The sequence below is a fragment of the Talpa europaea genome, assembly GCF_964194135.1.
Source record: "Talpa europaea genome assembly, chromosome: 9".
Classification (NCBI taxonomy): domain Eukaryota; kingdom Metazoa; phylum Chordata; class Mammalia; order Eulipotyphla; family Talpidae; genus Talpa; species Talpa europaea.
In genome coordinates this window covers 8,124,602-8,268,160 of record NC_140076.1, presented here as the reverse complement: position 1 = coordinate 8,268,160, position 143,559 = coordinate 8,124,602, and the positions used below count along the sequence as shown (strand labels likewise).

Here is a 143,559-nt window from a genome sequence, read left to right as displayed (position 1 = left end):
GGGGAACCAGTGTCCAGCATGAGCGCCCAGGCTACACACTGCAGGTGGGATTTGAACCCAAGACATCAAACCAACACCCCACTCTGTGTCCTGAGGAGCAGTTTCCCTCATTTGCCCACCTTGGCCTATGTACCCTGCCCCCACATCTTCCTGCTGGCCCAGGCCTCAGTCGTAGAGAGAGGTGCCTGCTCCAGGGCAGGTGCCCCCAGTCAGCCCTCACTCTGGGGAGCCACCCCCTGTAACCTGCCTCTGTCTCCCACAGACAGAAGCAAGGCGAGGAGTAAGGGGTGCTTCACAGTTGGCCAGGCCCCCGGAGGCAAGTGGCAGGGCCTGCTTCTGCCCTCTGTACCCTCAGTGTTCTGTGGGGTGCCCCTTCACCCCTGCCATTCTGGGGCCGTAGGGGATGGCTGGGACAGGGAGGGGATCCTGGCATTGTACCCTGCACACACAATAAACAACTGAATCAGATTTTTGGAGATCACCTGCCTGGTGTTCTCACACATGGGGAAGGGAGGGGGCTGGGGGCAGGGGTGGGAAAGCTCAGGATAATCAGCCATACCTTCCATGAGATGGGGGAGGCGGCATTGGTGCCCCAAGTAAAACCCAAGGCCATGCAGAAATGTGGGTATCCTCTGGCCCCTTCCCTTGGTTCCCAGACCCACCAGCGCAGGAATCTGGGAATTATTCCCCAAAAGCCTTGCACTGTCTCTTCCTATTGCAGCCCCTGCCAGCTGGGGCCTGGCACTGTCCCAGGCGTGGGGACACCAAAGGCTGCGGGCACCGAGTCACCCGCTCTCTTGAAACCCAACTACCAGACGAGTTCCGAGGCCCAGGGAGGCTGAGTGACTGATCCCGGGCCAGGCAGTCCTGGGGGCAGAATCAGCCTGGAACCTGGCTGGGGGGCTGGCTGGCTGGCTCAGGACACCTGGGCGCACTCTGGAGGGGGGGCCGCACCCACACACCCGAATGCTGCTGAAATCGGAGTGCCAGGGCTCCCCCAAGTGGCTGCCGGGCTGCTGGTGGGAGGAGGGGGGCGGGAGGGGACGCGGTATTTCCAGCCTCCGTGACTCACAGATTCCGCTGGGCTATTTGCAGCCCGACACTCACGCGCGCGCGCGGCCCGGGGGAGGGGCGGGCCGGCTCCCCGCTCCCCCCCACCCCCGGCTCGGGCTCCCCTTGGCACCCCGACCTCAGCGAAGCCCCTCCCTCCGCCCCCCGCAGCCCGCACTGGGAAAGGGGTGCTCCCCGAGACGACAGAGGCGCTGAATACTCCCCAGGCTCCAGCCGCGCCTTCCCAGGCTGCGGGTCGGGGGCTGAGCGCGCCTGCGGGGGACCCGGGCGCGTGGGCGAGCGAGGGAGCCCAAGGCCAAGGTGACCTGCGGCAGAGGAGGGCGGGGGGCGGGGGGAGCCCGCAGGCCGGTCTCTCGTCGGCTCCGCCCCCCGGCGCCGGGGCTGACTGCGGCGCTTTGTTCCCCAGCGCCCCCCACCCTTTCCAGGCTAAATATAGGCCTGGCTGCGGGCCCCGCGCCCCGCCCCTCCCGGGGAGGAGTAATTATAGCAGCCCCATTCATCGAGGGCTGAGCGGACGCCAAACCCCTGCCCTGCTCGGCCCCACAACAGTCCTGCAAGGTGTGTGCCGAGGCGCACGGGAGGCTCAGAGAGGTCAGGCCGCCGGCCCAAGGTCACGCAGCTTGGAGTGGCTGGGATTTGAATTCCAGTCGGTGGTCCCAGAAAGCCACTGTGCTGGGTCAGCCCCGATCAGTCCCCTCACCACCAGGGGCTGAGGCAGCCCCCCTGCACCCACCCCGACTTGGGAACCCAGAAGGGGTCTGCCTATCTTACAACTTTTGGAGTAAGCGTGGGCAAAAGGCTGGGGAAGCTGAAAAGGTGCAGCCCTTCAGGGCTGGAGACCTGGGAGAATCCCAGGTCAGGCCTTGGCAGAGCCCTTGGCAAGGAGGACCTGGGAGGTTCCTCGCCCCAGGCCAAGACCCTCTTCTTCCAGGAAGCCCTCTGGAGCTGCTGGGTGCTGTTTACAGTCAGCACAGCTGGGCCACTGCACAGCTGGCCTCGTTCCCTGTGGGTGGTCAGCTGCTGCCCCCCAGGCCCTACAGAGGGTGGACCCGTGATAGCCTTCCCCAGGAATTTGGGTGGGGGCCCCTTAGGGTGCTCCCAGAGGGGCACAGAACAGGCTGCTGAGCACAGAGAGCACCGAACAGGTGGGACCCAAATCTGCCCCTCTATCCCCCTCCCTCCCCTCTCTCCCATGCAGGTCGTGACCACCCCTCTGTCCAGGCGCTGTGAGGCCCCTGGACACTGTCCTGAATGAAGCCCGGCTGGCAGACTAGAGCTGTCGTGGGGAGAAGATGAGGGTGAGGCCGGAGGCTCCCGGGCAAGTGCCGGCACAAGAACTACCTCACTGGTTCACTTTCACTCACTGGTTCAAGGACGTCTTTACTTATTCAGTCTTTCCACAGGTTTCTGCGATTTCTCCAGTGTGGCTTGTAGATAACATCTGAAGCCCAAGCCTTCAGCCCTGGCTCGGTCACGAGTTAGCTGTGTGACCTTGGTCCGTTGCTTAACTAACCCGAGCTTTGGTTTCCCCATCTGTAAATCGGGATAGCACCTCCCAGGGTTGGGAAGAGACAAACTGAGCTGTTCTCTTTTTTTTTTTTTTAAATAATAAATTTTATTTTTATATTCCCCATACAATTGCAACCCCCCCATTCTGACCCCAATCCCTCCCCTCCCACCCCCCACCCCCCAAAAAGTGTCTCTGTTTCATAGTTGTTTGTTGATTTTGATTTTCACTTTCTTATAGTTATTCTTTTTCCTGGTCCCTTATTTAAGTTTTCTAGATTCCTGCTATGAATGAGACCATCCGGTATTTTTCTTTTTCTTTCTGGCTTATTTCGCTGAGCATGATCCCTTCCAGCGCCATCCATGTTGCTGCAAATGGCATGTGTTTATCCTTTTTGAATGCTGAGTAATATTCCATGGTGTATATGGACCACATCTTCTTGATCCAGTCATCTATTTTTGGGCATTTGGGCTGTTTCCAAAGCTTAGCTATTGTAAACAGTGCTGCTATAAACATAGGGGTGCAGGTGTTCTTTGGAATGGATGTTTCTGTGTCCTTTGGATAAATACCTAGGAGTGGAATTGCTGGATCATATGGAAGCTCTATGTTTAGTAGGTCCAGAAATCTCCACACATGAGCTGTTCTCTTGAGAGCTTAGCTCAGTGCCTGGCCCAGAGGGCATCATACCAAATGTTTGCCACCATCATTATCCCATTTCACAGAGCATTTGGTTTCTGGAACTTTCTCTCAGTCCTCCGCCTATGTGCCCGCTCTGGTGAGGGCTGCTCTCTGCCATTCACACTGCCAGGCCCAGGGCTGGGCCCAGTGAGCCAGCTTTGCCCTCAGGCTGCTGCTTGGGTTTGGACTTTGCCTCTTGCTTGCTGGTGTCCTGCATCCCTCTGTGCCTTGGTTTCCTCATCTTTAAAATGACAGGAAAACCTATACCCACCTCTGGGGCCTGGTGTGAGATGAATTGAGATGGCGTGTGGTGCCACGAAATACCTGGTCAGTCATCATAATCTCACTCCTGTTACTGAGGACGTGACAGACGCCTGTGCCACTGATTTAATCCTGGTGTCCTTTTGATCGGTGCGTGCCATAAACGCTCGTTATTCAGATGAAAGTGGTGTGAGTTAGAATGAAAGTTGGATTTCTGAAAACATGGGCCCCACTAGGTGGCCAATCCCCTGGTTCTGGCCCTGTGCTCAACAGGTGAGCAGACAACCTGCCCTCCCTCCCCTCCCCTCCCCGCCCCCCTGCTCCCCATCCCTTGCCAGAGCCCAGGCTCTCGGGCTGGTGATAGGGCGACACCTGCTGGTGAAAACCTAGGTGTGCAGCCAGACTTCGCCCTTCCCTGGAGGGTCTCAAATTCCCGCTGGAGCAGGGTGGCTACACCAGCTTTCCTGGGGGTGGGTGGGTATAGGTCATCCCGGTGACACTGTCACCACCCCGAGTCCAAATCATCACTGCCCTTTGCCTGGACTAAGCCTCAGCCTCGTAAGTTCCTCCCCTGCCTTCTGTGGTCTCTCAGAGCGAGAGGAATTCTTTCCAAAGTTAAAGTCATTCACTCTCTCCTCGCAATTTCCACCAGTCCCCATCTCAGAATAAACTTTAAAGGCCTCGGCACAGCCTGTGAAGTTGGTATGATGTGGTTCCTGGTGTCTGTATCACACATGCACACCCGTGTTCCCACACAGCCATCATTTCGTGGTTTCCCGAACCATCTTTATTTATCCGGGTACCCGTCTGACCTTCCCCCTCCCCAAGAACGTGAGTTCCAAGAAGCTGTGGTGTCTCTCCTGCAGCTGCAGGGCCTGGGATGTGGAAGATGTGCCACTGGAATGTGCCGAGGGGAGGATTATTCTCCATGTGGGGGAGCCTGCCGCTGAGCGTGGTGAGGAGGAAGAAGGAAGCAGGGCGCTGTGGGTGTGGAGACCGTGTTTGCTTCAGGTGCGTGTCTGTGGATCTAATGAGCTTTGCTGGGCTCTGGCAGAAAGGATGCTTTGTGCCTGTGAAGAGGGAGTGGGCTCTGGGAGCGGCAGCCTGGGCAGACTGACTGGCCCCCGACACCTCCACCAAGGTCAGGCCTTTCCAGTTAATCCGCCTGCCCACAGACACAGGAAGAGAGGAGTCCTTTGAGGGAGCCCTTGACTGTCCCCCAAGCAGAATATCTCACAGTCTTCAAGGGACTCCCCTTGGCTCCCGGAGCCTCCTGGGGGCAGAGGGGGCTGACGGGAGTCGAAGCCGGAGCCACAGTCCCCTGGAAGGCTGGCAGGGCGCCCGGGGCCTGGGCACAGTGTCCTCCATGCAGGGGGGCCTCGTGGGCCCGATGGGGCTGGCTTTCCCCACAGAACAAGATGTATGTCTTCATTGGAGGGTGGGCAGGTCCTAGACAGGGGCTCAGGGCTGGGGGCGGCACTGGGGGTGCTAGCAGGGAGAGCTGTTTCCCACGAGAACAGTCGATCATAAAAGTCAGGTGAGCCCTGGGGATGGCCTTCGGATGGCGGGCCAGCCTCCCACCTGGAAGGAAGGAAAAGGTCACAGGTGTTGGAGCTGGCTATGGCGTGGAGGAGAGATTTGAAGTCATCACATCACCAAGAGAAGAAGTGTAGTGAAAAGGCCCCAGGCCTCTGCCTGGTTGGTGCTGCAATAGTAAGAGATCTAAGAGGAACCAACCAAAGGCTGATAATGTCTTGGAGTCTGTGGCTGTGGGAGAGCTCTGCAAAGGAGCTGGAGTCAAGAGTAGGAAGGGATTTGTCAACACAAAAAAAGAAGAGGGCCTCCCCTGGTGGCAGCAGGCGGTTGAGCGTCATGCTGTGAAGCAGTCCACAGCCTCTGCAGCATGGGTTAGATCCTGGCGGGCCTGGCAGGCTGGCGAGAATCCCACATGGTGAAGCAGACCTCTCCTGTCTTGCCCGCTGCTCCCCTCAGCAGTGTATTTCGTCAGTCTGCCTGTTCTGTTCCCCCCTCTCTCTCTGGCGAATCCTCTCACCCTCCCGCGCATCTGGCCTGTACCCCGGTTCTTTTAAATAAATCTTTAAAAAAAAAAAAAGAGAGAGAGAGAGAAGGGATTTTAGACTAAAAGGTAAGCTAAAATATATGTTGTGTTTGAAGGCCAATGAGCAAATCCGGGGGTCTTTGTTTATTCGGATAAAGGGGAAAATTGGATAACACCCAAAGAGAACTTGTATCATGAGCAGATAAGAAGGTTGAGGACAGAGCTAGCAGGAGAAGTCAACTAGGAAAAGATTGTGATGGAGGTGTAGGTGCTAGAAAAGTAAGGAAAAAATAGTGTCACAAAAGGCAAGGAAGGAAATTATGTCAGAGTTTACTGGGAAGTCAAAAGTTTATGTTTTAGTGTGTGGACTTCATAAAATCCTCATTTAATTTTCACCAAATAGCAGACATAGGGTTAGTTCTGTGTCAACCATTGTGCTTGGCTGTGCAAATACAAAGATGAAGACTGGATAGTATATTACATTTAAATTGAAGAGGGCGTCCCTGGTGGTCTAGGGATTACTCTCAGGACTATCACCACTACGGCCTAAGTTTGATCCCTGGCGAGGGAGCTGACCCACAGGGCACAGCAGACCTTTTTTGTCTCTCCCGCTGCTCCCCTTAGCAGTGTATTTCAGTAGATCCATCTGTTCTGCTCCCCTCTCTGTCTCTGGTAAATCTTCTCACTGCATGCATCTCTGGCCTACACCCCAGTTCTTCTATGTGAGGCTACTTTGCCAGTACCCCCAATTTGACTGTGTCCAGCTCTTCATCACCACTACAGAAAGGAGACCCAGGAGAGGTCTGCTGCAACATGTGGGTCAGCTCCTTGGCCTGGCATGAACTCAGGCCACAGTGGTGACAGTGCTGAAACTTAACCCCTAGGCCACCAAGGAGGCCCATAAGGTGGGCTTCCCTCAGGACCAGCTGCCAGCCCTCTAGGGGAACCGAGCCCAGGTCTCCGAGCTTCTCTACTGCACATGTCATTATCTGGGCATCGAGTTAACGTGCAAATTCTGGGTCTGGGGTGGGAGGCTGAGACTGCATTTCCAACAGGCTTGTGGGGTACTGGCTTCTGTGAGCAGTGAGGTCCTCCAAGAGGAAAGCCCCGGCCGCCTTAACAGGTGAGGAAAGTGAGGCTCAGCTAGCGCAAGTGTTGGTGATCCTTAGGGAGCCCTGTACTCTCCCCCCCCTCTTGGAATGTTGTGCACAGCCTTACAAGGCATCCTCATCACCCGGTTCCCATCCACCCTGGGGATCCTGTTCCATCTCACTCCTGTAACCCTCCCTACCCAGTTCAGGATGCAGCACAGGGAGAAGCCTGGGACCAGCCAATAGGTTTATCAATAAAGCAAGGGCCACAGTGGGTCTGTCTGAATCCAAAGTCTGTGCTCTTACTAAAGGAATTTATTGGGTTCCCCAGATAATGAACCAGTCCCTTGTCCTCATTACGTGCTCCTAGCCAGACACAGGTTTATAGGGAAGCTATGTTCTGGTCCTTGGTTAAAACAGGAAATGAATGAAGCCCACCCCTCGCTTGAGGTAGTTCTGGGGGAGGGTGTCTGCCCTCTGACCCATCCCCCCAGCTCCCCTCAGCCAGTCTTTCTGCAGGGCTGAGACCCTCCACTGCCTCTTACCTGAGCTGGTCCCCAGATCTGTCTCAAGGTCCATGACTTTGGGGCTGGCTCTCCCGTCCCTGGGGTCTTCAGAGGGGACCTGCTGCAGCCTCAGTACCTGGCCTCACTCCGGCAGGGAGTGTGGTCCTCAGCCACCCCCTCCAGGATCTGCTCCCCACCCAAGCACCAGATCTTCTCTCTTTACCGGATCCGGACCTGCTGAGCGAATTCCAAGGCAGCCACAGGAACTGGCCTGGGGCAGTTAGGGGATTCTTTGATCAAGCAATCGGGTTATGTCAACAGGATTGTTGTGAAGTAAATGCTGGAAGGCAGATCTACCAGGCAAGCTATTTCTTCCATCTCCAGCTGCTTCCTGACTTGGGATAGGCCTTGGAAACTTCCAGCCAGATCTCAGTCTCCCAAACCGTAGTCATTGCCTGCCTACATCACTATTTGCTTTTTATTCCTACGTGAGCATTCATGGATCACTACTTACCCAGCACACTCTTAGTCTGTCCAGGCTGCCAGAGACTGGGGGCCTTAACCAAAATTTATTTCTCCTGGTTCTGGATTCTGGTACCAGCAGATGTTGGTTGTTGTGGGAGAAATCGGGGTGTAGGCCAGAGGCACAGGGGTGAAAGAATTCACCAGAGACAGAGTGGAGAACAGAAAAGGCGGATTTACTGAAATATACTTTGCTAAGAGAAAAGGTGGGTGAGACAGGAGAGGTCTGGGCACGAAGAAGGGGTTGAGGTTCCTTTTTATATTCTGATTTCAGGGAGCTTTTCATGAGTCGGGAGTCAGTTTGGGCCAGTTCGTACTGGGATGTCTGGTCTTGGGCGTTGACCTTTGACACAGAATGTGTCCTGACCCTGCTTCCGAATTCATGGTCAAAATGATCAGCCTTTTGGCCTGGTTCCCATAGCAACCTTATTAATTTCCCTTGTCTATTCAAGCCTCCCACCTTCCTGCTGGGCAAAGGGTGGGGGTTTAGATTGTAATCTTATTAAAAGATATCCTGACTTTGGTGTTTGGTGAGGACGTGCTTACTGTTCATAAAAGGTTGTGCTTTTGTTATAGGACAGGGAGAGGGGCAGGGCGCCAAATCTGTTATAGGACAGGAAGAGGGGCAACCCAAACCCTGCAAACCTGCCTAGTCTAAATGGGTTTTGCCATCCGCCGCATTAACACAAAACATATGAGACTTTAATGGAAAAAAACTTTAATAAGAAAACAATACAGGGCCTCCCCGTGGCGCAGCGGTTGAGCGCTGGGTTGCGAGGCTGCCCGCAGCCTCTGCAGCGCCGGTTCGATCCCCGGCTGCTCCCTGGCCCCCGGAGGAGGGTCCCGCATGGCGCGCAGACCTCTCCTGCCGCCCGCTGCTCCCCTCAGCAGTGTCCTTCGGTCCTTTTGCCTGCTCTGCTCCCCGCTCCGTCTCTGGTGAATTGTCTCACCCTCCCACACTTGTGACTGTACCCAGTGCTTGTATAAATAAATAAATAAATAAATCTTTAAAAAAAAAAAAAAGAACTATGCATTAAAAGGAAAATTGGTATTGATACATTAAATGGAAACAATATTACCTCTATAAATAAGTAAGAAAGGCTGAAAGCTCTTCATCCTTCTCCATGAGTAATCAAAAAACAGCATCAGACAGGTTAGCAAAGGAAAAGCAATAAATTTAATAACATATATAGAGAATTTACAAGATTGCAAATTCTAAAGAATGGAGTGGGTTAGGATTATTTATCCAGGATTATTTATCCTGCATTTTGGAAACTGAGGTATCAAGAGAAGAGGGGGAGACTAGCAGACAAAAAGGGGGGTGGCCAAAAAAAGGAAGGGTGGCTTCACTCTTATTTTCAAAGGAAAGATGAGATTTTCTGATAAAGATAACATGTTTACTGATAAACCTGGAACTGGGTGAGATCCCCTCAAATTCTATTCTTCTAGATCATAAACGGAAGAGAAAGCAATGAGTGCTACTCAGTTAGGAAAAGGACTGAAACTTAGGATAAAACAATCTCTTCTTTGATTAGGGGAGGAGGGGCAGGCAATTTGGGCAAGAACTGCAGCTTCTTCTGGCCTTCTGGGCCTTCACAGCTCTCCAGAAAAGCTATCTGCATTCCTTAAGTAATGATAATAGACGTCCCCAGCTCACAGGCCTTGATTGGCCTCTGGCTCCCATACCTGCCTGAAGAGAGGCCTGAGGGGGGCCTATTGAAAAATGTCTATCCAAGCCCTTGGAGGGGTCAGATATTTGACATAGCAGAATAATGGTCCCCCAATGATTCCAGGCCCGATCCCCAGAATCAGCGACTATGTTAACTTAAAACTTAGTACAGGGGGCCTCCCTGGTGGCATAAGAGTTAAGGACAGCAAGATCCAAGACACCAAGGACTACAAATCCCATAATGTCATCGCCACCGAAGGGAGGATTGCAGGGAACTGAGGGTGGAGGTAAGCAGCCAGGCTTGGTTTATTTTCACTGTTGTTTTTTCACTGGCTTTCAGCATGCTACTGGGGTTCCAGCTCAGCAAAATTGGTAGGACGCTTTCACTAATTTATCTCTTGCTTTCTTCCTGAGTTACTCATTTTTTCATTTCCCCTTTTTGTAAATAAAACCTTTATCACCCTTTTTGTGTGTACCTGCAGTTGAGTCTCATTATAAGTCCCTTTTAAGCATGCGGGTGAGAATCCACAGTCAGGCCAACCACATTCCTGTAACAGTTTCAGGAATCTGGAAAGCAAACAGCAGAGGCAGTCACTTCAGGTGTCCAGAATCAGGATGACTCGTCCCCACCAACTCAAATGTCTCTCAACTGATGAACGGAAAATCATGAGATATATCTGATGGAATCTTAGAGTAGAAAAGTTTAGGATGGAAGGTCTCACAAGGACAGACACCAGAGATGGGGGCAGAGTGATTAATGAATCTTGGGCTAAACCTGACTATGGAAATTTCCAGGAATCTAAGGTGGGGTCAGAAAAGATCATCAGCCAGAGGTGGGGCCAGAGAGGAATACCAGTCTTAGAAGACCAACCCAATCTGACCCCAAAGGGGTACTTTCCATAATAATTCCATCGAAGAACATTATAAAAGACCACTGCTTGCCCTGGCAAAATGCAGTTTTTGTTCTTTAAGACTGCCCATATGTGGGCCTCCCCGGTGGTGCAGCGGTTGAGCGCTGGGTTGCGAAGCTGCCCGCAGCCTCTGCGAAGCCGGTTCGATCCCCGGCTGCTCCCCGACCACCGGAGGAGGGTCTCACATGGCGCGCAGACCTCTCCTGCCGCCCGCTGCTCCCCTCAGCAGTGTACTTCGGTCCTTCTGCCTGCTCTGCTCCCCGCTCTGGCTCTGGTGAATTCTCTCACCCTCCCGCATCTTCTGACTGTACCCAGTGCTTGTATAAACAAACAAACAAATGAATAAATAAAAATACATGCCTCTTTAAAAAAAAAAGAAAAAGAAAAAGACTGCCCATCTGTGTCTATGCAGGCCCCTTTTGTTTTTCTTTTCTTTCCTCTCCTCAATAAACTTGCCGTGTGCTGATGAATGGGGATATCTGCTAAAATCTTTCTCAGAGGGACCCAAGAACCCCACACACTAAACCCCATCACTTGCAAAACTATAATACACAACCAGTGTACTGTCAAGGTGTTAGGGGGAAGTGATGTCCTGAGTTAATCCCATACGGGCTTTGTGGACTCCACCCCCACTCCAGACTAAAGCCATCAAGACTCTGGGAAAGACAAATCCCATCACCACCAAGGGAGGGTGGCTGGGACCTGAGGGTGGAGTTGGGCAGCCAGGTTGGATATAAAAAAACCAAACACGTGGGCCTTGGGCTCTCTGGCTCGCGATCGCTCGCCTCCTGGCTTCACGGCTCCTGGCTGGCGGCCAGCTCTCAGAGCGCCATTTTGGGATTCCTGATCGGCGGATCGGGTAGGACTCATTTAAAACTTTGTCTCCCACTTTTCTCCCAGAGCTGGACATTTCCTCCTTTCCCCTTCCCTTGTCAATAAACCTTTTATGAACCTTTCACGTGTGCCTGCAGTAGAGCATTGATAAGTCCTTTTAAGCGCGCGGGTGAGGACCCACAGTCAGGCACCCCGTTTTGTATCGGGGTTGCTCTACAACAGTTTGGCGCCCAGCGTGGTTTCCAAGTTACACCCGCGGTTGACCAGCCCAAAGTAACATTCCTTGCGTTGGTCACCATAAGCGCACTAGTTCTGCAGGACTAGCAGCATAATATTTGTCTCTAGTCCTGAAAAGTCTGTTTTTTTCCCTGTGCGTACAGCCCTTGTGGGTGCGTTTTGACTCAAATATGGCCTCAACCATGAGCCTATACAGTTTCATCCCTAGCCTGAGTTCTTTCAGTTTCCTTCCGGCCTTGAATTTGAGTAGTCTTCTTCCATTAAATATCACCACCAGTTTCATTAATATAAATAATTTGATGAAGCCTGGTGTATGGCACGTGATTTTACTATTGTATACATACATGGGTGGTTTACAAGCCATCCCTTTACAGACTGTGCTTCTGGGTGGTTTTTTGGTAATATGTGTAAGCGCAATTTGCTACATTCTTGTTTCTGTGAGAGGTAGAAGTTCTACTTCACATACTGAGAATGTGCAACAACACATTCAGGCTCTTAACATAGCCATGCAACAACAAATTCAGGCTTTTAACGTGGCCATACAACAACAAAATCAGGCTTTTGATTTAACGATTAAGAGTATAAGGGATGAAAATCGTAACGTTTTTGAGTCAGCTTATCAAAGCATGCTGTCTCAAGTGCAACAACAAAATCGGACTTTTGAGTCAGCTTTTAAAGGTATGCAGGACCAGATGCAGGCCGCCCTCCATAAATTAGATATGGCGGAGGCGAAGGCTAGGCTAATGGTGCAGAGAAAGGATAGACCTTCCCCTTTCCATGAGGACAGCCAGCGAGCAGAGTTAGAAGAGGAGGAGCATCATATTTTAAATACTTTAAATACATCAGGACAAAATCCTCTTCCAAGTGACAAAGCCCCTCCTGTGCAGACCCCTGAGGCTGCACAGCCTTCACTGCCTTCTGGGGAGGACACTAAAATGGCATCTCCTCCCCACACTAGACTCGGCACCCATTTTGGCAGGAAGGATCAACCTGAGGCAGGGCAGTTTCCCCTTCGCCAGATGCCAATGGGTGGCTTAAATGAACATGGGAGACCTGCTGGGTACTTTTGGTCGCACCATCCGTTCAGTACTGCAGACCTCCTAAATTGGAGGAGCTCTGTTCCCTCGTACCGGCAGGCTCCCAAGAGGATGGCGAACTTGTTTGCCTCTATCTTTGTCTCCCACCGCCCTAACTGGGCAGATATACAGTCCATGCTGCATACTTTATTAACGCTGGATGAGCAGAGGATGGTATTCAGGAAAGCCAGGGAGGAGGCTGACCATCTCCACCAACAGGATAGGCAGTCCCCAGAGCCGGAGGTTGTTGTCCCAGAGAGAGATCCTGGATGGGACCCTAACAATGGAGGAACGGCGATGTTGGATCTGTATAAAAAATGCTTATTGGTAGGACTGCAGCAGGGGATCCCCAAACAAAAAAACTTTAACAAAATATTGCAACTTGAGCAAGGAGCTAATGAGGATCCGTCAGAGTTCCTTGAGAGGATTATTCAAACTTACACTAACCACACGGATATAAACCCAGAAAATTCTCGTCTGATCACTATGGCTTTCATTACCCATAGTGCCCCAGACATAAAGAAAAAGTTAGCTATCCATAGGGATTTTTTTTTTTGTTTTTTTTTTTAATAGAGGCATGTTTTCTTTCTTTCTTTCTTTGTTTGTTTGTTTGTTTATACATGCACTGGGTACAGTCAGAAGCGCGGGAGGGTGAGAGAATTCACCAGAGGCAGAGCGGGGAGCAGAGCAGGCAGAAGGACCGAAGTACACTGCTGAGGGGAGCAGCGGGCGGCAGGAGAGGTCTGCGCGCCATGCGGGACCCTCTTCCGGTGGCCGGGAAGCAGCCGGGGATCGAACCGGCGCCGCAGAGGCCGCGGGCAGCTTCGCAACCCAGCACTCAACCGCTGCGCCACCGGGGAGGCCCATAGGGATTTTGTTTAAACTGAAAAAAATTGGACGTGAGTTTGATTGTGTGGCTTTGTGTGGAGTTCTTCCAGAAAGTTGAAACAGCTGAACCAAGAAGAGGAGAACCTGTTTGCCGTGTTTGTAGGGTTCCAGAGACCTCCAAAGAAGGTGAGGAAGCTTGCCTCCATTGGCAGGACTGGACAACCCGGCCAACGAAAAGTCCCTGGTACCCTCGAGAAGAGGAAAGCCCAGGTGGAGTCTGATGAGACCAACTTCTTCCAGAAGCCTACACGGACCGGATGTCAACAGTTCGCTCTGAATCCTATATGGAGTATTCCAACGAAGCCAGCTAAAAATTGCTGCTTAGTTATTCTGCCCTGTGATTTTATGCAAAAATAGGCAATATGGTTTAAAAGTAGATTTGGTTTGCAAACTTTTGCTATGCTGTTAAAAAAATTTGGGATCAAGGTTGAGAGAATTTGTTTTTACATAAGTTGAACCATTTTAAGATTTTTTTTCCTGTGATTTTTGACATATCTGCTGTCTTGTTTTGGCTAATGCCTCCAGATGTTTTCTTTCGGCTGGGACTGATGAACTGTTTTTCCAGGAATGGAGGACTTTTGCTTTCCACAATGGACACTACCTGGAGGGATTCGTTTTCTTTCAGACTGGAACCCTGGAAAATTTTCATCTGAGACTGTATCCCAGCATCCATATGTTTGATCTTCATCACCATGGAAATGGTGGCAAAAAGTGAAAGGGGGGAATTGTTAGGGGGAAGTAATGTCCTGAGTTAATCCCATACAGGCTTTGTGGACTCCACCCCCACTCCAGACTAAAGCCATCAAGACTCTGGGAAAGACAAATCCCATCACCACCAAGGGAGGGTGGCTGGGACCTGAGGGTGGAGTTGGGCAGCCAGGTTGGATATAAAAAAACCAAACACGTGGGCTTTGGTCTCTCTGGCTCGCGATCGCTCGCCTCCTGGCTTCACCGCTCCTGGCTGGCGGCCAACTCTGAGAGCGCCATTTTGAGATTCCTGATTGGCGGATCGGGTAGGACTCATTTAAAACTTTGTCTCCCACTTTTCTCCCAGAGCTGTACATTTCCTCATTTCCCCTTCCCTTTGTAAATAAACCTTTTATGAACCTTTCACGTGTGCCTGCAGTAGAGCATTGATAAGTCCTTTTAAGCGCGCGGGTGAGGACCCACAGTCAGGCACCCCGTTTTGTATCGGGGTTGCTCTACAACAGATCTGCCTGTTCTGCTCCCTACTCTGTCTCTGGTGAATCCTCTCACCCCCCACACCTCTGGCCTGAACTCCAGTTCTTGTATGCATAAACAAATAAATCTCAAAAAAATTTTTTTAAATCTAAAAAAAAATTACATAAGAGCAAAAGAAGTTAAGATAATGGCCAGTCTGTTACTAAAATTACGACTCTTAGAAAACAAGATTATAGGGCCTCCCTGGTGGTGCAAGGGGTTAAGCATGACAGTGTGAAGCAATCCGCAGCCTCTGCCAGCACAGAGTTCAATCCCCAGCAGGCCAGAGAGCAACCCACATGGCAAAGCATACCTCTCCAGTCTGGCCCGCTGCTCCCCTCAGCAGTGTATTTCATCAGTCTGCTTGTTTTGTTCCCCATTCTGTCTCTGGTGGATCCTCTCTCCCCTCCTCCCTGCGCCCCACATCGCTGGCCCGTACACCAGCTCTTGTATGCATAAATAAATAAATCTTAAAAAAAAAGAAAAGAAAACAAGATTATAACTAAAGGAGGAAGCCCAGGAACTGCGAGGAAGTGGACAGAAGTCAAAGGCCTGGAAGTGCTGAAAAGTCCCAAATGGCCACAAAGGAACAGTCCAAGCCGGCACACGTTGGTTTTCAGGAACCCTCATTCACTCCAGACAAATCCTGGATCTGCCCTAAGTAGGGAAGAGGGTTACGATTGATTCATAAGGTAGAAAAATAGAGTCGGGCCCTGCAGTTGAGACTTCACTATGTGTACGACTAGTTTACATTTTCTGAAACTCCCTTTTCCCTTCTTCAAAAGGAGAATAGTGTGCAAGCAGGACAGAAATGGCCCCTCCCTCTTTGTGGCCTGGAGGGCTTTGTACAGGGTCGCACTGTCCTTTTACCAGTTATAGGAAAAGAAAAAGGGGGGAGAATAATTCTCTATTATTAATGAGAGGATTTGAGATAATGCTCGTAAAGCGCCTAACGCAGTTCCTGGCACACAGTAAACGCTGAACAAGTGGAAGCTGCTACTGTTATATTTGGAATTGAAGAACCGAGCAAGAGTTACAATGAGGGCAATCCTAGTTGCAGAAGTACTGTAATGTGGACCGCCTGGACAGCTAGGCGCATGCGTGTGTCCACGGTCGCGCAGGAGCGCAAGCGCCGCGCATGCGCCGGAAGTTGCAGCCGGGAAGCCGGCGAGGTCGGTTCCGCCCGACTCTAACATGGCGGCGCCCTTTGTCTGCTCTGAAGTGCCGTCCCCGGCCTCCTCGCGGCCGTGATGCACCTCCCTCGGCGGTGGGGCCCAGGACATGGCAGGTGAGGGTCAGCGAGCACCCGGCGCTGGGGAAGCCCCGGGAGCTGGGCGGAGGCGGCGGAGAATGGGGCGAGGCGGCACGCCGGGGACGGTTGTGTGGGGGAGGGGAAGGAAGTGGAATGGGAAGGAAACCCGGACGGAGGGGACCCCGCGGGGCAGGAGGGCGCTGGGCAGCTGGGCGGGGGGCGCCGCCGCACGAGCGGGCGGGGAGTGGGCGGGCGAACTGGGCGTCCCGGCGAGGGAGCGCGAGTCACCTCCCGGGCTGGTGACACCCCAGCTGGTGGCATCTCCGCCCCCGCCGCCCGGCTGTCACCGCCCCTTGACCCCGCGCGCCGCGGCGGGTGGGCGTTCTGCGGCCGCGAGGTGGCGGGGTGCCGGGCAGCTCCTGTCCGCTGGCCGGCCGAGCGGGAGGACGCAGTCCTGTCAGGGCCTGCCAAGTGCTGGCAGAGTCGGAGCCCGCCAGCGTCCCTGTATAAGATTATTTCATTCATTCGTTCGTTCGTTCGTTCGTTCGTTCGTTCGGGTCACTGACGGTGGGTCAGCACCTGACAGGTTCTGAGGATCGAGCAAGCGAGCCAGTCAGGCTCCATGCTGCTGGCACAGCGGTTAAAATGTGAGCTGTGGACCCAGGCCGCCGGGGTTTGTATCACTCTGTGCTTGCCAACTGTTTCCTTAGACACGTTCGGTTTTCTCACTCTACCTCTGTGCCCTCATCCTTAAAGCAGAAATGATAAAATCAGTCTCCTAAAAGTGTGATAAAGATTAAATGAGGTAATAGTGTAAAGTGCTGAGAAGGCTCTCTCTGGAGCAAAGTAAAAGTGTGTGCTCCCTGCTGTGAATTGGCATCTGCATCATCACCACCCAGCTCTCAGAGATGCTTGAGGGGGACTTGCAGATAAATAGGGAATTCTGACACCCCTAGGCTGGAGGAAAGGGCCTCCTTTCTTTGGGAGCCCAGAATAGAGGCATCTCACTCCTCCGGGTAAATTCACCGACACCCTTGCACCCCAGGAAGCTGAGGAAAGTGAGAGCTAAAGTATACTTGGGAGAGTAGGGCCAGGAGAAAGGGAGAATGTTCTCAATTGAAGATGGAGTTTATGAGAAATTCAGGGGCCTGTGTAATAATGAATTAAGTTATCTGCCTACAGAGAGATAAGAGAGAAGGCTAAAACAAGCTGTAGTCTAGTCCTTGGGGGACTTGTAGACCTAGTTAAGGACTTTACATTTTAGGTTAACAAGAAGCGATTTAAGAATCAGACTGGTGGATTAGAAAGATCACTCTGGCCATGTGAAGAACGTATTACAGGGACTGGGCCTGGAGAGCACTTAGGAGGCTGCTAGAGTAATCCAGGTGAGAAGTGAAGGTGGCCTGGAGTTAGGTTAGAGGTAGAGGGGTGGGGAGAGATGTTTTGGAGGTAGAATTGGCAAAACTTGGTAATTACTTAGCTGTGAGAGTTAGGGGCACCCGGAGCCTTTTTGACTGGGAGGTAACAGGAGGGAACCTAAATTTACTTTTGGACATGCTGAAAGGAGGTACCTGTAAAACTCTGTAGTGGAGCTGTTCTGTGGTGATCTAGCATCCCTCAAAGGTCACTGAAGTTGGGGGAGGGATGTGCTCACTTAGGGTCAGAGTATGAATGAGACACAGAGTATCCAGGACATGCCAAAGGAGTGCTAATGCTGCTCATGGCGTTTGCTTTTCAACAGCGTTATATCTTTTCATAAATGGCAGTTCCTGAGTAGAGGCCTGGGTTCATTTCTCTTTGTGTCCCTGGGGTCCAATACAGTGTCTGGCATGCAGCGGGTCAGTAATAACCCAACATTGCTTGAGCACCTTCTTATGCCAGACTCTGCTCAGTGCTCTGCGTTTGTCTGTTTAATGGGCAGGTGAAGGACAATTCTGAGGGGGCAGGTGTCCTTCAGGTGCTTATCAGATTTTCTACTTGTCCTTGATTCAGGTAATGAGCTGGAGGAGGAGAACCAAGCTGGAGTTTACGCAGACAAACTGTCAGAAAAGAGTAGCCTGGGCTGCTTGGAAATCTGAGGTATGTCTGTTAACACTCCAGGATGAAACTAACCCAGAGGTTGATTTGTTTGTCCTATTTTGTCTAGGTTCAATGTGAGTCAAATTGCTCTTTCAAGATGGCTTTTTCTTTAAAGTTGTATAGTTATGACAAAATCCTTGTTAGTTTGGTTGAGAAATTGTTGATATTATTATTTTAGCAACATAGACGAAAGTAGATTAACCACTGGACAATGCTCATCACTTGCTTTAATTGTCATGTAAAACACTGCCACAAAATACAGCAGCTGAATCCAATAGAAGTTTATTTTTTCACCTCTTAATAGTCTGGAAATAGGCAGTCCTGAGCAGGTGGGGCAGCGTGCTGTGTTCCATGGCATCATCCAAGAACGGAGTTCCACAGGTCTTGCGGCCCTGCACAGACACAAACCTCCACCTCATGGTCCATCCGAGCTGCTGTAGCTCCTGCCATCATGTGTACATTCCATTTGCCAGACAGAGAAGGATAGACTGGGGCGCACATGCTCATTCCTTTTAAGTTTTTAATATTTAAAGATACATATTTTAGTGTAGCATGGTCCCCAAACATAAGCATCTGGTGTACAACCAAAGAATGAATCATGATTGTTCCAGTGGTAGAGGGAAAGCTGGCTGGGAGAACCTGCTCTGTCTTCACGTGACCTGATTGCTGACTTTGGGACTTGGGCCCGGCTGAGGGGAAATGCACTGCAGTGGTGAAAGAGGGCTGGGTGTGCTCCCCAAGGCAGGCTGCTCTGGCTTTGGGGAGGTTTTGTGCGGATTGAACCCAAGGAGGCCAGACCTGTTTGTGCATTCAGCATTTTCTGGGCTCAGCCTGTGTCAGATGCTGCGCTAGGTGCTAGGGATTTGGAGATGAGTAAGACTGGGTCTTGGGAGCACGGCAAGCCCTGGCTCGTGGCCGTGTGCATAATAGTATACTGCTAGAACCATGGGCGTCTGTTCCAGAGTGTGTGGCACACGGGAGCAGGGTGACAGGAACATTGTTTGGGTTTGGTAACTGAGAAGGGTCCCTCTGATGGAGGCAGCGAGGACTCTGGAGTCGGGCATGAATCCCTGCTTCCCGGTTTAGTGACTCTGTGTCCTGAGGGCCAGTTACTTCATTACTGTGCCTCAGTTTCCTCATCTGTAAAACAGGGGTGGGAATATCTATCTCACAGAATTGTTTTGAGAATTGTGTGCGTAGAATTCACAGGATTTGCAGTGTGAATGTGCAAGGCTGGTCCGGGTGCCAGTTCCTTCTTCGAGGCAGGAATCATCCAGCTTGTATGCAGATCAAGGTCTGCCCTCCGAGTATTTTTTCTCAGGAGTTCCACCAAACTTTTGTTGTTGTTGATGTTGTTGTTTAAAAGATTTATTTATTTATGCATACAAAAACTGGGGTATAGGCCAGAGGTACGGGGAGGTGAGAGGATTCACCAGAGACAGAGCGGGGAGCAGAACAGGTAGACAGACTGAAATACAGTGCTGGGGGGAGCAGTGGGTGAGACAGGAGAGGTCTGCTGCGCCATGTGGGTCCCTGGCCAGGGATCGAACTCGTCCTGCAGTAGATGCAGATAGCTTTTTAGTGCTAACGCTTAACCCCTTGCGCCACCAGGGAGGCCCCTCCACCAGATTTTTGAATAAAAGTTGCCCCTCTGGATTCTCAGAGATGCAACCCTGAAGGGCCTGGCAAGGACCATGTAGCCACCAGGGAGGCCCCTCCACCAAACTTTTGAATAAAAGTTGCCCCTCTGGATTCTCAGAGATGCAACCCTGAAGGGCCTGGCAAGGACCATGTAGCCACCAGGGAGGCCCCTCCACCAAACTTTTGAATAAAAGTTGCCCCTCTGGATTCTCAGAGATGCAACCCTGAAGGGCCTGGCAAGGACCATGTAGCCACCAGGGAGGCCCCTCCACCAAACTTTTGAATAAAAGTTGCCCCTCTGGATTCTCAGAGATGCAACCCTGAAGGGCCTGGCAAGGACCATGTAGCCACCAGGGAGGCCCCTCCACCAAACTTTTGAATAAAAGTTGCCCCTCTGGATTCTCAGAGATGCAACCCTGAAGGGCCTGGCAAGGACCATGTAGTTTCCTTCTGTTTGTTCAATTTCTTCTAACTCAAATACTTCTGGGAAGTCTTCTCCAAGCCTCCCCAGCCCGTATCCAGCTGAAGCTGAAGCCCCTGCGCTGTGACTTCTTTGAATCCTGCACTGCTGTCTCAGTGCATCCTCATCATGGGTTTCAGTGTCTGTCTTCCCGTCAGGACATCAGCGCCTCACGCGCAGGGACAGGCTCTTGTTTCTCCGGGTATTCCCACCGGGGGGCTGGTTTCCTGGCACCAGCTGGTGCCCAGTAAACATTGGGTAGGTGGATGATCAGTCTTGATTGGCTGAGGAGGAACTGGCAGTTGGGGCTGGAGAGAGCTCCAGGGTTGGCATGCTCTTGATTAGAGAGAGAACCTGCCGTCTGATTTCGTATCTGGCTGTCGTATGGCACGTAGATATGCTGAACAGTGGCCTAAATGAGAGTTTAGGTCAGAATATAGTTTCTCTTTCTGTATTTTTCCAGTAGTGCTGGGTTTCTTTTCTTTTTTTATTTATTTATGCACACAAGAACTGGAGTGTACGCCAGAGGTGTCGGGGGTTGGTGGTGAGAGGATCCTCCAGAGACAGATCAGGGCTGTTCTGGGCACTGTAGGATTTTTAGTAGCATCCCTGGCCTCTACCCCTAGATGCCAGGAGTACTCGCCTAACTTCAACTGTTATAACCAAAACTATCTCCAGGCGATGCCAAATGTCTCCTGGGGCTACTAGTTAAGAACCCCGGCAGTTTAGGGGACGGGTTAGAAGCATGAACTTCTAAGTGAAGACACTCCTGGGCTCATCCTGGTTCTTACACTTCCTAGCCATGTGCCTTTGGACGAAGGTCTTGACCTCACTAAGCCTCAGTTTCTCTTGTTGTGAATGGGGATACTGAACACCTCCCACAGAGCTTTGCTGGGTGGGATTATGAATGTGGTAAAGCATGGGATGTCCAGTCCAGCCCCCGACTCCATAATCCGTGACTGGTGTTGTTTGTGTAGGAAAGGAGCACCCCTGAGCGAGTCAAGAAGAAAGTGCAGAGTTGAGGAAGAAAACAGGGTTTGGTGTGGGAGGCCATGTAGGAGGCACAAAAATCAGAAGGTTGTAAAGAATGTACTGGGGAAAGTCAGTCACCCTCCCACGCCTGCCTGGCCCAGTTCTCTCAGATAACTGACGAGTATCTGCGTGTCCTCCAGAGCTGCTCTGTGTGTGTGTGTCTGTTCATCTACATAGAAAAGACCCTTTTGTAAGAGGCAAATGGATTGATTTTGTTGCTCTTGGACTGAGCCCTCCTGTTTACAAAACCCAAGGGGCAACCTCTGTGGACAGCTTCAGTTTTAGCAGCACGCCGCCCAAAGGACCAGGTGGCCCACTCTCACATCCTGCAGCTCCCCAGGGTTTGGTACACAGATGTGGTATCCAGCAGGTAGCACACGGCTGGGTGACGGACTACAGCAGTCCGAGAAAACGAGAAACAACAAATACATTCTGGAAGCTCAGACAAGAGAAGTACCTGCTTCTTTTGCTGGTCACATTTTTTAAAAGGTTGAATTTGGTAGAGGTCAGAGAGTAAGCAGTTCAGTGCTGAGTGATTTCAGCATTTACTGCAAATGTGTGAGCTGCTGAGTGTCAGCATAGCTGCCTGGCACTCTCCGAGGCCCTCTTGGGTATCAGTTGCTTAACAGCCTGAGGACCAATTAAGGTTGACCCCAGTAATGTAATCACCACAGATACACGCAGAAACCCAGACCTGCTTGTTATGAATTGGAGACATGGCTCTGAAGCCTGTAGCTTCAAAGGAAGCAGAGGTCATTGCTAGAACTGAGTGTTGTTCACTCACATCTAAACAGCACAGAGGTGGCAATTCCAGCTGAGAGTGAAGACTGGGCCAGAAAGCAGGCTGGGGAAGTTTAGTGTAACATGAAAAACATAGAAATCATACTCAGTTTCTAGTCTCAAAGGTCTGGCAGTAGAATCTGTACCTCTCCCCACCTGCACCGCTTCCCATACTAGAACCGCTAACTCAGCGTCATGTTCTTGTCCTTAGCGAAAGGCCCTGTGTCCAGGGGCAGCTGTAGCTGCAGAGCTCAGAGCTCAGAATTCTCATTTCAGTAACTCAGGATCTATGGGCCCCTGGCGGGGACTTGCCTGGTTCACTGTAACTCAGTCGGTTACTCAAGCTAATGCTTTAACACATTGTTTAAAGTCAGAGCACTTTCATTTTGTAAATTGTTTTTGCTAAATATTGAGTGGATACAAAAGAATGTGTTAAGGTACAAGGAATAAGGATACAAAGACACCCATGTACTCCTACCCCCAATTTACAAAAAAAGAATGTTACCATTCCTTGATCCTCCTCCATCCCATCCTCAGCCCCATGTCATCCCCGAATTTTGCTGTCATTCTCTTGCCCTTTTTTTTGAAGATTTATTTTAGTTATTTATGCATACAAGAGCTGGGGTGCAGGCCAGAAGTGCAGGGGTGGGGGGCCAGCACTGGGGGAGAGGATTCACCAGAGGCAGAGTGGGGAACAGAACTGGCAGACTGACTGAAATACTCTGCTGAGGGGAGCAGCGGGCGAGTCAGGAGAGGTCTGCTGCGCCATGTGGGTCAGCTCCCTGGCCAGGATTTAACTCATGCTGCAGTGGCTGCGGATAGCTTGAATAGTGCTGAAACTTTAATCCCTGCGCCACCAGGGAGGCCCATCTTGCCTTTCTTTGTGTTTTTACCACATACATTTGTATTGGTAAGCAGTGTATTGTCTAATTTTGCATGCTTTTGAGGTTAATATAATCATATTATTTTTCCCATGTCTTGCATTTTTTGGCTAACTTATGTTCCTGTGATTAAATCCATGTTGCATATAGTTATATTTTGTTTTCACTGATGAATAATGCTCATTGCGTGAGAATTAGTTTTCCTTCCTTTTGTTGATGGACATTTGGTTCACTTCTGATATTTTGCTGCCACAAGCAGTGCTGCTATGAACACTAGTGGGACATGGGTGGCACCCCTCCAGGGTGCATCCCCAGGAGTGGGGCTCAGTGTGTGCAACTTCAGTTCGACCAAACTATCCAATTGTTTTTCCGTGTTTGCCCTTCAACCCATAGTTCTGTTTGCTTTACATCCTCCCAACAATGGTGTTATCATATGATGTCTCCTGTGGTTTTAATTTGCATATTCCTGATTGTTATTGGCTGAGTATCTTTGCATATACTTTTTTTTCTATTTTTTTATAGAGGCATGTTTTATTTATTTGTTTGTTTGTTTGTTTTGTTTATGCATGCACTGGGTACCGTCAGAGGGGCGGGAGGGTGAGAGAATTCACCAGAGCCAGAGCGGGATGCAGAGCAGGCAGAAGGACCGAAGTACACTGCTGAGGGGAGCAGCGGGCGGCAGGAGAGGTCTGCGCGCCATGTGAGACCCTCCTCTGGTGGCCGGGGAGCAGCCGGGGATCGAACCGGCACCGCAGAGGCCGCGGGCAGCTTCACAACCCAGCGCTCAACCACTGCGTCACCGGGGAGGCCCTCTTTGCATATACTTATTGATCATTCAGATTTTACTGTGTTGAAGAACTGGGGTTTAGGCCAGAGGAGTGGGGGTGGGGGGGTGAGAGGACTCACCAGAGACAGAGTGGGTAGCAGAACAGGTCCATCTACCTAAATACACTGCTGAAAGGATCAGTGAGACAGGAGATAGGAGGGGTCTGCTGCGCCATGAGGGTTAGCTCCCTGGCCAGATCCAACTCAGGCCTTCCCCATGGTAACACTAAGACTTAATCCCTAGGCTACCAGGGAGGCCCCTTTTTGTTTCTTTTTAAGAAATTCTTCCTTCAAGTTTATGGAGATATTTACCTACATATTATCTCCCAAATATTTTATGATTTTGCCTTTTGCAGTTAAGGATTTTAGTCCATTTGTAATTATTTGTACACATGATATAAAAAATCTGACTTCTTTTCATTTGTTTTTTTCCTTTCTGTGGCTCTATAGTTTCACCAGTGACTACTATCTCATATAACAAATGTCCACAAATGTATGGGTCTTTTTCCAGGCTTTTTTTTTTTTTTAAAGATTTATTTATTTATGCATACAAGAGCTTAATAGCACTGTGTCTCTAACCCCTACCCCTAGTAACCAGGGAGGCCCTCCAGGGTTTGTTTTTTTTTTTTTTTTTTTTTTTAATCACTATCTCTATGTCAAGATTTCACTGATTTAGTTTCTAAATTTTTATTTTATTTTTTAAAAAAGATTATTTATGCATACCATAACTGGGATATAGGCCAGAGGTGCAGGGGTGGGGGTGAGAGGATTCACCAGAGACAGAGTAAGGAGCAGAACAGGCAGACTGACTGAAATACACTGCTGAGGGGAGCAGCGGGCCAGACAGGAGAGGTCTGCTGCACCATGTGGGTTGCTCCCTGGCCGGGGATTGAACTCTTGCTGCAGTGGCTATGGATAGCATCGTAGTGCTGATACTTAGCCCCTTGTGCCATCAAGGAGGCCCAAGAAAGGGAGATTTATTGAAGTACACTGCTGAGAGGAGCAGCAGCTAGACAGAAGAGGTTGTCTGTGCTTGGATTGAGTTGATACAGTGCATCTTCTGATCCATGAACATAGTATATATCTCATTTTTCAAAACTTATCAATGTCTAGCTATTCTAACTTGGCTTTATTTATGACATTATTTATTGTAAATACCCACAAATAGTTAAGGACAGTAGCATACTTGAATTTCTGTCAGTCTCACCTCAGCTTTTATTCAGTAGGTATGCTTTTTAAAATTTCATAAGACGTCAGTATTTTGTATATTTTGATGATTTTGGTCAATAATTTGAACATTTTACAAGTTCAGTATTTGTTTTGTTTAACTCACTTATTTACTGCTTTAGTTGTTCTTCATTACTTCTTGTATTTATTGCTTTCATTTTGGCATCACTTTATACTCTGTCTGAAGCAGATCTTTTATAATGATAATTACAATGTAACTTGGGGCTGTAATTCATTTGTGGGTCAGCTAATGATTACAAATTCTCATGGGCGATTTTACCCTCCTCTCTTTGGAACCAAGATTTGGTATAGGAGTTTTCTGTGCAGTTGTTTTTCCACTGAATATAGCCCTTTGGGACCTCACCTTTATTCTAGAGGGTCCTCCTAAGGGGCCTCCCTTCTCAAACTTGCTCAGTTCTGTGAATACCTTTGATACCCGCTTCAGCCCTCCCTTGCTCTCTGGATTCCATTCTCTGCTTGGGTATTTTTGTTGGTTTGTTTTCGACCTCTTAGTATTCCTCACTGACTTGACAGTTTTTGATGCATTAAAGGTATTTTATAATACCTTTAAAAAGGCATTTTATAATGTCTTTAGCATTCGTAGCTATTTGCAGGTGTGCCCTTCTTCCAGAAACTAAGATGTTTTAGAGTTTTAATTTTGTGTTTCATCTGGCAGCAGCAAACTGACGATTAGAACTAAGACTTTAATGTTCACTTTTGGCTTTTTTAAGATGCCTCATAACACTCATTAGTATAAGGAAAGGGAGTTGGCAAGTGCAAATTAATGACAGAATATGCCCTTTTGGGCTAGAGTCAGGATCTCTTTAGCCTGTTATTCTGTGTCTGTTCATGGAATCTTTGTCCTTGTCTACAATGAAAAGAACATTCCTTTTAGAGTGTGGTGGATTTGAATCTGGACATGTCATTGAGACTTTGGTGAGGTGACTACCTCCCTAAGCCTGGATTTGCTCATCTGCACAATGCGGGTGATTGTATTAATTAATACCCTCCTCACAGGGTTAGTGTGGCTACTGATGAGGTAGCATATATATGTGAAACCTTTGTGGGTGGTTGCCACGCAAGCAATTCCAGTTATTCCCTCCATGGCCTCAATTCGTGGTGCCGCTGCTCTTTGGAAACAGGCAACCTATGATTTCTCTTGCCAGTAATTCCCAGGAGCATATAGCAGGGTGGAGCTTATGATTAGCAAGGTTTTGTTTTCTCTGGGCACGCCCCCCACTCCCCCGGCAGCCCTTAGCCCTTTGCCAGTTTCCTTACAGCTGGGTGAAGAGCCCCATCAGATTGGGAAATTTTACATCCACACTGAGAGCTCTGTGATCAGCCTAGGCTTTTTTTTTTTAAAGATTTATTTATTTATTTATACAAGCACTGGGTACAATCAGAAGCGCGGGTGGGTGAGAGAATTCACCGAGCCAGAGCGGGGACCAGAACAGGCAGAAGGACCGAAGTACACTCCTGAGGCGAGCAGCGGGCGGCAGGAGAGGTCTACGGCCATGTGGGACCCTTCTCCGGTGGCCGGGGAGCAGCCGGGGATTGAACCGGCGCTGCAGAGGCTGCAACCCAGCGTTCAACAGCTGCGCCACCGGGGAGGCCCCAGCCTAGGCTTTTATCAGCCAAGCAGTGCATTAAAATTTTGCGTCCATGTTGGCTGACGGCCTTCCGGACAGAAGGGTTCCACGTCACACTCCTGCTGACGGAACACCTGCCCTGACCCACAGAGGAAGCTTCAGTTGTTCATATTTTTGCCAGTCTGGTACTGGAAGTGGTTTCTTGGGTTTATTTATGTTTGATTATTAGTGAAGTTGAACATCTTTTTTCGTATAGACTATATTGACCACTTTGGGAATTGTTCATTTCTTTGACTCATTTTCTGTTAGTTTTTTTTTTTTTTTTTTAGAGGCATGAATTATTTATTTATTTGTTTGTTTGTTTGTTTATACAAGCACTGGGTACAGTCAGAAGTGCGGGAGGGTGAGAGAATTCACCAGAGCCAGAGCGGGGAGCAGAGCAGGCAGAAGGACCGAAGTACACTGCTGAGGGGAGCAGCGGGCGGCAGGAGAGGTCTGCGCGCCATGTGGGACCCTCCTGTGGTGGCCGGGGAGCAGCCGGGGATCGAACCGGCACCGCAGAGGCCGCAGAGGCTTCGCAACCCAGCACTCAACCGCTGCGCCACCGGGGAGGCCCTGTTAGTTATTTTTCTTGATGATTACATCTGTATAATAGCTTTCTTGAGATAGTCACATCCCAAATAGCCCACCTATTTAAAGCGTACAGTTGAATAACTGTATATTCACAGTTGTTAAGGTATCACCACTCTCTCCTTTCAGAATATTTGCACCACAGAGACCCCACCACCCATTGACCATCACTCCCCATTTACCTCTGACCCTCTAGGCCTCAGCAGCTGCTTTCCATGTTATGGGTTTGCCTGTTCTGGGCGCCTCATAGAAATGGAGTCATGCAACTGTGGGCTTTTGTGACCAGCTTCTTTCACTCCACATGAAAGCTTCATTCATGTCATTGTGTGGAGCATTATGTTTTTATTGTCACATGATCCGTCATGTGGACATACCACACTTGATTTGTCCACTCATCAGTTGATGACCATAGGTTGTTTCCGTCTTTCAGCTATTATGAATAATGCTGCTGTGAACATTTGTGCATACACTTTCTTTTAAATTTTTTTAAATTTTTTTTTAAAGTGAAAGGTCTCTTCTTCTTCTTATTATTATTTTTATTTATTTGTTTATACAAGCACTGGGTACAGTCAGAGGTGCGGGAGGGTAAGAGAATTCACCGGAGCCAGAGCGGGGAGCAGAGCAGGCAGAAGGACCGAAGTACACTGCTGAGGGGAGCAGTGGGCGGCAGGAGAGGTCTGTGCACCATGTGGGACCCTCCTCTGGTGGCCGGGGAGCAGCCGGGGATCGAACCAGCGCTGCAGAGGCTGCGGGCAGCTTTGCAACCCAGCACTCAACCGCTGCGCCACCGGGGAGGCCCTGTGCATACGCTTTTGTGTGGACAGGTGCTGATTGTTAAAAGCCTTTGTGTAAGGGGACTGTTAACACTTGGTTACCATATAGGCTGTAAATATGTCCCCCAGTTTATGTTTGCATTTGGGAAGTGGAGAAGATAAGGATAATGTGAATGAAACATTTAGCTTCCTGATGCCCAGTCCTTTGTACCCCAGCTAAGTCTGTGCACCCTCCCTCCCCACTCCAGCCCCCATGCTGCACTTTGGGGCTGGCCTGATAATATATAGGGTACTTGTGACCTTGCAAGTGCCTCTTTATCTGTCCCTTCTTCCCCCCACACACACTGCCTGCCTTAGCACCAGGAACCAGGCAACAGGAGGGGGTGGTTTCAAGTCTCTCTCAGAAGCTCGCACTTGAGCGAGTGGCTGAAAAACTGCCAGGGCTATGAGTCACCCCATCCATTAAAAGGTTTCCAGCAAATTTGCTGATTCACTGCTGCTGCAGGTGGAGGGGACTTGAGGGGCTGGAGGTCAGCAGCCCTGTTCATTCAAGGGCAAATGCCAGGTTGTCCTTTGGGGCAAGCAGCTCTGTCTTGGCTCTGGATTCCCTGCCACCCAGAGATGCCCTGATGGGCCTCTCTCTCTCTCTCTCTCTCTCTCTCTCTCTTTCTATCTTTAAAAAATTTATTTGCATACAAGGACATACAGGCCAGAAGTATGGGGGGTGGGGATTCACCAGAGACAGAGTGGGGAGCAGAAAAGACAGATCTGCTGAAATACACTGCTGAGGGGAGCAGTGGGCGAGACAGGAGAGGTCTGCTGCGCCCTGTGGGTAGCTCCCTGGCTGGGATGGAACTCGTGCTGCAGTGGCTGCAGATAGCTTCATAGTGCTGAGCCCCTTGGCTCAGATTCTTGATCTTCACTAGGATCATGGGAGAACTCATCCTTCCTGCCAAATTGTCATATTCTACCTTCTCCAAAAAAATCATTTCATTCTTTGCATACAGAGGAGACTTTCACCGTCAGTCTGAAGCACTTCCTTCCACCTCATGCTCTGGTTGCTGTTGAGTTAAGAGGGCCTCCCCATTTGCAGGGGTTTTCCCTGGTCTTTTTTTAGATTAAAATCCTCTGTGGTGAGTGCCTGGGTTACTGGTGAGATTTTTCCATCCACTTTTTAGAAGGTAGACAAGGATGAGAAACATAGGTTCTCCTTTTTTTCTGTCATTTATTGATAGTGCTGCGTTTCTGTGTGATAGTAAGAACAGCAATAGCTTTGTGAACAACTGAAGACCAGTGACATTTGATTAAAGTGATAATAAAATAAAATTTAAAAAAGAAGAAAAGAATGATGATGCCAGGCCTCCCCGGTGGCGCAGCGGTTGAGCGCTGGGTTGCGAAGCTGCCCGTGGCCTCTGCGGTGCTGGTTCGATCCCCGGCTGCTCCCCGGCCACCAGAGGAGGGTCCCACATGGCGCGCAGACCTCTCCTGCCGCCCGCTGCTCCCCTCAGCAGTGTACTTCGTCAGTCTGCCTGTTCTGCTCCCCGCTCTGGCTCTGGAGAATTCTCTTACCCTCCCGCGTTTCTGACTGTACCCAGTGCATGTATAAATAAATAAATCTTTAAAAAAAAGAAAAAGAAAAAAAAAGAATGATGATGCCACTAGCACCTTTATAAAGTAGAAAAATTGGTCATCATTCCCATTTTACGGAAACTGAGGTGCTGAGATTTAAGTACTCTGGCCAGAGGTACTACCCGAGCTTTGGTGCGATTCCAGGGCAGGCTTCTAGCTGGGTCCAAGGAGTCAGTAAACCCCTTGAAGTCACCTTAGCAGAATGTGTGCCTGCCCCTCCCCAGAGGCCTGAGCCCGGGGGCGCTCATCTGTGCCTGGAAAAGGCCCGATATTCTGGGGATTTTCAGTTTTGTCCCCGTAAGGAATTTTTGCTCATAAAGTTTTCCCAAGTGACACATTCTTTGTACAAATTACCATAATTTGCCATTTCCCTTCTGAGAAATTTTTTCCTGTTGAGAAGTTTTCAGTCACCAGGTCTCACAGGAAATGTCTGAAAGGTTTCATGATAATCATGATAAGCGCAAGTGAAGGCGCCCAGACTCTGGGTGGTTTCTTTTCTTTCTTTTTTTTTTTTTATTAAAGGTTTATTTATTTATGCATCCAAGAGCTTGGGGTACAGGCCAGAGGTACGGGAGGTGAGAGTATTCACCAGGGGCAGAGTGGGCAGCAAAACAGGCAGATTGAGTGAAATCCACTGCTGAGAGGAGCAGTGGGCGAGCAGGAGAGGTCTGCTGCGCCATGTGGGTAACTCACTGGCTGGGGATCCAACTCATGAACTCAGGCCGCAGTAGCTGGCGATAGCTTGATAACACTGAGACTTTAACCCCTGCACCACCAGGGAGGCCCACATTTTTTTTTTTTTTTGATTAAAAAAATCTGTTTTTTCCTAATGCAAATTTCAGCAAAGGAAATACCACCAAATCTTGGCTGGTGGGGGTGGCAGTGATTTTCAGGGTGGGGGCACCATCCTCTAGTGTGAGTGTAGTGCTAGGAGCAGCAGAACCTGGGGCTGCCGGGAAGGGCAGAATCAGGTTTAGATTTAGCTAACAGAGTCTAGAGGGAAACCTGACAAAAGTTTGAGAAACATGTTTGTAAGAGCAGTGTTTGCTGGGTGAGGAGGAAAGTGTCAGCAGGGCTGCTTGGGTAAGATTTGCTTCTCTACCACGCACAGGGAGAAGGGACAGGCTGAGGGACTGGGGTCGGTGTGGGGTGGCAGGCCGGCCCCACAGCCGCAACAAGGCTGGCCTGGTGTAAACTGGGTTCCCTGGGCTGGAGCTTGGGACTGCTGTGCTGTGTGCAGGAGCCACCTCTATTTCCAGAAAGTCAGGATCGCTGAGCCAGTGGAGCCACTGAAGCCAAATGGCGCTCCCCGTCACCTGCCTGCGGGTTCCTGAAGGCCCACATGGCTGTTCCGTCTGCAAGCTCCCGGGCGGGCGCCAGTGCCGGCTCTGCGTCTCCTGGTGGTGGACCCTTTGTTTCCCGGCTTAATGGCTTCCCTGTCTCAGGCAGTTCGGAACCCGGCCTGCAGTTCTGGGCTTGCTAATAACCTGGGGAATGCTTCATGTCTGACACGTGCCCATTTGGCTGCGAGGTGGAGCTGTGCACTGCGGACCCACTTCGGGCTCTGGGCAGACGCCCCAGCTCCATCACCCGGGAGCACCCTCGGGATTAAACAGAACAGTTGTTCAATACAAAGCGCTTCCCCGAAAGAGAGACTCACTCGAGTGCTTTCCCGGCCTGTTCCTCCGGCTCCCGGCGCTCTCCAGGCTGCGTTTAGAAGGAGTGACGGGGTAGGCGTACAACTTCGTAACAAGGTCACGTCACCAAAGAGTTGTTGAGTGCACACAAGGCACCCGGCATAAAAGGATACGTAGAAACCACCTGATAATGGTCTTGAACCTAAAAAAACTAGAATCTGCTTCTGTGCTTCCTGGTAGCAGTGGTTTGCGGACGGTTCACCAGCTGCCAGGCCCGGCTCAGGCCTCCTGCCCGCGTGTCCTGTTGTAATCTGCAGATGTGGGAGGGACTCCCCGATTTGCCCCCTTGGGCCAGTGGAGCAGCTTGGCGGGGCGCACCCACTAGCTGGGTAGTGATGGAAGCGGCTTCAGGCCCGGGCTGGCCACACCCCAGAGCGGCTACTGCCTCTGGAACCCCTGAGTCTTGGAGCAGCGGTGTGAGACTTGGCGCCCCGAGTAGCCCTGCCTTAGTTTTCAGGTGATCGGCCTGTGCCATGCCTGGGCCCGTGTCGCTTGGCATGTTTAGGCGCCATTTCATTGCTCCTGGGCGCAGGTGGGACTCAGGTGTGTTGAATTGAGCAAAGTGGGTGTCGCAGCCCAGGAGAGCCCTTCCTGAGTCAGCGGTCTGTTTGCACACATCTGGGGAGTGAAGGACAAATGAAATGGATCGTTTTTCTGCGACCAGACACTGGTGTCCCTGCCTGGGCCCCTGCAGGACACAGGGGTACTGCAGGCTGGGGACCGGGGGCTGCATCCCGTGTGATCACCCTGTTCGGCGGCCCTTGCCGTCCCACTGAAGCCGCAGCGAGAGCCGCTGGGAGCAAGAGTGGAAAAACCCCAGTCATTGTGTCCGGACCTCACCTTTTTCTTCTTAAAATTGTTAAATTTTGAGAAACGTTCCCCATACGAAAGTTCACGAAATGTGCACTTTTAGTTGAAATACTAAATCTAGTGTATCCCAGTAAAGAAATGAATCCTCCTGGTAGCTCACAAGACACCTGATCGCCCTTCCCCTGAATCCAGCCGGAGCCGTTAGCCTCATTTTTGTGTTAATCATTTCCTTTCTGTGTAGCTTCACGGCTCTGGCTCTGCTAGTTCTCTCTTGCCGTAAGGAAACCATCACAAAGCTTAGTGGCTTAAACCACAGCAGTTTATTATTTCTCCCAATTTTGTGGGTTAACTGGGCAGGTTTTTCTGCCCCACATAACGTGGAGGTCACTCCTGGGCCAGCCTTCAGCTGGGCCGGAAGCGCCAGAGAGCATCTCGTGCGTGAGTCCCGGTGCTGTGAGTGGGGGCATCTCAGGTCTTCCCCAGAGTCCCTCCTCATGTCCTCTCTACCACCAGACCCTAGACATCCTTGTAGCTGGGTGCCAAGAGAGCAAAGCAGAACCTGCCAGCCCTCTTCAGGGCCAGGCCTGGAATGGGCACAGAGTCGCCATCGGCCCCAGATTCAGTTGGAACCTCAAAGCGGGCAGGTCTGCACTGGCAGGGGAGGGGGCAGTTGTGGAGGCCATCCTCGGCCGCTGGTGCCCGTGCCATCCATGTCTATGTTGCTTCGTTGTGCCTGGCTGAAGTCACTCTGCAGGGGGCCCCGGGGTCCCCACCTTTTCATGCCCTTGTGCGACGAGTCCAGGGCTGTGCCACCAGCCAGGCCATCAGGAGAGCGTCCTGCCACACAGGCTTGAGGGCTGCCCTGTAGGGTAACGTCGGAGCTGCTGGGCGTCTCAGGAAGGTCCCTGAGTGCCTCAGGAGTCCTGCCTGAGGTCGGGCCAGTCTGGGCGTGCCAGACTGGGGTGTCGTTTTCTGCATCTGACGTGGGGACTGTGGCTTCAGTGGGCTCTGAGTCCCTGCTCAGTTTGTGTTACTCTGCAGTTCTGCGCGGCTGGGTTCTGTCTTAGCCGTCGCTTTAACTTACCCCCCCCCCATTGCCTTAAAGCCAGATGCCACGTGCAGGAAAGGCGCCCCCCAGGGCTGTGGAGTCAAGGGCGCTGCACGAAGGTGGGGCGGTGGGAGCAGCGCTTGGTCGGGGATTGGTGCTGCGCGGTCTCCCCAGGCAGTGGCTCTGGAGGCACACACAGGACGGCAGCCCCCACCCCTGCCCGCGGAGCCCACGCGTCCCACAGGCCGCCCAGGCAGGCGCGTGAGTTCTGATCCTCTCACTCCTTGCGGGCGCCCGCCAAGCCTGGACTGACCCTGGTGGGCTTCTGTAGCTGTCGAGCGTGAGGACACGAGGCCGAGGGAGGGCTGCCGAGATCTGGGCGACCGGAGATTTCACAGAGGTTTGCCTGCTCAGCTCTAGTCTCTGGGGGAGCCCCCAAGCCACCTGGCACCTCGCCGCACACCTTGGGGAGAGGGGGCTGTCGGATCTCTCAGGGCAGCCAGCTGGGGCGGGTGGGGGGGAGCTCTTGGCTGAGAGAGCCTGGGAGCCCCTGAGCTCCACCTACCCGTTGGGGAGCCTTCCATCCTCCCCAGGCGGATCACCTTTCTGTGGGAGACAGCCTCCAGCACTGGGCAGCACCTCTGCCCTGGGGCGGGGGTGGGGGGTGGGGGGGGGTTGCAGGCTGCCAGGAGCCTGGGCCTGTGGTTGTGGGCAGGGCCTTCTCGGTCCTTTCCTCCCCCGTAGCTTCTTTTCCTTCCTTCACTTTCTCCTCAAGCGTCTTCCTTCTTCCCTTCATCCTCTTCCTGTTTCCTCTCTTCCTTTTCTTTGATTTTGTCAGGAAAAGGCTCTTTTAGCAGGATTTCTCTGTTGGGACAGCTTCAGAGGCCCTCACAGGGGCCCCGGAGGCCTCTGCCTCTCCTGACCCCGCGGGTGCGGCGCCCACTCCTGGCAGGCGCCGCCGTGGGCGAGTGCGTGGGGGCAGGTGGGAGGCTGGCGGTTCTGGGCCACGTGCCCAGCCCCAGGGGAGCTGGTCTCCCGCCAGAGGCACAGGCTTTGCTGCCCTTTCCCTGGAAGCCCCGGGCGCGTGCCGGGGGAAGGCTCCTGGCAGCTGACCTTTGAGCCCTCCGCCCCTTGTTGGCCTTTCGTCTTTCTCACTTTCTCTTCCCGGCATCAGCTACCTTCTGGCTAGAGGGTTCTGCTTTCCTCGGGGGCCTAGGAAGACCTTGGGGAGGTGGGGGGCTTGTCAGTGGACGCCCCTAGTAATTTCTGAGCCTGCTCGGGGCTGATTCTGAAGCTGATCAAGGAGTCAGCCCTTGTGGGCTCTGTAGTCCCCTCCTTTCTGCACTTCGGGGGCGGGGAGAGGGAGTATTTCACCAGGGGCTCCTGCTGACACGGCTCCTAGGCACACGCACAGACACCCGTCTGCTCACGTGCCTTTTCCACAGCAGGGGATTCCGCCCAGGCCTTTCCTCACCACCTGCCTTTGGCTCTGTTTGCACCCTGCCTGGTGCAAACCCCCTTCAGATCCTGGGCCTAAGTGCCCAACCAGGTGCTTATGAACCATGGACTGGATGGACATGGGTTCTTTTCATTGTCCAGAACTTTCTGTTCCTGCTGTCACCTGCTCAGGAACAGCGGTCACAATTCCCCTTGCGTTCCCTCAGGTCCCAGGTGGGCACGTGCTTTTTCCGGGGATTGATGTCGAGAAGGGTGCCTTGGTGAGGAGCCCGTGTCAGTAGCAGCCTTTGCTCTGGTGGCTGCGAGCTGATGCCGCGGCTTGACTCCGAGGGGTTGCTCAGCAGACACAGAGACCCAGCCCCCAGCCTTACTCTTGACTCCGTGGCTGGCTTCTGGCCCTTCCTTGCTCACGCTTAAGAGCTGTGGCCACAGAAACTTGGGGGTATAACTGAGATCCGAGAAGCAGCGGCTCTGTCTGGGAACCTGTCTGTGGAGGCTGGGCCCACAAGACAGTCCTGGGGTGGCTGAGAGGCTGGCACGCTGTGGCCCGGGGCCTGGTGCACCGCTCCTTTCTGTTTCCTGGAGCCCGGCCCACCTACTGGTGACCTCTCCCAGCTCAGCAAATCCATGTCCCCCCTCTTGAAAAGTTTCCAGACCCCATGGGTAGGGTGGGCTCTGTGTTTTTTTAAAGCCAGTCTGCGCGTGAGGGGTGTGGCTTCTGTGGCAACTCTTCACAGCCAGACAGCCATACATGGTCACCTCGGCTCCAGAGCTGCAGCATGGTGACTCACCCCGTGAGGCTGATGCAACAGGGGAGTGGCTGGAATCGGGGGCTGCAGAAACCTGGGGACCGGGAGCCCCACAGGTCACTCTCAACCTGCCCTGGCAGCCCATGGTGGTTCCGAGCAGACCCAGGCTGCAGAGAAAGGTTCTGGAGAAACTGGAAGAAAAAGCGCTGCCACTTTGCAGATTCTGGGCCAGGGTGGGACAGCCTGACCCTGTTTGATCTGTGTGATGTGGTACCAGGCGTGGGTGTTGGCTTTTATTTTGAAATTGGCCTGCTTATTTTCCCTGGAACTTTGCTGATCTGGAGGCTGACACAGAGGCGGAGTGGGGCGAGCGGAGAGTGTTTTAGAGACTTGTTTAGTCATGGGGGTGCTGTTCATGATGATCCACCCGCTGCCAGAGCATTTTGCCTTGAGGGATTTGCAAGCATTAAAATGAGGCCCTTTTCACAAGGAAATTGCAGCCGGGCCAGCTCGGGAGAAAGGGTCAGAGGCCATTGTTTCTCCAGGGAGCCACCAGGGCAGAGGTTTCCGCAGGCAGAGGGACTGCGAAATCCTGTGTGGTGCCGTGGTGCTGAGTCAAGGGGCAAGAGAGGCATCCTGGGCTTTGCCAGAGGACGAGGAAGCTTTCATAGAGCCTGGGGTGCAGCATGCAGCAGGAGGGCAGCTCTTGGGAGGCCTGGGGGTGAAACACCAGCCTCCAAACACTTCTTCCACCGGTCTGTGAGAGAATGAGAAAAATCAGAACACAGAAGGGTTTTTATTTTGTAAGATTTATTTATTTATACAAGAGCTGGGGTTCAGTCAGAGACACAGGAGGGTGAGGGGATTCACCAGAGACAGAGCGGGGAACAGAACAGGCAGACTGACCAAAGACACTGCTGAGGGGAGCAGCGGGCGCGACAGGAGAGGTCTGCCGCGCCATGTGGGTTTCTCCCTGGCCGGCCGGGAGTCGAACCCGCACTGCAGAGCTTCACAGCGTGACGCTCAACGCCCTGCGCCACCGGGGAGGCCCCACCGAGGGGTTTTCATACAGCCACACGTGTTCAGTGGAAGGAGCTGTCTTTTAAGATTGCCTTGCATTTGTTTTGTAAAAAATGTTAAACTGACCGTCTGTTTCTGCAATGCTGACGGCTAATCCGTGGCTTGCGTCTTGACTAACATCGTCACCTGGCTAGACACAAAGGTGGCCATTTTGTGTTGGTCCTTTGATGCTTTTGGCTCTTGGCACTTTCCTGGCCAGTAAACCCAGGAGTCCTCAGCCGCAGTTGGTCTTGGCTTGCAGAGGGGGCCTGCAGTTATTTGCCCTTTTGTGGGCTTGCTTGAATTCTCCCCGGCTGCCCCTCATTTCTCACCTGGGAGTTTCAGAGCTGGCGGCGACCCCTCTGAGCTAACTCCACGGCCCTCTGGCTTTCCCCAGCCATGGATTTCCCCCAGCACAGCCAGCACGTCTTGGAGCAGCTGAACCAGCAGCGGCAACTGGGGCTTTTGTGTGACTGCACTTTTGTGGTGGACGGTGTTGACTTTAAGGCCCATAAAGCTGTGCTGGCGGCCTGCAGCGAGTACTTCAAGATGCTCTTCGTGGACCAGAAGGATGTGGTGCACCTGGACATCAGTAACGCGGCAGGTACCCCGTTGGGCCGAGGGCCCGGCTTGTTGAGGGCCAGAAGTTGGGGCTGGCCTGTACCGTGCAGCCCCTGCCCTCTTGGGAGCAGCACCTTCAATCTCTGGGGTGCACCAGGTCTTCTGCGTAGGACTCAGGCCATGAGTGTGTGGGTACCAAGTTCCAACAACATTCTGGGGACCTGTTTTAGGAGCAGGGGGATAAGGGGACAATTGGCAGGGAGGGCTTGTGAGCGCCAGGCCTGGGTGAACACAGAACAAGCTCATCAGGAGGGACAGAGAGCAGAGCGGCTCTGAAGCCCCGGCCTCTTCTCCCCGCTGAGTCAGCAGCACTGCCGGCTGCGCAGGCGCTGGCCCCGGTGCTAGAAAGACTCTGGGATTGAGGAAGGAGCTGATCCTGGAATCCTGGATTTGGGCTCCTCAACCCAGAATGGCGTGACTGGCTGTGAGGTGAGGGTGAGGTGGTGTTCCCTGCTCTACAGATGTGGAAACTGAGACCCAGTGAGGTCAGGCGACTGGCCTGGAGGTCAGATAGAGAGCCGGTAGCCAGACTGGACGAAGCCACAGCCGACACGCTCTGGTTGGCGTGTCCTGTGTGGAGAAGTGTCGTAGCTGGGGAGAGTGTACAGGGTGGGCTTCGCATTCCCCGTCCTCCATGCGGGGGTAGGGGCAGGGGGCATTCACACCCCCGTTCTCCATGCAGGGCGGGCGTTCACCCTCTGTCCTCTGTGGGTGTTCCGCTTTTTGGAGCCTGTTCCCGAGGCCGCGCCCCGCAGCCCCGCAGAGGGAGGTGGCGGTGTGCCGCTCCGCTCCTCACACATCCCTGCTCCCTGCGGCTGAGCGGCGCGGACGGGCAGGCTGCTGGAGCCGGGTCCGTGATGGCTGTCTGTTCCTTGGCAGGCCTGGGGCAAGTGCTGGAGTTTATGTACACAGCCAAGCTGAGCCTGAGTGCTGAGAATGTGGATGATGTGCTGGCTGTGGCCAGCTTCCTGCACATGCAGGACGTCATCACGGCCTGCCACGCCCTCAAGTCGCTCACCGAGCCGGCCTCCAGCCCTGGGCAGAATCCAGAGGTCCCGGCCGTGGAAGGTAAGATGTCTGGCCAGTGCTCCCGAGCAATCCACCTGTGACGGGGTCAGCGTCTAGGTGGGCTCTGCCTCTCCGGGCCACCTCTCCGGGCCTCAGCTCCCCCATCTGGCTGCAGTTAGGGCTCCGAGGGACCCTTGCACTCACTCCTGATCACTTTTCAGCAGCCTCCTTTGTCGCTGTGCCCGAGAGATGAGGTGGCCGTGCCTGGTTCAAGGGCTGGCATGTGGGACTCCTGTGAGCTCTCTGCCCTTCACTACCTCCAGGAAGCCCGCTGACATCCAGCGCCACAGCCAGATTCCTTGTGACATTCAAAGTGCCATGTGGCTCCCGAGCCGATTTGCGTGTGCCTTCTGTGCGAGGTGTCTCCCCACCAGCTTGCGGGCTCCACGGAGCAGCAACACGACTGTTGCGTTCCTGAGCCCCGCCAGCAGCCCCGCGGGGGTAGGCCTGAGAATAAACCCACAAATCATTACCTAGATGGATTCCCGGGGGGCTCTGGGAGCTAGCCGGTTCTGGGCCACTCTCCACCTCTCCGAATGGTGGGCCCTTGATGGGAAACAGTGGGTGTGTCCTGTTCATTCCAGGAGGGGACAAGAGAGCCAAAGAGGAGAAGACTGCTGCCGCCACGGTGAGCCAGCTGGACCCCGCTGGAAGCAGTCCCCCCGTGGGCCCGGGCCGGGAGCCCAAAGAGGAGCGAGGCGGCCGGGCCGAGAGTGCGGCCAGCGGTGAGTCGTAACGCTGAGGCCTGTCACCTTCCGGAAGCCGGCTTCTTTAGGAAGCTTCTGGGGCAGGGACATGCCATAGGCAATGGCACCCTTTGATCTCAGGTTATTTGCTCTGGGGTGTCTGTTCCAGCCAGTGCACGGGCGCAAGCAGCCCAAGCACAGATGGGGTGCCCCACCCCCCAGGCACAGCCTCCACTGAGGGCTTATTCCCCAGAGCCTTCCACATGGGCCAAGTCCCATTCCAGCCTCCAGTGTCTCCACCCCCACCCAGGTGCAGAGCCCACGGAGAAGGCCGACGCCCCCCGGGAGCCGCCAGTGGAGCTCAAGCCCGACCCCACGGGTGGCATGGCTGCTGCTGAGGCTGAGGCCGCCTTGTCAGAGAGCTCAGAGCAAGGTACCTGCCACGCGGCCGGCGGTGCCGGCTTCCACTCCCACACGGAGCTCCCCACTCTCGGCCCTTCTGAGGCCCGTCAACTTTTGGCGGGGTGACTGCTCAGTCTTGGTGCCTTGGGTGTGCACCCCCGGGCCAGGCCCGGCGTCTGCTCAGCACAGCACACACTGCCGCTGCGGGGGCTCTGCTTCCCTCCAGGCGGAGACCCAGGGGCAGCCGGCAGCCCCCAGCCCCGGTGCTGCTGGACATGCCCTTCCTGCCCGGGCCCCTGTGGACAGAGACCCGCCTGCAGCCTCCCAGGAGGCCAGCTGCTCCTGGGGAATGACTGGGCAGTCTCGCTGGGGCGCGCGGGGTGGGGGGGCCCTTTGTGGATCCCAGACGGTGCTGGGCGCCTGCCGGTGGCCGCAGGGAGGGAGGGGGAGCCGGGAGAGGAGACGGGCCTGGCCTGACCTGGCCCCGGGGTCCCTGTGGAGGCCCCTCCCCTCGGGGCCTCAGTACCTGCCCTTCTCTTGCAGAGATGGAGGTGGAGCCTGCGAGGAAGGGAGACGACCCGCCGGAGGAGGAGGAGGAGGAGGGCGTGCCGGCTGTGGTCAAGGAGGAGGGGCCGCCGCTGGAGAAGGGGGACGCGCCCGAGGAGAGCGAGGAGTCGGCGAGCACGGACTCGGGGCAGGAGCTGGGCGCCGAGGCCCGCGGCCTGCGCTCCGGCACCTACGGGGACCGCACGGAGTCCAAGGCCTACGGCTCGGTCATCCACAAGTGCGAGGTACGGCCCGGGCCCGGCCGCGCCCCCCCCCGCCCAGCCCCTCACGCGCCGCTCACGCGCCCCTCACGCGCCCCTCACGCGCCCCTCACGCGCCCCCGCCGCAGGACTGCGGGAAGGCGTTCACGCACACCGGCAACTTCAAGCGGCACATCCGCATCCACACCGGCGAGAAGCCCTTCTCGTGCCGCGAGTGCAGCAAGGCCTTCTCCGACCCGGCCGCCTGCAAGGCCCACGAGAAGACCCACAGGTAGGCCCCGCGCCCCGCGCCCCCCCGCCCGCCCCGGGCCGCCGCCCACGCCCGCCTGTGCCCCGCCAGCCCGCTGAAGCCCTACGGCTGCGAGGAGTGCGGCAAGAGCTACCGGCTCATCAGCCTGCTGAACCTGCACAAGAAGCGGCACTCGGGCGAGGCGCGCTACCGCTGCGAGGACTGCGGCAAGCTCTTCACCACCTCGGGCAACCTCAAGCGCCACCAGCTGGTGCACAGCGGCGAGAAGCCCTACCAGTGCGACTACTGCGGCCGCTCCTTCTCCGACCCCACCTCCAAGATGCGCCACCTGGAGACGCACGACACGGACAAGGAGCACAAGTGCCCGCACTGCGACAAGAAGTTCAACCAGGTGTGCGCGGCGGGCGGAGGGGGCGCGGGAACGGGGCGCGGGGAGACGCGGCGGGCGGGGTTCAGGCCCGACGGGACGGGCCTCGCAGGCGCTGGGGACCCGGACGATGCGGAGAGACGGAGCCTTCCACGCACCCTGGGTGGCTGCTCCCTGGCGGGAGGGGCCCCGAGGGGCCCCATGGACAAGGTGTGTGGGGTGACCCTGCTGACCCCCTGCCTGGGCGCAGGTGGGGAACCTTAAGGCCCACCTGAAGATCCACATCGCCGACGGGCCCCTCAAGTGCCGAGAGTGCGGGAAGCAGTTCACCACCTCAGGTAGGACCCGGAGCCCTGACCGCCCCGCCCATGCGCCCCAGCCCCCTCGTGGTGCCCCAGGCCAGGCCCCCCTCGGTGTCGCCACAGGGAACCTGAAGCGGCACCTTCGGATCCACAGCGGAGAGAAGCCCTACGTGTGCGTCCACTGCCAGCGGCAGTTTGCCGACCCCGGTGCCCTGCAGCGGCACGTCCGCATCCACACGGGTGGGTGAGCGAGGCCGGCGGGGCGCGGGCGGGCGGCCGGAGAAGCGGGTGCCAACACCTTCTCCCGCCCCCGCAGGCGAGAAGCCGTGCCAGTGCGTGATGTGCGGCAAGGCCTTCACCCAGGCCAGCTCCCTCATCGCTCACGTGCGCCAGCACACCGGGGAGAAGCCCTACGTCTGCGAGCGCTGCGGCAAGAGGTCCTGCCCCTCCGCCGCCCTCGGTGCTGCGGGCCCTACCCTGGACTCGGCCAGGGGGTCGGGGAAGACACCGAGGGAACCGGGCAGACAGCTGCCCACCCCCCGCTGGGGGCCAGGGCTCCCCCGTCTAGCAGCCAACGGGTGGGGTCCCAGCCCAGCTTTCCCCGGCAGCTCAGGACTGGCCCCCCCTCTGCGGCCCGCAGGTTCGTCCAGTCCAGCCAGCTGGCCAATCACATCCGCCACCACGACAACATCCGCCCCCACAAGTGCAGCGTGTGCAGCAAGGCCTTCGTGAACGTGGGGGACCTGTCCAAGCACATCATCATTCACACCGGTGAGTGCACCCGCCCGCGGCCCTGTCCTAGTCCCGCACACGGTGGGGGAGGTAGGGAGGGCAGTGCCCGCAGATCCCAGCCTTGGGGGGCTGGTACCGGCTGCATGTGGTCTTGAAGGCAGTTCCTTTCAAAGGAGGACCCCCTTTTCTCAGAGCTTCCACAAGGTGGAGGGGACTGGAAGCTTCTATGCAGCTCTGGTGGCCGCCCCAGAGCACTTCCTGCTGGAAAAAACCTGGGCTGCTGGGAAGCTGAGGCCACTGAGGTCCTCCCCCCACCCCCCTCCAATGGCAGGAGAGAACCTTGCCTCCTCCCCCAGGAGAGAAGCCTTACCTGTGTGACAAGTGCGGCCGCGGCTTCAACCGAGTGGACAACCTGCGTTCCCATGTGAAGACCGTGCACCAGGGCAAGGCTGGCATCAAAATCCTGGAGCCAGAGGAGGGTGGTGAGGTCAGCGTGGTCACTGTGGACGACATGGTCACGCTGGCCACCGAGGCCTTGGCAGCAACGGCTGTCACTCAGCTCACAGGTGCGGGCTGTGGGCATAGCGTGCTCACGGGCGGCTCGTCTGTGGGGCGGCGGCAGTGGGGCAGGTACTTCTGGCCTTAGGTCTTGCTCATTCTGCCCACAGTGGTGCCTGTGGGGGCTGCGGTGACCGCCGACGAGACCGAAGTACTTAAAGCAGAGATCAGCAAAGCTGTGAAGCAGGTGCAGGAAGAAGGTGAGAGGGGCCGTGCAGGGTGTGCAAGCTGGTGGGCCCCAAAGGTCCGTGCACTCCTGACCACAGCCCCCACCTCCCACAGACCCCAACACCCACATCCTCTATGCCTGTGACTCCTGTGGGGACAAGTTCCTGGACGCCAACAGCCTGGCCCAGCACGTGCGGATCCACACGGCCCAGGCCCTGGTCATGTTCCAGACGGACGCAGACTTCTACCAGCAGTACGGGCCGGGCAGCACGTGGCAGGCCGGGCAGGTGCTGCAGGCGGGGGAGCTGGTCTTCCGCCCTCGGGAGGGGACCGATGGCCAGCCTGCCCTGGCAGAGACGCCCCCCACCGGCCCCGAATGTCCACCACCTGCCGAGTGAGCAGGCGCCCCCCCCCCCGACTATTTAAGGATGGATGGCACCCTAGAACTGAGAGGGGTGGCCCCATTCTCTAGAGAGAATAAATTTGATTATTTTCTAATGCTGCTTACAGCTCCCTGAGAGGCGGGGTGGGGAGCTGGCAGCCGTTGGCTGAGCCGCAGAAGGGTGCTCCGCCGGGAGCCCGTGAGCAGAGGCCTTCTCGGGGACGCCAGGCTGCCCTCTGATGCACTGGGACCCGTCAAGCAAGCTGGCTGCTCTGTCCCGATGTGGGGTGTGGGCAGCACCCTCGGGGCATGGACACTGAGGTGCCACATGCTCCCATGCTCGCTTCATTCCCAATTTGGAGGCCTCGCACCTGTTCGGGAGGAGGACCCTGCTCCTCCTCTGCCCGGGAGTTTGGGCAGCTGGGCCAGCAGGGACTGGCCGTAACTGCCTGCCAGGACCCACAAAGCGCCCACCTTGGGCCCATTCAGCGGAGCAGCGTGGAGGGCGTAAAGCACGGTGCAAGAGGCGAGGCCCCGGCGCCCAGTTGGGCTTAGTGAAGCAGCAGGGCTCTGTACCCACTCCCGTCACCCCGCCAGGGATCGAGGCCAAGGCGGTGGGAACAGTTACTTGCCCCAAGTCAGTGGAGTCCGCCAGGAGGCCGAGGGCCTGGAGGGATGAGTGAGCCGCCAGGAGCTCCCGCGGGGCGGAGGGGGCGCGGCACGGCCTCCATCAGAGCAGCGTGCCGAGGCCCGTGGAGCTGCGGCTCCTTCTCAGGCCTGTCAGCAGGGAGACTGCGCCTTTGCCAGCCCCTTCCCACCAGCTCGCTCCCTGCAGCTCCAGTCCTGCACTCAGAGGGTTGCCCCAAAAGTGGAGGTCGGCTGGGGGATGTTGTGAGACCCCCCCCGCCACACGCGTGCACACACACACGCACGCATGTCAATCCCCCAGTCTGTGGCGAGCGTGGAGGCGGCGCCAGCACATCACCAGCCAGGCTGTGCCAGCACCTGCGGGGCCAGCCGCGCCCACCCAGGGGAGGCAGGGGAAGGGCCCGAGACCAGACACCGGGCTCGCCTAAGGGGCGCGAGTGCGCGCAGGGTTTACGTTACACCCACATGGGAAGTGCCTTCCAGCGACCAGCGGGGACCCTGAAGTCACGGACCACTTACACCACAGAACCGAGAAGGGCTCGGGTTCGGCGTCTGATGAAAACCCCTCATGCGAGCTCAAGGGATCCGTGGGGGCTTAAGTGGCGGAAGGAAACCGCTCCCACCTGCAGAGGTGGCGGGAGAAAGCAGACGCGGGGTGAGGGCTCGCTGCCCCCGGGAGCCAAGGACCCTCGGCCGCCCCACCCGAGCGACAATCACATCCACTCCTGACGTGTTTTGTATTTTTTAATAAAGTTTGTAATCCAATGGACACACAAAACAAAACTGCGCTGAGAAAAACAGTTTCATAAATTAATAAGTGTTAGGAGGCGGGGGGCGAGGTCAAGGTACCAGGAGGGGATCGAGCCGGTCCGCTGTAGTCTGCGTGACACCCCCGGGGCGCGGGGCGGGCCCGTGCGGTCACGAAGCGCACTTGTACAAATGAGTGACGATACAAAGTCTGAGTATGAAAATAAGATTTTCTCTGAAAACACATTTTTGGCACAGATTAAAAAAAATGTATGTCAGGGGAATTTGATTTTTTAAGTCAGTATTATATATATTTATATATATTATATATTTATATATACACACATCCCGAGTTCTGCACATCCCACCAACAGGAAATCCTCGTTTGCTCTTTCTCGAGTGTAAACTGTACATCCGGGTGCCTCAGAGACGGCGGCAGCGAGAGAAGGAAGGTGGTGACGCGTCCACACGAGCAGGGCGGGGCGTGGGGACCAAACAACCCAGCGAAACGTTCCTGGACCCCAAGGTTTCAGCAGAAGCCCGGCGTCCCGGGGGAGCCTGTGACGTGTGCTCACACCGAGACGTCCCGAGTGTCGCAGCCTGTCTTCACTGTGCAAAAGTCCAAGTCACTAATTTAGTGCAAAGGCAGTTCTGTTTTGTTTCTTAAAAACAAAAAAAATTAATTCCACTGCCCTGTTCTTTCCTCCGGGAGGAGAAAGCGAAGCCCCGCCCCCGGGTGTCTGCGCGTCGTCGCGGCGGGCGGCCTGTCCTTGGGCTGAATGTAAACACACAGATAGCAGCACCACGGCCCGGGGGTCTGGGGGGGCGCGCGGGCGGGGCTGGCCGTCTGGCAGTGGGGTCCGTCCCCTTCGGCAGCGTCCCCCACGCGGCGGGGCTGTCCTCTGTGCACGTGCCTGCCGCGGAGCCCGGCGGTCGCCCGAGCGACGCCCTCGCGGAGGCTCACACGGAGGCGATGACGATCATGAGGTGGGGAGAGATGTTGGAGATGCTGGCGAGGAGGTCGGGGGCCAGGCGGGACAGGTGGCTCTCGGAGAACTCGCAGGGCGGGAAGATCTGCAGCACGTAGGCGGGCTGGGGGGGGGGGGGGGGGCAGAGAGAAGTAGGGCTCCCGTCCTCGCCGCCCCCACCCCGTCGCCCCTCTTCCCTTCATCGCAGCCAGCCAGGGGGCCCCGCGAGGAGGCCTGCCGCAAGGAGCCCCGGTGGCCTCGGCGTGGGCAGCCGGGCGCGCCCCCGGGAGCCGCCGTCAGATGGCTCAGCTAAAGAGAAGGCCCCGTCCCAGCTGCCCCCCGACTGTCCCCAGGGAGGGCAATGGCTGCCCCGCCCAGACACTGCCCACACGCCCTTCTGCCCACCTCCTCTGGAAGACTCCCCCGCTGACCCGTGCCACCAGGCCAGTCAGACGGCCCGGCCAGCCCGGCCAGCCCAGCCCCCCGCCGCGCGCCGAGGACGGCAGCCGCTGACCTGATTGGAGCCGGGGTTGGGAACGTTGATGATCCCGGCCGCCTGCTTGGTCTGCAGGTAGGTGATGAAGGCGGCCTTCAGGGACTCGGTCTGGCTGACGACATCTTCCTGGTCACGACCGCAGGGCAGTGCCAGCAGCAGACAATAGTCTGTCTCCACCTGGGGCAGAGGCAGCCACCCGTGATCGGGGGCCTCCTCACCCAACAGTGGCCCCGGCAGAGGCTCGTCCAACCCAGGGGATGTGGCACCCCAACCCACAAAAGCCCTCGCGCTTGCTGAACGAGGGAGGCCTGGTTTCTGGGTCTAGGGGTACTTGTGCCCTCACTGTCCATCCCAAGAGCGCCATCGCCATGCCCCACAACGAGCCAGGTGCCAGTCTGTGGGTGCCAGTCTCTCAACTTACCGTCATCCTTCGGGCGACTCCATCTAGCTGGGAGGCCTCGAGGCGCATCCTCTGGGCGATTCTCAGTGGGGGGCCTCCTTCAGAGAGGGGCAGGGAGCGGTGGGCCAGGACGTTGTTGCCAGAGACGAAGTGGAGCTGCACAGCAGCTGTGTCGTTCTTGAGAGCCAGCAGGCCCTGCCACACGATGGGGTACTTCTGCCCACGGGGAAACAAACGGGAAGTGAGCTCGCAGCCGGCGAGCAGAGCCACTAGACATGGCCGACCCGAGGCGGCAGCTTGCTGGTCTAAGTCACGGGGGGATCTCAGGGCATTTAACATAAAACAACTCTTGGAGGTGCGTGGGGAGCCCCCGCCCAGCCTTACCTTCAGAAGCTGGACCATATCCACCGGCCTCTGGGGAGTCAGGTGTGGAGAGGAGTCTTGCTTGGGGGCGGGCTGGGCTTCAATGTGCGGCAAGGCCAGTCCCGGAGGGGTGCTGGGGCCTGAGGTGGTGGGGACAAACAGCGGCTGCTTGGGAGCCGCCTGGGCAGGGAGAGGGGCCGGAAGGTCAGGCTTCATGGAGACAGACACGGGGGAGGGGTAGGAGGTCTGGCTGGTCTCCGCCTGTGTCCTCTGAATCGGGGCGTGAGGCTCAGCTGGCCGGCTGGGGGGCGCCGCCGGGAGGCGAGGCTGTTCCACGACCGTCTGGGTGCCCTTCGCCTCCTGGGAGACCTGAGGCATCTTGCTGCTTGGTGGCGGGCCTGGCTGGCTGAGCTGGGAGGGCGGTGTGGGCTGGGCAGGCTGTGTGGACTGCACGGACTGGGCAGGCTGTGTAGACGGTGCAGGCTGAGCGGGCTGAGCGGGCTGCAAGGCCTCACCTTCAGGAGGGGGGCCCTGGTGTCGGGCAGAATTGAAAGGGAGTCAGCATCCACGTCGGGCCGGACACCGCGTTGCTACAGGGTCAGCCCCCCAGGGCAGGTCTGTCCAGCCGGCCCCAGAAGGGGCTTCAGCCAGGTTAGGACTCAGGTCAGAGGTCACCTATCCCCTCCCACCCCCCCACTCCTGTGGGCAGGAGCCACCACCCCACCCATGCCCACCATGAGCTCCTTCTCCAGGTCTCTGAGCCATGATGTGATCTGATCCTTTCACCCCCAAATTTAGGTAACTCCTCTTTAAACCCATGGAAAAGGCCCAACCTATGGGGGGGGCTAAGTGGTACCTCAACCACTGCCTGCCCCGGAAGGCTGGGCCCTCTCACCTGAGCAGGAGCCTTGGCTCGCGAGGGCAGGCCGATGGAGGCAGCAGCAGGAAACTGCGTGTGCGTGAGCTGCGCCGGGCCGTGGTAGGTGCGGATGTCGCCGTACCTGTACTCCTGAAAGAGCTCCCCACTGGAGTGCACAATCTGCACCCCGTGGGTCACCACCACGGGCGGGGTCAGAGGCAGCCCCTGGAGCTGGTTGCTGGGGGTGACGGTGAGGATGCGCGCCTCACCGTGAGGGGCAGGCGCGGGGGCCGCTTTGGCATCTGTCGTCTTAGCCGCTTCCTTCCCTGGCTGCTGAGGGGCCTTGCTGGCCGGCGGCCCCTTCACGACCCCGTCCGCCGCCCGGGGCTGCTCGCTGACGGCCGTCACGTGGGGGTGCACCATGATCCTCACGTCCCGGGGCACGGTGTACGGGTGCAGGCGGTACTCAGACTGCATCACCAGCACCTCCGACTGCACGGGGGCTGCGGCTCGGGCGACGGGGAGGTGGTAGTGCACTTCCTCCTCCGGAGGGTGCTGGGGGGCCAGGGCGGGCACACCCGCGGCGGCCGGCTGGGGGGTGCTCACACGCTGCGGCGCCCTGACCTCTATCTGCTGGGGCTGCAGGGGGGCCCGCGGGGAGTGCAGCGTCTCCGGCCGGATGCTGTAGGTGATGCTGGGCAGCGTGGGCGTGTTCATTCTCACCTCGCCCTGCGACAGGTGGCTGAGGGACACGGTCTGGGTGATGCTGTGGGGGGGCATGATGACGGACTGCTCCGGGTGTATGCTCGAGATGAACTGAGGCACAGGGATGCCCGCGGCCAGCATGACCGTGGCGTTCGTGGAGAGCGCGGTGGACGTGGTGCTGCTGGGGTGGCCGGCCCTCGGGAACGGGGATGGCGTCGGCCCACTGGGCCGAGGAGAGTGCGCGTCTGGCTTCGTGGCTGCCAAATGGGAGACAGTTCGGTCTGTTGGGGTGCTGGGCCCCGAGGTGACATGGTTCACTTCTGCAGGCAGTTTGCTGGGCAGAGCGGGAGGGTGGTGGGGGGTGAGGGCGGACCCCAGGTTAGCCGGCTGCAGAACCTTGGTCTCGATCTTGAGGGTGACAGGGTCAGCGAGCTTTTTGTTGGTGGTGACTATGCTCGGCGCGAGGACCAGCTGGTTGTGAACCAGCACCGGGGGCGTGTTTATGCCCTGGGTGAGGACCTTCACCGTGCCACCCTGGGTCACGGGCGTGGACACGGACAGGTGAATGGGCTCGGGCTTCTCCAAGGATGGCCGGTCGGCCTTAACAGACGAAATCACCGGAGACGCATTATAGGTCTGGGCGGTGAGGACCAGAGTCGAGTGGGTGGCCACATTGGCGTAGCCCGAAGGAGCCTGGGGGCCTTTGGGCGGCGGCTGCGATGGGATGACGGCGTCGGGCTTGACCTGGGACTTGGACACCGACTGCTGGAACTCAATGTCCATGGCACTGGCCGGGGGGATCTGGCTGATCTTGGCGCTGATGCGCTGCGGGCCTTCCGTCTTCTGCCCCGAATAGCTCAGCAGCACGACGCCCTCGGAAGTGTTGACGCGCAGCCCGGCACCGGAGCCCGCGTCCGCCGGGCGGTCGTCAATCACAGACATGGCCCCTGGGTGGAAGCGGCTGTTTTCATTGGTGCTCGACCTCTGTTTGCACTTGGCTGACGGCGCGATCACCGCCCCCGCCACCGTCACCGCGCCTGTCGTGGCCGTGGCGCCACCAGAGGCAGCTGTCACGGCACCTGCAGTGACGGTCACAGCGCCCGGGGCGGCGCTCACGGCGCCCACGGTGGCGCTCACTGGGGCGGCGAGGACGTTCACGGGCCCCGTCAGAACGTTCACTGGCCCCTTGAGGAGGTTCACGGGGCCGGCGGGCGTGTTCACCAGGCCTTTCAGCGTGGTCACCGAGCCCTTCACCGGGCCTTTGAGGGCGTTCACAGGGGCCGTCAGTGTGTTCACTGGAACCAAGGAGACGTTCACCAGGCCAGTCAGGGCGCTCACCAAGCCAGTCAGGGTTTGAGGAGCGGGTTTTGCCAGAGTTATCTTTTGCGAATTTTCCAAATCGATGCTGACAGGCATCCGGCTGATAACAGAAGTAATTTTGGGTGCGATGACAGGAGCCACCTTTTCTTTGTCGGGGGCTACTGGGACCTCTGAGGACTGAGTATCGGAGGTGTTTGTCACTGGAGCTGCTGATTTTTCTTCTGAGAGAGGCTTTTTAGATTCAACCAGAGTGGGTGGAGCCTCATGCAGGCAAGGGGCGGCACTGACAGGCTCAGCAATCGCAGTCGTGACACTTGTGGTAGTGATGCCTGTGGCAGAAACGTACTTGGGGTCCATGAGGATCTTCCTCAGAGTGCTGGAGCTGGTGTCGACGTCGGAGGCTTTTGTGTCTGGGGGAAGAGCTGGAGATGGGGTGGATCGAGCCCGAGGTTCCTCCTGCCTTGTGATCCATTCTGTCACCTTCGTGGGGGGACTCTGGTGTGGAATGCCCCCAGCAGTGATGGGGGGTGGGAGTTTTGCTGCAGTTACGGAAGGCAGCGTGGGGGTGGGTGTACTTGAATCACTGGGTGGGGTCACAGGGTCACTCTCAATGATGGAGTGCACCTTGAATCGGGCCTGAGGCTCATCATCCCCCAGTGCTGGCTGTGAGGGAGGCGGAAGATCTAGGGGTGCAGAAGATTTGGGTGGGGTCTTTTCTTCGACGCTGCTTTCTTGGGGCAAATTCTCTGTGGGTGGAGTCTTGCTTGGGTCCGGAGCACAGGACTCAGGAGGACTGGACTGCGGCTTTTCACTCTGCTTTTCTTCCTGAGGAGCCTCAGGGGGCTGGACCGCTGTCCCTTCCTGTGCAGCAGGACTCTTGCTTGGAACCTGGTCAGCATCAGAGGCGGGGGTCTCTGCTACAGTAACTGCAGTAACCCCAGTAACCCCTGTTTTCTTGTTTGTATTCCGTTTGCGCCGTGCTCGACTTTTCTGCCGCCCTTTGTCTTTCCGAGCAAGAGCAACTTCTGCTTCTTTTGATCCTTTGGTTTCCGGTGCTGGGTGGGGAGTTTCGCTGAGGTTCCCAACAGCTTCCTTGGTGTCTGCTGTGCCTGCTGCTGAGGAGTCAGGGGCACTGACTGATGGCCCAGAAGATTCTGTAGGAGCCTCAGTCTCCAAGATGCCACACACGGCCTCATCGGTCTCAGGCTCCATTCCTTCCTCGGGAGGCTGCAGCACTTGCGAGTGGGGCTGTCCATCTGTCTGAGACTCTGCGGGGTAAGGTGGAGGTGCTGGGAAGTTTTCTGGCTCCCCGGAAATGTCATTAATGATGGAGCCGATGGCTGCAGCGAGCTCTGTCTCACTCGCTTGGTGCGCAGGCTTGTCCCTGTCCTCTGCGGCGTGGCCCTCCGGCGCGTCTGCTGATGCCTTGAATGTCCCAGAGGTTTCTGTGAGCTTTTCGATGTTCTCCACGGCCTGTTCCAGCTCCATCTGCTGGGCTAACTGATTTGCTTCTGGGGACAATTTCGACCCGTCTTCCTTCTCGGGTTCCCTGTCCGGGTCACCATTCGGCGGGGAGGACAAACGCCCGTCCTTCTGGGGACTCTCGCTCTTCTCCGGGGAGACTGCAACCACCCCCGCCTCCTTCTCCACAGCCAGAGCCGCAGGGCCGGCGGCCACCCCGGGACTGACACTAGTGTCCACGCTTTTCAGACCTGTAGATTTGTCCACGGCTGACCTGGAGTTTCGAGATCTTCCCCTCTTTGACTTGGAGTTTTTTTCAGGGGCTGTTTTCTTCTCCACCACTTCCACTGGTGGAGTTTCAGGTGCATTTTTGTCAGTGCCAGTATCTTTTTTGTCACGTTTCTGTTCACTTCCTGCTTCTTCTTTATCAGCCTTGGCCTTAGTGTTACTTTCTTTCATGTTTACTTGGGGGTTCACCTCAGTGGTGGCCTCAGAACGTTCAGCATCAACTTTTGGCTCATTTCTCCCCTTTTTCCCTTGTGGGCCTCCAGCGGCTCCTGATTTTTGGGATCGTGGGGACCTCCATCCCTCTGCTGGCTTGACTGTTTCCACCACTTCTTTCACCTCAGTCTCGTCATCTTCCTCGGCTCTACGGCGTGTTTTTGGAGGCCTGCCCCGCCTGGGTGTAGTAGGAACTGCCGCCGCCTCCTGGAGCTCCCGCTCCAACCTCTTCCTGGTCACTCTGGGCTGCTCGGTGGGCTCCTTGGCCGGAGAGCGGTGCTCATGGTCCCCCATTGTTGCATAGACGCTCCTCACATTGCGGCGCCTTGTTCGGCTGAGGGGCAAACTTGGCTCAGGGGGTTCGGGGTCCGCGGCAGAGTTCTTGGAGGCAGTCCTTGTGATCTTCTCTGCCTCCATCTTCAGTTCCAAAAGCTTCTGTGCTTCTCCCCGGGGAGAGTTGGAGCGCTTGAGCTTCTCCCGGTCTATCCGCTCGCTCTTCCTCGTGACGGGCTTCTCCACGATGCTGGCTACAGCTGCCTGAACAGGGGTCTTGGAACGTTTGTTTTTGTTTGGCTTTTTCTCTTTTGCAGCAACTGGAGGGTCAACCTCCACATCTTCAGATGTTTGAGGCGGGACCTCGGGGACAGCTTCAGCCTTCTGATTGGCAGTAGGTTCAACATTAGCAGCCGGGTCTGACTTTTCCACTTTTGGCTCATCGGCTTCCTCAGACTTCTGCATGGGTTTTGGAAGTGGTTGCGTACTGTCAGATTCTGGAGCTACCGTGCTCTCTACCTGGGAAAATGAGGCCCCAGGAGTTGGAGGCTTGGCATCCAGGTAAGTCAGCTGGCCCGGTGATGAACTTTCTTCAACTAAAGGCACCCCGGCAGCATCTTTACTGGCATCTGCGCTTGAGGGCAAGTCGACTTGTTCAGGTGGCTCCACTGTGACAGGAGCCAGGTCAGATAAAGGTTTTGCTTCTTCTGAGATGGAGGCTGGCTCCGTGGTCGTCTCCTCTGCCACTGAAGGCACCTCTCCTGCTTTTTCACTAACCGCCACCTTCTCTGGCACTGCCGATGCCAACTCTGGAGTTACAATGGTGACAGCAGGCGGTCCGAGCGAAGATGGAGTTTTTAGTTCTGACTCTTTATTTTCAGAAGCAGATTCCAGGGTCTTGGGGTGATTCTCTGTATCTTCCTGCTTCTCAGCCTCTTTGGGCTTTTGGTCTTTCTCTTTCTCTTTCTGTTGCATCCGTGTGAGTTCCATAAATCGGCTATGGAACAGAACCACTGGCTCTTGAATCAAATCAGGTGTGCTATTTGCGCCATCAGACATCTGCCTCCCATAGAGTCTACCAGAAGCAAAGTCAGAGTCTTCATCTTTTCTCTCTAGGTGCTGCAATCGTTTGGAATCTTGTTCGAAGATTGAGCTGTGCAAAAAACGAGACGCAAATAGTTCTTGCCTTTCCTGCTCCTCTTCTTTATGATCATCTTTTTTGTCATCCATTTTCCCTTCTGAATCAGTCCGAATTTTCTTCTTTTTCATGTACCAGGATGGGATGGGCCTTGGTGCAGAGTCGACCTTCTCTTTATCTTTGTTGTTTCGAAAATTCGCAAACCGGGAATCCCAGTCGAGAAAAGACCAATTTTCTTCTCGAGATGAAGAGAGGGATTTAGCTCTTTCAAGCAAAGCCTTAGTGTCTGGTGTGATGGTCTTATCCAATGCAAAAGAATAAAATTTGTTCCTTTCCAAAGAACTGGGAAGTCTTTCATCTCGCTCACGCAGTTTATCTTCTCTGTCCCTCAATAAAAAAGACAAGCGAGAACTTTCATATAATGCAGAGGCTCTGGGTGAGTGGGATTTGTGTTCAGCATCTTCATCAGAATCAGAGGGCACCTCACCAGGTTCTAAGTCACGCACAGACCTCTTTCGAAGGCTGTCTCTCTTAATTATGCTGTTTGGGAAACTCACATCAAATCTGCTGGCATCTTGTTTCATTTGGGAGTCCCATCGGTTCAGTTCATCTTCAGAATTCAAGGAAGCTAGCTTTATTTTGGCCATGTCTGCCATCTGTTCTCTCCTGCTAGAATCATAAGGATTAAATTTTAAGGACTCTTCCCTGACTGTTATATGAGAATAAGGGAGCCCTTTCTCATCTGCCTTAGGAGACCCTTTTACTGTCATTAGCCTAGGGGAGCCCACCAGGTCATCTTCTTCATGGAAGGAGCCATGTCGGATACTGGGAGAACAGCCGGTCCTTTCAGAATCTTCACTGATTTGGCGTGAACTTCTGTAATTCCTCTCTCTCTTGGTACAGATCTCAAAATCAACATGGTCCATCCTTTTCTTTTTGCTAGGAGGAGAGTCATCAGTGACATCTTGAGGGGGTTTGCCTACCTCGTGAACAAGACTACGTCTTTCATATTCATCGACATCTTTTTTAGGACTGCCGAACTTCTCAGACTTGGCTATTTCCATCTCCATCTGCTGTTTTCTACGGCTCTGCTCCATTTGTTTTCGGTAACTCTGCGTGTGATCAATATCAATGCCAATTTTTTCTTCTGTATTTACTGAATGTGGTTTCTCTTGGCCTGATTTACATTCCAGTGTTTCATCACGAAGACTGCAATAGTTTTTCCTAATATCCTCTCTCTCTGGCCCTTGATCATCTACTAGCTGCACTTGTTTGAGCTGTGGTTTTGAGGGAGGGAGTTTTTTTGACTGGGTCTCTTGGCTTTCCATAGATTCACCTACGGGTTCTCCCAGCCTTGAGCCAGTCCCAACAGAAATACTGGCAAGCTCCTGACAGTCTTTGGGGCTGGGAAAAGCATTCAGTCTGTCTAGTTTGATTTTTTTAGACTCTCTTTTAAGAATCTCTTTCCTTACAGGCTTCCTTTCAGACTCTCCTTCCCTCAGGAGAATGCCATCTCTTGATGGTAGGTCAGGCTGCTTTTTTAAAAGCACTCGAGTATCCTCCATCTCTGGACTACTTTTCTTGACTTCTGATTTTTGCCTTTCTGCTTTCAAATTGGAATCTGCAAAACGTCTTTTCCTAGCTTCCAGCTTCTCCAGATCCGCTGCGCTGACCCCATCCGGGGTCTGCTCTGGTTTCAGGTGCTTCCTAGGTTTCAGCCTGCCTTCCTTATCAACCACTTCTATGTGGCTTGCAAGTCCCTTCTCCTTTGGCACTTTGATTTTCCCAGATTCCACTTTAGACAAGTCAGACTTGGCAGGGTCTGTCTGAGAGGCCTGAAGTTTCTGATCTGAGGCAGAAGCCTTGACAGTATCGTTATCAAGCTTGGGTTTCAGCTTTTCAAATGGCGCATGGTCAATGACCTTCCCCTCTTTTTCTTTCACACGAGTCAGTACCACACAAGGCATGAGTTCCAGGCGGTTTCTGGCCAGCCCTTCTTTGTCAGCTTTCTCTCTGCTCAGTCTGTTAGAACTCCTGGGCCTTTCAGGGCTCTGTCCCCGCTCGTTCTCTTGATCCGTCTCTGAAGACTGAGAACTCGGGGAATGAACTTTTCCTTTTCGTTTCTGTTTGTCAGTTTTGTCCTTTTCCACTTTTTCCTTCCTTAATAAGCGTCTCTCTCTTTCCACTCTCTCAGGATCAAATGTTCGTTCTTTTTCTGTCTTCTCATTTTTTGTATAGCGTTCCAAACGAGACTTGTCGAGTTTATCATATCTTGGAGGGGAAAGTGAGCTACAGCTGCCACTCCGGTCTGAGGATCGGCTGTACAGCCTTCTCTCGGAGTCGCTCGGCAACCTCTCAGACTGGGAGGGAGATGCTCCAGGACTCTGCGGGCGCCTTAAGTGCACTGGACTCTGACTGCGTTCAATTGGCCTCCGCTCGTGGTCTCGCTCCCTGTCAGACTCAAATCTTTCACGTTCTCGTTCCCTTTGCCTGTAACTGTATTCCCGAATATCTTGTTCATAGGGATCATTCCTGTAATCCCTGTATTCCCGAGGATCATCATAGTATCGTGATTCATAGTAGTCTCCTTGGTAGGTTTCCCACTCAGAATAAAATTCTCTCCCTCGAGCTGGATAGTCCCGTCTGGAATCCTCAGGATATGTCCCTGGAGTACGAACATTCTCATAATATGTACGATCTTGGCTATAGTCATAAGATCCCCTTCGTTCCTCTCTGCCAAAATGCAAAAAGAATATGTTAGTTCTTTTGACTCCTTGTCACTCATGCAAATGAAATACCACTTTTAAACTACACAGCCCTATGCAAATGAGTCATCTGCATTCCTAAGTTGAAATATCAATACAAGGAAAGCATCTTTTTCCACTCAGGCTGCAACAGTGCAGCAGGATGATTCCTACTCTATAGAAAGTCTATCCTCAAGTTCTTCTTGCAAGGAGTGCACGCCATAAGCACTGCCATCCAAAGTCAAATGGGTCACAGCGAGGTCCAACACCCTTTACTTCCTCCTTTGGGAGATAAACACCACTCAACAGGGATATGCAAGCACGAGTAAGAACCAAATAAAGCCAGAGTCGGATCATCAGTAAAATGAGTGATACTAAGTGGTAATATACAAAAATTAACACGCACACAGCATTAATGAACTCTCACAAGACACTGTTCTTTAAAAAAGTTTTCAAGTATGCACACAGGGTTTTAATGGCTTTTTGGTCTTAGACCACCAACACATTTTCCACTTACTTATGGGTGAGATTTCCTATAAGCAACTTAAAGTATTAACAAAGACTCCAAACTATTCCTCGGAAAGGCAGGATTGAGAACTTTCTTTCTCTCTTTCTACACAAGCGCGCGCGCGCGCGCGCGAGAGAGAGAGAGAGAGAGAGAGAGAGAGAGAGAGAGAGAGAGAGAGAGAGAGAGAGAGAGAGAGCGCGCGCGCTCTGTATCAAAACCGAATTTCTGGTTGGAGGATTATTGATTTTTGAACTTTGGGAATGTGGATTCCAATCTATTAATGAAAACTTTAGAAGTTTGAGCTTTTGGAAATTTGGCTCAAAGGGACATTTTTTAAATTAAAAATCTCCACAGGTAGTCAATGACCATAACACAATGTTTGATGAGAAATGACTCAAAAAGACAAATACCACCTTCTGTGACTTAAAATAAAAATGAAGGGGCCTCCCTGGTGGTGCAAGGTGTTAAGCACCACACTATGAAGCTATCTGCAGCCTCTGCAGCACGAGTTCGATCCCCAGCCAGCCAGGGAGCAACCCACATGGCGCAGTAGACCTCTCCTGACTCGCCTGCTGCTCCCTTCAACAGTGTATTTCAGTCAGTCTGCCTGTTCTGTTCCCCACTCTGTCTCTGGTGAATCCTCTCCCCCCGCATCTCTGGCCTGTGCCCCAGCTCTTGTATGCATAAGAAAATACATTTAGCAGGTTTCTGCTGGCACGATCAGGATCTGGCTTATCCTTTGTGAGCCCCTTTTCACTTGAACTGAGCATCTAATGTCATTTTTCACACACAGCCTTTTACCTAACACCATGTACAGGCATGTGGAGAGCCAGTGGGGACACGCCACAGTCACAGGTGTCTGGACACACAGCTTGATCACATGGATGCTGGCTTCTATTTGCAAATGTGATCAGCTACTGAAGGACCAGATGACAGTGTATTATTTTGTTTTAATATATTTGGTCAAATAAAAAAATCAATCATATTCCCCTATATCATATACAATGTTATGTTACAAAAACAGAAACAAAAGAAGTTACAGAAAAAGAAAAAACATTAAAGCAAATGAAAAAAAAAAATCAGCTTAAGGGCACTGATTCAGACTGAGACCTCAAATGAAATGAAGGTTTCATTTCCTTCCTACAAGTAGCAGTAAGAAAAATTAAATACAACAGGACTGCAAACAATAATAAGAGGACATTTCCACATTGCTAACATTTCTATATTGTTTTCTAGTTGCTAAAGTTATTAATTTATATATGCTTTGGCTTACTGATTCACACACTATTTATGAGATTCAAATTTAAAACAAAGCTCTTGACAGTCTTTTAAATGTCTTTTTTCAATTAATTATATGATAACCTAGCACTTTCATATATAGGATATTTAGTTTATATGATGCTTCATGTTATATTTAATTTAAAACTTCAAACAGGTGATTTATAATTATTTGTACATAAAGTTATAACCTGACAAAATAACTTTTTCACATTATAGAAGAATTCACTGAGAAATACAGATTACCCCAACTCCCATGAACACTGGATTCATAAAATAATACTGTATCTTTACAGGAGGGGAAGGAAGGAAGAGTTTTTTGGGGAGTGAGAGTAGAGATAAGGGATGAGAAATAAAATTTAACCCCATCTAAAATTTATGTACAAGAAATTTTAAAAATCAAGTTATATGACTAAATTTACAATACTTACCTTCTTTCTGCCAGCATTTCATAAAAGTCTCTGATGTCTTGACCAGATTTTTCCATACAGTGATAAAATGCCAGCTGACTTTCCCGATTTGCAAAATCCACCTTAAGAAAAAATAATAGTAGGTGTTTTGATGCAAGTTTCAGATCTTAATGATGGAAAGCACTGTTGAATTTGAAAGTTCTTCCCATCGCAGCCCTCTAGACAAATTTCAAGAAAGGGCAAATTCCATCTCAATTAAGTGAAACAGTCTTCGTAACTGAAACTGTTTTATAACCTGAAATATCTCTTAAATTCTACACAAGTCTTGAAAAAGAATTATAAAGTTCCAGAAGCCAATCCTGAAGGAGTGGAAAAAGCAAAATGAACAAACTGAAACAACACCTATTCAGGATTCTAGCTGTCAATTTAAAAATCAGATCAACTAAATCCAGCAATCACTGTTGTATATAAATTTGCTAGAACCAGTTAGGACATAAAACAAATATGAAAGAACATTTAAACTTCACTCACAGCTGGGCCTCAGGGTCATGGAGCTTATGACACTTACCATCTATGATATCTTATTTTGAAACACTTGTTTCAAAAATGTAATCATCACAGTTACTAAGTGCATCAATCCCTTCAAGCTATCATGGACAAAAGTCTTGAAACAAAAACACCCTTGAAACAAAAACAAAAACAAAAACAAAAAAAAACCTGCGCTTTTCAGCAGTGAAGAAGAGCAAGAGAGGATCACTCAGGAAGCTGCAATGCCTGGCACACCACGCTCCTGGGTGTGGTGGCTGTGGGCCAATCTGCACCAAATCACACAGGTGAACATCAGGGTTCCAGGTCACGGAGAAGCACACTTCTCTGAATGAGGGGATTACTGAGGAATGTTCTGTAGTTAATGCTTCACAGACCCTGTTCCTCAAGTAACTGAGTATAAAAATTATAAACCCCCACCTAAAAAACTGCGGACACAACAATAGTTGTCCTATAAACCAATCCCCTTGCTGGCCACCTATAAAATGCCAGTCATTAAGAAGGCTGGATCTGAATACAAGTTTGTTGCTCTGCTTAAAGTCATTCTGCACACCTTAATTTTGTTCCCACCAATTTTTCTCCCCTTGGTCTCTTTTACAGCTGCTTGTGCGTATTCAATTTCATTGTAGAGAACCAGGGCCATGCCTTTCAAGCGGTCAAACACCACCTATAAAAAAACAAGAAACAACAAAACAACAACCAAGTAAGAGCCTCATCCATTAGTCTAAGTATCAGTCCCAACAAAATCCTAAGTCACAAGGACACTGCCAAGAAAATATATATACATATATATATATATATATATATATATATTTTTTTTTTTTTTTTTTACTTTGTTTTCCATGGTGAATGAGTACTGTGTTTAAGTAAGCATTCCTCTAGTTTTGGTTCAAAAAAAACCAACACCCTTGCAAGAAAAAGAAAAAACCCTGAACCAATAAAGAATTTTAGTGAATTGGGGGTATAAGTGTCACTAACTGTCTTACGGCTGCCAGATTTTTCATACTAGCAGAGTTTATGATGTGCTTTCCTCCTACCAACAAAAGCTGTATTTGAAGAAATGTCAAAGTCACACAACACAGCTAACACCACAGAGTGAACCTGCTCTTCGGGAGCTGAAGGCTTTACCTTCAGATAATGAAATGGGGTCCAGAAGACGCTTTTCCCGTTATATATGAGGGTGTGTTAACATAACGAACCTGGGTACGTGACTATTCTGTTGGGTGAGCAGCCCTTTAAAGTCACCATAGTTTATGGCCTCCCTGGTGGCACAAGGAGTAAGTTGAAGCATTATGAAGCTAGCAGCAGCCACTGCAGCACGAGTTTGATCCCCAGCCAAGGAGCTACCCACATGAAACAACAGACCTCTCCTGTCTCCCCACTGCTTCCCTCAGTAGTGTATTTCAGTCAGTCTGCCTTTTCTGCTCCCCACTCTGTCTCTGGTGAATCATCTCACCCTCCCACACCTCTGGCCTGTAAACCAGTTCTTTTTTAAAAAAGTCATCATAGTTGGGGCCTCCCCAGTGGCGCAGCGGTTGAGCGCTGGGTTGCAAAGCTGCCCACAGCCTCTGAGGCGCCAGTTCGATCCCTGGCTGCTCCCCGGCCACCAGAGACGGGTCCCACATGGCACGCAGACCTCTCCTGCCACCTGCTGCTCCCCTCAGCAGTGTACTTCGGTCCTTCTGCCTGCTCTGCTCCCCACTCTGGCTCTGTTGAATTCTCTCACCCTCCCGCGCTTCTGACTGTACCCAGTGCTTGTATAAATAAATAAATAAATCTTAAATAAATAAATAAAGTCATCAAAGTTAAAAAAAATCAAGTCTGATTACGTATTAACACTAATTACATAATAGTATGTATGTGAATAATTATAGAATTAGACTAATTTTAACATGAGATAAAATTATAAAAACCCCTAATAAACATTCTACTTAACCATATTATGATTAATTTCAAAATTAATCATCTCAGCTGGTTCAAAACATTTTTCCAAATATATACACACTATAACCTAAGAGATGCAAATGTATGTACGAGTTATTATAGAAAAGGTCAACGCTAGAAATCAGAATTGAATGGACACAACACCAAGAAAAGAGAGTCGGACAGGACTTTCAGCCACACCAATACCTGACACCTACCTTTACCACAGGCCCATATCGGCAGAAATGTCGTGTTAAATATTGATCAGACACATTTGAAGAAAGCCCATCTAACCACACGCAATTTGTAGGCATGCTTTTTCCAAAACCCAGCTGAATAGAAAAAGGGAAATTTCTGTTAGTATATAGTCACCAATCATTCAACTACAGAATACTAAGAAAATCTGTCTTCAGTAGAAATCTTACTAAACCAGTATCTCAAATGGGAATCATCCAGTCAAAATCAAACAGAAATTTACAAAAATGCAATCCTGCCTGCCTAAGCAAGTATTAATTCAGATTACAGTACAATAGGATGAGGATGCAAAGTTTATCGCCTTTATGGTCATCTAACTGTACCCTGTAATTTTAACTAATGAGACATCAGCACAAAAAAACCCAAATCTTAAAGACACAACAAGTCTCAACAGCACCATAACCTATGCAAATTCCCTTACCTTGAGGCGATTATTTCCTAGGTATTCCCCATCCATCTTCTTAATAGCCTTACACACACTGGCAATATCACAGTACTGCAGGAAGGCATACTGGGGAACCCCGTTTACTTTCTTAATATCGATGTCCTGAAAAAGTCAATGGATACCACTTAGTGACAGGACAAGAAAACAGAGCAAGTCCATGTGAGGGGTATATTTCTCAAAACAGTCATAATCCCTCAAATCTTATTCTTATTAGTTAAAATGGTCATCTTAATACAACCATAAATTGGCAGCCTAGAAAACTATACAACACAGCATTCGTCATAAATCATGAAGCTCTTTGCTGAAGCGTCACTACACTGCAACTCAAAATTCAAAATTTAAAATCCATAATACCTACGTTAATAGAAATAGATGATCAAAATAAATCTTAAAAAAAAAGAGAGAAATACATGATCAATATCTAAACTTTTTCCTTATTAGGGGCAGGTCATTTAAAATACAGTTAACTAGTCCTACACCAAAACTGTGAAATTAAGAATGATAAATCAAGTTTTCAAAAAGTGATTTAAAATATGAAATTCTGAATTAGAAGAATCATTTTCTCAGAATACTGACTGAACCAAATGCTGGTGATTGATAAAATCGGCAATAACCTCGCATATCCAGAACAAATGGATAAATATGGATAAATATCTGAACAACTTTGTGAAGATACATCAGAATATCATCCCTGGATTTATGGAATATTTCCTATCTCTTTGGAAAACTCAACACCTGCGGCCAAACCCAACATTCTGGAACTCGCTATTTAAATGAGGAAGAAGAAAATACCCTGGCTTACTCATGAAAATTGTTTTGAGAAACCAGATAGGTCAATGAATTACAAGTCACTCATCCAGATAGGCTGTAGAGCTGGGATTAGAATATACATGGCTCTCGCAAAAATAACAGAACTCAAAACAATTAAAGCTAACAGAAAGGAAGATGAATGTTTTGGTGGTGTATTTTTCTAAAAATGTCATTTCTCTGTTTTTTCTTTACTTTCTACCAACTTCTTTCTCTTGCCCCACAAGTCTCTCTGAGGTTTCAATCAGCCACAAATGTTTTATTCCTAAGGATCTTTTTAGTACTGAGCATTAGTGTAGAAAGATGGACAGAGGGACAAATGGACACACACACACACACACACAAAAGATTAACAACAGCTGTTCCTACCCTAAACATGTTTTTACTCTTCAAACTCCAAATGTCAGCAGCACAAATGTCTTAACTGCTGTCAATAAAGAGAAAGTCCCTATTTTTCCAAACACAAAACAAAACAGGATATCCCAAGGGCACAAAGCTCTGACCAAACTGTTACAGGACAGGGAGAGGGGAGGGACCACCCTGTTACAAAACCACTAAAATCAACTCATGTTTTGAGTCATGGAGCACAGAAACATCCTTTGAGCCCTGAATCTAACAGTGACTTGCATAATATAAAAATGTGATTCTAATTAAATTTTCAAAATAGAACTGAGCTTTCTGCATATGACATCTACATTCAAATAAATCAGGGACTGCAATGTGCAAATGACAATAGTTACACACTAATATGCTGCTTCTTTCTTACAAACTTGCTTTCTCTTTGTGAATTTCCTTTAACCCACGTAACTAGAGACAGCCTTAAAACAGCACCAATGGACAAAGAAAGCGAAGGAAAATGCATAGAAAAATAAATATGTAAACAAAATAAAGACAAATATATACTCTTACACATGCACATAAAACAGTCCCCTGTGGGTTTTACTCAGAATATCTTTTAGCAGTAGTTAAAAACACATATGGCAAATGAGGAAAAATAGTCATTTCAACACCGTCTAAATATCATCTTTCTGAATATAATCTGTTCTACGTCAAAGATCTAAAAGTTTTCATTGTCTAAAAGCAACATACCACAATTTCTCCAAACCGTTGGAAGATGTTGCGAAGGTCATGGTAAGTAGTGGTTTTCTCAAGGTTGCCAATAAAGAGGGTTCTTGTTGCTTTGGGATGAAATTCATCTATCCTTTCATCCAAAGGACGAAATTCATTTTCACTTTCTGTTTCTGTAAGCGCAATGCGGGTAGAGTAAAAAGGAAGAAAATATTTTAATATCGTGGGAAAATTTATATTTAAGAAACTAAATCTTTGAAACAGTGGGCTTGAGTACTGATACAATCTGAAAATCATACACACCTTCCGAACTAGGTGCTTCTTAACTCCAAAGCAAGAGCAGAAAACAAAGACTAAAGAAATCTGTCTTAAAAATTAGGGGGAGGACCTCCCTGGTGGCGCAAGGGGTTAAGACGCAACCTATGAGGCTGTCCGCAACCAATGCAGCACGAATTCGATCCCCAGCCAGCCAGGGAGCTACCCACATGGCGCAGCAGACCTCTCCTGGCTCGCCCGCTGCTCCCCTTAGCAATGTATTTCCGTCAATCTGCCTGTTCTGTTCCCCACTCTGTTCTGGTGAATCCTCTCACCCCCCACACCTCTGGCCTGTACCCTAGTTCTTGTATGCATAAATAAATAAATCTTTAAAGAAAAATTAGGGGGAAGTAACTTTGTTTGATCTTAAAAATAAAAAAGCAGACTGACTTTCAATCTGCTAAGTTGATTTGTTTTTTAAATAATCATTAAAACAGAAATAAGATTTTAAACCCCAGCAAAAATGGTAATTATTTCACCCTAATCTTAGATTCCAAAATTCCACAGCAGGGTCTCGATGTGATATACAAAACTATAATCTGAAATACATATACTGTATGTATAGTAAATAGTCCAGCTGCATTATTTGTTTAAATTACACTTCAACATTTAGCCTTTCACATTATATTTAATACCCAACTGTCTGAATGCAGAAATTTTTACACACAAGAAAACTGTATGAAAGTTGACTGAAGTGACATTTACAAATTACCTTCATTTGGTGTTGCACAGTTCCCAACTACAGACAGAAAGAGACTAAGTGATCAAGGTTTCTATTTCTTACCATCAAGAGCCCTGGTTTAATGTCTAATTCAGCCAAGGACTTTCCCTGAATCTCCATTCATTAATTTGGTCATGAGAAGGGGCATTCAACATTTCACTGATAACAATTACAATACAGCACGGATGTTTTTTCTAAACTGTAAATCAAAGCCATCTAAAAAAGTTAGTATTTAATCAACTTGACTAAAACAAAATTTAGTGCCTACCACTGAACATTTCTGATATTAACAACAACAATGGTATTAAACACTCAACTTCTGAGTTTTTGAGTAAACTCAGCTAGAACATATCTTGCTCCCAATTCTGGTTTATTAAACTCAGCTTTAACTGGTATCATCAGAGTATGTACTTTTACAGAGTCAGGTTGACAGAAAATGGCCCAAGGCTCCAATACCTATTTCTATATTTTCAGCATATCTCAAAGGGTTAGTTCTCATTTCAAGCTCAACTAGGTCTTCTTGAAACTAATATAGGGCAGATATTAAGGAATATTTAAAGAGGAAAATGAAAAAGAAAAAATAATTTGTATCTTGAGGTTTGTGTTCCAAAATGCAAAGTCAGAAGAATAAAGCATGATTTGCAGCCATTAAACTCTGCAACTCACTTCACCAAATAGTTCAGTAACTTTTCAAAACTGGAAATTCACTTTAGCAAAGAAAGAAAGAGTACATTTCCACATGTACCCTGTTCAATCTTCATGACCAGATTACATGACACATAAAAAACTTTTATCCAACAATCTCCAATATCTGTAGGGGAGTCTAATGTTGCACATTAGCATAAGACAGCACAATTGTAAAAAACCATCAGGGGTTTATCGGTAAAGCTGGCTTTCCTGGATTTGGATCTTTTTATTTCCAAGAGGTCCCTCCCTACCTGAAGGAAGCAACACACTCCATACACCTCGATGCAGGATATTTATGACTAACCATTCAGTAGCGTAATTCCAACTGAGTCACCATACTTAAGTCAATGTTTTCAAATATCCCATTAAACTTCACTGGCCAGTGGTTAAGGCCCAATTTCTTTCTGGGTGCTAATTAATTAAACGAAATGCATTTTTAAGATTAAAAACCTCAAGCTTACCCCACCACTGAGAGATCAGAGGATCACCTACTGCTAACCGCCCCCCCCGAATTACACGCTCAATACTTAAAACTCATAGAGATTATATGACATTCTAAATCCTATCCCTCAAGTCAGTTCTGACCTGTTCCAAATGTATTAAATAAGAACACCTGAGTTGCTCCTCGTCCAGTATAACTCAGGGCAGTACCTCTCAAACTTGCTAGAGAAGGCAACATGAAGGCATAACCTATAATTCCTTTGAAAAGATAATCTCTTTTAATTCCTGCTATACTATAGTATAAACATAACTTTTATGTATACTGGGAAACAAAAAAAATTGTGTGCCTTGCTTTATTGTGGTATTTCTCATTACTGAAATGGTCTAGAACCAAATCTGCAATATGTCTGCGTTGTGCGTGTATAAATGACATTTTCACACTCTTACCAGACATTGTGTTTTTCCTCCTATCAAACAAAACGATTATTCCAAAAAAAAACAAACTATGCTTTATCCTATAAATTCTACTCAAGTCTTAGTCAAATTTCAACTATCTCAGCACCAGGATGAAACTGCATAATTTTAATGGTTCTTTTCATTCCTCTATACATTTACTCACAGTGGCCTTAAATTGGGAGTTCCCAAACTTCAGTATACAAATTCTGAACCACTCCTAGTCTCCGCATGCTCACAGAGTCTACATTTGCGAAAGCACTGTAGGTGGCTGGGAAACAGGAGAAACAATGACCCCGAGCCATTCCTAAGGAAACGAGCTGCTGCGTTCCACAGAACAGGCCTTCACCGGGTAGGTTCAAACTCATAAAATGTCCCCTTGAAATTCTCAAGGTGTAGCACTCACCTTAATCTTGTTTCTTCTTTTTACTATCTCTCAAAGTCATTGAAGCTAGAATAACAGATCCATTTATCAGGCATAGTGGAAATAAAACTGGTCTAACTAATTCTTCCTATCAAATGTAACAAACAAGTTTGTTTTCTAATTTAGGATAATTCTGTTGTCACTCTCCTAGGAACTATCTACTTATCTCAGTCAACTCAACCCTTGTGGGAAGGCAGGACTCAACAAGAGATTAAGAGCCTCCCCTGGTGGTACAGCGGTTGAGCACTGGGCTGTGAAGCTGCCCGCAGCCTCTGCAGCACCAGTTCGATCCCAGCGAGGGTCCCACATGGCGCGACAGACCTCTCCTGCCGTGCCTGCTGCTCCCCTCAGCAGTGTATTTCATCAGTCTGCCTGTTCTGTTCCTGGCTCTGGCTCTGGTGAATTCTCTCACCCTCCTGCGCTTCTGACTATACCCAGGCTTGTATAAATAAATAAATAAATCTTTAAAAAAAAAAAAAAAAACACAAGAGATTAAGCTCTGGCTTTCAGACTATCAAAAGTCAGCATTTCTCCTTTACAGAAACAGAACAATCTTCATCCTGCTTAACCAAAACAATGTATTTTACTGACCTGAACAATATATATACCACTCGTTAAAATATAAAACACTGAAAGTATGCCAATAATTAAAGCTAGAATAGTGTCCATATTCAGGTTAAGACATCGTCCTGTCATGAACTGGAATACAAATAGCACTAATGCTTAGCTTCCATACCTGGCCCTATCCATGCTGTCACTTCAATCTGCATGCCAAAGAAAAGTTTTCCTTTTGACGCAGTCAATGCTTTTTCTTGGTCCTCTTGCTGCCGAAAGAATACGAGGCCATACCTTTCTTCTGAAGTTCCATGGATCTGCACTGAAGTCACCTTTCCAAATTTCTTAAATTCATGGAAAAGGCCATCTTTAAGGCTTGTATCTAAATCCCCAAACAAAAACAAAGTTGCTTATTCTTCTAATTTAGTTACAACTCAATAAACAAACTTTAACCTTTAACCTTTAGCCTGATTATTAACTCAAGTTTTGGTTAACAAATGAAATAACTCTAAAAAGGCATTTTGGAGACTACTGTATGCTTCTGAAAATAAACTGGGTATTAGAAGATATGTTTGGTACTTGTTAGGTAAGAATGGTATTGTGGCCTTGCAGAAAAATGCCCTTATATTTTATAAATAGCTGCAAAAATATGTATCTTTAAGTCATTGTGAAAGGACTTAAGAGAATCAAGGATTAACTTTAGAAATTAAAAAAAAGGCAAGAAGGACAATGTAGACAGATAAAGCAAGTTATGCCAAAATATTGATGATTTCTTTAATCAAGGGTATGGCATACGGAGAGTTCAATTTGTTATTAATTATGAAAATTAAAATTTTCCTAATAAGGACTTACATACATACATAAAACTTAAAGACCTGAGAAAGAAAGCCTTATTTGTAGCTTTCTGAGCAACATGTCCATGGTAAAACTGTGTGGTTAAGTGGCAATATAACATGCTAAACAACTTTAAGGCCTTCTAGAGATGAATCTTATCATCTGAGGGTCATGTGTTAACCCAATTCATTATAAAAATTAAAGTTGTACAGAAATACAAGTCAATTTTATCACCTGTACAACCTTAGTATCAAGTCATTTAAATAAAAATTTCATCAACATTGTGTATCAATATTTCTAATGCACAAGCTTGGTGTGCAAGTTTTACAGACTGTTTAATAATGTCAGCACTCTCTGAAATGTACTTAGCTAAGAATTGCTTAGTCTGGTCTTTGTTGACTTGACCATCTACTAATAGTTTATGTATTCAACATGCCTAACATAAGGGTAACAGTATATTATGGAAAATTCAAAATATCAGAAGTGAAAGAAAGACTACAATGGAGTACAGCTTTCAACTAGACTTATCCATGACTTTCCTTATTTAAAACATTAATATTTTGGAGCCTTCCTAGTGGTGCAAGGGGTTAAAATGCAACCTATGAAGCTATCTGCAGCCACTGCAACAAGAGTTTGATCCCTGGCCAGGGAGCTACCCACATGGCTCAGCAGACCTCTCCTGACTCGCCCGCTGCTCCCCTCAGCAGTGTACTGCAGTCAATCTGCCTGTTCTGCTCCCCACTCTGTCTCTGGTGAATCCTCTCACCCTCCACACCTCTGTCCTATACCCCAGTTCTTATATGCATGAATAAATCTTTAAAAAAAAAGCCATATTTTATATAGCATGCACTATACAACTTTTGAGTGTGTGCATATGCATAATATATGCATACATATGCTTAATAAAACAACATGCAATCTTTATATCAAACTAGAAATTACAAAAAGTTATAATGAGCACCTGTTTTCTCTTACATGGCATTAAATTCATGGAAAAGGCCATCTTTAAGGCTTGTATCAAAATCCCCAAACAAAAAACAAGTTGCTTATTCTAATTTAGTTACAACACAATAAACAAACTTTAACCTTTAGCCTGATTATTAACTTAAGTTTTTGTTAACAAATGAAATAACTCTAAAAAGGCACTTTGGAGACTACTGTATGCTTCTGAAAATAAACTGGGTGTCAGAAGATATGTTTGGTACTTGTTAGGTGAGAATGGTATTAATAAACCACAAAAAGAAAAGTTGTTTTCACTACAAAGTGTAGCATTGAAGTCACTCAGTCTCTCATTCTCCAACAACAGCAGAGGGGAAAGTAAAATAATAAATTTTACCTGTGGAGCGTACTGGAAGATTCTGAACTTTGATCCCAAAACTTTTGCGGGGCTCATCTTTTTCCAGAGATGAAAGTAACTGGGAAGTGGGTGCGGGGACTGCTGCAGACTGCACTGATCGGGCTGGAGAGTCATCACTTGAACTACTGCTGGAATCACTGCTGTAGATGGGGGGGAGGGGGGAGGAGAGGAGAGAATAAAAACTTTGGTGAAAAGGCAAACAGAAAGTGAGTGGCATATAAAACTTAAAATTGACAAGTGGTAATAATTAAGTCTAAATTTTTAAGTCTAAGACTTCTCAACACCCTACTTTCTCCACAGCTATGTCACATTCTACCTTCAGAAATGACACAAGACAGCAAACACTGGCCTGAGAATATGGAAGCAAAAGTAACAATCTCTGACCACACAATACATGCCACCTGAAGATAAGTATTTCCTTCTGTGTAAAATCTGAATATTTTTTTCCAAATGAAATTAAAAGCAGTAAATACAATTCACATAAGGATAATAAAATAAAATAATAGGTATATGAGTTTTGGATTCAGAAATGTCAATTCAAATCTTGGCTCAAACAGCATATATCCTTGGACAAGTCACTTAATTGCTTACTAAGCCTCAGTATCCACAACTGTAAAATGGAAACAATAATAGTACCTATCTCATAGGACTAAAAATTAGTAAAATAAATCCATGGATTTACAGAGTTTGGAATATGTCAGCATTCAACAAACATGACAGCACTGCTCTGTTCCATCACTACCACCACCCCACCATCACATCCTCATCAGTAAATTAATTTTTAGGAAAACATAAATATCCAAAATAATTCTACAGGTAATTTTAAGTCTGAAGGACTAATGAAGTAATATTGCATAAGTCACTTGAGTCATTAGGTTTAGATCTTTCAATCTTCGAATGTGGAAAACGAGAGTCAAAGAACTGAATTTATCACTCTCTTCACTTTAATCCAACATTCAAAGGTAGAACCAGTCAGTTGAAAAACAAGGAGAAAAATATTATCTATGCGGTCAGATTAAAAGACATATTTTAAAAAGTTTAATAAGCCTAAGAGCTATGTGAGAAATGCAAGATTCTTTTCAGTACTGGATGCGCAAGACTGCTGTCATTTTAAGTTCGTTTCTAGCAATCTCAAATAGATTAATAAAAAGCTATTTATAGACTTGTGAATTCTGCTTCATACTGTCCCCTTCCCTGTTGTGGAAGCCTTATCTTTTAAGCAAATAACTTGAAGGGGGTTACTCTATCTTAAGCACAAGTCCAGAGGAAAGACCCAACAGTTTTTGCTATTTCCTCCAAGACTACAGCTCTCATATCCAAATTAATCTCTAAGCCAACTAGATGACGAAGTCTAATCCAAGGATTGGAGACAAGTATGCTAGTGTTTTATTTAAAATAAAGACATAAATACTATAAAAAAAAATAAAACGGGGGGTGGGGGGGGCTTCCTACTGGCGCTAGGGTTAAAATGCAACCTATGAAGCTATCCGCAGCCTCTGCAGCATGAGTTTGATCCTCCGCCAGGGAGCAACCCACATGGTGCAGCAGACCTCTCCTGGCTAGCCGGCTGCTCCCCTCAGCAGTGTACTCCGGTCCATCTGTCTGTTCTGTTCCCCACTCTGTCTCTGGTGGATCCTCTCACCCCCTGCATCTCTGGCCTGTACCCCAGCTCTTGTATGCATAGATAAATCTTAAAAAATAAAAATAAAAAACAGGGTGTCAACACAAAGAATTTCATGGATTTTTGTTTAGCTCACACAAGCTTAGCTAAAGATGAAAACTTCATACGTTATTAAAGCTTTCTGACACTTGAAGCAAGAAATAAACCTATGCCAATAAGAGCCAAAAGGAGGTATCTGGGTTACAAGAAACAAAGGACTACAGGTGAAAGACTGAAGACGGAAATACAGGTTGCAACTGTTAGGCTTCCTATAAATGACCAGGCTTCCATTTCCCCATATATAAAAAGAACATTTCCCTCTAAATCATTCAGCAAAAGGATTACTAGTACTAAATGAATAGCATAGTATATTTTCATTCAAATTAAGGGTCAACAAAAGTAACCTTTTTTTTTTTTTTTTTTTTTTTTTAAGATTTATTTATTTGGGCCTCCCTGGTGGTGCAGCGGTTGAGCGCTGGGTTGGCGCCGGTTCGATCCCCGGCTGCTCCCCGGCCACCGGAGGAGGGTCCCACATGGCGCGCAGACCTCTCCTGCCGCCCGCTGCTCCCCTCAGCAGTGTACTTCGGTCCTTCTGCCTGTTCTGCTCCCCACTCTGGCTCTGGTGAATTCTCTCACCCTCCCGCGCTTCTGACTGTACCCAGTGCTTGTATAAACAAAACAAACAAATAAATAAAACATGCCTCTAAAAAAAAAAAAAAAAAGATTTATTTATTTATTTATACAAGCACTGGGTACAGTCAGAAGCGCGGGAGGGTGAGAGAATTCACCAGAGCCAGAGCGGGGAGCAGAGCAGGCAGAAGGACCGAAGTACACTGCTGAGGGGAGCAGCGGGCGGCAGGAGAGGTCTGCGCACCATGTGGGACCCTCCTCTGGGTGGCCGGAGAGCAGCCGGCGATCGAACCTGCACTGCAGAGGCCGCGGGCAGCTTCACAACCCAGCGCTCAACCACTGCGCCACTGGGGAGGCCCAAAAGTAACCTGTTTTTAGCCCAGGAAAAAGTTACGTGTTTTAAATACTCCCAGCATGTTTTAAATACAAGATTATTCACAAGACCACCTGATGACTACAGTGTAGAGTATATTATGTCACTTATCGACTTAATAAGTTCCAATGTGTCATAAAATAACCATAAGGAAAATACCTAAATTATAATATGATCAGTATCACATATACACCAAAATTCCTTACCAATAGTGATGAAGAAGCAAATACGGGCAAAGGTCTATTAAAATTATTAATAAGGCAACAAAAACAAAGTTCTTTGTATGTCTGTATTACAAAAATGGAAAGGAAGGTGATGACTCAATGGTGACAGTAATTTTAAAATCAAGTACAAAACAGTGATAGAAACTGTATGATATCAGTATCATCGTACTTTTTGGTGAATTCCCTGCTACCACACCAATTCTGAAACAAGATGTAGAATTTAACTGGCAGAATTACTGCTGACCAATTTGAAGTGATAACTAGAAAGGGGAAAAAGTTTAAAAAGAATTATGAAGTGATAAAATGACATAACCTTTGAGTTCACACTTTGATACACTAACCTAAATACAAACAACTACATCTCCAGCATAGTCTATTAAATATATTATGGATTTAAATATCCAGAATCAAAATGGGGGCACATATTTAGACTCTCAAATGCTACTAAACTCAGAAGAAGCCCAAATGTCCAAAATATGTGTCTACTTTAAAATTTTAAAATTATTTTCATAATTTTGTTTAAACTGAAGAATCACAACAAAAAATATATATATAGCCGAAAATATATTATCTCAAGTAACAATTTTCTAACAACCTCTCTTTTCCACCAGTAGCTAATAATCTTTTCTCTCGACATAGTCAGTATATAAGCTTGAGTTAAGGGGAAAAGATGCAAGATGCAGATTTTCTATCAGGTTTGGGCAATTAATAAATGTGCCTACCACCTTTGACGCTTCCCTCAAATGGGGGTGAGGGGAAGACATCATATCATTTCTTAAATGGAATCATGCCACACCGGGTAATAAGCACTCTATATCCTATTTTTTATTTTTTTTTATTATTATTTTTTTTAATGTGAGAAGACTTTTTTTTTTTTTTTTTTAAGATTTATTTATCTACACAAGCACCGGGCACAGCCAGAAGCGCGGGAGGGTGAGAGAACCCACCAGAGCCAGAGCGGGGAGCAGAGCAGGCAGAAGGACCGAAGCACACTGCTGAGGGGAGCAGCGGGCGGCAGGAGAGGTCTGCGCGCCATGTGGGACCCTCCTCCGGTGGCCGGGGAGCAGCCGGGAATCGAACTGGCGCTGCAGAGGCCACGGGCAGCCTCGCAACCCAGCGCTCAACCGCTGCGCCACCGGGAGGCCCTATATCCTATTTTTTAAAAGTCTGAATTTATAAGATGATCATGACTTTTTAGAGCAGCAGTTCCCTAAATGTGGTTTGAGGAGCCATGGAGACTCCCACATTCCTTTAAGGGGTCTGTGAGGTGCTCCTTACTTCAATTACATACCTTCAATTACATGAGGCCAGACTGTCTTCACACATTTCACAGAAAAAACTTAAGTCAGTTTGAATACAGAAGTAGTTATGAGAATCGAGCTATCTTATTAAACCATACATTAAAGATATTTGCCAGCAGATAAAACAATGTCACCCACCCCACTAGTATTTTTTGTTTTAAAAATCAGTTCAGTCACACCGGCTGAGATCTAAAATTAAAACTGACTGGGGAGGTTCCACCCAGAATCAGATGACATCTTGAGGTGGACCGCATGCCCATGATCATGGATGAAGATCTTCATCTGCAAAGATAAACTCTATTCCTTTTGCCTTTCTCTCTGTGAAAGCGCATGGAGACAATCAATGATCCTCAGCTCTGGCAACCATTGCTAAATTTACCACTAAGACATTAGCTGCATAACCAAAAGTCCCCTACCTTCTTGCTAAGGTGATTTTTGATAGCAGAGTTGCCTTAGATTACTTATAGGCTGAACAAGTCATTCGTCTGTGCCATAGTAAATACCTCCTTGCTAGACCTGGATCAACATCTCTGACACTGAGGCAAATGCAAGAAATTAACAAACAAGCCACTTTGCTAAAACAGGCTGATGGCCCCTTTCAAGGTTCAGTCTCTGATTTATCTGATAGTAACTGGTTTGGTTCATAGGGAGCACTAAGGAGCACACTTAATCTCTTGGTATTAACTGATAGTAGTCATCACTGAAGTCTCTGTTCTCTCAGGGACCTCAATGTCATGTTTGCAGTCATCAGCAATACATCAGGTGGTCTCACCATGCTTGGAGAAACAGCAACAAGATGAACAGCAAAAACAATATTCTTCCACAGACCTGAAATCATAACTTGTGAATTTCACAAAATAAGAACAGCTTAACTGAACAGTGACCAAGAGCGGGGCTAATAACAAATATGTAGTCAATCTCTCGTGAATGAGATGACAACCAAAAGGAGAGTTTTGTAAAATTACTGAAAGGAGGCCATTAGACTGAAACGATTCTAGTACTTTAGCAGCATGCTGAAGAAACCAAAACCTAAGCCTGTAAATGCCTAAACAGTATGCTAAGGACACCCAATCACAAGCAGCCAAGTAGGCTTTTCCAAGTAAGTGAAATGTTTAAGTTCCACCCAATCAAACAATTTCCTTGCTTTGCTTCCACCTTTACTCTGTAAGTCTTTTCCCTCCAGCTCCTTTTGGTGGCGCACTAATAACCACTTCTGGTTTGATAAAGCCCAATTCAAATTGGTTTTTGCTCAAATAACCTATTACTAAAAAAAAAAAAAAAAGAAGAACAGTATGTCAACAAATCAATAAATAAAAACTTCACATTAAAAGCTTGAATTTCTGGGGCCTCCCTGGTGGCGCAGGGGTTAAAGTCTCAGCACTCTCAAGCTTTTGCCAGCCAGTAAGGCTTGAGTTTGATCCCCGGCCAGGGAGCTGACCCACATGGCTCAGCAGACCTCTTCTGTCTCACCACTGCTCCCCTCAGCAGTGTGTTTCAGTAGATCCGCTCGTTCTGCTCCCCACTCTGTCTCTGGTGAATCCTCTCACACCCCACACTTCTGGCCTACACCCCAGTTCTTGCATGCATAAACAAATAATAATAAGGCAAATATTAACAGGCATTATCTACAGTAAACAAAAACTAAATTATTTCAGAATGTAAAAGTGACCTGAGCCCAGAAAGATTAAAAAAAAAAGAGAGAGAGAAAGAAAACTCACTAGCACAGCTGACAGTTCAATAGGTTCGCAATTTGTGGTGGAATTGAAATTCTACTACTTCTGATGTGACCTGAATTAATTCTCCATTGTTTTGTGTGTGTGTGTGTGTTTTTTTTTTTTTTTTTCTAAGAAAATGAGGAAGGAAATACTCAACTGTGTGGTCTAGGAAGCACTGCATTCTGCCTCTCTACTATTTAATTTCCCTAGTGGGTTACCAGACCTCAAAGGTCCTGCTCAAAGTTATGTGACTCTCCAATCTTTCACCTCTGCCAGTCACCTACAGGATAAAGTCCACACTCTTCAACAAGGTAGAGGACCCTTTACAACTTGGCCCCAAACTAAATATTTCTAGCAGCTCCTTCTTGCTCCCTTGTCACAACCCTCTAAGCCCACTCACTAATGATGTACCTGCAGAAGAGAATCACACCAGTTTCTAGCCATGGTACCATTTTGTTTTCCTGTCAGATGAATCCTTGGTTAAATTACTCCCCCCAAATCCTTAATTTTCTCATACGTAAATGATATCACTTACCATCACTTACCAAGGGCCTGTTGTTGAGGATTTAATGAGCTAATGATTATGAGAGCTTACCACTCTAACTTGCAGTAGGCATGAAAGCTCTTGTCCACACCCACTTGTGTTGAAAGCACCTTCCTGTCCCTCCTTACCTGCCCTGCCTTCAGATACTAACTCCCAAAATTGACCTCCTGCTCTGCAGCTACTGCTAACACACCTCCCACACCATCCCACCTCAAACCAAGCATTCACTGGTTCCTTTCTGTGTGTCCTGAAAACTCTACTACAATCTCTCTCAAATCCCTTTATTCTGTGAAAGAACTCATTTAGCAGCTTCTTCAGAGTCGAATACTGAAAATCCACCTTTGTCAAAAGAGCCTCGAATGGTGCCCATTATGTCATGACTGGACCGCCAAGAAATTGATTTGAACTTGCAAGTATTGAAACTGATGCCTCAGAAAGTACACCAAGTTCAGTAAAATGAAAATGTCAAATAAATTGAGTACATAAGAGTGAAATGAAAATGTACTGTTTGTTGCAAAGTAGTTCTTTCTTCGGTATTATTTCATTAACTATTCAAGGGGGGAAAAATGGTTGTTTTAAGGTTCTAGAACTTTTAACTGAAACATATTAATAAACCTGACTGAAAAATATCACTGATTGTTATAAAAACAAAAAACACCTCAAGGATTTCGATGTCTAGAATTTTGTGGAAGGTGCTTTTAAAAACAAATCTTTTCTAAGATGAACGCAAAAGCACAATTAAAATTAAAAAAAAAAGTTTTAAATGACAAATAAAGCCCAGTCTTTGGATGGACTATTTTAATTCATATACAAATACCTACATCAGTGGCTCTCAATGGTGGTGATTTTGCTCCCCAAGAGACATTTTTGGTTGTTACAAATGAGGGCATGGGTGAGACTTACTGCCATGTAGTAAGGAGAAGGCAGGGAAGATGAAACATTCCACATTCCCACAACCAAGAATTCTCTGGCTCCAACCATATGTATGCCAAGGTTGAGAAATCCTGGCCTGCATTATTTCTTTACCCTCCTTCCCTCCTTTTGAAAATCCGACATGCTAATTCTAGGCTGCAACTGAAACATGGGATCCTTAAAGTGACTGTCCTTCCTTTAGTGTATCACTTCTTAAGATCTTAGAGTAACTCTAAAACTTACAGGGGGAAAAAAAAAAGTGAAGCAAAGAGGTCAACTTCTAAAAATTATACTCAAGAAGCTGGGTCTGAAACAGTCTGCTGTCACTCCGTTTGGGAAACATGATAAAAGGGGAAACTGCAAATAACACTTTATATATGCCTTCACCACATCAATACCAAGGTCAAAGTATTTGCAGACAAAACTATTTTAAAATGGTTTCTTAGCTCTATAGCTTTCTCTAATCTTAATCCAGGGATTTAGGATGGTAGGTTAGTGTCACAATTAAGAGTTTTCCTTACCAAAGTACCTTTATTTATTTGTTTGTTTGTTTGTTTGTTTGTTTATGCATACACGAACTGGAGTACAGGCAGAGGTGGGGGGGGGGATAAGTGGACCCACTGAGGAGCAAGACAGGAAAGGTCTGCTTCGCCATGTGGATCAGCTCCCTGGCTGGGGATCAAACTCATGCATGCTGCAACTTAACCCCTTGCACCACCAGGGAGGCCCCAAAGTACCTTAATGAGGTATTTTGTTTTATAACTTAAAGACATTTTAAATTTGTCTTTTAAAAAATGATGCTATAACATAAACAACCAGGTGCAGAAATGGGCACCTTTGAACTTGAGCAGACACTTCTCCAAACAAGATATACAAATGGCCAAAAATATGTTCATCACTCATCGTTAGGGAAATTCAAATCAAAATGTATGCATAATGAGATACCATTTCAGACTCATTAGGAAGGATATTATCAAAACAGAGAATAACAAGTATTGACAAGGATGTAAAGAAATTGGAACCCTTATGGTATAACTGGTGGGGTGGTAGGTTGGGATAGGCGCTGTGGAAAACAGTATGCCAGTTCCTTAAAAAACTAATTACCACAGTTCAGTAATTCAATTTCTGGGCAAATAACCAAATGAATTGAAAGCAGGGGCTCAAATATGTACCTGTGCACCCATATTCATAGCATGCTTGACAACAAAAATGGAAGCAACCCAACTGTCCATCAATAGACTGGACAAACAAAATATACTACACAGAGAGAGAAATATTATTCAGCCATTAAAAGGAAGGAAATTCTGATATGTGTTCAACTTGGATGAACCTTGAGGCCATTATGCTACGTGAAATAAGCCAGTCACAAAAGAACAACTACTGTATGATTCAACTTACTTGAGGTGTCTAGAGGAGCCAAACTGATAGAAACAGAAAATAGAATGGAGGTTGCCAGGAGCTGAGGGGGAAGAGAATGGGGACTCATTTACTGGATATGGGAGTTTGTTTGGAAAGATGAAAAAGTTATGGAGAAGGATGGGGGTGATGACTGCACAACAATGTGAATATACCCAACGCCCCTGAACTATATGCTTAAAAATAGTTAAAATGGTAAATTTTGTTATTTTAACACACACACATACACACAGATGACCTTTATAAAAAATAAGACACAGGGCCTGCCCGGTGGCGCAGCGGTTGAGCGCTGGGTTGCGAAGCTGACCACAGCCTCTGCAGCTCTGGTTCGATCCCCAGCTGCTCCCCGGCCACCAGAGGAGGGTCCCACATGGCGCGCAGACCTCTCCTGCTGCCCGCTGCTCCCCTCAGCAGTGTACTTCGGTCCTTCTGCCTGCTCTGCTCCCCGCTCTGGCTCTGCTGAATTCTCTCACCCTCCCGCGCTTCTGACTGTACCCAGTGCATGTATAAACAAAACAAACAAATAAATAAATAAAAGCATGCCTCTATTAAAAAAATAAATACATAAATAAATAAATAAATAAATAAATAATAAGATACAGGGACTCCCTGGTGGCACAGGATTAAAGACCCAGCACTGTCAAGCTATTAGCTGCCACTGCAACATGTCTTCAATCCCCAGCCAGTGTGTTTCAGTAGATCTGCCTGTTCTGCTCCTCATTCTGTCTCTGGTGAATCCTCTCACCACCACTGCCCCCCACCCCCGCACTTATGAATTATACACACCCCAGTTCTTGTATGCATAAATAAAAGCAAATCTTTAAAAAAAAAATAAAATGAGGGCCTCCCTGGTGGCGCACCAGACCTCTCCTGTCTCGCCCGCTGCTCCCCTCAGCAGAGTATTTCAGTAGATCCGCCTGCTCTGCTCTCTACTCTCTTTGGTAAAGCCTCTCACCCCCTACACCTCTGGCTTATACCCCAGTTCTTATATGCATAAATAAATAAATTTTTTAAAAAATAAAATGATATGATGTTGATTAACTGAATCAAGAGAAAAAATGACAAAAGGAAAACTTTTTCTTCAAAGACAGAACGAGAACCCTAATATACCCACAGTAATTTTTTTACTGTAATCAACTTTTATTGCTGATATAATAAATTATTTCCTAAGGATTTCCTAATAGAAAATCTAGAACTCAGAAATTAGCTTTTCTTGAGATCCAGCTTCCATCTAGCTTTCGCCTATTAGAATTTATAAATATCAACCTTGTCTAAACTCAGACAGGCACCTGCTCCACTTTATAGGTAAGGTTAAGACTAAAAAGATTTAGTTCTCATAGTACCTATAAATAAAAAAACAGGCTTTACTTCTCTTGCTGTTCTGAAGTCCAATAGTTGATATAAGGAAAAACAAAATCACTGAAGAATATTTTTTAATGAGTGTCTTATGTTGGCAGACAATACTGTTCAAACTGAGCTGAAATAATGCTGTGTGATTATCTTGCTCACAGATTAGGTACAAAGGTGACTCTTGGGAATGCAGTTACAGCTGCAGTTAATGTTTTTAAGTTTATTTCTGTCTTTTGATGGGGTTAAATAAAAGAAATATGGAAATAGTTACCCTACAGAATGACTTCCGCAAAGTAATGCTGCTCAAAAAAACCCAAAGATGTTGTTATTCAGTCTCAAAAGAGAAACGACGTTTGCTACAATATGAATGAATCTTAAAAACATTATGCTAAGTGAAAAAAAAACAGACAAAAGGACAAATATCACATAATTCCATTTACATGAGGTGCTCAGAGTAGTCAAGTACATAGAGACAGAAAACAGAACGGTGGTTGCCAGGTGTTAGGCAAAGAGCAGGAAACCACAGTATAATGGATACAGTTTCAGTCAGGGAAGATGAAGCAGCTCTGGAAATGGGTGGTGGTGATGGTCACACACTATACAAGGAATACTGAACTGTGCATCTTAAAAAGTTAAAATGGTAAATTTTATGTTGTATATATTTTTCGACACACAAAAAAACTGAAGCCTTACAAGTTTTGGCGTTATAACCATCACTAAGAAGCATGTGGCTTATCATCTGGTGGGCTTTACAGGTGCCTAAAATTCCCGTTTACTTTCAATTCTGACAGGATGGGCTAGCAGAGACCTAATCACAGGTGCTGCTTACCAATTTGTTGTCAGATTTTTAAGGGAGTCAAGTATGTGATCATATTACGCTATAGACAAATCCTGCTCAGTACAAAATTCATATTGGATAGAGTGAAAACATTATTCTACATGCTCATTGTGTCCATACCTTGGTCCTAAAATTCTTCCAGCTTAAATTCGAAAAAGCCTGAGCTCACAGTCATTACATTCTTGGCAATCCCTTAACACTCAGAAAACCTGTTGCTCGGGCCTCCCCGGTGGCGCAGCGGTTGAGCGCTGGGTTGCGAAGCTGCCCGCAACCTCTGCAGCGCCGGTTCGATCCCCAGTCACTGGGCGAGGGTCCCACGTGGCGCACAGACCTCTCCTGCCGCCTGCTGCTCCCCTCAGCAGTGTACTTCGGTCCTTCTGCCTGCTCTGCTCCCTGCTCTGGCTCTGGTGAATTCTCTCACCCTCCCGCGCTTCTGACTGTACCCAGTGCTTGTATAAATAAATAAAAAAATAAATCTTTAAAAAAAAAAAAGAAAGAAAGAAAACCTGTTGCTCAAGTGACTCAAAGTACAAAGAATCAAACATGCATTCTCCCTGCAAGTAACAGCAGATGTAACATGTCTGCCTAAGGAACAAGAAATCCTTCCCTGTGACAGCAAAGCCTTTCAGAACATCCTTAGTAAAGGGACAAGTTGAAGAGAAATCTAAACTGTCATTTGTGACACAGTGGGAGCCTCCCTGGTGGTGCACGGGGTTAAGATGCAACCTAGGAAGCTGTCTGCAGGCACTGCAGCACGAGTTCGATCCCTGGACAGGGAGCTACCCACATGGCGCAGTAGACATTTCCTGACTCACCCGCTGCTCCCCTCAGCAGTGCATTTCAGTCAATCTGTCTGTTCTGCTCCCCACTCTGTCTCTGGTGAATCCTCTCACCGCCCTACCCGTACCTCTGGCCTACACCCCAGTTCTTGAATGCATAAATAAATCTTTATAACACAGTGGGATTTTCTTATTCCTTTAGTGTCATACAATATATAAAGCCACATATATTTTTTATATGAACAACTCTAAGCTGCTTCAAAAAGCATAAACCAAGAAAGCAAAAAGACGAAGTAAAAGGGTACTTATTAAATGCTTATGGACAACTTCACCAAAACTGTTACAGGGCAGCCCTGATACAAAATGGGTTGCCTGACTGTGGGTCCTCACCCGCACGCGCTTTCAAGGACTTATCAATGCTCTACTGCAGGCACACAAGAAAGGTTAATAAATGGCTTATTTACAAGGGAAGGGCAAATGAGGAAATGTACAACTCAGGGAGAAAAAGTGGGAGACAAAGTTTTAAATGCGTCCTACCCGATCCACCAATCTGGAATCCCAAATGGCACTCTGAGAGCTGGCCGTGAGCCAGGAGCCGTGAAGCCAGGAGGTGAGAGAGCAAGAGACCAAGAGACCCCCAAGGCCCACGTGTTTGGTTTTTATACCAAACCTGGCTGTTTAACTCCACCCTCAGGTCCCAGCCACCTTCCCTTTGGTGGTGACAGGATTTGTCTTTCCCAATGTCTTGATGGCTTTGGTCTGGAGTGGGGGTGGAGTCCACAAAGCCTGCATGGAATTAGCTCAGGACATCCTTTCTCCCTAACAAAACCACAAGTAAATTTTTACCTTTTCCTAATTTAACTTTGGTAGTTCTTTCCATCAGAATAAACAAGAACCTTGGTCCTTTCCACTTTTGAAATCCTACGTGGGTCTGGCAGTTCCAGACCCAAGAGATTATTAGAAGGGCACCTCACTCCCCACCAGGAAGCCTAAAGCCATCTACTCTTTGGGGCACTTATTTATTTATTTATAAATGACTTCAAATGACACACTAAGAAACCATTGCCTCAAGTTCTGTCTAAACACCTCCTCTGCAGTTTCTTCCAGTGGAAATAAACACCATGCTTTAGTGCAAATGGCTCCGGCCACCATGACACAGCACATTTAAGAAGTGAGTCTGTCCCTCCTCCTGCCTTGGAAATAACCTTCAAGCATCATAAAACTCCCCAGTTTTGGTTACATAAGTCATGTCTAGAAGCAACATGAATGAGTCTCCACTAAATGTGTGTCTTATTCAAATTCCAACACCGGAATTCCACTGTACATTAATAGACATGATTTAAACCTCTACAGAAGCAGGAGTCACCACTTAAAATTATCTTCACGTTATTATTATTTTTTTTAATTTAAAAAAGTTACCGTGGGGCCTCCCTGGTGGCGCAGCAGTTGAGCGCTGGGTTGTGAAGCTGCCCGCAGCCTCTGCAGCGCCGGTTCAATCCCCGGCTGCTCCCCGGCCACCGGAGGAGGGTCCCACATGGCGCGCAGACCCCTCCTGCCACCCACTGCTCCCCTCAGCAGTGTGCTTCGGTCCTTCTTTCTGCCTGCTCTGCTCCCCGCTCTGGCTCTGGTGAATTCTCTCACTCTCCCACGCTTCTGACTATACCCAGTGCTTGTATAAATGAATGAATGAATGAATGAATGAATGAATGAATGAATGAAGATAAATAAATCTTTTTTAAAAAATTAAAAAGTTACTGTGGTTTATTTATTTGTTTCTTTAAGATTGATTTATTTTATACAAGAACTGGGTTACAGGTCAGAAGCACGGGAAGGTGAGAGAATTCACCAGAGCCAGAGCAGGGAGCAGAACAGGCAGATGGAGCAAAGACACTGCTGAGGGGAGCAGCGGGCGAGGCAGGAGAAGTCTGCTGCACCATGCGGGGTTCTCCCTGGCCAGCAGGGAATCGAAGCGAAGAGGCGCTGCAGAGGCTGCGGGCAGCTTCGCAGCATGGTGCTCAACCACTGCACCACCGGGGAGGCCCAAGTTACTGTGGTTTATCTAGTTTTCTTTTGTGGGGCATTAAAGTAATTCACTGGGAGGCTTAGATATTAAAATCTTTTCAATAGCTGAGACACTTCCTTGGCCACACCGTGAAATCAACATGCATTTTAGCCTGACCAATACCAAAATCATTAAAGATATAATCTGGAAGGAATTTGCTCTGTATTATGCTTAAGAGTCCCAAGAATCTTTTCTACTAATCCACAATTTCAAAGAGATCAGAAGGGTCCTGAAATTTTTTAAAAGAAGAAAAATAATGGGTTCCAGTCTTCTTTGGACAAAATGAAAGGCACTTAAAGGGAGTCACAATTACTTTGTGATAATGTATCTTGATAGAGCCTGTTTCTTTAAGTGTGCTGTCCAACAGATATTCTAAAGTCAAAAATGTAATTTAAAAATTTTAAGTAGTCATACTATAAAAAGTAAAAATAGGTGAATTATAATAATGTATTCTATTTAATGTTATAAACAAAATACTGATTGTGTGAAATGTTGGTATAATCTTGAGCAATGAGTGGTGGCTTGTGGTTTTTTTTTTTTTTAATCATCAACAAAGCCAGGTTGTTGTTGTTGTTGATTTTTAAGATTTATTTATACAAGCACTGGGTACAGTCAGAAACGCGGGAGGGTGAGGGAATTCACCAGAGCCAGAGCGAGAAACAGAACAGGCAGAAGGACCGAAGTACACTGCTGAGGGGAGCAGCGGGTGGCAGGAGAGGTCTGTAAGCCATGTGGGACCCTCGCCAGCGGCCGGGGATCGAACCGGCGCTGCAGAGACAGTGGGCAGCTCTGCAGCCCAGCTCTCAACCGCTGCGCCACCAGGGAGGCCCAGGTTGTTTTGTTGTTTTTTTTTTAAAAAGATTTTATTTATTTTTACATTGAAGAACTGGGGTACAGGCCAGAAGTGGGGGCGGGGAGGTGAGAGCATTCACCAGAGTGGGGAGCAGAACAGGCAGATCTACTGAAATACATTGCTGAGGAGAGCAGCGGGAAGACAGGAGAGGTCTGCTGCACTATATGGTAGCTCCCAGGCTGGGGACTGAACAACTTACGCCACCAAGAAGGCCCAACATACCAACCCTTTAAAATGAGACCATGTTAAAGTAATTACAATGCTTAAAGCAATGCCATTCATAAGAAGTTAACACTTTCATTGCAGTATATATAAAAACATGTCAAGGAATTATCTTGATAAAGTCACCTATATTTCTCATTGTAATTCTAAAGAACAAGAAGAAGTGATCAAAAGAAGCCCTAATAGCATAAACCTCCAGGCCTCCTGGTAATTAGATTTAGAAAAAGTGGGGCTTTTTCTAAAGTGTTCCAAGATTCTTACATTTTAAACTTTAAAAACCAGCTTTGGGGCCTCCCTGGTGGTGCAAGGGTTAAAGACAGCATTATCAAGCTATTGCAGCACGAGTTCCATTCCCCAGCCAGCCAGGGAGCTACCCACATGGTGCAGCAGACCTCTCCTGTCTTGCCCGCTGCTCCCCTCAGCAGTGTATTTCAGTAGATCCGTCTGTTCTGCTGCTCCCCACTCTGTCTCTGGTGATTCCTCTCAACACACACACCCTCCCCCCATCCCCTGCACTCTGTCCTGCACCCCAGCTCTTGTATGGATAAATCTTTAAAAAAAAAAAAATCCTCTTATTTAAAAAAATAAATAAAATAAAAACTAGCTCTGTTTGGCCTCCCTGGTGGCACAAGAGGTTAAGTCTCAGCACTATGAAGTTAAAATGTTTTCAATGAGTTGGCATTAAGAGAGTAACTAAATTGAATTATAAAAATGTAACTTATGTAATTTACTAAGCTGTATATGTTTTCCTATCTGATTCTAAGAACCTAATACTACCCTATGTCTAACTTTCTCTGTGCTCTAAGACACTTTTTGGAGCATAATTCTGAAATTCTTAAGAGAAACAACTATTTTATAAAGTAAATTTTAAGGGCCTCCCCGGTGGCACAGCGGTTGAGCGCTGGGTTGTGAAGCTGCCCGCAGCCTCTGCGGCGCAGGTTCGATCCCCAGCTCCTCCCCGGCCACCGGAGGAGGGTCCCGCATGGCGCACAGACCTCTCCTGCCGCCCGCTGCTCCCCTCAGCAGTGTCCTTCGGTCCTTCTGCCTGCTCTGCTCCCCGCTCTGGCTCTGGTGAATTCTCTCACCCTCCCGCGCTTCTGACTGTACCCAGTGCATGTATAAAAAACAAACAAACAAATAAATAAATAAAACATGCCTCTATAAAAAAAAAAAAAGTAAAAAAAAAAGTAAATTTTAAAATGTATGTCACCATTTTGTCAACCTAGAAAGTTCATTTATTTTACAAAATGAAGTTAGGAAGAACCTATAGAGAGGACTATGCAACTTCCAGCAGTAGTAAACTCTAGTAGCATACAATTTAATGACCAACAATTTTAAGTAAGTAAATTACTAGAGTATACTCTCCATTTTCTCACTGGAGAAGCAATCATAAAAGTGCCCTTTTTTGATAAAAACTATCATTTCCACCATATTCACTAAGACGTGGACTTTTTAAAATTTTTAAATTAAGAGTGGGGTTGCTTTAAAATCTTGGTCAGTTTTCAATTCAGAAATGATGTTTGACTTATGTTAAAATGAGAGCACTGTATTTTTATTTCTGTGCATGCAGACCTTGTTCTATGCAGGGTGGAATTATACCATGCATTCTGAGAATTTCCAGGGAAAGCCTCCAAGCGAAAACCCAATAGAATAAAAGAGAACAGGATTATCAAAACTGCTGAGTAAATTTTTATCATAAAAAGACTGACAGAAGGCCTCCCTTGTGGCGCAATGGGTTAAGCACGGGGTTATTACACTATGAAGCAATCCGCAGCCTCTGCAGCATGAGCTGGATCCCCGGCAGGCCAGGGAGAAACCCACATGGTGAGGTAGACCTCTCCTGTCTCTCTCACTGCTCCCCTCAGCAGTGTATTTCAGTCAGTCTGCCGGTTCTGTTCCCCACTCTGTCTCTGGTGGATCCTCTCACCCCCTGCATCTCTGGCCTGTACCCCAGCTCTTGTATGCATAAATACATAAATCTTAAAAAAAAAAAAAAAGACTAACAGAGGTTCCAATCTCCAATCTCATTCAGAAGTTAGCAAGGCTATGGAAATTTACATTTTTCTATATAGCTCTGGCATCCATTAAGACAAAAAATTAATGTACCCTTTTATTTGTGGTTTTACTTTAATGTTTCTTGGTGACAGCTGAGTATTCTCTGACCAGGAATTAAGCCATGTTTAACCACTTCCCTATTTCTCAGAGAGGCAAGCTGAGGAAAAGGCTCTTTATGAACAAAGCAGCACTGTGACAAAGATGTACAATTTAAGCATAATAGTGGGGTTTTATTTTTTTTTTTAAAGAATTTGATTCCAAGGTAAAACAAACACAATTTGCTTACTAGTATTTTTAATTTTAAAATTTGTTCTTTGAGAAGTCAATCTGAGTTACTTTTTGTTACTTTTTTTTGGGTTACTTTTTAAAGCAACACTTAAAAATTTTAAAAGGTGGGGTCTTCCCTGGTGGCGAAAGTGGTTAAGTCTCAGTGCTATCTAGCTATCGCCAGCCACTGTGGCATGAGTTCGAGGAAGCTGACCCACATGGTGAAGCAGACCTCTCCTGCTCCCCTCAGCAGTGTGTTTCAGTAGATCTGCCTGTTCTGCTCCCCACTCTCTCTCTGTGAATCTTCCCACCATCCCCCCATCTCTGGCCTGCACCCCAGGTCTTATATATGCACACAAAAAAATCTTTAAAAAAAAATAAAAATTTTAAAGAGGTTAAAGTTACAAGTTTACCCCCAAAAGCTATTTTCATTCCTTCCACCTACCAATCTAACCATAATAAACCTAAGCACAACCCAAGTAAACAGAATGCAGAGCTCTTACTTCAAACAGACTAAGTTCCTAAGTAAGGAATTCTGGAAAAATTTTTTAAGATTTTTTTTAATTTATTTATGCATACAAGAGCTGAGGTACAGGCCAGAGATGCTGGGGGTGAAAGGATTTACTAGAGACAGAGTGGGGAGCAGAACAGGCAGACTAACTGAAATACACTGCTGAGGGGAGCAGCGGGCAAGATAGGAGAGGTCTGCTGCGCCATGTAGGTTGCTCCCTGGCCGGCGGGGGATTGAACCCGTGCTGCAGAGGTTGCGGATTGCTTCACAGTGTGGTGCTTAACCCCTTGCACCACCAGGGAGGCCTGGAACTCTGGAAATTAATTAACTTTTTGGTAATAAATTCTTTATCACTGAATACAAGCCATGGGGAGGTATGTGCAAGGAGTATTATGACAGAAGCTGTGTTTCAAGCCTTGCTTCTAAAGGGTAGAAGACAAAAATTACATTAATAGCTGAAAAATGTGTTGAAAATAGCCGAGTTCACGTCAGTCTCTGGGCTCTGGCTCCTTACTCTCTCTGCACAACTTCTTCCCCAGGAACAAGCCCAGGTTCACTGGCAACCACTTCCTGGGCGCGCCGCCCCACCCGCCCAGTCCAAGCCAGAAACCCGTCTAGTCCTCTCCAACTACCTCAGCCCCTGGGCTGCGTGAGGATGGGGCAGAAACTCTGGCAAAATAAGGAAGCCTCTGGGAGATGGCAAGCAGCCAGCTCAAACCAGATGGTTCCAGTTTAGGCTGGTTTGAGTCACAAACAAGCAGTTTCTAGCTTTCCTCACAATATTCTGACACTGTCTGCCCAGGCGGCACACAATGAATTCTACTCATTTGCTCTTAGAGCTAAGTTTCCCTTGTTCTCCTTTCCTTGCCAGCAAAGGATCTAAATGACAGCAGGATTCCGGTTCCCATAACAAGGCAAATATGGGTCAGACCAGCACTTGCTTCCAAGGCTTGCCTATTCCATACAGAACCCTAACGCTCACAATGCCTATGCCTCTGTTGAAAGCCTTACTGAAATGCTGTACTTGATAAAAAAGAAAAAAACAGAAAGGAAACTGATCTATTTATAGTTCTCCATAATAAAAGCTAAGCCTACCACACACCAAAACACACGCCGCTCAACATTTATTCCATACTGCAGGAATGAGCAGATACCTATTACTATGTGAAAGAGTAAGCTCTTATAGCCTCTCCAAATGAGGCAAAACCTAATATGTATGTTAACTCTAAGTTTTCCCTCCAGGTCTGCAGATACACTAAATGCCTGTTCTCTTTTATCCACCAACCTCTCTCTCCAAGTAGGTAACTATTTTAAGAATCTAAGATACCAAAATTTTAAGAAGATACAACATCAATAAAACCACTAGTCTGCTTTTACTGGATTCCATCATGAAGAGCGGTTACAGATATAAGCTGACAACCTCACTTAATGGCTGCAAAGGTCCAAAGCAAGAAACACATTTTATTCATAACACTAGTTTTCAGCAAAAGTCTCCCTTTTAAAATCTCAGATATTAAATATCTAAAAAGTAAAAATGAGGCAGAAAGACAGAATAACATAACAAGCAAAGAATAACTGCATATTCAACAATAAGGCCACTATTTAAAATGGAGGGGGGAAGGGTGAAAATAATAAACAAAAACACAGTAAGTGGTGTGTTACTTACACTCAAAATAGAATGCAAGTATGTTCATTTTGAATGAAAATAAAAGGCAATAAATAAATGAATATTTATTAGCTTGGACTTTAGCCTCTTAAACACTTCCGTGAACCATACTGTTGCTATGAACACTCCCAAAGCATACACTTCAATGTTCTCATCCCCCAAATCAGTAAGCATCTAACAACTGATTTTCACACTTTGATCAGTATAGTATCTTTCAATGGTCTTTCAGCAAAAAGTATCTGCTCTTTACACACCAAAAGAACAAAAATCCCATTATATTTTAAATGATTTATCTCAAACTGACAGGTATAAACAGTAGCAAAGAGGAGAAAAACTGATGCCGTAAGACCAACTCAATAAATTTTTACTTTCACTTAAATTCCTATGCGGCTACAAACAGAACAGCCAGGGGACAAATCAGAGTTTCTAATCACTAATTTCCCGAAGAAGGCTTAATTTCAGATGTTTCTTTTCTGACCTTAATAGGCATTAATTTTAGTGGTAGTGATTTTCTTTGTGTTAAAAACAACACAAAATCAACACACACACTACTTTGGTCCCACAAACTATATCTGAGAATAAGGAATCAATCTAAGAGGACAAAATTTCACCTCCAGGATCTAGAAACTCACCTATTCCTTAATATAGTTAAGTGCTTTTGATGATAAAAATCCAAATGTACTTTTACAATAAAATATTGTAATGAATCACAAAACTGAATTGTTGGGGGGAGGGGGTGGGTGGGCATGTCCTGAACAAACTCCACAAATAGGTTTTATGGACCCCACCCCCACCCCAAACCAAAGAGATGCAAGACGCCAAGGACTACAAATCCCATAATGTCCTCATCACCGAAGCGGGGATTGCAGGGAACTGAGGATGGAGTCAAGCAGCCAGGCTTGGGATACACCCAGACATGTGGGCCTTGGACGGCCTCGGTTTTTCTGCTGGCTTTCAGCGTGCTACTGGGGTTCCAGCTCAGCGGATCTGGTAGGATGCATTCACAAATTTATCTCTCTCTCTCCCTGCATTATTCATTTCTTCATTTCCCCCTTTTTTGTAAGTAAACCCTTCATTACCCTCTCTGTGTGTGTGTGTCTGCAGTTGAGTCTCATTGTAAGTCCCTTTTACGCAAATGGGTGAGGACCCATAGTCAGGGCAACCCCAACATGAAATGGGATTGCCCTGTAACAATACCATTACTAAAACCTTTAATATTCTTATGAAACTGACTTTTACTTAATGTATATACATACATTAAAATCAATGCCATACCCGTTTCCAGAATATACCATACATCATAGCAAACTGTATAGCCAAGTAATCAAATGAGCATTCCTTCTCCTAATCTGAATACAAATAAGCATAAGCATATTTGTGAAATCAGAGAAAGAAAAGGTGCACTGTTCCTATCATTTTGATACAGGCAATGCCATATTTCCCAAATGGTTCCCTTCATTTCCACCTCCTCATCCATATTCTTCCACAAGATGGCAAATTTGAATTTTTTCTATATGAACTTAAAATGAATTATCAGGCCTCCCTGGTGGCGCAGTGGTTGAGCGCTGGGTTGCGAAGCTGCCCGCAGCCTCTGCAGTGCCAGTTCGATCCCCAGCTGCTCCCCGGCCACCGGAGGAGGGTCCCACATGGTGCGCAGACCTCTCCTGCCGCCCGCTGCTCCCCTCAGCAGTGTGCTTCGGTCCTTCTGCCTGCTCTGCTCCCCGCTCTGGTGAATTCTCTCACCCTCCCACTCTTCTGACTGTACCCAGTGCTTGTATAAATAAATAAATCTTAAAAAAAAAAAAAAAAATTATCTCCTGCAGCTGAAATAAATGAACTGCAAAACTTCCTCATGTAATTGTACACAAAAGGATAGCTGAAAAATTTCCTCCTCTAGTAAACCCATCTATGTCTAGATTATTTACAAAATGATACCAGATTTGACCTTTATAGGGGGAAAAAATGTTTCCCAACAGGATAATAACTGTCAGGTACCACTTTTTTAGTTAAAAGGAGCACATTATCCCTTCTAACTGTATCTGTTGTGAAAGCCCAGAGTCCAGAATCCAGCTAGAAATTCAATATCCTAGCTATTTAACTATAATTCAGGTAAAATAATTCTAAAACTTGTCTAACAGAAAAAAATTAATAATTGTAGATAGCTTTGATATAATTTACTCAAACATATACTTTAAAAGAAATACACAAATAGGGCCTCCCTGGTGGCGCAGGCGGTTGGGCACCGCGCTGTGAAGCTGTCCGCAGCCTCTGCAGCGTGGGTTCGATCCTGGCAGGCCAGAAAGAATCCCACGTGGCTCAGCAGACCGCTCCAGTCTCGCCCGCTGCTTCCCTCAGCAGTGTATTTCATCAGTCTGCCTGTTCTGTTCCCTACTCTGACTCTGGTGAATCCTCTCACCCCCTGCATCCCTGGTCTGTACCCCAGCTCTTGTATGCATAAATAAATTTTTTTTTAAAAATGTTTTGGATTATCCATATATGAACTCCCATTACCTTTTCATCCATACCCCAACCTCCCCTCCCCACCCTCATTCATTAAACCTTTTTGGGTATAAAATCAAGAGTTAACTGCAGTGGGCTTCCCTGGTGGCTCAGTGATTGAGCGCTGGCTGCAAAGCTGCCCGCAGCCTCTGCAGCACCAGTTCGATCCCCAGCCACTGGCAAGGGTCCCACAAGGCACGCAGACCTCTCCTGCTGCACCCGCTACTCCTCTCAGCAGTGTACTTCGTCAGTCTGCCTGTTCTGCTCCCCGCTCTGGTGAAATCTCTCACCCTCCTGCACTTCTGACTGTACCCTGTGCTTGTATAAATAAATAAATAAATCTTTAAAAAAAAAAAGTTAACTGCAGCTACAAAGATGTCAGGACCCCATTTTGTCAGTCTGGTGAAGCCTATGGACCACTTTTCAGAATAATGTTGTTAAATGCATAATAGTTTAAAAAAAAGGGGGGGCTAATTAAACTGAGCTATTACATTTAATTTTTTTTTCTATACCACAGAAAGAAATGTTTCTCTGGGGCCTCCCCCGTGGCGGTGGCGCAGTGGGTTGAGCGCCACACTGTGAAGCTGTCCGCAGCCTCTGCAGCTCGGGTTCCATTCCCAGCCGGCCAGGAAGAAACCCACACGGCGCGGCAGACCTCTCCTGACTTGCCCGCTGCTCCCTTCAGCAGTGTACTTGGTCAATCTGCCCGTTCTGTTCACCACTCTGTCTCTAGTGAGTCCTCTCACCCTCCACACCTCTGACCTGTACCCCAGCTCTTGTATGTATAAATAAAAAAATCTTTTAAAAAGAACAAAAAGAAATGTTTTTCTTACTGTTAAATAGCAATATGTAACACTGGGCTTTATAATATCTCAATTTCAAAGTAATGATGAATTTAAGGCCAATGTGATATGTCAACAACTATAATAGTATTAAATTACTTGTGGATTTATAATGGTAACTCACACTTTTAATACATTCACACAGCTGATTTTCATTGCCTACTTTCATGATGGGAATGTTTGGGGCCTCCCTGGTAGTATAGGGCTTAAGTCTCAACGCTATCAAGCTGTCACCACACTGGGGCCTGAGTTCCATCCCTGAGTTCGATCCCCAGCCAGACAGCTAACCCACACGGCGCAGCAGACTTCTCCTGTCTCACCGGCTGCTCCCCTCAGCAGTGTACCCCAGTTCTTGTATAAATAAATAAATCTTTAAAAAAAAAAGGAGGGGCCTCCCTGATGGCGCAACGGGTTAAGACACAACCTATGAAGCTGTCCACAGCCTCTGTTTCAGTAAATCTACCTGTTCTGCTCCCCACACTGTCTCTAGTGAATCACCCCCTGCACCTTTGGCCTGTATCCCAGTTCTTCTATGTAAAAATAAATAAAATCTTTAAAAATAATAACGGTAATGCTTAATTTCAGTTACAGGTTAGAGAAAAGATGCCATTTTTTCCCCCAATCCAAATTCAGGAACCCTGAGTCAGCCCAATCATTTTTGGCTGTGATCAAAGTAACAACTGGGAAATTAGCTCAGTCAAAACTATTTTAAAATATTAGTACAGTAGTCAAAAAACAAAAACATAAATCAATGGAATAGAATAGAGCCCAAAATAAACCCATACATAGAAGACTAGTTAATTTATGGCAAAGCAGGCAAGAATACACAATAGAAAAAGGACTGTCTCCAATAAATGGTGCTGGAAAACTGGACAGCCACATGCAAAAGCATAAAACTGGACCACTATCTCACACCATACACGAAAATTAACTCTAAGTAGATCAAAGATTTGCAAATAATGACCTGAAACCACTAAACTCTTAGAAGAAAAAACCTAGGTGGCAAGCTCCTTGCCATCCGTCTTGGCAACAATTTTCTGGATTTGACACCAAAAGCAAGGCAACAGAAGTAAAAGTAAACAAGTGGGTCTGCAACAAACTAAAAGTTTCTGCACAGCCAAAGGAATGATCATCGAAAATCAGAAGAAATTAATGGGAGAAAACATTAGCAAGTCATCTATCTGAATACAGGTTTTTATATCCCAAAAAATATAACTCATAACTAACTAGCAAAAGAACCAATTAATCTGACTGAAAAATGGGCAAAGAACCTGAATAGAAGTCACACAAAAGGCCAACAGGTATATGAAAAGGTGTTCAAAGTCACTAATGACCACGGAATGTCCATCAAAAACTACAGAGAGATGTCATCTCATAGCTGTCATCTCATACCTGTTAGAAAGGCTATGAACAGCTGGCTCTGGTGAATTCTCTCACCCTCCCGTGCTTCTGACTGTACCCAGTGCTTGTATAAATAAATAAATCTTTAAAAGAAAAAAAAAAAAGGCTATGAGCAGAATGAACAGAGACAGGAGCAGGAAAGGGTATGGAGAAAGGGGAACCCCTGTGCACTGCTGGGGGGAATGTAAAGTGGTGTAGCCATGGAAAAAAGTAGGGTGGTTCCTCAAAAAATTAAAAATAAAACTACCATATGAGCCAGCAATTCCAGCTCTGGGTATTTATCCGAAGGAAACTAACTAAAATAAGATTAACTATACCCCATATTGAATGTGACATTATTTACATACAACAGGCCAGATATTTCAACAACCTGAGTGTCCATCAACAGGAGAATAAAGAGAATGTGGTCATGTAGTGTGGATATAGATACAAATACACAAAGTATATACAAGGAAATCTTGCCACTTGCAACAACATGGATGAACCTTGAGGGGCATCATAATTAGTGAAATGTCAGACAAAGAAAGAAAAATACCAAATGGTCTCAATGCAATGTGAACTCAAAAAAAAACAATAAAAAAAAAAAAAAAAAAAAAGATTGGGCCTCCTGATGGCACAAGGGGTTAGGATGCAGCCTATGAAGCTATCCACAGCCTCTGCAGCACGGGTTCGATCCCCGGCCGGCCAAGAAGCAACCCATATGGGGCAGCAGACCTCTTCTGTCTCGCCCGCTGCTCCCCTCAGCAGTGTGTTTCAGTCAGTCTGCCTATTCTGTTCCCCACTCTGTCTCTGGTGAATCTTCTTAACCCCTGCATATCTGGCCTGTACCCCAGCTCTTGTTTGCATAATTTTTTATAAATAAAATAAAATGCTATTGTGCAACTTAAGCATTTAAAAATGTTTGATGAAAGAAATGATTCCCTAAAAACGAGAAAGAGCAGTACTACAACAGGCTAGCACACAGGTAAGTTTATACTATTAAACTTACCTATTAAGCCCCAGTTTTCACCGGTTAAGTACTATGAATTGTTTTGTAGAAACAGTAGGTTTATCATTTATAAGGACATCACAACTAGACAGCCATTAATCCCTTCCTTACTCATTCAAAATGCACTGCTAGAAATTTGTGCCCAAAGTTGTAACAATTAAAGGACTGGTGATTAATTTCCCAGTCAATCATGAAGAGAAGCTTGTTTCTGTAGATAAAATTCAGCTATATTTTGTCTACTGAGTTTATTTTTAAACATTTTTTTCTTGACATTTTAAATGTCAGTTTCACAATCACAAAGATTATAAAAAAGAACTTTATTATCTCTCCCAAAAGGAAATGGAACATTCTGAATCCATATAACATCTCAAAATATTACTCTTTAATGTCAATATAATTATAGAAAAAAAGAACATCTGGTAAACAACGAGGCTGAACCCAGGGATAACGGATATTCTCTACCAAAGGATTTTATTTCTCTGTGTTCTTGCTTCAATCACAATAGAATGACCAAGTCATTTAGCTACCGACATTGCTTTTGCTTTATCCTTCATGTTAATTTAAAAGATATCCAGGGCCTCCCTGGTGGTGCAGACAGTTGAGCACTGCACTGTGAAGCTGTCCGCAACCTCGACAGTGATGGTTCTCCCGGCCGGAAGGCGAGAATCCCACATGGTGAAGCAGACCTCTCCTGTCTCGCTCGCTGCTCCCCTCAGCAGTGTATTTCATCAGTCTGCCTGTTCTGTTCCCTGCTCTGGCTCTGGTGAATCCTCTCACCCTCCCGCACATCTGGCTGTACCCCGGTTCATGTATGTATGAATAAATCTTTAAAAAAATAAATAAATAAAACATATCCAAGTGGGGCCTCCCTGGTAGCACAAGAGGTTAAGACATAGCACTATGAGGCTATCTGCAGCCACTGCAGAGCTGACCCACATGGCGCAGCATGTCTTGCCTGCTGCTCCCCTCAGTAGTATATTTCAGTGGAGCTGTCTGTTCTGTTCCCCACTCTGTCTCTGGTGGGTCCTCTCACCCCCCCCCACACCTCTGGCCTGTACCCCAGCTATTGTACGCATAAATAAATCTTTAAAAATGAATAAACAAATAAATGATTTGCTGTTCTCAAAGACATTCTCCACCCATCTGTATCTCTTCAAGTTGTTCTTTCTTGGTTTTTTTGCTTTTTAAACACTGGTAACGTTTTATATTTAAAACACTACACAAAACAAATGAGACGTGTCTATGGGTTAAATGTGGCCTTCTAAACTGCTCCAGGATGCACCCTTTGGTATAAGTGGATTAACAAAGCTACCACAGGGCCTCCCAGGTGGCGCAGCGGTTGAGTACTGGGTTGCGAAGCTGCCCGCAGCCTCTGCACCACCGGTTCGATCCCCGGCTGCAACCCGGCCACTGGAGGAGGGTCCCACATGGTGCGCAGAACTCTCCTGCCGCCCGCTGCTCCCCTCAGCAGTGTACTTTGGTCCTTCTGCTTGCTCTGTTCCCCGCTCTGGCTCTGGTGAATTCTCTCACCCCCCAACACTTCTGACTGTACCCAGTGCTTGTATATATATATGAATGAATGAATGAATGAATGAATGAATGAATCTTTTTAAAAAAAAATAGCTACCATAACTTAATAATCATCAAAAGTCCTCTTGCTTACCAACTTTTTAATTATAATTGAGACCCAAACAGGTTTTCTAAGTTCATCCTGCCTTTCTGGCAGTTATCTTTGTGAGTGTAAATATTCAGAAGTACATTAGTACTACTTTTGATTATGTAAACAGCAATTAGCTCCATCAAATTCATCAGATCACCTCTGGGTTCACGTTTTAGAGCCCACAATGCTACGGGTCAGATCCCAAACCACCACTGCCATTCACTGTCCTAAAGGCCTCATACCGAATTTCTCCTTTTAACTTCAACACCTCCACAGAATGCTGACTTTTCATTACATTTTGTTTCAATGGAATGCAGAGGCATCCCTTTACTGAAGTAGGTTTGAGGAAAATGACTAAAACTCTAACAGGAGAAAGTGGGACACAAGATTTTATAATCAGTTTACACAAGTCAAATGAATCTTGCCAATCATTTAGATAATATACCAAATGAAATCAACAGTAGGTAAAGGTTTTCATCCCTGTCACAGAGTTGCAAAGATGTAACCAGAACCTAAATTTCCTGATTTTGTAAATAAAGTGCTTTGTTTCACTATAACATGCTATAGCTTCCAGAATGTTTTAATTATATCTAGACAGACAGGTAGGTATATAAAATGTTTCACATTTACTATTCTGAATTAGAAATCTTTCCAAGCCTAAAAAGAGCCATATTTTTCTTCATTAATCACATATTTTTCTTCATTAATTCTAAGTAGGCAATACTAAAAGAAAAATAGTCTGGGTCTATTAATCAGGTCGAAGAATTTGTATCTTATAAATTCAAAATTTACACCATCTAAATTTAAATAAAGTAGGATATCTGGGATTAAGAAGTTGAATAACACTATCTGGAAATGGGAGACATGCTCAAAAGCCCATCAGCATCTGAGGAGTAACAGAAGCAATTATTAAACAGCAGCACCTATTCGATATTCACTGGGTAAAAAGTTAAAAGATTTGCATACATCTAATCTTCACAAGAACTTTAAGTCATATAGTTCTTATGAAAGATAAGCTAACCCCTAGAGAGCTTAAGTAACTTGTCCAAGTTTATAAAAGTATTAAGCTGTACCATCTGCCTAGATCTAGGTATGTGAGTGTGAAAAAAGTGATTTCAAAACCCACATACCTAACTTGTAAGCTAAATTTTCTGTTAAGATCACCCTTAATGTATTATCTTCAGCTTTAGAATAAAATTCCTGTTTAAAAAAAAAAAAAATCCCAACTAATGAAATCAGCTTCTTGTGAAAACAAGGTTATAATGCATCTAAAGAAAACTTTTCTACTTGAGTTTACAAACTGGTGCTATTACCTTGATGCTAAAATTAGTTAAAAAGTGTTCATAAGTTGATTTAGTCATCGATGTAGCATAACACAGTTCACTATTACACATTTAACCAAAACAGCTTTTACAAATTTTCAACCAAATAATAGAAATAAGTTAGTATTATACACCTAAGAAATCAAAAACTTTAAAGAGATACATTTTCAGTGGCACAAGATTTATGTCACAGAGCCAAAGTTTCCACTTGTCTTTCTTTTTAGCAATTTCATGTTAATAGCAAATACTGAGCATCTGGAGGACGAAAACAGTTACAAATCACTTAGTCCACATGCTAATCAAAGTTTCTTCACTCACCATATATGATCATTTTTTTAAAAAAAAATTGCTATGCTAAAAGTCATTACCACCGTCAAGAATTTGTAAGAATTTATTCGAATTTATTCAAACAGCTCAGTCTGTTATAACAAAAGGCTGTTAACCTACCTGTCACTGCTGGTACTACTGCTGCTGCTGATTGAATCACTACTGGAGGATCTACTCCTAGAGCCGCTGCCGCTAGGGGACCTTGTGGGTCTAGATGCTTGGCTAGCCAGCCTCTGAGGAGACTGATTTCTAGACTGGGATGAATGTGGTGACCGACTCCTGCTGTGCTGGTAATTCCGCTCTGGCCTTCTGCCTCGTACCTCCCGGGTAATATCATCCCTGTAGATATCCCTGTGTACCACACTGGGCAGTGTAAACTGCTCCCGAGCCCTAGGTTCGTATCGGGGGTCATGAGCATCAAAACGGTTTGGACTTCGACTCCGAGAAGTGTAATAGAGCCCATGCTGTAAAGTCCGCTCTCGAGGATCTCTATAGTAATCCTGATCGTAATGTCTTGTCCGATCAAATCCTCCCGTCCCCCGTTCATGGTGTCCATAGGCACTATGTTCATAAGCACGCTCCCTGTTATCTGAAGCCCTGCATTTAGGAGGGGGGAAAAATATTTAATCAATCAGAAAGGGGCAAGCGAAACTAAAAGCAAGTCATGCAAACATTCACTTCAGCAATGTCTTTGTCTTTGCAACTGAACATTTTCTAAACAGCATTAACTTACTTAGTAAGCAAACACTAACAAGCTTAACATTTTACTTGACTCCAAAAGTTATTTTTATAGCTGAGCAATCATTGTTTTAACTGTATATTGGGCTTTCATGACCAGTGTTTTGTAAGTCAGTTGCTCTTCTTATTAGGGGTTTTCTTACTTATACAGAAAAGTATACATGTTATTTCCTTCATTTTAAGTTTCAAGAAATAAGAAGAGACAGTCACTTTAATATGAAAGTTTTATATACTTTCATCTGATTAAGATTAGGATATATACCAACTTTTATTTATTTTGCAAATTTATTTTAGCTAAAACTTCCATGATATATTTAACACAGACATGAAAGCCCTATTCAATGCATGTCCCAGCAGAAGGGCATTTTCAAAGAAGTCCAGAAAAAAAAATTAAGGTAACTTTATCTCATTAACTTTTGACTTCTTGGATAATTATAAGAATTACTACACTATGTAATTTGCTGTGCCCAAACAATCACATTTTAAAAATAAAAACGGATTTCTTAAAAATAAAAGCCATTTAGGAAATTTAGCTAATTAAAGAATAATGGTTATTTTATATTCTTGTTACAAAATTCCACATGTTTAAAATACCTATTCCTGATTCAATTTGTTAATGCAGCTACTTAATGGTTACCAAAAAACATGTTCTCTTAGATTGTAGCTAAGATTTAAATATACATAGTTGCCTATGATGAAATTAGGCAACTTTGGAAACTGTAGATACTAAGGTTGCCATTAGCAATAGCAACAATAAAAAAATTTTAGTAGGATGTGAATATTTGAAAACAACACAAAAACTATTGCATGTGCAATTAGACATACGCAATTATGTGTTAATATTAAAACCAATTCCAATTCTATAAAGAAATCTTAAATTCTCTATTTTTATAGCAAACTAGAACTCATTTCCTGAGTTTCCAAACGATCATTTCACCTGAATCTCAACCTGAGGTTGAATTTCTTCTCAACCTTATCTATCTTCTATCGAAAGAAATTAAGGAATTGCAAAAGATGAGAATTAAAATCTCTCCAGTGAGGACTATCTGGAAAAATCTTACAACTAACACTATGTCCCCAATACATGCCTAGATTCCAACTCTCCACCAATCTTCATTTTTTTACCCGCCATTTCACTAAGTAGTAATCACAGCTTCCCAGGCTGTTTTTTGCTTTTTACTGCTATTATGAAAAGCAACTGGCCTGACCAAAAAATGCAACATCTTTCCTGCTGAAGTGTATTAAATGACTTTTTTTCTTTTTTACTTATTACTTTTTGGAATTTGAACAGATATTTCAATGTCTAGCAAACAAGCTTTCTTTTGAGACTTCAGACAAAAATTTGCTAATTCAGTTAGAACCCTATCAAATATAAATCAGTGAAAGCTGTTATTAATGATATATAACAGAAGCAATAGTTCTAAGAATTACTACTACAGCTGATATTTTATAAATATGCAAAGTTCTTATCCATTAGGAAGATAACAGAAGGCAGGCACAAGAGCTAGCAGAGCTGAAATCTAATAACTATTCTTTGATTCATCTATTAGTACTAAATACTTCTAGAGTTAGTGGGGGGAAAAAGAGAGAATTTGACTTGGGTTAGGAGAGGGGCTAATATACACAGGTCAGGACATACCAACCTTTTCCAAGTGTGGAAACACGACCTATAATCCCAATTAAATCTAGGGAGAGAATTGAGAACATAACTTCCCCAATTTTGGCCCCTCTTATGGGGGTAATCCACCTTCTTAATGGGCAAGGGTGTCAAATGATATTTAGATGAACCACAAGAAAAAAAAAATCTTAGTGACCAGATAAATAATTCCACTGGAAGCAAGTAGTCCCAGACAAACTGTACTCTCAAACCCCCAGACTTCTTTCTTGATATAGTAGACAATTTATAAATTGATCCACATTCACAAAAATTTCCAGCCCTAAGTATCAATCAGGCAGCTGACAGAAGAGGAGATATTCTCTACGATTCCACCAAATGAGGAAGGCACACTTGCTTGCCAATAGTTCACTTTTGTAGCCATCCAGAACAGTCAATTTTGATTGCTGTATCCACAACTGATGTAACCACGTGTTCAGGGCTACAGTACTTTATTGGACAGCAACTTGCTTAAGAATCAAGATAATAATCCTCTTCCCTGGGCTAATGCAATCTTGACTGCACGACATCCCATACATTCCAACAATTAGAAAAGAATGGCTATAATTCCAGAATTTGGGAATGTCCATCATCTCAATTTTTCCCCATTCCATCAAGGAGTATAATTCCAACATGGAAACTGTGTAGATCCAAAATGGAAAAAGCAAGCATTGCCTTCACTCTTCTTCATCCAAGTACACATTTCCAGGTTTAACGTATTGTTTGTAGAATCCAAGCGATTGAATCATTATGGTCTGTTAGGATGTTTTTATGACAATCCAATTTATTTGTACATTTTATGTAGTGAAAACTGAGAAGCAGATTATCAACTTCTAAAGAATGTGTAGTAGACTCTCATACTCCAGAAATATTCCATATAGTACAACCACAAAATCTGTAGCCAAGTAGCTCCACTGGGTAAAAGGATATATCCAAAGAAGGCCTTAACAATATCCAAGAGAAGGAGTAATTAATTCTAGAAGACAGGTAACTCCAAAAATGATGCTGCCATCATTTCCATCATCTTCCTCTTTATATCTCAGGAGTAAATATCCAATCAGCTGCAGGAAATATCCTCTACGATTCCATAAGATACCAGCCACTGGGATAGAAATTGCTTCTGTTTCCAACCCAAAATAGGAAACATTGAGAATGCCCAAAACTTTAAATCCATCTGGGGCCCCTAAATATGAGTTTCTGTTTCTCACCAAATCAAATACAAAATACCTGCCTACAGAAACCTTGGAACTTACCCATCAAGTCTCCGCTCATAACGTCCTTCTCGTGCATGAAGTGATGGTGGGGGGCCATAAGCAGGCCCTCCACCACCTCCTCTGAACCCAGAAACCTCTCTACTACGAGATGCTATGGAAACTGTATCATCCAATCCCCGAGCAGCACTCGGAATGGTGCCTGGTTCATTATAATCCGTGCGTAGGTCTCTATCTCCCATTTTGTTGACTGAATTGTGAGCTTTCTGTGCACTTTTGATGTCCACAAAATCCACAAAGGCAGCCACTCCTCCTTCAGATCCCCTTTTGGGGAGAATTTTGACACTTTCCACACGGCCATATCTGAAAAAAATAAAGTCAACATTATTACTGGATAGTAATACTTTTCCAAAAACAGTTTTTGAAAATTTTATATTTTTAGACAACTTAAACTTCACACACACACACACACAAGGGGGGTTGCAAAATGACATTTAAAATGGTTTGTAGGGGGCCTCCCTAGTGGCGCCAGGGGTTAAAACGCACCCTATGAAGCTATCTGCAGCCACTGCAGCATGAGTTCGATCCCCAGCCAGGGAGATACCCACATGGCCCAGCAGACCTCTCCTGATTGGCCCACTGCTCCCCTCAGCAGTGTATTTCAGTCAATCTGCCAGTTCTGTTCCCCACTCTGTCTCTGGTGAATCCTCTCACCCCGTGCCTCTCTGGCCTGTACCCCAGCTCTTGTATGCATAAATAAATAAATCTTTAAAAAAAAAATAAAAATCAATCAATCAATCAGTTTTTAGGCAGTTCTATTCCCCAGACTGCACACTTGGATCTATAGTGGTGCCTTTTTTTCTTTCTCCTTTTCCTAATAAACCTTCCTTTTAAAATACAATTTACACTCAAATTTGCCTTTCTGGGAGAGCAAATGTTTACAAATATTTTAATCACATATTTTATTGCTCTCATTTCTTAAATATATTTACTACCCTTTTCCTTTATAGAACAATTAGCTAAAATAAATCTCTCAGAAGTTTTTTTTACAATTTTTACATTACAAAGATATTGAATCTAAGATGGATCAAAGTAATTTTGAAATCTTAAAAGTATACACTGCTATTTTATAGATTTCATTTTAACTTTTAAATAAAAATGACCTTACTGAAAAATTTAAATGATTTCAAAAATAAATCTAAATATTTTTTGTGCCCATTTGGAAATGACAATTTTTTAGTATCTTTGCTGCTGAAGCAAACCAGACAGTCTAATTTTTTAATGTAGTTTTTTACAAGAGATTAAAAGAAAACTGCTCAAATTTATAATTTAGGTATAATTAAAGCTTTTTCATAAAAATAAATCTGAGAAAATCTTTTGAAAGGCCATATGTTTTTATTTTTATTCCAAAATGTTTACTATGACTGTAAAGAAAAAAATTTAAGGCACTGTTTACATTTTGAAGCTTCACTGTGAGAAACATAATTGTTTGGGATAAAAAATTCATGAAAATTCTGTAAGGTCATTAAGAGTTAATTATATTTCATGTACTTGTAATTTGGCATTTAGAAAGTCAAGCACTGCACTTCCAAATATAGTACTCTTATTTGCTGACAATCCAAGATCACAATTTTATACTTCCTCTGAAAAAGTTGACAATAGAAAAGGAGAACTTTCCGTTTTATATCATGTAGTATGATCTAAGTTATTATCTCTTATTAAGGAAAGCATAATTCTAAAAGCATCTTATTAGGCAACTAAACTAGAAGTAACACAGTTATTTGATGTAAATGAACTTATAAAAGGATCATTTTTATATAGGAAAAAATTACAGACATTGAAATAGTTCTTTTTCCACACAAACATCAGGCATTTAAAAATAATTTTCAAAAAATAAAAAATAAAAATAATTTTCAAGGTACCTGACAAAGGACATACCTAAAATACAAGAAATCTTACAACTCAACCCATCTTTAAAAATTTTTTTTATTATCTTTAAAATGTTTTTTTAATATAATTTTGGGCTTACATTTTACTCCTCTGTATGTGCACATGCCCCACTCACCTTCCACCAAAACACCCATGCACAACACCTCACTCAAAGAAGATCCAGTAGGCAGACACACACAAGAAAAGATGCTCAAATCATTAATCACTAGGGAAAAGCAGATCAAATCACAATGGAATACCACTTCACACCCATAGGATGGCTATTATTTAAAGACAAATTGTTGGCAAAGATGTGGAGGAATTTAAACCTGTGGCTATACTTGACAGAATTGCAAAATGGTACAGCCACTGTGAAAAAGTTTGACATTTTCTCATAAAGCTAAGCATAGAATTACCATATAACCCAACAATTCCATACTAGATATATACCAAAAAAAAAACCTGAAAATTGGGACTCAAACTGATATGTACACCAATATTCACTGCAGCGTTATTCAAAATAGCCAAAGATGGCAACAACCTAAGGATCATTGGTGAGTAAATGGATAAATAAAAGGTGGTATATATACACAATGGATTATTTTGACATAAAAAGAAGTGACGCTTTGATACCTGTTACTAACATAGACAGACCTTACAAACATTAGGTAAGTCACACAAAAGGAAAAGTATTTGTGATTACATTTATATATTTGTCATCTAAAATAGACAAATTCATAGAGACAGAATGTAGAATAGAGGTTACCAGGGGCTGGAGGAAGGGGGAAGTAGGGAGGCTTAATGAGTAGTTTCCATATGAAATGAAAAAATTCTAGGAGGAGGCAGTAGTGCCGTTACATAACATTATAAATTTAGTATCAGTGAATTGTACTTAAAATGGTTAAAACCAGACCTCCCTGGTTGCCCAGGAGTTAAGATGCAACCTATGAAGCTATCCACAGCCACTTCAGCGCGAGTTCAATCCCCGGCCAGGGAGCTACCCACATGGTGCAGCAGACCTCTCCTGTCTTCCCACTACTCCCCCTCAGCAGTGTATTTGAGTAGATCTGCTTGTTCTGCTCCCCACTCTGTCTCTGGTGAGTCCTCTCAACCCCACACCTTCTGGCCTGTACCCCAGTTCTGGTATGCGTAAGTAAATAAATCTTTTTTAAAAATGGTTAAAACAAGAAATTGTCATGTATATTTTAACACACACACAAACAAGGTTTATTACTACAAACCCATAGCCACATAGATTTTTCTCCTTTTTAAAAAGAGAGTACACTTTGGAACAAACACAATTTAAAGAAGGAGAACTTGTTTGGGTATCACAAATCTATACCATTCTTAGATACTGAGAAGACAAAAACTATCCAAACTTTAAAAAAAAAAAAAAAACTTGTAACTGCATAAACATAAAAACTTAGGTGGGCAAATATGATCTGATTTTGTCTGCTCTTACCAAAACCATACATTTCTTGCAGTATTCATTAACCTCTTTATAATGTCTAAGGAACTTAAAAAACCTTAGGGCTGCCCTGATGGCACAAGGGGTTAAGATGCAACCTACAAAGCTATCCACAGCCTCTGCAGCACGAGTTCTATTCCCAGGCAGGGAGCTACCCACATGACACAGCAGACCTCTCCTGACTCACCCGCTGCTCCCCTCAGCAGTGTATTTCAGTCAATCTGCCTGTGCTGTTCCCCACTCTCTCTGGTGGATCCTCTCATCCCCTACACCTCTGGCCTGTACCCCAGCTCTTTTATGTATAAATAATTTAAAAAAAAAAAACTTAAAAAACCTAAAATAGCAAACAGGTGAGAACTGACAGCTAATAAATTTGTGCTTAATTTCTGTAAGTTGTAATATGTAACAACCTAATGTCTTCAAAAACACAAAAAATATTAAATTGGTTCATCAAAAATCTTCCCCATCAAAAGATAGTAAATTGGCCAAATATACTGAATGTAAGTTTTCAAGAGAGAATTTAAAAATTGTGCAAAATATTGCCAGGTTTTCTCAAATGTTTGCTCTTACCATTTTACAATTTATATAATAAACACTGACTGTTCTTACCAGTTCCCTGAGGAATATAATTTCAGTCTATTAATGGCCTCAGCTTTTACTCTTGAGAGCAATGTAACAGAGTGGAGAAAAGGCATGAGAATATGAGAAAAGAGACTCTTCATTGTGACCCTGATCAATTATTTAATTATATGGTTTCTAATATGCACTGTTCTAGACACTTGATGCTTTTCAGGGAACAAAACAAAGATCCCTAGTCTCACAAAGTGTATTTACAATTTTCAGTTTCCTGATAGGCAGAATGAATATTCCTCCTATTCTAAACTGTTTTCATCAGCTCCAGGAGAAAGCCACTCCCATGAATTTCCAAAGCAACACCAATTGCTAAGCATCATTAGCATGCTTAAAATTTACTGAATTCACTCAAAATCCCTTCTTTCTAGAAGGTACGATATTCAACCAATATTGGCTAGGTTTACAATAAGAATGCAACACATCATCTTAATCCCAGTTTTTGCAATTAACTCTACATAAAGTGAGAGCAGAGTCCCAAAGTGGACTTCATTTTCATACAAGTTCTATTACAGAAAACAATCTTCCCCATCATTCCTGAAACATGGCAAGTCCATTCCACTGATGAGATATGTAGTACATTCTAATTCTGTATCTTCTTTGCTCAGTTAACCTCAAGGAGTTAAAAGACCACATCTGAATATTTTAGGAATACTGCTCTATTTCCAGGTAAAGACATCTCCAGTGGCTGTCAAAAGTTTCAATGTTGTGCAATTCAGGTGCAGGATTGTATCTAAAGAGCATATCAGCCTCTCTGAAGAGCTATGCAATTAACCTAGCAACCCATTAATCTAAAATCCAATGCATCAGTTTTCAAAGACCGCATACCTGATCTCACTACCCAATGGTGCACTGCCCACTTTCCTACCCATCAAACTCATCATGGCCAAGCTGTTTCTTATTCAAAAGCAAATGACCAAGTAGAAACAGTCAAAAATCGAAAAGCAAATGAACACGACATAAGGGATATCATGAAGATTCAAAATCACTCCTTTTTCAAATTCAGAGAATTGGGTCATAGACATATCCATGACAACCACCAGACTATATCCAATAATGGAGTAAGCACAACACTTGGTTTACCTTTTTATAGCAGAAACTTTTTGAGAAAGAATTACCAATTTATAAATCAACATAGCTCATCTTCCATTTCGACCAAAAGACTGGTTTCACTTCTGCATCAGACCTTTATTTGAATTCCTATACTGGTGAGTAGAAATACTTATAACAGACCAAAATACAGAATTCCTAGAAACATAAATATTTCAACAACATTTAAATGAGCCAGCCACATAACAAAATAAGCTGTTTTAATCATTTTAAGTGTACAATATTTTTTAAAAAGGTGTACAATTCCAATCTTTTAAAAATAATCAAAATTATTACTTGTCATCAACAAAGATAGATATGAAAGCTACCTCACTCACAATTACTGTGCTACCCCATACTTCAACATATTAAAGGCAGTGTAGCTCCGAATCACACACTTAAATTGTAAAACTCCTGCAATTTGACAGAAACAAATAAGATGGCAGGATATGACATGTGATCTATCTCATTATAAAAGTTAAAATAGGGTCTTTCCCTGGTGGTGCAGGGGTTAAAGTCTCTGTGTTATCAAGATATTGCCAGCCACTGCAGCATGAGTTCAATCTTGGCCGGGGAGATGACCCACATGGCGCAGCAGACCTCTCCTGTCTTTCCCACTGCTCCCCTCAGCAGTGTATTTCAGTAGATCTCCCTGTTCTGCTCCTCTTACCTCCCCCCCCCGCCCCGCCCCACCTCTGATCTACACCCCGGTTTTTGTATGCATAAATAAATAAATCTTTTTAAAAAATAAACAAATAGCGGCCTCCCTCACCAGGGAGGGTGAGCACCGCAAGGGGTTAAGCACCGCAGTAAGAAGCAACTCTCAGCCTCTGCAGCGTGAGTTCGATCCCTGGCAGGCCAGGGAGCAACCCACATGGCGCAGCGGACCTCTCCTGACTCACCTACTGCTCCCCTCAGCAGTGTACTTTGGTCAGTCTGTCTGTTCTGTTCCCCACTCTGTCCCTGGTGAATCCTCTTACCCCCAGCATCTCTGGCCTGTACCCCAGCTCTGGTATGCATAAATAAATAAATCTTTAAAAAAAAAACTCTAAAAAATAAATTTATAAGCAAATAAACAAATAAATAAAAATAACGCGGTTAAAAAATCCCTAAAATGATGCTCACATCATTAGTGTTTAAGGGAAATAACAAACTAAAGCCACAATAAGATACTACTTCACACCCACTATAATGACTACTAAAAAGAAAAAAAGATAGTTAACAAGTGATGATGAGGATAAGGAGAAATCTAAATCCTAACACATTGCTATGAGATTGTAAAATGGTGTAGCCACTCTGGAAAAACAATTTGGCAGTTTCTCAAAATGTTAAACTTAGAATCACCATAAGCCAGCAATTTCACTCCTAGTATATATTCAAGAGAACTGACAACATATGTCCACATAAAAACAGGTACAGAAATGTGCATAGTAGTAGTCATAATTTCCCCAAAATGGAAAAAAACTAAATGTCTAACAACTAATCAATGGGGTATAACATTTGGCAACACAAAGGAATTAGAAAAGGGCCTCCCTGGTGGCCCAGGAGTTAAGTCGCAGCACTATGAAGCTACCTGCGGCCATGGCAACATGAGTTGGAACTCCAGCCAGGGAGGTGACCCACATGGTGCAGCAGACCTCTACTCTCTCGCCCACTGCTCTCCTCAGCAGTGTATTTCAGTAGATCCTCCTGTTGTGCTCCCCACTCTGTCTCTGGTGAATCCTCTCACTCCCCGCACATCTGGCCTGCACCCCAGCTCTTGTATGCATAAATAAATCAATCTATAAAAAAATAAAAGGTCTTTCCAATTTTCTACACAATTCCAATGTTTTAGAAATTTATGCCACCCAATAAGAAATGTGGCATGAAATTAATCCCACCAAGTTAAAAAAAAAAGAGTCACTAGTCTCTACAGTAATCGTTCCTCTAGAATTTTTTTTTAAAAGATTTATTTATTTATAAGAACCGGGGTACAGGCCAGAGTTGTGGGAAGGTGAGAGGATTCACCAGAGGCAGAGCGGGGAACAGAACAGGCAGACTGACGAAATACACTGCTGAGGGGAGCAGCGGGTGAGACGGGAGAGGTCCACTGCGCCATGTAGGTTTCTCCCTGGCTGACCATGATTGAACCCACACTGCAGAGGCTGTGGACAACCCCACAGTGCGGGCTCAACCGCCTGTGCCACCATGGAGGCCCTAGAATTTTTTTTTTTTTTTTAAGATTTATTTTATGCATACAAGAACTGGCGTAAAGGTCAGAGGTGTGGGAGATGAGAGGATTCACCAGAGACAGAGTGGGGAGCAGAACAGGCAGGCAGACTGAAATACACTGCTGAGGGGAGCAGCGAGTGAGTCAGGAGAGGTCTACTGTGCCATGTGGGCAGCTCCCTGTCCAGGGATCAAACTGGAACTCCTGCGGACAGCTCTTAAGGTTGCGTCTTAACCCCTTGCGCCACCAGGGAGGCCCCCCTCTAGAATTTTTAAAAAGCCTTTTCTACAAACAAAAAGTCCTTTAGGAAGAATCCTCTGAGAAAAACATTTTAAAAATCAATTTTCAATATGAGCAACAAAAATGTCACAATCCTGTGAGACTCAAAGCTGTGATCAAAAAAAAAAAAAGCTTGAAAGTTTTTTTTTTCCTACATCTACTTTGGAACAACAAAGGAAACTAACGTTGAAAAGGAATACTCTGGGGCCTCCCCGGTGGCACAGCGGTTGAGCTCTGGGTTGCGAAGCTGCCCGCGGCCTCTGCGGCACCGGTTCGATCCCCGGCTGCTCCCCGGCCACCGGAGGAGGATCCCACATGGTGCGCAGACCTCTCCTGCCACCCGCTGCTCCCCTCAGCAGTGTACTTCAGTCCTCCTGCCTGCTCTGCTCCCCACTCTGGCTCTGGTGAATTCTCTCACCCTCCCGCACTTCTGACTGTACCCAGTGCATGTATAAACAAAACAAACAAATAAAATAAATAAATAAATAAAAACATGCCTCTATAAAAAAAAAAAAAACTAAAAAAAAAAAAAGAAAGAAAAGGAATACTCTGTCAAAAACCACCTAGGAAATGGTTACTTCACAAGAAAAAAACAGAGGAGGAAGTTGTAAGGAAGAATAACCAGTATGTCCTTATATTCCATAGGTTAGTATAACAAAGCACACCTTTTAAAAGTTGCAATAGAATTTAAAATTATTTGAGACTGTAGAAATACAGTTGACCCAGGAAGCCAAGTTTGACTGAAGAGCATAGCTGGTTACAGAATGACTCATTTCACCGGAGAAGCTGACACACCAAGTTCTGAATGATGGTTACACAGCATTGCTAGATATTATCTAGATATTGCCAGATATTCTTCTATAATCTAAGTGATCATTAATATGCTTTTTAAATCTTCAAGGCATGGGGGGCCCCCTGGTAGCACAGGGTTTATAAAGTCTCAGTGCTATCAAGTTATCACCAGCTACTGCAGCATGAGTTCGGTTTCCCCTCCACCTAACCCTCATGGGGCAGCAGTCCTCTCCTGTCTTTCCCCCTGCTCCCCTCAGAAGTGTATTTCAGTCAGTCTGCCTGTTCTGCTCCCCACTCTGTCTCTGGTGAATCCTCTTCCCGCCCAACCCCTGCGCCTCTGGCCTACACCCCAGTTCTTGCATACAGAATAAATAAAATAAATCTATTTAAAAATTCCTACAATCTCACCCACTCAAACTTACGGGAGACACTGAGTGTACCCACTCTATATAAGTAGCTTATTTTATATAAAGTGCGCATCACATAGTAATTGAATTTTAGAAGTGCTCTATAAATGAGATTTTTGCAAATTTTCTTTGATGAAAGCTGAATTCATCTATAAAACAGAAGTCAGGCGGTTCTTCCTGCCCGCTTGTGTCTATGCAAATGTCTCTTATTCTTCTGTCCCTTTGCTAATAAACCTGTTCTTTAAATAAAAAATAAAGTCAGCACCCATCATGACATTTAATTCTAACTATGGATACATTTGCAATTCATTTCATTGGAAGAATTCAAACTGACTAAAAGGAACAACCTTAAAATCTAAAGATTCCTTTATTTCTAGGATAACAGCAAGGGGAAGAGGAGAATGTAAAAATAAAAACCAACCCCCATTATAAAAACAGCAGTTCTAACCATGTACGTTTACAATGAGAGGGAGCAGTGCCAAGCTATTCATAGGGCATAATCTTTGTTTTGTTTTCTAAAGTTCTTTGCTGATTTTAACCGTTTTATGTCAAAGCTAAAATTAGTACTTATTTCTTATCTTAATAACTTGTCAAAACCAATGGTCTTGGCCGTTTTATACCACAGACTACTTGAACAGTCTGGTGAAATTTAGAAGCCCTTTCTCAGAATATTATTAAATTCATAAAATGCACAGGATTACAAAGAAAACCCATTATACAGAAATACAACTATCAAAAACATTTAATAATTGGCCAATTTTTACAAATAGAGTTAACATAAAGAACAAACAGTGACTTTAACATATCACAGGACAAAAAAAAAAATCACAGGATAAGCACGAAGTCAACAAAACCAACTGATAAACGGTGTAAGAAACTCTACAAAATAATCAGCCTAGTTTCCAACAAAATAAGGTATAATGAGATTTGAACCTGCAGATTAAAAGACCTACATACTTCAAATGTCCATCAAAAAATACATTGTGGGGCCTCCCTGGCGGCGCAGGTGGTTGAGCCCAGAGCTGTGAAGCTGTCCGCAGCCTCTGCAGAGCGGGTTTGATCCCAGCCGGCCGCGGAGATACCCACATGGCACAGCAGACCTCTCCTGTCTCGCCCGCTGCCCCCCTCAGCAGTGTATTTCAGTCAGTCTGCCTCTCCTGTTCCCCGCTCCATCTCTGGTGAATCCTCTCACCCTCCCACACCTCTGGCTTGTACCCCAGTTCTTAAATAAATAAATCTTTTAAAAAATAAAAATAAAATAAATTGTGGTATCTTGACTGTAGTGGTGGTTACAAGGACATCTATATTTGTCAAAATTCAACAAAATAAGTACATTTTACTCTGCAAATACCTCGGTAAATTTTTTTAATGTTGCCCCCTCAAAAAGGTCACCAATCACAATTTGTGTACCTTATTTAACGTTAAGTTTTTAAAAAGATTCTTTTTTTAAAAAAATCATCTATTTAGGGCCTCCCCGGTGGCGCAGCGGTTGAGCGCTGGGTTGCGAAGCTGCCCACAGCCTCTGCAGCACCGGTTCGATCCCCAGCCGCCAGCAAGGGTCCCACATGGTGCGCAGACCTCTCCTGCTGTGCCCGCCGCTCCACAGAGCAGCATACTTCCTCAGTCTGCCTGTTCTGCTCCCCGCTCTGGCTCCGGTGAATTCTCTCACCCTCCTGCACTTCTGACTGTACCCAGTGCTTGTATAAATGAATAAATATATTTTTTTAATTATCTATTTATACATGCAAGAACTGGGGTATAGGCCAGAGGTGCAGGGGGTGAGAAGATTCACCAGAGACAGAGTGGGGAGCAGAATAGGTGTATTTACTAAAATACACTGCTGAGGGGGGCCCGGGTCAGATAAGAGAGGTCTGCTTCACCATGTGGGTCAGCTCTCTGGCAGGGGATAGAACTCATGCTGCAGTGGCTGGAGATAGCTGGATAGTGCTGAGACTGCAACTCCTGCACCACCAGGGAGGCCCTTAAAATAGATTCTTAAGACAATTACAAACTTGAATACTGACCAGGTACTTGAAAAAAGAGAGTAATTATTGGCATTTTAGTATAAGAATACTTTCTATAATATTTTCTAGAAATAAATATGAAATATTTACAGATAAAATGGCTATAATCTACTTCAAAACAATACAAATTATACAAATTCCAGCACTCTGGGGCTTGTGCCAAGGAATAAGAGACTTAATGCATTAAGAAACCCCCTGGATGGGGGCCAATAGCACAGAGGGGAGAGGAAAAGAAATAAGGTTGAGTGAGGTCAACTAGATTTTGGGGAAGGTAGGCGCAGAGTAAAATTTTGCCGATAAACCACACAAAAGAGCGACTGACTGGATAGTTGTGTTGTACCAATACTTATTTCCTGACTGGGAGGACTGCATGGTGCAATGCAGAAGAATGTCTTGTTGGGGAAGGTATGCACTAGAGAGTTTAAGGGTGATAGGACATCAGTCAGAAAAGACAAGAGAGGGTAATAGAGTAAATGTGTCAAGTTTTCAACAATTGGGGAATTTGGTCAAGCTATGTGGGAATTCTTTGTATCATTCCTGAACTATTTCAAAATAATTTTTAAGTGGAAAAAAAGTAACAGGATGAAAATGCATCTAGGCATTGTTAGGCCTTCATTCTAGTGCAGCAAATGCAACCTTCTCAAGGAGGCCTTCCTCATCACTACCGTCGCCACGGGCTCCCCGCCTTTATTTTTCTTCGCAATGCCAGATGAGCCGTGGCTGATGGTTGTTGCAACTGAACGACGGGTACATGAGATTCATTTATTATTTTTTCACTTTTGTGTAAGCTTGAAATTATCCAAGGTAGAAGATTTATTTTTATTTATTTATTTATGCATATAAGAACTGGGGTGTAGGCCAGAGGTGGGGGGGGGGGGATTCACCAGAGGCAGAGTGGGGAGCAGAACAGGCAGACAGATCTACTGAAATACACTGATGAGGAGAGCAGTAGGCCAGACAGGAGAGGTCTGCTGAGCCATGTGGGTCAGCTCCCTGGCTTGGTGGGGGATCAAACTCTTGTTGCAGTGGCTGATGATAGCTTGATAGTGCTGAGTCTTAACCCCACCCCCCACCCCGTGCCACCAGGGAGGCCCACCAAGGTAGGACTTAAAATACATATATACACAATATATATTGATCATATAGTAATATATATTTATAGGGTTCTTTATATTCTAAAAGCCTACTGCAATTTCTAAGTTGTGGTGAGCATATAATGAGATACATGCAACAACTGTAATAAAAAAATACCATGATTTGTGTTGGTGGTTAAATCACAGGCACTTCTCAAACCACCATATTGGTTTTCCTCATCTTAAATTTTGAAGAAATACTAAATTTGGATAAGTTTTTGAAATTAAAAATATAACACTTTCCTATCCAAGTTTAAGCACATTCTCAAAGGTCTAGATAATACTTTTCAATGAACATTCTAACATCCTTTTTGATATAAGGTGATAAGTGGTTTCATTTTCTTTCTTTTAACCCAGGGTGACTTTTAAATAATCTTGAACCCAAAAGAACTGCAGACAACATAATTTTGTTGTTGGTTTGTTGTTGTTTTTTTTTTAAGTTGAGAAAAAACTACCACCTATCAATTTCCTGACTTACAAAAGATGCAAATCACTGTATGCCTAATTGTTTTGTAAAATACAAAATTGCTTTTAATATAAACGCCCTAGCTTTTAAATCAAAAGTATAAAATCATAGAGTGAAAGTAAACAAAATCACTGAGTCAATTTTAGTAATCAAATTAACTATAAACGTAGTTTATGCAAAAGCATAACCATGATAGGAATAGAACAAATCAATAAAAGGTATAATTAGAAAATCTCCCTTTGTCAATGTTCTCAACTAATCCAAACGCAATATCCAACACATGAAAAGACATAGGCCCCTAGCGTTCAATGCTGAGCTTAAAATCTAGCACCAGGTGTACAGGAACAAGCAAGAAGTGTTTCTTACTTGAACTTTCCCACAAATATCCCATAACTAAGAAATGGAGCCCTTTCTTATTATTGCATATTACATAAGAAATAAAAATTTTTAATGTGCTAGATTTCAATTCATCTCTTTACTCAAAATAAAGTTCTAAGTAAGTAAATGCAAGCAATCACCAAATTTAAATAGTGTCTTACAGGCATCCCATTGTGAGGTTTTTTATGTGCTTTTAATTTTCAGCTTGGCAGACAGAGATAAATGAGGGGGAAATCTGAACAGAGCAATACTTTAAAAATATATCGAGAACACCTTTTCACTGCAAAACATATTTCTACATACTAAAGACCTAGATGTCACACAAAAAATTACATAGTTTCTGCAACAATGATTTAACTATCCTAACTAGTTTCCACAAGAGAATATGCTATTTTTGCTTAAGGGAAACAACAATTAAAAAAATAAAAGTAAAACAAGTAGCAAAGGGTAGACATACAACTGATGCTAAGTAAGTAACATTTATTTCAAATAATCCAATAATGAAATTCTGGAGCCAAATTTAATGAAATATACACTCAAAGTGTTTTTGGACTACAATGTTTATTCTAAATACTGTGCTCTACTTTACTACAGCTCAAACACCATATTCTTAAAAGCATGAAACAAACAAAATCTCCAATTGGGTGTTAGTTTTCATGAAATATTTAAAGGTTGTTTTTTTTTTTTTTCCAATTTAAACAAAATTTCAAATCACGGAGAAAGTGAGACTTGGAAGGCTATTTGGCAAAACTTTCACATTACCAGTACTTTCATAACTTTTATCTAAACCTTCCCAAAGTATTTGTGCTCAGAGGATTAAAAATGTTTCAAAATCAAGCCTGAAAGCTCTTTACAAGCATAGCAAACAATACAACGCCTGAGCAACTGGGAGTTTACAAGAAAGGTAGCTGGAAAAGGTGCCCTCTATCCAAGTCAATCAAACACTATCTCTGCTCTGGGCACTCTGCTCTGAGTCTTGTGTTGTTCCTCAACCTGCCAGAGGCATTCTATATGGGAAATAAAATACATTTCAAGCATTCTGTATAAATCTTTAATGCTATTTCTCAAGATAACTGATTATTTCACTTTACTTTTTAAATGTGCAAAATTCTAGCATAAAAATAGACGTTCAAAATTACAACATTCAAAACCAGAGGTGTTTCTATGCAGAGACTGGCTGGTGTCAAAAGAAACTTAGCAATAATGTAGGCACCAATGAGTCAAATTTGCTTAAGCTTAAAAATATCTCTAGTTAAAGAACGTGTAAGGACAAGAAAATCCTTCCATATATTTTTACACATATTGTAAAGACACCCCAATACTGTAACACTTAACATTTACTCCAGCTATTTAAACACAGAAAAAAATATTGTGATAAGACATTTAAAATTAGTGAAAACAAAATTTTAAATGGACCTCATTCTTTTACAAAATAACCTTGCTTAACCTCTGCATAATCTTTAACCTGTTCTCTCAAAGTGGGAAATGGATGGCTAGCACTTGATTGTGTGATTTACTTAAAGCCTGAAAATCTACAGAATTTTATATTCTTTGAAGGGTTCTATTATTCATTGCTCATTCTAATTCAGGGAGTTGCCTTTGCACACACCTCTCCGGCTTACAACTGAAAGACAGCAATCAATTGTTGTGTAACTCCTCCCTTCCCCCTTCAACCCAGCCAACATACAAAGGAAAGGACTTTCTCTATTGTGCAAATTCAGTCCCTGCAGAGGATCTTTGTTAACTGAAATCTGATTCAGAAATTGTCCTTATTTAAATGTTTCAACGGCACACTGAGAATCGTAAAGATAATGAACACAAAAGAAGCCTTATTATAGCGAGGCAAAGCCAAATTTTGAAAATGTTCTGATTACATCTGGTCTTTCTTTGACAGGGAGGGAAAAAACCAAATCAGCATCCTTCCCTCGCTCTATCTTTTACCAAAACACTGACCGATACATAAATTTAAGAAGAATTGGTTGTGGTCTCTCCTCCAGGCCCCCTGCCCCCCCCCACCAAGCCCTTAAGCTGCCGCGCTCCCAAAGCTGTCGCATTTAATCTTTATTGTTATTATTTTTTAATCCTAACACTTACAACAAAAGCCTAATCACTGTTACTAGAAGATTCATTTTGAAAACGTTTTATATAATGTATTCCCAGCGTACCCCTCTTAATCCTGTAAAACAGTTATTAGTTAATGTCGTCATCAGCTCGGGAACAGGGGAAAAGGGTTACAGTAGGTACTTTAACCTGTTTTTATTACAGGCGTTGCACGGTTTTTCTCATTCTCATTGCTTTTTAAGTTTTTCTGGCAGATCTATCATTCTGATACAACTGCATTTTCATCCCTTCCCCTTAAATGTCTCAGATTTAGCTTCCCTCCGTTAGCGTAACACATTTTAAAACACCTTTTCAACAATAGGAAGCCCTCCAAACAAGGTCCATTTTAGTTCCACGGCTGGATCAGCAAAGACATTCACACATGCAGAAGGATAAACAAGAAACCAGAAATAGAGATTACCTAGTGGGGGGCGGGGGTACGAAGACGAGGATTAGAACTCGAATTCCCAGGGTCAGAGGTAAAGAGCTTTTTCTCTCTAAATCCTTCCACACTCGTCATCCCCCTAAGACTGCTCTATCTATTCAAAACCTACGAGATTTTGTTTAAAAAAAAAATTTAGAGGCTTTTAAAATAAAGGAATTTCAAGGGCACATGGTGGGATCTGCTTTTATCAGCAGCATCTTCTTCTGCCCTGCAATAGGCGACATTCCCTTAAACGCAGTCGCGACGCGGGGCCGGCTGAGCCTCTCCACACAGACGCGGTCCCGAGAGCGCCGCGGCCCGGGCAGCCCGCGCCCGCCCCGCGCCGCCCCGCCCCGCGCGCACTCTGAGATCCGCTCTGCCGATTCCCACATAAAGAGGGTCCTGGCCGCCATTTTAGAAAGTCATTCACACAAGCTGGACCAAAGCACCCTCCACTTAAAAACCTTCCGAAACTACCTCGGACGATTTCCTCCTCACTCCCCCGACCCCCCATCTTGCAGAGGGGTCACACTCCCCGGGATCGGAACGCAGTGTCTCAGGAATCTGCATAACTCGCAATGACAAATCTGGCCCCTCAGCACGGAGGAGCAGAGCAAACGCTGCCATGCACGTGTGTGCACATCGCTGCAAGCGAAGCCCCCAGGCCGAGACCTGCAGAGAGTCCACCGGGAGCTAAAAGCGAACACGTCCCAGTGGCTTTTGCACGCGGGTGGTGTGCACCGAACGTTTCCACCCAAACGCTGAAGACCAGGGGTGGGAGCTGTGAGGGGTGGAGCAGCTCTGGAGAGAAAGTTCCCACCTGCTTCCCAACGAGCCCGCGGTCTCCCCTACATTACAGGACACGGGGGGCGGATTTTTGCTCCCCGCCGCCCCCCGGCCGGGCGTCCCGACACGGCGCCGTAGTAAACGCCGCGGGCCGGCGCGGGGTTATGAATGGCCGCGCGCTTCCCAGCCCCGTTTCACACGCGGACGCGCGCAGACGCGCGCCCCGGCGGCGAGGATTTAATGCCCAGGAGCAGCCGCCGCCGGCAGAATCAATGATCCTCCATTTACAGGGGAGCGGAGCGCGGCCGCCGCTGCTTCCATTTCCTCACCCGGCGGCTCCGCGCGAGCGACGCGCCGTGTCTTCCCAGGTGGCTCGCGGGCCGGGCGCTCCATCCTCTCCTCGCGCTCCGGCAGCGAGAGGAACGGAAAGGGAGCCGAGCTGGGCGCCCGGCGGGGTCCTGCCTGCCGGGCGGGACCCTAATTTTCGGGGACCGTCACTGGCCTGCTCCCCAGGGCTGCCCCATCTGCACCGAGTGGAAGTCACGCCAGGCCCCGCGTGTGGGGCCCCCGGCGCCGGCCACGACCATCTACCTCCCTCCCGCGCACACTCACGCGCGCACACTCACTCACACTCACGCGCACACACCGCTGCTAAACAAGGCGCATCCACAACCCCTGCTTCTTCCTGCATTTCACGGGCAAATGCGTGAAGCATCTCTAGGAAGCGGCTCCCCGAGCGCCGCCCCCCCCCCGAAGGGCTTTCCCGACGGCGTCGCTGCAGGAGCCGGCGGGGGGCACCGCGCTGCGGCTCCGGGCGGCCCAGGCCCGCGCGGGCGGCGGAGTCCGGCTCCGCGGCGCCCAGGGGAGGCGGCGGCCCCGCGGCCAGGCTGCAGCCCGCGGAGGCCGAGGCAGGCGGGAGGCCCGGGGGCCGAGCCCGGCGCGGCGACTCCTCTCCTGCCGCCCCCCGCGCGGGCCCGCGGAGCCCCCGGCGCCCCGGGACGGAGGGGGACCCCGCGGCGAGCGCCCCCGCGGCACCTACCCGGGCGTCCGCTCCCGCGCCGCGGGGCCCCCGCACGGCGGCCTCTCCGGGGCGGGCATGACCGGGTCCCGGGGCCCCGCCCGGCGCCGCTCGGGTCGGCCGCGCCGCCGGGCGCGCAAGGACGCGACCCACGGCGGCCTCGCAGGGGGAGGCGGCGGGCCGGGGCCGGGGCCGGGGCCGGCGGGCCGCCTCCTCTCGGGGAGCAGGGGCGCCGCGGCCGGGCCGGGCCGAGCCGCGCAGGGCGGGCGGGCGGGCGGAGAGCGGGGCGGGCGCCGCGCGCGGCCCGCACCCGTCGGCGGCGTCCGGGCCGCCGCGCCGCGCGGGAGGGGCGGGCAACGGGCCGGCGGGCAGCGGCCGCGGGCAGCGCGGGGAGCGCGGCCGCGCGTCACTCACCGTTTGAAATGTTCGATGATCTTCTCCTCCCGCACGTTCTCCGGCAAGTTGCCCACCCAGAGGTGCCTGGTTTCCCGCACCATGCTGGGCGGCGCGCCGGCGGCCGCGGGCTCCCCCTCGCCGGCTCCGGACGGGCCCGTCAGCGCCGGGAGGCGGGCGCCCGGGCGGCGGCGGCGGCGGCGGCGGCGGTGGCGTCGGCAGCGGCGGCGGCTCCCCCGGCTCCCCCCCGTGCAGCGACCATCCCTCTCCCCCAGGTTCTGACTCTCGGGCCGCGCAGCTCGGCTCTGCCGCCACCACACACCCGAGGCCGACCCTCGCGCTCCGGCGGCGCATGCGCGCGGGCGGCGGCGGGCGGGGGCGCGGGGAGGAGGGGCGAGGGAGCCGGGCGGCCGCGGCTACGCCGGAGCTGGCGCTGAGGCGGCCGGACGCTTCCCACCGGCGCGCGCGGCCCGCCTCCTCCGCCGCGGGCGCGCGCGCACCCGCCGCGGGCGGCCGGGACGCCGCGTTCCTCCCAGCCGGCGCGCAGGCGCGCGGGGGAGGGAGGAACGCGGGCCGGGAAGCCACGCTCGCGCGCCCGGCCCCGCTGCGCAGGCGCACAGCCGTGCGGGGCGGCGGCCGCGGGGCGGGCGCTTCCTCCGGCCCCCGCGCGGGGCGTGTGGAGCCGGCGGCCTCCCGCCCCTGGTGCGCGACGGGGGCGGGCGGGCAGGGGGGGCCCGGGGGCCCGCCTCGGGGGAGGGAAGAAGCGGGTTTGGCTTGGACTCGGCCGCGCGACGAGGCGCGACCCGGGGCCCTGCCCCCTGCCGCCCTCTGGCTCGCGCCCGGCCGGCTCCGGCCGCCTGGACCCCCGCCTGCTTGGGAAAGCGGTCAGGGCCGGGCCGCCCTCTCGCCGCCCAGCTCGGCTCTGGAAACCTGTCCCTCCCGAGGACTATTAGCTGGGAACGTTAAGCAACTTTATTTTATATGGGATCTTGCGAAACCTTCCGCGAGGTAGCCGTGCTGAAGGGTCCCGGGTGCTCGGCTGGAATGAGACGGTTCCATGTCTTAGCAGGATTGTTCCCCTCAGAGGATTCGCTGTAATTTAATATTTGAGGAGAGCAAGGGATTAGTCTTCAGGTTTTTCCAGGCCCAAGGGCTTTTAAAGCCCAAAGCTGAACTTTCCTATAAAGGCCAGTTTGCAGAAAACCACAGGGAAAAACCCACGAAATTAAGCAACTATATTGAGTCCAGAAAAATGGAACAGTTTCAGTCAACAACTCAATTTTCTTTCCCCTTTTTTAACCTACGGGAATAAAATTAGCTGTGGTGCTTCAGATTCAGACCAGATTTTAAATGCTTGGTTTCATTCACTCTCAAATAAAAACCAGCTTATCAAACCATGCCATTTTAAATTCTTTTGTTCCACAGAAGGTAATGCTCCAAATAGCTTTTTGTTTGCCACATAACATGAGTTTCTTTATGATTATCAGATATTATAAAACTGATAATCACATCAGCTTGTATTTGGTTTAACAGTTTATACTTAAACTTGATCTCAGCAGGTCTGATCAATCGAGTTAATATCTCTTCTCTCGGCACAGAAGGCTAAGCAAGCCCACCTTACCAGTGACGACAATCGCAAGATGTGTGAGCTCAGGGGATATAGCCTTACCATCTTTTGAAATGATTTTTGGAAATATGATGAGTTACTTCTAAAAGTCAGTTATGAGCAAGTAATTTAACTGGTTTGTTTTCTGTACTATTTTCCTGACACAGTTATACTTTCTATTTTAACACGTTTTTCTGTTTACTTATTTCAATAAGACAAAAACAGAGGTCTAGGGGCCTCCCCGGTGGCGCAAAGGGTAAAGACGCAGCAACCTATGAAACTATCTGCAGCCACTGCAGCACTAGTTCAATTCCCAGTCAGGGAGCTACCCACATGACCCAGCAGACCTCTCCTGTCTTGCCCACTGCTCCCCTCAGCAGTGTATTTCAGTCAGTCTGCCTGTTCTGTTCCCCGCTCTGTCTCTGGTGAGTCCTCTCACCCACACACCTCTGGCCTGTACTCCAGTTCTTGTATGCATAAATATTTAAAAAAAAAAAAACAACAAAACAGAGGTCTAGAAAAGTTATAAACAAACAACCAAAAAGCACCACAGTGGTGTTTTCATGTGAATTTAGGCGGGTATTTTTTTTAAAAGATTTATTTATTTGTACACCATCTGAGAAGTTGATTGACTTTATGCAAATTAATCATTAAATAAAACAGAAATGTTTTATTTTGTTTTTGAAAATATCATGCAAGTGAATCCTCAGTAAAAGCAAATCAGCCTACATTCAGACTAGGATTAGCCCAATGTAGGCCATTTCCCTGTCACAATTATCACAAGGTGAGCGGCAGACCAGCACACCTTTGGCCATGAAAAATGACTGCATGGGGCCTCCCCGGTGGCACAGCGGTTGAGCGCTGGGTTGCGAAGCTGCCCGCGGCCTCTGCAGCACCGGTTCGATCCCCGGCTGCTCCCTGGCCCCTGGAGGAGGGTCCCACATGGCGCGCAGACCTCTCCGCAGACCTCTCCTGCCGCCCACTGCTCCCCTCAGCAGTACACTTCGGTCCTTCTGCCTGCTCTGCTCCCCGCTCTGGCTCTGGTGAATTCTCTCACCCTCCCGTGCTTCTGACTGTACCCAGTGGTTGTATAAATAAATAAATCTTAAAAAAAAAAAAGACTACAGTTAGTAAGCACTGGCTGGTGAGCATTTTTCCATGAAGCATGAATTTTGACATAAGCAACCACAATTTGAAACACTTTAAGATACGATGTAAATTACTCATTTAAAATCTAACAGGCTAGGGCCTCCCCTGGTGGCGCAGTGGTTCAGCGCTGGGCTGTGAGGCTGCCCGCAGCCTCTGCAGCTCAGGTTCATGGCCGCCAGCGAGGGTCCCACAAAAAAAAAAAAAAAAAAAAAAAAAAATCTGACAGGCTTGGGCCTCCCTGGTGGCGCAAGGGGTTAAGACGCAACCTATGAAGCAATCCCAGCCTCTGCCTGTTCTGTTCCCCACTCTGTCTCTGGTGAGTCCTCTCACCCCCACACCTCTGGCCTGTACCCCAGCTCTTGTATGCATAATAAATCTTTTTTAAAAAGATATTTCTTATTTGCCAGAGATGTATAAAATGACTGAGATACATTGTTTAACAATGTAAAGACCAGAAAGATCCCATTAAACATCATCTATATGTTTAAACATCATGGGTATGATAGTCTCATACTCAGATTCTCTTCAAGTGTTAGTTTCATCGAAATACCTGTTTTCATAATTAAGTGCACCTAAAATAGCAATCAAAGTATCCATTTCGGTTTCTAGTTTTCTTAAAATCTAATATACATTTCTCAAGAGAATTCTCAGTTTGTAAAATGTCAGCAGACATGAGCCTAAATAGACATACAGATTTACTTATGAGTAAAGTATTTTAAACATTTTCTGTTCAATGTTTTAATGTATTCCTATGATGCCAAAAAAAAAGTACACTAATTTCAATTAAGCAGATTTATCTGAAGGAAAATAGCTCACATATAGATTCTAGGTTCAAATGGGCAATTGAGTTGGGAATCCTATCTAGATTTAAAGTAATGTCCATGGTCCTTGCTAATCCTTTCAGCATCACAAACATCATGAACATCTTGACCTGGAATTTTGGAGGCTGTTGAAAAACACTGATGATATGAACGAGAAACTTTAGAGTTCAAAGAAAACAGTCCTGGATTAAGAGTCAAAAATTCAAGTTTTGAGGTTATCACTGGCTACATGACACAGGAAAATCAATTAATTCCTCAATGTGTCAATATCCTTATTTGCAAAATGAAGATAAAAAATGTTTCCTAGCAAAGATCTATTGAGGAATGAAAATAGAACCCCTTAAATAAACTAGTATAAACAAACAAACAAAAATAAGTGCCCTAGCAGTGAACTCACAAGTAGTATAAACATATGGTGAGCCTCAATGAAGCACACCTGAACCTCATATAATTTATAATATACGTTACTTCAATAAAAAATAAATACATCTTTTTTTCCTCTACATAGTAAGATTGCTATGGGTATCAAATGAGATATCTATAAAAGTACTTGGAAATAACGTACCACAAAAATATCACACATACAGGCCTCCCTGGTGGCGCAGGGGTTAAGTCTAAGCATTATGAAGCTATAGGCAGCCACTACAGCACTAATAGATCCCCAGCCAGGGAGCTAACCCAATTGGCACAGCAGACCTCTCCTGTCTCACCCACTGCTCCCCTCAGCAGTGTATTTCAGTCAGTCCGCCTGTTCTGTTCCCCACCGTGTCTCTGGTGAATCCTCTCACCCCGCCCCCCGGACCCCTGGCCTACACCCCAGTTCTTGTATGCATAAATAAATAAAAATAAATCTTTTTAAAAAATAAATAAGTGTTTAAAAAAAATCATGCACACTGTTAAGTTGATTGCCAGTTTCATATTAATACCAAATGTAATCATCCCATTGAAATGGAAAACATACCATTAATAGTTTATAACATTTGCACCATTATAGTCAGATCCTGTGATCAAATCAATATGCAGGGGTAGCACATCAAGTCCTCAGTTCCTTCATTTTTTTTTTTTTTTGCTGACTCTATTGCAAAGCTCTAATAACAACAAAAGTGATAAGTACATGCCCTTTGCACAGTCCCAAAGCAAGTGTTTGTTGTTCTCAATGCTTTCATTTTTATTGGCAAATGTTATCAGGAAACACTGGGAAAGCTTTTTTTCCCTGTCCTTATTACAGATATTAAAAAAGGGCCAATTTCTTCATAAGCATTTATCTTGTATGCTTCCAATAGAAAGACCGCTGACGGTTAATCTATTTTTTGATTTAACAGCTAATAAGTGGTGCTCACTGAGAAAAATTAATAATTAGGGTGTGATCTCTTCTTTCATCTATGATAAATGATGGTAAGGTGACTTCCCTCATTTGGATATTAAAGGTAAATCAGAAAGGTGACATTATAGCAGAGTCATTTACAAAGGGAATTAAAATAGATGTTCTTATTTTCACACTGTGAGGAGTTCCTTTATTTAGCATGCTAGACGTGTTCAAAGAGTTCAGTCATGCGTAATGAAAGCTGAGTTGGGGAAAGCATCTGAGCCTCAAACTCAGGCTTTGAAAGCTAACCTAACCAATAGAGTAAATAAATTAACATCACTATTTAGACAGGATAGAATACAGTAATTACCAGATATGTAACAAGATTCTGATTACAAATAGAATCCCAAACTATAAGATTAAACTGCCTTATGAGAACACATATAATCAAGATATAAGCACTTGTCCCTAAAGGCATCATATAAAAATAAATTAAGTAGTTCTAAAATGACCAAAGCCTGACAACACTAACAAACTGCTCTAGTATTAGAATCTTTTTTTCATAGTAAATAAAAGACATTCTATCGTATTTCTATCGTATTCTTTGAGATATGTGACTCACACTGGTGATGTTATATAAATTATTAGAATCCAATCACTTCAATACTATTGGCTGGTTAGTCCTCTAAATCATTCATTCAGCAAGTGTACACTTCATAATCAATTCAACCCTTTAGAATGATATGATTGATTCCAAACTGTTTTTCATCTTCCAGAAATGACTGACACTTTCTTTTTTAAAAAATGAACTCTTTTTTTTTTTAATGAACCGTTTTTTAAAAACGATTTATTTTTAGGGCCTCCCCTGGTGGCACAGCAGTTGAGCGCTGGGTTGCAAAGCTGCCCGCAGCCTCTGCAGTGCCAGTTCGAACCCTGGCTGCCGGGTGAGGGTCCCACATGGTGCACAGACCTCTCCTGCCGCCCGCTGCTCCCCTCAGCAGTGTACTTCGGTCCTTCTGCCTGCTCTGCTCCCCGCTCTGCCTCTGGTGAATTCTCTCACCCTCCTGCGTTTCTGACTGTACCCAGTGCTTGTATAAATAAATTTTTAAAAAATAATAAATCTTAAAAAAAAATTAAAAAATCTAAAAAAAAATTAAAAAAAAGATTTATTTTTATTTATTTATGCATATAAGAACTGCGGTGTAGTCCAGAGGTACAGGGCAGAGAGTGGGTGAGAGGATCCACCAGAGACAGAGTGGGGAGCAGAAATGAGGATCTACTGAAATGCACTGCTGAGGGGAGCGAACCGTAGGGCAAGACTGGAGGGATCTGCTGCTCCATTTGGGTCAACTCCTGGTGGGACTGAATTCATGCTGAAGTGGCTGGTGATAGATGGCGCTAAGACTTAAACCCTGCGCTGCCAGGGAGGCCTGAAATTTGAAGTTTTAAAAACTTTTATTCTGTGCTTCCCTGGTGGGGTGGCGCAAGGGTTTAAGTCACAACCTATGAAACTGTCCACAGCCTCTGCAGCATGAGTTCGATCCTCCTGCCTGCCAGGGAGCTACCCACATGATGCATCAAACCTCTCCTGACTTGCCCACTGCTCCCCTCAGCAGTGTACTTTCGTCAGTCTGCCTGTTCTGTTCCCCACTCTGTCTCTGGTGAATTCTCTCACCCCCCCACACCTCTGGCCTGTACCCCAGCTCTTGTATGCATACATAAATAAATCTTTTAAAAAATAATGCAAATCAAGACTACTGATTCAGTAAAATACTATCAAAGTACACTTGATTGAACTGCAAAAACAATAATACCAAATAAAATGTGTTTAGTAATTTGTTATATTGTAATTTCAGCAGATTTAGGGCTTTAAGCTCACCTACTGCTCTTCTCAAAGCCTGTCTCTAGTTTGAAGTCAAGAATTCAAACAAAATGATTTATGTACTCATTGGGAAAACATGGTTCCAAACTATTTCCATTTTAAGTCAATCATTGCTATTTAGTAGCAATGCTTCTTTAAAATCACATAACTGCCTTAGTACTTTGCATTAATCTGCAGGATGGTAATGATTGCTAATTTTATATAATCTATAATTAGATACTTGAAACCTTTTGGCTGAAAATGAAACCATGCTCTAGTTAAAGAATAGGTAGAACACGGTGCTTTTTTTAAAAAAACTAAATGCTGGAATTATTTTTTTTTAAGCTTTATTTATTTATACAAGTAGTGGGTACAGTCAGAAGCGTGGGAGGGTGAGAGAATTCACCAGAGCCAGAGCAGGGAGCAGAACAGGCAGAAGGACCGAAGTACACTGCTGAGGGGAGCAGGGGGTGCGGCAGGAGAGGTCTGCGCGCCATGTGGGACCCTCACGGCGGGCAGGGATGGAACCGGCGCTGCAGAGGCTGCGGGCAGCTTTGCAGCCCAGCACTCAACAGCTGCGCCACCAGGGAGGCCCAATGCTGGAATTATTTTTAAAGCTTTAGAAAGTTTCATTTTAGTATTTTTGTTAGGGGGAACCTGGTAAAAATGTTCATCTGAGACTTCATCCCAACATCCATATATTTGATCTTCATCACCATGGAAATGGTGGCATAAAGTGAAAGGGGGGAATTGTTAGGGGGAAAAGGATGTCCTAAAGCTAATTCCATACAGGCTTTGTGGACTCCACCCCCACCCCAGGCCAAAGCCAAAGACACTGGGAACTCCAAATCCCATCACCACCAAAGGGAAGGTGGCTGGGACCTGAGGGTGGGGTTAAGCAGCCAAGTGAGTATAAAGACAGACACGTGGGCTTTGGGGGGGCCCCCATTTTGGCTCTCTGCCAGCTCCCAGCTGGCCAGCTCTGAGAGTGACTTTGGGTTTCCAGGTCCGCGGATCGGGTAGGACGCATTAAAGACTTTATTTCCCTATTTTCTCCCTGAGTTGTACATTTTCCTTATTTCCTTTTCCCTTGTAAATAAACCTTTTATTAACCTTTTGTGTGTGTCTGTAGTGGAGTATTAATAAGTCCTTTGTAAGCGCGCGGGTGAGGACCCACAGCCAGGAACCCGTTCAATATCGGGGCTGTCCTATAACATTTTGATAGAAGAAACAAAATTTTTTCAGGTCTTGTACACAAGTCCTGGGAACCTTACACATCAATTTGTAAAGTGCTTTGGCTGAAAAGAGAGACTGCCTCAGCATAACTCTTTGACAGTGCTGGATTAATTTAAAAATGGCTTTTCTAAGAAAACAGAACCAGCAGCGGGAGTCATAACCAAAGTGTTCACTGTATACTGTTGAAGCTGGTGGGAAGAGTGGTGGATGAACTAATAAAGGGGGATTTGTTTTCTCCACCTCCACGAGATAATTTAAACATATATAAGCATAAACCTTTCACTTAAAAAATATTCACCAAAAAAGTGACTTCAAAGCAGGATACTTTTGTTCTTACAGTTTGCAAATTATAGTGTTCTCCTTTAGAGCTTTTTCAGGAGATTCTAATTATTGGATAGCACACAAGAACTTCGATAGTATGGCTATTTATGAATTTTGAAACGTACATCCTCAAAATTTTCTTCTCCTTCTATAGTGTTATTCATATTGTAGGAACTTTGATTTTAAAGACTCATTAACCATAATTTGTTAAGACAGAAGCGATGGAAATTCAACAGACTCTAGATTTTTTGTTTATTTGTTACAGAGTTCCCTTTAGGAATCTGGCATCCACTCAGAATTCCCACCAGGAAGAAAGATCTCCCTTTGTTAGGACCCACAGAGTGGCTCCGCCCAGAGCGATGACCTGGTCTGACCTCGGACTGTGGTTGACGGTGCACTTGCACCTGCGGGCAAGTGAACACCGCCAAAGCACTTCAGGGTCAAAATGCAACTCCAGCCTATAAAATGTCAGGCTGCAACCGCCTGGTCAGGAATTAGGCACCTGCATGCACTTTCCTCGCGAACGACCTCGCTCTATTAAACCTCACGTCCACGAGGACCTGAAGGTGCATCACCTGCATCACCCTGAAGGTGCAATCACCCCAGCAGGGCAAGGAAGGTAGCTCCAAAGGAGTCAGACTGGGGAAGGAGAAAGCCTCCACGCCCCTCCCAGGGACTCTTACTTTAACCTAATGGGTTTAAAAAACGGGGTTGGATGCAGGTGGATCACACGGCAAGGTAAAAAGACTTTGGGGTGGGGAGGTGGTTTCTGTTGTGATTTTTAAGAACACGTAACCCTGCCAATCATTGCCACCACGCTCCTAAGGGAAGAGGAAAAGGGCGAAAGGAAAACAAAAGGCACCTTGAGCACGAGTATCTGCGGTTACTATGGTTACCGCTCTCCCGGCTCAGTTCCGCGAGGGGAGGCCGAGCGGCACGTCAAGGCCCTTTGTCTGCAGCCACCCCGAGGCCCAGCCCGGGCCGGCCCCGCCGGCCGGGCAGAGGCGAGCGCGGAGGGCCCGGGGCAGCGCCCCAGCCCGGGCACCGTCCTCTCGGCTGAGGGAGCAAGGACCGCAGGCCGCGCCCGCTGGGAAGCGCCCGGGCGCCACCCGGGCCCGGGGCAGGGCTGCCGCCCGCGCGGACCAGCCTCCCCCACAGCCCGGGCCGCCGGCCCCACACAGGGGCCAGGCCCGGCGAGGCTAGGGCAGGAGGACGGGGGACCGACTTTCATGTCCAGGAAACCCGCGGTCCAGAATTAATAACCCCCGGGAGCCCGTTTCCGCGAGTGGGAGTGGAGGAAACAGCCAGCAGGGCGCGACCGAGCGGCCCAGACGCACTTCACAGCAAGCGCGCCAGCGCCGGCGGCGCGGAAGGGACGGCGGGCGAGGGCGGCCCAGTGCGCAGGCGCGCAGAGCCACGCCTCCAGCGCTTCGGGCCTGCTCCTCCCCCTGCTCGCGGAGGCCAGCAGTGTGGCCTCAAGGCGCTTGCGCAACGACGGAACGTTGGGGGAGGGGAGAGAACGCGTTCCCTTCATTGTGAGAGAACCGCCCCGCCCCGTCGCTCCTGGCGCGCGCGCGCGCACGCCCCCCCACCACGCTCACACGCCGAGCGGGCCGCCCGGTCCGTCGCGCATGCGCGGGGAGGGGGGGTGGGGGCGAGCTTGCGGCTGTTTGCTGCGTTCCCTGAGAAGTTTCTGGAAAGACGGGGTTCCAGGGGAGCTGGGGGGCGGGGGGGACGCAGAAAGAGGCCGTTTGAGAGAAAGGAAGTGAAAACCCTGAGCACACCGCCATCGCCGTGCCTCCGCCGGTCAAGCCACGGCCAAAGCAAAGCCCGAGCCCACGAAGCCCTCAGGCCAGGGGAGCGCCCGGGGGCCGCGCCAGACGCGCCCCGGCCAGACCCCAGAGCCCGCTCCCCGCACCTTCGGGCGCAGGGACAGGGCAGGGGGAGCGTGACGGGCGTGGGGCGCTCGCTGGCTGGTGAAGCCGATTCCGCCCCGCGGGGCTTCGCTGCGCAGAGGCGGGTTCAGGGCCCCGGGTGCCCGCGGAGCGCTGGTCTGGGCGCGTCGGCCCCTTCCCTCTGGGGGGGACCGGCGTCCGGGCCCGCTTTGCAGACGACCCGGGACCCGGAGCCAAAGCTGCGCGGGTGGAGACCCGACGAAAGGGCCGCTCCCTGCCCGTTCCCAGCCCCGCGGGCAGCCTGCCGAGCAGGTGTGCGACGCCCGGCCCCGGCTGCTGACTCGAGGGTCGCCCGCGGAGGGGCGCGCTGCGGGGAGCGCGGGCGCAAAGGCGCCGCGAGGACTCCCGAAGGCGGGCGGGGCGGCGTGGGAAGGCCGCGGCTGGCGGTGGGGCCGCCGAGGGGCCTCCAGGAGGAAGCTGGGCTGGCGGGGCCGCGCAGGGGGCCGGGCCGCGGCGCCTTTCATTCCGCCGCCAGCGCCCGCCTGCACCCAGCTCGGCTGCCATTTTGTGGCGCCGCCGCCGCCATTTGGCGCGGCCGCTGGGGGCGGGGCGCGCGCCCCCGCGGCGCTGAGGGGGGGCGGGGCCGCGGGCGGCGGAGGCCGGGCGCCCTCTTTGTTCCTCGCCTCTGGGCTGGAGGCTGGGGCTCCTGGCTGGGGCGCGGGCCGCGCTGAGCGGGCGCGCGGCGTGTGAACCCTGCGAAGCGGCCGCGAGGCGCACGCACACGCGAGCCTTCTGCCCGCTACGCCCTTCCAAAGTGGGGTTTCTCACCCCACCCTGGCTGTGTGAAAGGAACACAGTTTATGAGGCGGTGCTCTGAGCTCCACCGTGGGAAGCTGTGATAGCGCCCTGAGAACGGGGGCGCTTTCTGGGGCCTGGTGCTGGCGGGAGGAGCAGACGCGCTTGGCTGCCAGGCCTGGAGCCAGCATGGCGCTCCGCGACCAGGTTCACCTGCGGGGCGGGCAGCGCCAACAAAGATGCCCGGCGCCCGCGCAGCCCGGGCGCCTGTCTCTTTAAAAGAAAAAAAAAGCGGCTTCTCCGAGGCGCGCTCGGCCGTCGGAACCAGGCGGCGCCGCTCATTGGCTGCTGCTGCTGCGCACGCACCGCGCCGCCGCGTCCAGAGGAGGTTTTATGGCCCATTATTTATATCTGAGCCCTAACCTGGAACAATGGAATATCTTATTTCTGTCCGTGGAGAGTAGCTTCCATTTAACTTCTGGAAGTCCCTTATGAGTATGCACATCACCATTTGATTCAATAAACTCGCTTCTGTGCCTTCCACCTTGGTTGCAAATCCTGAAAGCGCTATTGTTTTCCGAATTTCCAGGGAAATATTTCAGTGCGAAGCTTAGCATTTTAATGTTCACTTGGTGACTCGAGTCAACAAAGCCAGGAAATGCAGGAGGAATGCTGCTAAATTTGTCTTCCAGCCTAGCTTTTTGTGCCAGGTATTTTAAGCTTGTTTTTCTTCCTAGCAGCATGAGTCCAGAGCCAAGCCTGCCTTTTCTGGTTGGAGTTCTTGGGTGTCCCAGCTGCAGCAGGGTTTTGTTTTGCTCTTCTTACTATGTGTAATTACGGTGGGTTGGTTATCTGTTTAATAGGGGGGTTAAGTGCATAATGATAGGCTGGAAAGGTAAAACCTATTTATTGAGGGAACGTATCAGGATTTGGTGGCCTCCAGATGACACATCTGAGGAGTACTATTCCATTCCAAATTTCGTTTTCGTTCCAGTATGACTGAAAACTGCGGAGGATTTTAGTTTTTTTAAAACCACGTCTTCATATTCTGCCTAGCACTATACTGGGCATTCCTTTGAGTGAGAGTGTATGCTGTTTTGGCCTGCACAACCAAAATTAAATAGTATGAAACTCTTAGTTTTATTGGGATATTAAGCTTTACTATCCTAATAATGCAGGCAAAATATTATGTCGTTAATTAGCAAAGCAGCTGAAATTCAGAGAATGATGCCACATCCCTACCGTTGCTGGGCATGGAAGTAAAAGATTGTGCAATTCTTATTCCTGGGATTTGTTTTTATTTATAAAACGTACTAACGTCTCATCACATTTAACGTACTAACTTGACCATCACATTTAACACAAAAAAGCACACCGGTTTTGTACAGATATGTTTGCAATTTATATTAAGAGCAGGTGGTACCTTATAAATCTCAACCAAAGCCATATATTTGCAAAACAGTTGAACAGAAATTCAGTATTAACTCTCTTCCACCATCCTGATGGTGACCTCAAAACATTTGCCAACTTTCTAAGCCAGAAAGCCCACGTATTATTAAATAGTGGGCTTTAAACATTCAGAGAACTATGTTCAAATAAACAGATTCTGAATTCCTAGAATCTCATGATCTGCCCCAGGAGTGAAAATATTTTAGTATTTATAGTCCTAGATTTCATTTCAGTTTGCCAAGCCAGGCAGGACTAGTGAATTCCAGGACTATCAACCTATTGTTCCTGTTGTTTCTCTTTCTTATTCAAAAGGTAGATTCTGAGTCAATTTGTCCTTTTTTGTGTTCCCGGAATTAGATGATAACCAAAACGTTTCATTGTACCCGGATTCGTAAGACAGTCAGTTCAGAGTGTAAGTGTTATGTGCTAGGTCCTTTTGGTGCTCACTTTTGCTTTTGTTTACTTGCCTTTGGTGAAGTTTGCAACTTTTCCAGACAACATAGAGACATACTAAGTAACCATTGTTCCAAGAAAGAACAACTTTTCCTGCCAAACTTCAGTACAGGAGGGAATTTAAAATAATAATAGTAACTTTTTCCTGGTAAAGATTAATGAGCTCCTTTAGAGACTTTAGTAATATGGGAAGTCCTTCAAAATACTCTTGGCAGTAGCTAAACACTCCCACATGCTCTAATAGTCTTATCCCCTTTGAGGCAAAACATTCAGTGCTTCAAAAGCATTGGAATTCAAAGAACAAATCCTTGCAACCGACAGAATGTTTCCTAGAAAAATAGAAATACATCTATAAAAATACAAATTACTCTTGGAATAAATCAACATTGTTTTGTCCTACCAGAGTACAAATGGTCATTTGTAAAAATTCTATCCTGGCAATGGTACAGTTCATTACGAAACCTATAAATTTATGATTTTGTTATCATGGTTTACACGAACTGGTTAAACAATATGCCAAAAAGATTTCTAAATGTCAAGGCCTTTATTAATTTAACAAATGATTTTTGAGCATCAGCCATGTGTCAGATCCTGTTAGGATATATCACTGAATAACAGATTCCCGTTTTCTTTTCAAAGATTTATTTTTATTTATGCATATAAGAACTGAGGTGCAGGCCAGAGGTGGGGGAGGGAGTGAGAGGATTCACCAGAGACAGAGTGAGGAGCATAATCTCCTGAAATACACTGCTGAGGGGAGCAGCAGGGGAGACAGGAGAGGTCTGCTGCAGCCACTTGGATTAGCTCCCTGGGGGGATGTCATGGAAATCGAGCTGCAGCGGCTGGCGGTAGCTTCAGAGTGCTGAGACTTAACCCCTTGCACCACCAGGGAGGCCCAGATCCCTGTTTTCATGGAGCTTATCCAGCTGGGCAGGGGTCAAGGCTGGTGTTGGGAAGAGCGTAAGAGATAACAAATATTAAAAAAAGAAAGAAAAAAAAAATAGGAGGTGAAATAATAGTGGGTGAAAATAAGGATAATAAGATGAAATTTGTTGCCATTATACATGGTGTGGTCAGGGTCAGCCTCACTGAGAAGATAGATGATCATTGAGTGAAGACTAGAAGGAGCTAATGGAACAAGCCATCTGGCTATCTAGGGAAGAGGTTCCAGGGAGAGGGAACAGCAAGTGCTTAGGAGTAAATGACGCATGAGCAATGCAGCAAGGAAATCAGTATGGCTGAAACATAATGAGCAGAGAAGAGAGGGCAGGAGATGATGGATGTCAAAGAGGTATGATGGGAGGCAGATCTATAGACCCGGGGTCAAGGAGGAACCCAAGTTTTTTGACCTGGACTAGAAAGATCAGGTTGCAACCAGTGAAATAGGGACTCCTTGATACAGTAGTTTTGCAGAGGAATATCCAGAGTTCAGTTTGGGACATGTTCAATTTGAGATACTAGATATTCAAAAAGAGACATGAGGTAGGATGCTAGAGATCAGTCAAGTTCAGGAAGAAGTTCTGAAAATACATTTTTTAATATTGTATGTTGTTACATATTCTGAGATCTCGGTGGGTATGTTCAGAGCTGTCAGCACATAAATAAATACCATTTAAAGTCTGAAAGTGGATAAAATGAGGGGCTTCCCTGGTGGCGCAGGGGTTAAGTCTCAGTGCTATGTAGCTATCCACAGTCACTGCAGGATGAGTTCTATCCCCAGCCAGGGAGCTGACACACATGGCGCAGCAGACCTCTCCTGCCTAGCCCACTGCTCCCCTCAGCAGTGTGTTTCAGTCATTCTGCCTGTTCTGCTCCCCACTCTGTCTTTGGTGAATCCTCTCACCCCATCCCCCTCCCCCACCTCTGGCCTACACCCCAGCTCTTGTATGCAAAAATCAATAAATCTTTTTTTTTTTTTTTAAAGTGAATGAGATCATTATCAGAGTCAGCCCAGCTATAGGAAAGATAGAGAACCAGGCACTTCACCCTGAAGAAGTCTCAGAAGACAGAAACTTGCAAAGCCAACTGTGAAGAAGCAAACCAGTTAGGTAGGAGGAAAATCAAAAGAAGGTAATGTTCAGGGCCTCCCCAGTGGTGCAGCGGTTGAGCTCTGGGTTGCGAAGCTGCCCGCAGCCTCTGCAGCGCCAGTTCGATCCCCGGCTACTCCCCGGCCCCCGGAAGAGGGTCCCACATGGCGCGCAGACCTCTCCTGCCGCCCGCTGCTCCCCTCAGCAGTGTACTTCGGCCCTTCTGCCTGCTCTGCTCCCCGCTCTGGCTCTGGTGAGTTCTCTCACCCTCCCGCGCTTCTCACTGTACCCAGTGCTTGTATAAATAAATAAATAAATCTTTTAAAAAAAAAAGGTAATGTTCAGAAGTCAGCTGAAGATGATGTTTGAAGGAACAGAGAACGGTCAATTGTGTAATGCTGCTGAGAGATTAAGATGAGGCCTGAGAAATGACTGTGTGGTAAAGTGGAAGGTGTCGATGACCTTCGTGAGAGTTGGTGGAGCAGTGGGGGCTTGACTGGTCTGGGTTGAAGGAAAAACATGAGTGAGTTTAAGGTCTGAAATGTGAAAAGTACCATAGTGGACACGGAGGGAAAGAGACCAGGGATGGGTATGCTGGAAAATACCAGTTTCTCAAAGTTTCTGAATCAGTGCAAGAATCAGGAATTCAAAACCTCAAGGCTGCTGGAAAAATGACTGCCCTGCTCAGAGTATGGTCTGCTTCTAGCCTTGGATCTTTTCCATAATGACTTAACGATTGCTTTGGAAAAGAATACTGCTTCCGATAAAATTTGGAATGTGGTCACTACTCGGAAGAATTTGGTCGGTAGGATAAAGAATCTAGCAGAGACAATTTATACAACCACAAAGCTCACCAGTGGTCTGAGGTGATTCAGACAGTCATACAGTGCTTAGAGCTGTAACCGCGCTGACTTTGCCCTGATCTCTTAAAGGAGTGTACTTCAAAGATAATCATTGATGAGTTTGCTGCTCTTGTTGGACTTTGTTAGAACAATGATGGCAAACTGAGTCCATCACAGGAATGGTAACGCTGTGAGAGTTACATTCCCAGTTGTTTCCTCTTAATGGTTTCTCTCTCTCTCTCTCTCTCTCTCTCTTTTTTTTTTTTTTTCAGAGGTGCAGGGAGTGAGAGGATTCACCAGAGACAGAGTAGGGAGCAGAACAGACAGAGCCACTGAAATCCACTGCTGAGGGGAGCAGCGGGCAAGACAGGAGAGGTCTGCTGCCGCCAGGTGGGTCAGCTCCCTGGCCAGGGATTGAACTCATGCTACAGTGGCTGGTGATAGCTTGATAGTGGTGTGACTTAACCCCTTGTGCCACCTATTTGGATTATTTTTTGGGTAGGTTTTAATTTCCAAAGTAGGGGCCTCCATGGTGTTGCAGGGGTTAAAGACGGCGCTATCAGCTACTGTCAGCCACTGCAGCACGAGTTCAATCCCTGGCCAGAGAGCTGACCCACATGGTGCAGCAGACCTCTCCTGCCTCACCCACTGCTCCTCTCAGCAGTGTATTTCAGTAGATCTGCCTATTCTGCTCTCCACTCTGTCTCTGGTGAATCCTATCACACACACACACACCCCTCAGCCTGCAGCTCTGGCCTACACCCCAGCTCTTGTATGCATAAATAAATAAATCTTTAAAAAAAATTTTCCAAAGTAAATACAGTTTTGGAGTTTGGGTTTACTTTCCTAAGTAATAATACAATTTTAAATGTATCATTTCTGCTGATGAGTTCTTTTTTCCTTTTTAAAGATTTATTTATTCATGCATACAAGAACTGGGGTACAGGCCAGAGGTGTGGGAGGGTGAGAGGATTCACCAGAGACAGAGTGGGGAACAGAACAGGAAGATCGACTGAAATCCAATGCTGAGGGGAGCAGTGGGCATGACAGGAGAGGTCTGTGCGCCATGTGGGTTTCTCCCTGGCCGGGGATCTAACTCGTGCTTCAGTGGCTCTGGATAGCTTCATAGGTTGCGTCTTAACCCCTTGTGCCACCAGGGAGGCCCAAGATGAGTTCTTAATACATCGCAAGTACACCAGACTATGGTCCCATGATTAATCTATGGTCTTCTCACATGTTACAGGACTGATCTGGACTAAAGTTCTGCCTGATTAAAATAAGAAAAAAAAAAAAATCCCATTCAGCACATTTCCAACTTCTTAGCATTCCAGAGACGTGATTGCTGGAGCTTGTGGCTTCCTGTAAGCTGAGGTTTCATTCCTAGGAAAAGCCCTCCTCCTTTTCAGGTGAAATACCTGCCAGGAGAAGTGGATCCACCCAGGCTGTCATTTTCAGTTTTTCATCATTATCTTCAGCGCTTAGATAGTATATAATTAGCCGAGGTCATACCAGGGGATTCAGTAGGGGCAATTTAGGATTAAATTTAGGAATTAGAGATGAGGAACTCATTTCAATTCCCTTAAGTGTTTTTAAGTGTTGCACTGTGGGGATGTTCATCAGGCTATCAGCCTAGTTCCTGCTATTATTACCAGCACCAGGCCTTTTAGGATTACTTGGAAAAATTGCTCAGTTCTCAGAAAGTCTCAAAGTCAAGCTCAGACTGAGGAAAGATATTTGCTGAGCAATGCATCTCAGTCCCCTTCTCAGCAGAGCCAGAAGGGCCTTATATGACTTTCTTATTATGAGCATTCTTTCTCTTTTATCCATGTAGCTTTGTATTATAGCACTATGGAAGCTTCTGGTATGCATTATTGAAAATTAGCATATGTCAGGCCTCCCTGGTGGCTAGGGCTTAAGTCTCAGCGCTATCACTATGGCCTGAGTTCAATCCCCAGCCAGAGAGTTAACCCAGATATGGCACAGCAGACCTCTCCTGTCTCCCCGCTGCTCCCCTCAGCAGTGTATTTCAGTCAGTCTGCCTGTTCTGTCCCCCACTCTGTCTCTGGTGAATCCTCTCACCCCCCCCCACACCTCTGGCCTGTACCCCAGCTCTTGTATGCATAAATTAATCTTGAGAAAAAAAACCCACAAAAGTCCATCTGTCCCCCTACCAGGCCTCCTTTTCCTCTACTTGCCCAGCCTTCTTCCGCCTTCCCTGTAGGTAACTACCAATCAGTCCTTTGTTTTATAAGATTCATTTCATTTATTTAAGCATATAAGAACTGGAGTGTAGGCCAGAGGTGGGGGGGTGAGAGGACTCACCAGAGACAGAGTGGGGAGCAGAACAGGCAGATCGAGAGAAATACACTGCTGAGGGGAGCAGCAGGAGAGACAGGAGAGGTCTGCCGTGCCATGTGGGCTGCTCCCTGGCCAGGATTGAACTCGTGTTGCAGTGACTGGTGACAGCTCATAGTGCTGAGACTTAACCTCTTGAGCCACCAGGGAAGCCCCCAATCAGTCTTATTTATTTTATTTTATTTTATTTTATTTATTTTATTTTATTTATAGAGGCATGTTTTTTTTATTTATTTGTTTGTTTGTTTTGTTTATACAAGCACTGGGTACAGTCAGAAGCGCGGGAGGGTGAGAGAATTCACCAGAGCCAGAGCGGGGAGCAGAGCAGGCAGAAGGACCGAAGTACACTGCTGAGGGGAGCAGCGGGCGGCAGGAGAGGTCTGCGCGCCATGCGGGACCCTCCTCCGGTGGCCGGGGAGCAGCCGGGGATCGAACCGGTATCGTAGAGGCCGCGGGCAGCTTCGCAACCCAGCGCTCTACCACTGCGCCACCGGGGAGGCCCCCAATCAGTCTTAAAGTCCAGAAGTTTACTTTTGTTTTATTTAGTTAAACCATTTTTTTGTTTTCCATATGTGGTTTTCTTTTTTCTTTTTTTCAAGATTTATTTTATTATGCATACAAGAACTGGGGTACAGGCCAGTGGTGTGTGGGGGTGAGAGGATTCACTGGAGACAGAGTTGGGAGCAGAACAGGCAGACTGACTGAAATGCACTGCTGAGGGGAGCAGCGGGCAAGCCAGGAGAGGTCTGCAGCACCATGTGTGTAGCTCCCTGGCCGGGGATCGAACTCGTGCTGCAGAGGCTGCAGATAGCTTCATAGGTTGCGTCTTATCCCATTGTGCTACCAGGGAGGCCCCCTCATGTGTTTTTCTGATCAGCCCCACCCGATTTCTTCTGGGTGTGATTATGTGTCATGAAGCCAGGCAGTCTGCCTCCGGGGATTTACGCATTCACAGAGCAATTTCTCTCCTTCTGATGTGATCCTCTGCCCATACACGTTTCCTGTGGCCCGGTTCTGGGTCACAGTGAAAGATTATGTCACTTGCTGAACCTACTCCCCCCCCCCCCCCCGCGGCGGCCTCAATAAACAGCAGGGGTGACACCCAGGAAACACTCCTGCCTCCCAGCCAGCCCATCTGCTGCTTGCACAGGGCACCTTTTAATCTGGAGGCTCTCAAAGCCATTGCAAACATTAATTATACGTCATAAATACCTCATTGATACTAGACAGCAAGCCCCAGTGGCCCCATTTTATGATTAGGCATCCCCCAAAGAAAGAGATGGAAGCTCTTCTTCAGCCCACTCAGAATGAGGACAAATCTGGGTCACAGCACAGCGCTGCTCGCCTACCTAAAGTGGTCCCCCACCTCCAGCAGAGCTCACGCCTCTCTGCATTCTCCCAGTGCTCAGAAAATAGGTATTTTTTATGAGTGGGTGCTTGTCTCTGAAATACCTACCTTTCTTTTGCTGCTAATGGCGCTCATGTTCTATTAGATGTAGGGATTTTTTTTGTGCCTGTATTCACCTTTGGTGACTGGTCAGAAAAAAAGGAAAGTGGCTGACTTTGCACAGTAGGTGGGCATCACTGCATCAAAACCAATTCAAGCTGCTTTTGGTTCATTAGCTTTTTCCAACAGGACAACAGACAGACTCTGGTTCTATTTCGGGCATCTCTTAAGTAGGTGGCTGGGAGTCGCCTGGGCCAGTGCTGCCCCCTGGAGGTGACGGACGGCATGGCCCAGCCTGCAACCCAGGTTAGGCCTGGCTGTGAGAAGGAGCAGGGAGTGTGGGACAGAGCCGGGTGGCCGTGGTCACCATGACCTGTAGGTGTCCTTGCTTTTGTGGGACAGAGGACCGCAGGGAACCACAGAATTCTGAAATCTCCCGACCCTGACCAGCAGCGACGGGCCCACCCTTCCCCAGTGCGGTGCAGCTGGTCCGAGCCTTCCAACTTTAGTTGCCCCACTTCACACTGGCTGACCTACTCAGCCTTCCCTGCCCTGGAGTCAGCTCCCAGGCACTGCCTCGATGGTTAAATGCGCACTCCTCACCCCCTGGAAAACCGCCCCATCTTTGAATGGCAATTCACGCGCAGTGCTTAGTCCTGCCTTTGGGCCTGTCTGTGCTGCTTCTCTGCCCATCGCTCACCCTGCAGGCTTGCACGAGGAAGGCTCCTTGACACCCACCTGCCATCCCCCCCCCTTGCAGCTAGCACTCTTCAGCCCTGGGTGAGCATCGGGAACACACCTCTACCCCAAGGCCCTACACTTTTTGCTGGCGAGATATTCCTTCCACATACTTATTTCTACTTGCAACCTCTTATTTACTTGGTTATGATTACCTCTCCCCCTGGAATATAAACCCCAGTGACTTGTAGACTGTCTGGCAGTAGGTCTTCAGAAAAATGAATCTCCCCAGCATCCCTCATAGCTAAGCTGCTTCCCAGACCAGCCTAGCCAGACAAGTCTAGTGTACCCCAGGGGTGTCTGTCCTTCTGAAGGGCCAAGGCCTCCTCTGGGTGCCCTGTGACAACTTCTATCACTTTACAACAATTTTTTAAAAGGATCTGTATGTGGGATGTTCTATCAGAACAGTAGGAAAAACAAAAAATAGTCAAAGTAGTTCAAATAGAAGTGGGGTTTAGGTAGGCAGTTGATTACAAAGGGGTTGAAAAGGCTGGAGGAGCAAAAGGCAGATGTTGGGCCTCCCTGGTGGCACAAGGGATTAAGACACAATCCACGAAGCTATCGGCAGCCAATGCAGGACGAGTTCCATCCCCAGCCAGGGAGGTGCCCACATGGCGCAGCAGACCTCTCCTGACTCGCCCGCTGCTCCCCACAGCAGTGTATATCAGTCAGTCTGCCTGTTCTGTTTTCCACTCTGTGGTGAATCCTCTCACCGCTCCCCCCACACCTCTGGCCTGTACCCCAGTTCTTGTATGCATAAATAAATCAATCTTTAAAAAAAATAAAATCATCAAGTTCTCCCGGGCCTGATGCTGGTCTCTGAGGTCTTGGAGTGTTTTCCTTGTTGTCACTCATTTCGGTCTTTCCTCTTGCTCCTGTTGCTCCTGTCTTACCCCCCTAGCTAGAGGGGGCACCCCTCGAGGGCAGGATCTCTTCTGGGCTGAACCCTCCTCCAAGCCAAACCCCCTTTACGACATCTCCGGAAACTTTGGATTTGTTTTCTGCACATGTCCAGGTCTGAGACTCTCCTTCCTGCCAGGAGTCTGGCTCGCTGGAGGACAAGGGAGATGCTCAGTGTGATGCTGTTGGATGGTGCTGCTTCTCCCTGGAGACTGAGTCAGCCACGGATGGGTGTGGGCGCAGAGGAGAGAGAACACTGAGGCATGAACAACTCTCTGGCTGAAAATGTTGGGGAATGCTTCCAACGAGCTTGTGTCCAGGCTGTAGCTCATGTGCTGTGATCCAGCTCTTGCTCAATGTTATTCAGGGTAAGTGAATTACACAACGTCAACTCAAAGGCCTCTTTTTCCTCCCTTAGGAAAGGCGGCCGAGGGTAATTACAGGGATGATATTTACATAGTGGCTGGACAGACGTCCAGAGAGCTGACATTTGGAGCGCGCAGCCCACAATGTTTTTCAATCCTTCGGCTCATTACAACGATTTGATGGTGACAGCACCATCCTGACTTTATTAAGCTTCAGGGAGAGGTGATGGAGCCAGGCTCAAACTCGGGTCTTCTGGGTTCAAACAGTCCAGTGCAGTGTTTTCACTAAACTAGATGCCAGCCGTTCATCTGAAGACACGGCTCCCTCCATGGTGCAGGCTTGAACCTCGCCCAGGGGAATGGACCAGGGTCACCAACTGGGTAGGGTGCAGACTCCTCCTGGGCCGGGAACCCAGGATAGATGGGTGGGGGCGGCAACCATATCTCCCTAGTCTTCCCTCCCTGCCCTGTCCCTTAGAGGGGTAAATAAAGTCCTCAAGTTCTCCCGGGCCCAATGCTGTGAAACATCCACCTGCATATCAAGACCTGCTCCGTATCCCACAGATGTGGCCTCCTGGGTGGCTGGATTTCAGGCCCCCCCTGATGGTGATTGGCTTCTTTCCCCTCCAGCCCCCAACACCCTCACCCATGGCTCTTGAAGCCCGTAGATTCCCCTGGAACTTTTTTCTTTTTGCTTTAAGAGTGATCCCTGTTAAATTCAAAAAGCGCCTGGAGAGTGAGATGTTGACAATCAGCAATCTGAGTGAATGACTTTCAGAATTTTCCCGAGAACCGGGTTTTTTGTTTATTTATTTATTTAAGATTTAATTTTATGTATTTATGCATATAAGAGCTGGGGTGTAGGCCAGAGGTGTGTGTGTGGGGTGGGGGAGTGAGAGGATTCAGCAGAGACCGAGTAGGGAGCAGAACAGGCAGACTGACGAAATACACTGCTGAGGGGAGCAGTGGGCAAGACAGGAGAGGTCTGCCACGCCATGTGGGCTGCTCCCTGGCAGGATATTGAACCCAGGTCATAGTGATAGCGCTGAGACTTAACCCTTAGGCCACCAGGGAGGCCCCTGCCCTGTCGCCTTCTTATTCTTAATTATACAAACACACGTCTCTCTCCATCCATCTGAATGATTATAACAAAATGCCACGTACTGAGAGACTTCAAAGTTTTCTCACAGTTTTGGGGACTGGGAAGTCCTGCATCCAGGTACCAGCAGAGCCTGTGACCAGTGAGGACCTGTTTCCTGGTTCCCAGAGGCTGTCATGTTCCTGTGTCCCCATGGGGGACAGTCCAGGGAACCCTCTAGGGTCTCTTCTATAAGGAAGGAGCTAATCCCGTCGACAGGGCTTTGCCCTTACAACCTAATCACCCCCAAACACCCCCACCTCCTAATACTATCAGCTTGGGGGTTGGGATTTCAACATAGGAATTTGGGGGGGGGTGGGCATATGCATTCACTTCACCATAATGTTCATTGTAAAACATTAAAACAACACATATTTGTTTTTTTAAAGATTTATTTATTTTTGCATACAAGAACTGGGGTACAGGCCAGAGGTGCAGGGGGTGAGAGGACTCACCAGAGACAGAATGGGGAACAGAACAGGCAGACTGACTGAAATACACTGCTGAGGGGAGCAGCGGGGAGTCAGGAGAGGTCTGCTGTGCCATGTGTGTCATCTCCCTGCCCGGGGATTGAACTTGTGCTGCAGTGGCTGCGGATAGCTTCATAGCTTGCGTCTTAACCCCTTGCACCACCACGGAGGCCCCCAAACAACACATATTTGAATGTGGCTGCTGATAATCTCCCAATTCTTTTTTGCTATTATAAATTATGCTGGAATACTGGAATAAACATCCTTATATATCTGCCCCTGTATCCAGAAGGAGTCCTGATGATTAATCTTTCAAAAACACTTTTATTACCACTAAAGACATGCGTGGTCACAGTAAAAATGTCAGAATGAAACAATTAGAAAACAGAAACCCACACCTAATCTCCAGTCCTAACTCTTGAGATAATTTGTGGTCTTACAAGATTTTTTTTTTTTTCTATCCGCCTACAAACCCTTTAAAACAAAAATGGAACCATTCTATGCGTACCATTCTCTTGCTCTCTCCAACTGTGGAAGCTCATTCATTTAGCAAATATTTATTCAGCCCTACTATGTGCACAGACGTTAGGGGCCCAGCAATGTCCTTGCCTTCAAAGAATTTACATTCTAATAGCGGAGACAGATGGCAGACAAGAAACAAACAGGTAGCAATGAAACCCGAAATGACAGGAGATGAAACTGAACAGGAAGCTTGCATGGTGTGAACTTTACGGCAATGCCATGGTGTGCAATGGAGTCTCTGCTTTTCTCAGTTATAAAAGATGCTGCAAGTAATGTCTTTGCCACGTAAGTTTGCATGTCTACTGGAGCAAATCTTAGCTACAGCTGAGACATCTTTTTTTTTTTTTTTTAAGATTTATTTATACATACAAGAGCTGGGGTGTAGGCCAGAGGTGTAGGGGGCCAGGGGTTGAGGGCATTCACCAGAGACAGAGTGGGGAGCAGAACAGGAGGAACTACTGAAACACACTACTGAGGGGAGCAGCGGGGAGGCAGAAGAGGTTTGCTGCACCATATGGATCAGATCCCTGGCGGGGGATTGAACTCGTGCTGCAGGGGCTGTGGATTGCTTAGGGCTGAGACATCTTATATGTCCAGTAGGGTGCCAGCCACTGTCGCCAGAGCTAGGGTGGAAGGGTGGCCCCGGTGAGCACCAGGACTTGGGGACAGAGGGAAGTGGAGAAGGAGCCCTCAGAGAACAAACCTCAGTTCCGCCCTGTGTCTGCCCTCTCTGAGCCTCCCCATTTGGGAAAGGGGTGCAGCTGAGCTCACAGGGTTATCCCCAGGATTAGACGGCGTGCTTCCTCCTCACGTTCTTCCAGGAACAGCCACACACATTTTATTCTTTCATTCAACTGTTCATCAAACAACTGTGAGAGGGGCTTCCCTGGCGGTGCAAGGGGTTAAGATGCAGCACTATGAAGCAATCTGTAGCCGCTGCATGAGAGTTCCATCCCGTACCCCAGTTCTTGTGTGTATAAATAAATAAATCTTTAAAAACAAACAAGGGCCTCCCTGGTGGTGCAGCGGGTTGAGTGCTGAGAAGCTGTCCGCAGCCTCTGCAGTGCGGGTTTGATCCCGGCCGGCCGGCGAGGATCCCACATGGCGCAGCAGACCTCTCCTGTCTCGCCCGCTGCTCCCCTCAGCAGTGTGTTTCAGTCAGTCTGCCTGTTCTGCTCCCCATTCTGTCTCTGGTGGATCCTCTCACCCTACCGCGCATCTGGCTTGTACCCCAGCTCTTGTATAAAAATAAATAAATCTTAAAAAAAAATAAAAACAAAAACAAACAACTGTAAGAGATCCACACCACATGCACCCAATAGGGACAGAGCTCCCTAGTGAGTAAATAGCGAAATCTATAAGGTGGCCCCTCGTTTCCTTGCTAATAATATTGGGATCTAGGGATGGCAGCTCCTGACCCTTGTTAGAATGGCAGAATCTCACCCGGCATATTAATGAGATCCTCAGAGGTCATGTGCTCGTTTTCCTTTGAGAAGCAAGGATTTGAGAGGAAGATAAATGCCGGAGTTGAATATCTCTTTATCTCAATTAGGGATTGGAGAGGGTGTGACCTAGAACATTCTTCAGGGTTGAAGTTGGCCTTGTTGCCCAGGCTACTGCTGTTATCATGTTTATCCTTTAAGGGAGAGAACTCAGAAGACCAGATTGTTTCCTTAATCTGTTTCTCTAACCAGGTGTGGGAAGCCAGGCTGCCTCATGACCTGATCTGAGTTGTCAGGGCTGGGAGGGGCCTGAATGTCTTCATGCCCATCAGCCTAAGGCTGCTGCCCTGCCCAGTCCTACCCCACCCCCATCTCACAGGTGGGGCCCCGAGGAGGGCGGTTACTTGCTCAAAGTCACAGCCTGGTGGTGGCCTTAGTCCTGGCTCCCAGCTGGTATGACCTCTCCTCTAGCTCAGATCTTGTGCATTATTTTATTCTATGGATTCGGTGCCTCGTTTATAAAACTGAATTTAAAAAAAAAATACTGGTTTATGGGAAAAGAATTCTGTGCTTGGGCCTTCCTCATGGCTCAGGGGTTAGAGACAGCACTATCAAGCTATCGCTAGCCACTGCAGCAAGAGTTCGATCCCCGGCCAGGGAGGTGACCCACATGGCGCAGCAGACCTCTCCTGACTCGCCTGCTGCTCCCCTCAGCAGTGTATTTCAGTGGATCCACCTCTTCTGCTCCCCACTCTGTCTCTGGTGAATCCTCT

General features: G+C 47.3%; 3 protein-coding genes across 4 annotated transcripts; 1 reads left to right on the top strand and 2 right to left on the bottom strand.

The window, feature by feature from the left end:
- Window positions 1-4,673: 4,673 nt before the first annotated feature.
- On the bottom strand, window positions 4,674-7,282 carry SRARP (steroid receptor associated and regulated protein; the record flags this gene model as incomplete). The annotated part of the gene is made up of 2 exons (XM_084244249.1): window positions 7,213-7,282; window positions 4,674-5,098 (listed from the first exon to the last, which is right to left on the bottom strand). Exons 1-2 carry the CDS (start codon window positions 7,244-7,246, stop codon window positions 4,674-4,676), a joined length of 459 nt encoding a protein of 152 aa, XP_084100375.1. The 5' UTR covers window positions 7,247-7,282.
- A 29,267-nt stretch (window positions 7,283-36,549) lies between these two features.
- Window positions 36,550-42,469, top strand: ZBTB17 (zinc finger and BTB domain containing 17; the record flags this gene model as incomplete). Its single annotated transcript, XM_084244084.1, has 15 exons — window positions 36,550-36,754; window positions 37,454-37,540; window positions 37,651-37,839; window positions 38,424-38,564; window positions 38,836-38,958; window positions 39,471-39,718; window positions 39,823-39,965; window positions 40,035-40,335; window positions 40,562-40,649; window positions 40,737-40,853; window positions 40,930-41,050; window positions 41,254-41,384; window positions 41,702-41,911; window positions 42,014-42,103; window positions 42,186-42,469. The coding sequence occupies 15 exons, from the start codon at window positions 36,550-36,552 to the stop codon at window positions 42,467-42,469; spliced, it is 2,478 nt and encodes an 825-aa protein (XP_084100210.1).
- A 2,339-nt stretch (window positions 42,470-44,808) lies between these two features.
- Window positions 44,809-117,752, bottom strand: SPEN (spen family transcriptional repressor; the record flags this gene model as incomplete). Of its 2 annotated transcripts, none has more annotated exons than XM_084242867.1 (15): window positions 44,809-44,940; window positions 45,331-45,489; window positions 45,734-45,928; window positions 46,097-46,606; window positions 46,971-55,065; window positions 57,294-57,394; window positions 58,372-58,485; window positions 59,960-60,073; window positions 60,418-60,543; window positions 62,338-62,489; window positions 66,094-66,294; window positions 68,083-68,243; window positions 96,641-97,117; window positions 100,166-100,486; window positions 117,670-117,752. In XM_084242867.1, the coding sequence occupies 15 exons, from the start codon at window positions 117,750-117,752 to the stop codon at window positions 44,809-44,811; spliced, it is 10,941 nt and encodes a 3,646-aa protein (XP_084098993.1). The 2 variants fall into 2 exon arrangements, with proteins under 2 accessions (XP_084098993.1, XP_084098994.1); XM_084242868.1 differs by having other exon boundaries at window positions 46,097-46,603.
- Window positions 117,753-143,559: the final 25,807 nt, after the last annotated feature.